We start from the raw sequence: 144179 nt of genomic DNA, 5'->3' as shown, positions 1-144179 counted from the left end.
CATGTCATGTAGTTTATGATAGGCTTCTATGGGTAGTTATTTGCGCCTGGCTTGGTACCGCTTCTATCGTAGATCCAACACATGCCCCGGTCGAGGTAGTGTCTTCAACAGGCGAATTTCGCCCAAGAGGCCTACCCGCAAGTGCAAGCCAAGGGGGAATGCAGGCGAGAGGGACCTAATGAGCGAGCGATTGGGTTCGGGATAGGTGTACTACCTGCACAAGTACCGAGTGGGCAACATGCGCGGCGTATGCACCCCCCTATTGGCAAAAAAAGGTATCCTTAGTCCCAACTCCCGAGGGAGCCGAGATTCGTTATGCGGTTCTGCCCGTTCACATTAATATGCTGATTTTCAGGTCGTCCCAACTTGATGGGGAAATAAACGCGGGGTAGGATCGTTTCACCCTTCGGCTATTTTGATTACCTACAAGCACGAGTATTTCCTTCACTATCCCCAGTGGAGTCGCCACTGTGAGGGGGGTCGAAAAAGCACGAGGCTAATGCGTGACCTCGTCCCTCGTGGGTGTGACGATTCTTTTTTATTCAATCAAGTGTAATTGGATTTCCTGTGAGTTTACACCCAATTGAGTAGTAATATAGGAGTCGCCATTCAGTTTTTAACAACAATGAGAAAAACTGACAAAACCCGGTTATCGTGACATAAAGGGAGTGCAATTATGTTTGACCACGACGGCCGTAGGTTCCCTTGTGATCCCTGGTGTGGGGATCTCTCAACATACACCCGCAAGGTAGAGATTGAGGGTTCGGGGGACTGTAACTACCGAGAGGAGTACTTCGCTCGTCGATAACTCCAGAGGCAGGATATCCTTACTAGCTCAGCATAAATAATTGAAGGGACATGCGTTAACTATTAAATTAATCTGAGTTGATTTTAGCAATATGCAACATATAATACTAGATCGATCGCGATTATCTGATTTAAATAGCATTAAGGGAACTAGCATGATGATCCAATTTCCCAAAAATATTATATTTGTTAGGTGTGATAGAACAATCAGATTTAGTTAGTTTAACAGTTCATGAAAAGGGCGAGGAAAGCAATTAAATCATCGAAAAGGGACACATTACGACGCACCCTTGAGAGGTGCGTCACGGTTCTCAGAAAACTAACCACTTTGACTTTGCTATTTCTCCTTTTTATTTAACGAATCTCAAATTATGGGACAGGATACGTTCTGTTCGATTTATGGATCGATTGCGACAGAACGCGTGAACAATTTCGCAGCGTGAGGCTTAGGCCAAGGGTTGGAGTCAATACTCAGAATATGAATTGTGTGTTATGTGTTCCTTTCACGTCGAATTTGGGGCTGTATTTATAGGGGAGAGTTCGTGGAAAGATAGAATTGCAGAGTTCTAATCCACAAAGAATTAGGAAAAAACACGTACCCAGGTATTTTCAGCGCCCAGAGCCAGGCGTTGAAAATAGGGTCTGGGCTGTTTTCTTAGTCAGATTCGGATTCCTGAAATCCGTAGTGTTTGAGACTTAATCGAGTCTTTTAGTGCGTATCAATTTCATGACGGAATGCGTCTGGGCCCGTTACGAACTCTAGGCTCCTTAGGATTGTAATTAATACGTAACTCTTATTTCCGAATCATATTAGGAATAGGATTCTCGCAGTTTTCTTTCTCATTTAGGATTTATGTTGGAGTGCAACACCTAATTCCGACAGGTTTCTATCTTTTATGACTTGCCACTTTTAACAGGTGCCTATTACGGCAGTTACTATTTTTAGCAGGTTTCCATAAATAGCAGATTTCTATAAATAGCAGGTTTCAGGTGAAATGAAAAGGGGAATTGAGATTCGTTATTTTATAGGAGATGCGTTGTCAAGTGGAGATTTACGCTTTCATCATCGAACCTTCCCTTTCGGGAATGGGGACAAATGTAGGTGTCTACAGATTCATATTCTAAAGATCTATCTTTCCACAAACACTTTCCTTATAAATACAGCCTCAAAACCGACGTGAACAACACACAATTCCATAACCTGAGTATTGACTCTAGCCTTAATCCTAGCCTCATGCTGCGAAATTGATCCGGCGTTCTGTCGCAATCGACCCAAAAGACGAACAGAATGCGTCCTGCCCCTTGTAGCTGATGATTTAAGCCTAAATACTGGAACACTGCTTAGAAACCCGAGATTCGTTAAATAAAAGGAGAAATAGCAAAGCCAAGTGGTTAGTTTTCTGAGAACCGTGACGCACCTCTCAAGGGTGCGTTGTAATGTGTCCCTCATATGATTTAATCGCTTTCATCACCCTTTTATAAAATTGTCAAACTATTAACTTGATTGATCTATCACGCCTAATAAGATAATACCCTGGACAATTGAATTATCATGCTAGGTACCTTAAATCAATCTAAATAAGATAATCACGATAGATTTAGTATTATGTGTTGCATATTGCTAAAATCAATTCAGAATAGTTTAATAGTTTAAACGCATGTCCCTTCAATTATTTATGCTGAGCTAGTAAGGATAACCTGCCTCTGGAATTATCGATGAGCACTCCTCTCGGTAGTTACAGTCCCCCGAACTCTCAATCTCTGCCCTGCGGGTGTACGTTGGGCGATCCCCACACCAGGGATCACAAGGGAACCTATGGCCGTCGTGGTCGAACATAATTGCACTCCCTTTATGTCACGATAACCGGGTTTTGTCAGTTTTTCTCATTGTCGTTAAAAACTGAATGACGACTCCTATATTACTAGTCGATTGGGTGTAAACTCACAGGAAATCTAACTACACTTGATCTGACGACGTCACGCCCACGAGGGACGAGGTCATGCATTAGCCTCGTGCTTTTTCGACCCCCTCACAGTGGCGACTCCTCTGGGGAACGTTAATGAAATACTCGTGCTCGTAGGTAATCAAAATAGCCGAAGGGTGAAAGGATCCTACTCCGCGTTTATTTCCTTATCAAGTTGGGACAACCTGAAAATCAGCATATTAATGTGAACGGACATAACCACATAACGAATCTCGACTCCCTTGGCATGTTTCATCTCGAGAGTTGGGACTAAGGATACCCATCGCCAACCGGGGGGTGCATACGCTTCGAATGTTGTCCACTCGGCACTTTTCGCTAGTAGTACACCCGTCCCAAACCCAATCGCTCGCCCACTAAGGTCCCTCTCATTGGTGCATGCCCCCTTGGCTTACATCGTGATTGGCCTCTTGGGACGAAATTCGTCTGTTGAATGCACTACCTCGACCGGGCCGGGGCATGTGTTGGATCTACGATAGAAGAGGTACCAAGCCGGCGCAAATATTACCCATAGAAGCCTATCATAAACTACGTGACATATTATTTTTGCTTCATGTTGTAATGTTAGTTATGTGTAGCGAATTACGTGATTGTGTTGTGATTGTGTGTGACAAATAACGCTAGAAAACCAACGACCCTAAAAATTGCCCAAACATTCATAAACACCAATTGGCCAAAGAGTTATACCTAAATACGTGTCCCGCAGTCCTGGGCGATCGCCACAAAAATAAGCGACGCCCAGGACGGCCTGTAACGGATCCCGCGACGCTGCATAACGCGCAAAGGACGTTATTGGGCAAGCACGCAAAATTAAGTCGTATGTACGAAAAAAATAGACGAACAGAATACGAGTACCAGTCAGGGACGCATTTTCAGCGCCCCTGGCTGGGCGCCAATTATTTCAACGCCTCTGCTGGGCGCTGAAGTTGCTGCTTGGCCTTTGGGCCAGGCACCGCAACCTTGGTACCCGCGCACAAAATATACGTAGCAATAAAAAAATTCGTAACAAATTTGCTACGAAGACGTATGGAAAAGGCACTCAATTCTATGAACGACTTATAAAATAAATAAACTCCTTGCGTCGTCATTAGGCCTCCTATGACGACAATGTTCGGCACCAAAACCAAGCATGCCAATTAATATAACTTTGAATGTCACGCGGGCAAGTGTTTCGAAAATCTAAAGAATGACCAAAAGAAAAGCCAAAATATACCAACAAGAGTGAGAATAGAAAACCGATAGGAAGAGTCAAAAGTCTAGACTAAGTAATGCTTAACTTTGGGCCTAAACTTTAGCTTGTCTTATGCATAGGGATGGTTCTGCCACTTGGCGTCGATCTGAAAATCAAAGGTTAGTACGTCTCGAAGATACATCACCAACACAAGGTTTAGCAACTCCAAGCTCCATCCGTCACTCCCCCTTTCAAGGATCTCCGATTCCCCAACCTTGATTCGCACCCTCAAACATGTCCATGGAAGAGCTGCGGGACCAAATGGCCCAAATGACCCTACTTATGAATCAACTGAAAATGGAAAACGAATCCTTAGCGGCTGCGCAAGCCAAACATGACCTCGATAACGAGAAGAAGATCGAAAAAATGGTTCTGCAGCAAACTATGGGGAGCAAGTATTTCTCCCTCGATCCTAAACCTTTTCCCGGCAAACTACCGGAAAAGTTTAGTTCATCCGACTTACCGAAGTTCAAAGCCACGGACAATCCCCGTGATCATCTCTTGAGCTTTGTGAATGCCATGAACTTGAAAGGTGTGGACAAGTCCATATATCTGTCTGCCTTTCCTTTGTCCTTGGAACCTGTGCCACTCAAATGGTACTACCACCAGGACCCTAAGCTCTTCCCCACTTGGGAGGACTTTGTCAATGTCTTCATCAAGCAATACTTGTCGAACATGGATTTTGAAGTCACCATGCGCGAGCTGGAAGTCCTCTTCCAAAAGAAAAATGAAGGTTTCACGACCTACTTCGCTAGATGGAGGGACCAAGTGGCCCAACTAATCAATAGGCCTCCTGAAACTGAATTGGTCCAAAAATTAATTGACAACCTAGACCCGGCTTATAAACAACATCTTAGATACTTGGGCCTTGATTCCTTCAAGAGGGTTTATGATGTAGGAATGAAGATCGAGGATGACCTCACAAAAACAGTACAAAGCAAGCCTGCATACAAAAGTAATACCTACAACAGGGGCCACACGCCTCAAGCCCAAGAGGTCCACGCCGTAGAAGAAACCCCAACCCGAAGGAGCCCCGGAAGGTGGACCCGAGACCGAAAGTTTTCCCCACTTAGGTCGACTCTAGTACAAGCCTTCCAAAGACTAACCAAACAAGGAAAACTAAGGCTCATAGGCCCCACACCCGACCCTTCATTCAAAAATAAATGCTGGGTCGAGGGCGCCCGCTGCGAGTTCCATCAAGGAAATGGGCATGATACTGAAAACTGCTGGAATCTAAAAACACGATCCAGGATATAATAGAGGATGAAATAATACCCCTCCCTAACGTTGGCAAACCCAACAACAACAAGAGCCCACTGGGCTCTTGTCACATCTCTCTCGATCAACCAGAAAATATGAACTTTGACCCTACGGTGTATATTACGCCCCAAGGTGCACCACTCGCCATGGTCCCTATGGAACAAATCGAGAGAGAAGTGTGCGGTGTGTGGGATGATGATGCGGAAGATTTCTACCTGTCTCAAGTATCGGACCAGGACCTCTTTACTGAAACTTGGCCCGGGCATGCTCCCATTGACACCACCCCTCAAGAGCCCGAAGTTGACAATCTCACTCGGTCCGGAAGACTATACCAACAGGATATTCGCCCACCCCCTATGGACGACATCCCAGTAAGACAGACTCCTGAAAACGTGCGGCACACCATCGTCGCAGAAGTCATCGAAAATCCCCTCTTGAAGCAACTAAAAAGAACTAAAGCCGAGATTACCATCTTGGATCTCATGTGCACTTCAAAGGAACATCGTGAAAAACTTATCCGCTCACTTGACCTCATCTCAGTCCCTACGGACATCACACCTGACTCGTTGGTTAACCACGTCATGAGAGATGTTGAGGAAAAAGCAATAGTTTTTACTGACAAAGACTTACCTAAAGAAGGAAGCGCCCACAATAAGGCTCTCTATCTAGTGGTTGGATGCAAAGGACAAAACATCCCCCTAGCACTCGTAGATAACGGTTCAGCGGTAAATGTTTGCCCATTGCGAACTGCCCATTGCTTGGGGCTAGGAAATGATGACTTCCAAACCTCCACGCAAGGGGTGCGAGCCTATGATAACTCTCGAAGACATGTGTTGGGGAAAATCAACCTCACAATACAAACCGGGCCCGTGGCACGCACCACGGAGTTTCAGATAATTGACATCAAGCCCACTTTCAACCTCCTCTTAGGGCGCCCTTGGCTCCATGACTTAGGAGGTGTGGCTTCTACCTTACACCAGATGGTTAAACTTAACCATAACGGGGTAATTCTGGAAATACGCACCCCTCCTCTCGACGTCAGTTGTACTATGGTCGGAACAACCGATGCTGCAAAAGACCTTTACGGTTTTCAAGTGGATGAAGTCATCCAAGTCATTGAGGACTACAATTTAGCATTTCTAGATCCGCGAGCGTCCCAGGTCATCCCTAAAATATTGCTAGCTCAAGGCTATTTCCCGGGAACTCCATTGGGCATAAGGAAGAAGAACAACATGTTCCATCCCCCACCCAACAAAACTACTCCCTTTGGTCTAGGCTATACACCAACGGAGGAAGATATTGCTGACCACTTGTCTAGGCTACGCCTTAAGCCAGCCAAGACAAAATAAGCCACCCTTCTTCCCCCATACCAAAGAACCCTTAACGGTATGTTTGTCCGAGAAGGAGAAGAACACCCATGCTGCGACTTCCCTGAACCCTTTGTTCAGAATGGCCTGCTAAAATCCGGATTTGAGATTTTCCATGACTGTCATACGATGGATGAGGCACTCCACCTCACCAAGACTGAAACATCTGAAATATTAGACAACCAAGCTCTATGGACATTGTTTAACGAATCGAGGCCTATGGAGGACGAGACTGTAATAACCACCCTAGCCCTGCAAGATGAAGGTTTCAATCCAACCCGGTTAATCACTCCTACATCAACACCAGAAGAGACCGAGAACGGATGGGTGAAGACATATCAGTGGGTCAATGCAAAGGGAATAGAATTCAAGATGAGTACAGGCGAAGGACCAAAGTTCTACGAGACTAAACCTAAGGCTTGAGCCATAGAGAGCACTTTAGCAAAAACGCCTAGTAGTTCTTTAGATGATAGAAAAAATAAAACTCTAGAGATGGTCCTAAGACCCCTTAGAATATAGGCTAATTTATTTCAGTGTGTTTTCCTTACTTTCCAAATTAATAAAGGCGTAAAATTTCTCCTAAAAACTTTTATTCTAACATTAAATAAACACTGATCATACTTGCAAAGGAAGTGGCCCACTCTAGGCCCAATAACAAGGCCCACTCGGTCTTGAATCGTGACATCGAAACCAATTCCCGAAGTCCACAAAATAAACCATACTATCCCCTCCATATTTCCAAGACGTAAGGGTCAAGCCCGTGCGACCCAAAGAAACCCAAAAGAAATCAAATCCAAACAATGCAAATGTTGCTCAAAAAAAGAAAAAAACAAAACATAACCCCATTATCCACATCATTAGCAACACGCACCTCGACCCACCCAAAAGGCCTACACAAAGATCTTCACATCTTTCGCACCCTAACTCCATTTTCAAAGCCGTTTTGAGTCACGAATAGAAAAAATTAATCCGGACGAAAATGCATCTCACGCTAACAGTCCGAAAAGCTTCCGAAATAGTGTCAAAATTGACTTCTGACGAATAAAAAGTAAAACAAAACAAAGAAAAAGAAATAAAAGCAAGAAACATGTGAAAGAAAAGAAGCAACACGCCAAAAATCACCCCGGAAATCATTTTCAGCGCCCAGAGCTGGGCGCCGATATCATTAACGCCCCAGTCTGGGCGTTGAAACTCTCTGCTTGCCAAAGTTTACCCAGAAGTGCTCGTCATTTTATCCGCACATACACGGAAAAATAACAAACACTTGGGGGGTACAACACGTGTTCACGTATTCAGATATACATACCACAAAAAGAAACACATGAAAAAAAACGATGCGCAAAATACATGTACTCAACAAAAAATCATAAAGCAAATTTCGACTTACGGCAAAGCAGCAGATTAAAATAAACTTCGCCTATTCTACCGTTTCAAATAATATGTTTCCATCCCAGAACATACTTATCAAATTCGGCATCCTAGAATTCATTCTAGCTAGAACTACGCGCGACCTGATTCTAAGTTAAAGTTATTTAACAAGGATACGTAGGCAATCCTATTTATGGATTCGGTCCAATCAAATAATAATATAATGTGCATAAGTGTTGAGAATGAGTAAACAAAAAACATGGGAAAAGAAAAAAAAAGAAAAATAAAATCACGCCTTTATTAATATTTAAAAATAAATAAGAAGGAAAACAAAAGTGCTAAGGAATGAAAAACAAACACAACTGAAATAAATAAAGGGCACCTACACCCTAACAAGAACTACACTACTCGAGTTCTTCCGGATCATCAAACAAAGTTTTGTAGAGGGCAATGTTCGCAGGGTCCACCTCCACAGGCTTCTACGCTGCCCCTATATCAATCTCCATAAGAACAGGCTCCTTGACACTAACTTCCAAGGATGCCAAGGCCTCAGAAACATTTTCAGTTTGAACAGCCATAGCCCGCTCAGCCTCAAGGGCACAAACAATAATAGGGGAAGAATTATCGACATCAATTCGATCAGCCACTAGTTCTACTGGGGGCTGAACTTTCCTAACCCATACATTATTCCGGCGACGATCTCCGCGAGAGCTTGCATTTCTTTTGGGAACAGCAGGCCCCTTCATGTTAGGTACCTTTTTAGGCCTAGAACTGGAACGAGGAGGAATTTCCTTTCGCTTTCGATCAGGACGAGCTTTCACAATCTTAATGCCATTTTCGCGAGGGTTAGCAGGATTACGGTTTTCATACTTAGCCCTACCTCGAGGTATCAAAAGTTCAGCCGGCTCTTCATTTCGAGCCTTAGTTCTCACAGCCTTATCATCGGAACTCATCCACAACTTCTAATTCTCGGAAAGACCCACAAAGCCATTTGTAGTCACGGTCCAACGCGGGAGGCCACCATAATACTTAGCCCACGCTTGAACCCGTGCTCGTGAAAAGACCACTACTTTAGGTGGTACCGTATCAGCAAATGGGATAGTCTGCCTTAAGCCGTATTGTCGCATGACTCGGTAAGGAAAGATGTAAACAGGCCGAGATAATCCCAACAAAGAAACATGAACTAACGTCTCGGAACCCCCCGTCATATTAGTCAAACCCCACCACGGTACCACCCACTTAATAGAGCATATGCCATGAGTAAAATATGAGGCCCATTCGGCCTCGTCCTGGCCTTGGTGCAAATACTTTCGGTTGCCTAAGGCTATAGGGCGATAATGTTTAGGATCGGCAGGAGCTTCTAGAAGCCTAAGTCGTTCCATGAGCCAAGTCTGCGAAAACAAATGGGTACGATCAGAAAAATAATAAGGCCTGGGACGCATTTTCAACGCCCAGGACCAGGCGCCAGAAATTCCGACGCCCAGCCCTGGGCGTTGAAAATCAGCTCCAGGCAGAGGCAAAGGAAAAGAAAAAATAATTTTATGCGCACAAATAAACGATCAATTACCTGCAGCAATAGGGGGATCCCCTTAAAATTTTCAGACTTGGCATCCTTCTTTAACTCATCCGCACCCAATAAAGTCTCGGCAACAATCAACGGCATAATGGAATAGCAACTCTCCATCTGACTAATCAGGGGAATCAACCTTATGTCACCAAACTCACCATTGTTATTCGACAATAAATAGTGGTTCAACAAGAAGAATACAAGTGCCCGGATATTCAATTTCTGTTCAGTCATGTTTTTACTAGGCCTAAAGTGATGTTTTGCAAGCTTCGCCAAATTAACCTTATCACCCACAATGATCTCAGCAAGCGTGTCATCATCTAGTCCTAGGAAAGCCCCTATAGTTGTTTTACCCTCTTCAACAGTGCCAGGGGTAGCAGGAGTAGCATTGGTAGGATAACCCAGGATTGCGGCAAATTCATCTGGCAAAGGGCATACCTCATTGCTCCGAAAAACAAAAACATGGTGATCAAAATCCCAAAAGTTTAGGGCGGCACACAGAAAGTTATAATCAATGTTAATTTGTTGTAAGCCTAAAAGTGCCTCTAAGTGGTATCCTTTCAGCAAAACCTTTTCTGTGGAATTAAGGGCTCTAAGCCAGCGCCTAACAACTCGTTGGAGGGAGAAAGGAGGAATCGACATGGCAAGAGTAGAAAAAATAAAGCTAGATAATTGTAAGAGAGAAGAAGTTGGCAGTGGTGAAAAAGAAAGACGTACTTAACCCCCTATATATACACGAAATCATCCTGATCCCATTCGGAAACGCGTTGAGAAATCTGGAAAAATAAAAAAGGGCTGCTAAGGTAGCATTTTCAGCGCCCGAGGCTGGGCGCCGAAATATCTAACGCCTGGCCTAGGGCGATGAAAATGTAGCCCAAGGTCCAAATCTTTCAAAACGCGAACCAGGAAAATGCTTAAAACCGTGTTAGTAGACACAGGGCCCTGTTGTAATCAAGGTCAAGCCCAAAAGCACTTTTAGAGCCCAAATAGTGAAAGCAAATGTCGAAACTTAGACTCGTCTCAAAAAATATGTGTACATTTTTCAAAGCAATATAAAGGAAAAAAACGTATAACAATCAAGGTCATTCTTCGAAACAAAAAAATCATTACGTCGTTGGTTTCTCAAATTAAAAGCGTTTATTTGTCAAAAAGATCAATCCGGGCCAAAGTAAGCTCGATGTATTAATCGTTGAAAAATGAAGCAAACTTTGTCGCCCGGAAAATGAAGTCGCACTCCACGATTTCATCAAAGTAGCATACCACTACAAAGGTCGCTCGCACTTACGAGCACGATCCCAAACACGATCAAGGACGTTATAAAATACGCACTTTTCTTGGCAAAGAGCGACCACCAAGTACGAATGCTTGGGGGCTCGAAAGAAAGAAAATACACGATGCAAGTTGAAATAACGCTTCCAGGCTACATCCCGTGCTTGGATAAATTCGAAAACGGACTCGACCTCAAAGCAAAGGTCTCCGTTAACATTCGCATATGGTCCCACCAGTCATTTCGCAAGGACCTAAGTAATGGCATAACTAGGCCAGTTCTAAACGGTGACATACACCCTATGGGCCGCAAAGACTTGTTCAAAACCATGAAAGGCAGACGGCCACGAAACGATGGTCTGTTTAGACACGTTGCCAACCCACATTCAGGTTACAACTAAACCCGAGCATTTCTCGAGAGAACTCGCTCTTACAAGAATGAATAAAAAATTCTCAAGGATAAATGAAATAGGTTCTGGCCCGGCCACCTCGATCAGGCAGGATCGCGTCAGAACTATGCGAGTCCCAAATAAAAAAAAACGAATTCAGGTTCGCCCACCTTCAGCGGGCGGGGGGTCTGTGTCACTAAAACGTGCAGGTCCTCAGTTTTCGAAAAAAAAAATGAAATCTTCAAAAAAACAGGCTCGCCATCTTCAGCCGGCGGGGTCTACGTCACAAACCGCGTAGGTCCTTATTTTCAAAACATCAAAACAGATTCGTCCACTTCTATCGGACGGGGCGTCCACCCTTAGCAGGACAGGCTCGCCCACCTTCAGCGGGCGGGGTCTGCGTCACTAACCGCGCAGGTCCTTAGTCGCTGCAGCGATTACTTTTCCTGGTTTCCCTTTTCCGAAAATCAAAGGATGGTTTCCCTTTTCCAAAAATCAAAGGATGGTTTATCTTTTTCCAAAAGTCAAAAGATAGTTTCCCTTTTCCAAAAATCAAAGGATTGGTTTTCCGCTTTTCCAAAAAAGAGCGATGTGCTGGATTTTCCTTCGTTTTACGTCCTATAAAAACAAGGGGGTTTTCTCGTTTAGCTAACCCTGAAAATGAGAATCTTTTAAAACGTTTTACCTCGTGATTGGGCTTGGCCAGGCCTAGTTACACTTTATAGCTTTGATTTCGAAAACATCTTTAGATACTTCCAATGACAAAGTGAGGGAGTTTCTATACTTAACAAATTCCAATGACACGTGAGGAATGTGTTAAAACTTCAAGTGATGACCCTTAAGTCAAATGTTATCACTCGGGGGCCCGTGAGACCCTCGCAAAACAGGTCACATACACCATGGCTTGTATGACGCACTCCGTCTGATACTTTGACCATCGTCTTACTCCAAGACTCAGTCAAAGTGGGCGCTAACTGTAGACACCTACTTTTGTCCCCATTCCCGAAAGGGAAGGTTCGATGATGAGAACGTAAATCTCCACTTGGCAACGCATCTCCTATAAAATAACGAATCTCAATCACCCTTTCATTTCAGCCAAAACTGCTATTTATAGAAACCTGCTAAGAATAGTAACTGCCGTAAGAAGTAGTTGTTAAAAGTGGCAAAGTCATAAAAGATAGAAATCTGTCAGAATTAGGTGTTGCACTCCAACATAAGTCCTAAAAGAGATAGAATTGGCAAAAGGAATTCTATTCCTGCTATAATTCGGAAATAAGAGTTACGTATTAATTAAATTCCTAACGAACTCAGAGTTCGTAACGGGCCCAGACGCATTCCGTCATAAGTTAATACGCACTAAGAAACTCGGATAAGTCTCAAAAGCTCCGTGTTTAAGAGTTCAAATCTGACAAAAGGCTCGGCCCAGATCCTCTTTTCAACGCCTGGGTCCGGGCGCCGAAATCGATCTTCGGCGCCCAGCCCTGGGCGCTTAAAATACCTGGGGCCGTGTCGTCTCCGAATTCTTTTTGGATTCATATTCTAAAGATCTATCTTTCCACAAACTCTTTCCCTATAAATACAGCCTCAAAACCGACGTGAACAACACACAATTCCATAACCTGAGTATTGACTCTAGCCTTAAGCCTAGCCTCACGCTGCGAAATTGATCCGGCGTTCTGTCGCAATCGACCCAAAAGTCGAACAGAACGCGTCCTGCCCCTTGTAGCTGATAATATAAGCCTAAATACTGGAACACTGCTTAGAAACCCGAGATTCGTTAAATAAAAGGAGAAATAGCAAAGCCAAGTGGTTAGTTTTCTGAGAACCGTGACGCACCTCTCAAGGGTGCGTTGTAATGTGTCCCTCATATGATTTAATCGCTTTCATCACCCTTTTATAAAATTGTCAAACTATTAACTTGATTGATCTATCACGCCTAATAAGATAATACCCTGGACAATTGAATTATCATGCTAGGTACCTTAAATCAATCTAAATAAGATAATCACGATCGATTTAGTATTATGTGTTGCATATTGCTAAAATCAATTCAGAATAGTTTAATAGTTTAAACGCATGTCCCTTCAATTATTTATGCTGAGCTAGTAAGGATAACCTGCCTCTGGAATTATCGATGAGCACTCCTCTCGGTAGTTACAGTCCCCCGAACTCTCAATCTCTGCCCTGCGGGTGTACGTTGGGCGATCCCCACACCAGGGATCACAAGGGAACCTATGGCCGTCATGGTCGAACATAATTGCACTCCCTTTATGTCACGATAACCGGGTTTTGTCAGTTTTTCTCATTGTCGTTAAAAACTGAATGACGACTCCTATATTACTAGTCGATTGGGTGTAAACTCACAGGAAATCTAACTACACTTGATCTGACGACGTCACGCCCACGAGGGACGAGGTCATGCATTAGCCTCGTGCTTTTTCGACCCCCTCACAGTGGCGACTCCTCTGGGGAACGTTAATGAAATACTCGTGCTCGTAGGTAATCAAAATAGCCGAAGGGTGAAAGGATCCTACTCCGCGTTTATTTCCTTATCAAGTTGGGACGACCTGAAAATCAGCATATTAATGTGAACGGACAGAACCACATAACGAATCTCGACTCCCTTGGCATGTTTCATCTCGGGAGTTGGGACTAAGGATACCCATCGCCAACCGGGGGGTGCATACGCTTCGAATGTTGTCCACTCGGCACTTTTCGCTAGTAGTACACCCGCCCCAAACCCAATCGCTCGCCCACTAAGGTCCCTCTCATTGGTGCATGCCCCCTTGGCTTACATCGTGATTGGCCTCTTGGGACGAAATTCGTCTGTTGAATGCACTCATTGGTGCATGCCCCCTTGGTTTTCTGAGAACCGTGACGCACCTCTCAATGGTGCGTTGTAATGTGTCCCTCATATGATTTAATCGCTTTCATCACCCTTTTATAAAATTGTCAAACTATTAACTTGATTGATCTATCACGTCTAATAAGATAATACCCTGGACAATTGAATTATCATGCTAGGTACCTTAAATCAATCTAAATAAGATAATCACGATCGATTTAGTATTATGTGTTGCATATTGCTAAAATCAATTCAGAATAGTTTAATAGTTTAAACGCATGTCCCTTCAATTATTTATGCTGAGCTAGTAAGGATAACCTGCCTCTGGAGTTATCGATGAGCACTCCTCTCGGTAGTTACAGTCCCCTGAACTCTCAATCTCTGCCCTGCGGGTGTACGTTGAGCGATCCCCACACCAGGGATCACAAGGGAACCTATGGCCGCCGTGGTCGAACATAATTGCACTCCCTTTATGTCACGATAACCGGGTTGTGTCATTTTTTCTCATTGTCGTTAAAAACTGAATGGCGACTCCTATATTACTAGTCGATTGGGTGTAAACTCACAGGCAGTCTAACTACACTTGATCTGACGACGTCACGCCCACGAGGGACGAGGTCATGCATTAGCCTCGTGCTTTTTCGACCCCCTCATAATTTCCATCATTAATCCTTAGACAAATGAACTGATAAGAAAATAAAAAAATGCAGCCTTTGGGGTGAAAGTGGATAAAATAAATTTACTAATTACATAGAATCATTGAGGTGGTAGAATGATATTAAAAGCAACATAATTACATAAATAACACAACTCATTGAGGTTTTGTTATGAGTCAACTTTTTGATATCTTTTCAAAGGGTAAAGTCAGATAATGGCACAGGTCTAAAAGATTATAAGCAACTCTTAGCTCCTAAGTTGGAATCATGTAGCTTCCTTCCAAAGTCATGGTACGTGAATTTCCTCCATTGGAAAAAAATATACATATATACTCCAATCCACATAAAAAGGCTTAAAATATCATACCATGCGTATCACATCTGTAACCAGCAAAAGCAACCGAAAGAGTCCCATCTCTTTCTATCTTCGATGTGTGTCAACCCCGAGTTCTCTTGCACATTTATGATAAAATCCAGGAAGGAGATGCTAAAACAAAAGGTTATATATTAGTCAAAATAGTTAAAAACAAGAAGAAACAAAAAACATCCATTTTAGCAACCTAACACCATGAACCTGTGAGGATAAAACACATGGAATAATTGGAGAAACTAATTCAAATGCTAAGCAGCTAGCTCAAATTAGAATAGAAACTCCATATTTTCTCACAAAATAAATCATACAACAGAACTAGACAAAGCTCATCCTTAATCGTAGTGCCAACACACTTAAAATGGCCAAGTAATGTCATTTCCGTTCAGAAATTCCAAAGAACAAAATCTAAGATGAAGAATATATAATTAACCAACCGTTCAAACACGTAAGGCTATCATCAAACTATTCCCATCATCCACACATCCCCATTTAGCTAACGAGCACTATGTTTAGAGTCAATAGAACGAAAGAGTATCAAATTTCTACCCCACTAAATGCCTTGTTTTAAATGCAAAAAACTTTTAATACATAATTTGCTCATATCAAGTGTAATAAACTTGTTGTTCACAGTTATTATAGTAGGCATCCAAATCCCACATTTAGAAGCACTCTCTTGTACATACCTTTACATGCATCATAGAAAATGTAGAATCATCATGTTTTTCGAGAAAGCATAACGGTTCTATATAATTCATTTACAATCAGAATCATAATCAGAGCCGAGAAAGTGAATGAGCAATCCAAAGACAATATTTCAAAATCTATATACTCAATGTTCACTATTACTCTATGCAATCTATAAAAACCACTAAAGTATGCAACTACTAGCTATTTTAACCTTGTATAAAAATATGAAGATATATTTCTTCTTATATGCATTGAACAATTATTTTTCCAGGAAATTTTGCTTGGATCTTTAATAAATACTAGTAATTATTTTGCTAGTGGGTATGGAAGAGTTGGTAGAAGAGAGGTGGTGTGAAGTGCCCATTTCTTCATTGAAAAAATGGAAAATCTACCGTTTCCAACAATAAATTCAACTCTTTTTAATCAGATTTTTCCCATTGTTAAGATTGTAAGACTCAATTTCATATTTATTTTATAGCCACATCACTCTTCTCGTTCAAACCCTAAATTTTCATCAATCAAATCAAAATCTACCCCGATTTTTAAACAGTAATTCCATAAACCAGTATGGACAAGATTTATACACTAAAATTTGAAAAATTGCCAAGAACTGAAATTGAAATATAGGGACATAAGGAAAGAAATAGAACAATCTGCCTTAAAGGTCTTCCTCAAAACGAGAGAATTTGGCAAAACACCAAAAATGGTGGAACCACTTACCGATCGCGAAGCAACCACATCGAGTACAACCGGAGATGAGGCTTGAACTTTCGGCTCCCTATTCCCCAACCAGATCTACCCCATCAAAATAAAGAAAAGAAAAAAAAATCAAATTATTGAATTGGGGGTTTAGATTTAGAGGCATGGGAAAGGGAATTAGGGTTTCTCTCTCCTTTTCTTTTTCTCTCTCTTCAAAAACTCATAGAACCTAATTCTTTTGAAATAATATGGGGAAAGTGTTTCGGTGGGCTGGGTTTAAGATCAATTGGTACAAGTGTGCTATAAAAGAAAAATTAATATAACCGTTGCATTAGCCTATTAGATGGTAGCCGTTGCAGAGGTCGTTCTATTAGCCACTCTATTGCAACGGTCGGAAGGATTGGACTATACAGTTGTATTAGGTCCATCTATTGCAACGGTTCTGTGAAAACCGTTGCATTATCTGTGATTTAGCCGATTGTGAGGGGGTCGAAAAAGCACAAGGCTGATGCATGACCTCGTCCCTCGTGGGTGTGACGTTTCTTTTTGTCAAATCAAGTGTAATTGGATTTCCTGTGAGTTTACACCCAATTGACTAGTAATATAGGAGTCGCCATTCAGTTTTTAACGACAATGAGAAAAACTGACAAAACCCGGTTATCGTGACATAAAGGGAGTGCAATTATGTTTGACCACGACGGCCGTAGGTTCCCTTGTGATCCCTGGTGTGGGGATCTCTCAACATACACCCGCAAGGTAGAGATTGAGGGTTCGGGGGACTGTAACTACCGAGAGGAGTACTCGCTCGTCGATAACTCCAGAGGCAGGATATCCTTACTAGCTCAGCATAAATAATTGAAGGGACATGCGTTAACTATTAAACTAATCTGAGTTGATTTTAACAATATGCAACATATAATACTAGATCGAGCGCGATTATCTGATTTAGATTGTATTAAGGGACCTAGCATGATAATCCAATTTCCCAAAAATATTATCTTTATTAGGCGTGATAGAACAATCAGATTTAATTAGTTTAACAGTTCATAAAAGGGCGAGGAAAACAATTAAATCATGGAAAAGGGACACATTACGACGCACCCTTTAGAGGTGCGTCACGGTTCTCAGAAAACTAACCAATTTGACTTTGCTATTTCTCCTTTTATTTAACGAATCTCAAGTTACGGGACAGGATACGTTCTGTTCGATTTTTGGATCGATTGCGACAGAACGCGTGATCAATTTCGCAGCGTGAGGCTTAGGCTTGGGGGTTGGAGTCAATACTCAGAATATAAATTGTGTCTGTTTTTCACGTCGAACTTGGGGCTATATTTATAGAAAAGAGTTCGTGGAAAGATAGAATTGTAGAACTCTAATCCACGAGGAATTAGGAAAGAACACGTCCCAGGTAATTTCAGTGCCCAGGGCTGGGCGCCGAAGATTTCGGCGCCCAGGGCCAGGCGTTGAAAATAGGGTCTGGGGCGTTTCTTTGTCAGATTCGGACTCTTAGAATCCGGAGTGCATGAGACTTAATCGAGTCTTTTAGTGCGTATTAATTTTATGACGGAATGCCCGTTACGAACTCTAGGCTCGTTAGGATTTTAATTTAATACGTAACTCTTATTTTCGAATCGTATTAGGAATAGGATTCTCTCGCAACTTCTATCTCATTTAGGATTTATGTTGGAGTGCAACACCTAATTCTGACAGGTTTCTATCTTTTATGACTTGCCACTTTTAACAACTGCCCATTACGGCAGTTACTATTTTTAGCAGGTTTCCATAAATAGCAGGTTTCTATAAATAGCAGGTTTCGGGTGAAATGAAAAGGGTGATTGAGATTCGTTATTTTATAGGAGATGCGTTGTCAAGTGGAGATTTATGTTCTCATCATCGAACCTTCCCTTTCGGGAATGGGGACAAAAGTAGGTGTCTATAGTTAGCCCCCACTTTGACTGAGTCTTGGGGTAAGACGATGGTCAAAGTATTAGACGGAGTGCGTCACACAAGTCATGGTGACCTGTTTTTTGCGAGGGTCTCACGAGTCCCCGAGTGATAACATTTGACTTAAGGGTCATCACTTGAAGTGTCGACATATCCCTCACGTGTCATTGGGATTTGTCAACGGATAGTATAAAAACTCCCTCACTTTGTCATTGGAAGTATCTAAAGAAGCGTAGAAACTCCCTCACTTTGTCATTGGGAGTAGCTACAGATGTTTTCGAAATCAAATCCATAAAGTGTAATTGGGCCTGGCAAAGCCCAACCACGAGGTAAAAATGTTTTTAAAGATTCTCATTTTCAGGGCTAGCTAAACGAGAAAACCCCCTTGTTTTTATAGGACGTAAAACAAAGGAAAATCCAGCACATCGCTCTTTTTTGGAAAAAAACGGAAAACCAATCCTTTTAATATTTGGAAAAGGGAAAACCAGAAAAAGTTATCGCTGCAGCGACTAAGGACCTGCGCGGTTAGTGGCGCAGACCCCGCCGGCTAAAGATGGCGAGCCTGTCCGCTAAGGGTGGACGCCCCGTCTGAAAGAAGTGGACGAATCTGTTTTGAAGTTTATTTGCTTTTTTTGAAAATAAGGACCTACGCGGCTTGTGACGTAGACCCCGCCGGCTAAAGATGGTGAGCCTGTCCGCTAAGGGTGGACACCCCGTCCGATAGAAGTGGACGAGTCTGTTTTGAAGTTCGTTTTTTTTTTTGAAAATAAGGACCTACGCGGCTTGTGACGTAGACCCCGCCGGCTAAAGATGGCGAGCCTGTCCGCTAAGGGTGGACACCCCGCCCGATAGAAGTGGACGAGTCTGTTTTGAATTTGAAGATTTTATTTTTCGAAAACAGAGGACCTGCGCGGCTAGTGATGCAGACCCCGCCCGCTGAAGGTGGGCGAGCCCTGTCCGCTGAGGGTGGACGTCCCTGAATTCGTTTTTTTTTATTTGGAACTCGCGTGGTTTGTGGCGCGATCTTGCCCGATTTAGGTGGGCAAGTCGTGATTTCTTTTGAGAATTTCTTTTATTCATTCTTGCAAGAGCGAATTCTTTCGAGGGATGCTCGGATTTAGTTGTAACCTGAATGTGGGTTGACAACGTGCTTAAATGGACCATTGTCTGGTGGTCATCTTCTTTCATGGTTTTGAGCTAGTCTTTATGGCTCAATTTTGCCATTACCTGGGTCCTTAATTAGGGGACTATGTATAAGTATCAACGACGACCTTTGTCTTGAGGTCGTAATCCGGTTTTATTTTTTTGAGACATCCAAAAATGGGACTTCGTACAGCGTAGTCTGGGAATATTGTTTTAACTTTGCATAATATATATTTTCCTTCGAGCCCCCAAGCACTCGTGCTTGACGGTCATTTCTTGTCAAAGAGGTTCCTTGGGGATACGCATTCTGTAATGTCCTTGATCGTGTTTGGAATTGTGCTCGTAAGTGCGAGCGATCTTTGTAGTGGTGTGCTACTCTTAACAAAGCCGTGAGGTGCGACTTTCAGTAAAGAAATCGGCAATTTTCAAGTCGAATGAATATGGCAGGGCCCTATAGAAGTCAGAGCTATTTTTTTGGGTCTGGGATCATTTTCGGCACCCATGCCTGGGCGTTAAGGATTTCGGCGCCCAGCGCTGGGCGCTGAAAATAATTTCTGGCGAGGTTTCTTGATGACACAGTTGGCCTCTTGTTCGTTCGTCTTCTTCACTTGGAAATTCTACTTATTCTCTTCTCTTTTGTTTTTCTTTATTTTTGGAACGTAGAATTTTATCGGAGATCACAACGAGTGGAGTGATCGTGATGATTTCTCGAGAAGCCGTAGCCGATTGGTGGACTATGGTGTTTGTCGCTTTAGGATGATTATTCAAAGGAACTGTCGCTCTTAAGGCGTGCAGTTATTGCAATAGTTGGGCGAGTCTATATGACCCGAGGAACATACCTTGAGGCGTATATTTTTGATCGCTCTTATATATTTTTTTTTCTTTTGAACGTGTTCGTGAATGTTCGATACTTAGAATGATGATGTGTACTTGCGAACGAGCGTTCATAGAATAGCCGTTGCGTGCGGTCCATTAATCAGTTTGCTTGAATCATTTTTTCATTTTTTATTTTTTTGGAGCAATGACTGATGTTGAATAGTTTGCTTAGAAGCTTAATAGGGTTCAGGCCCATTCATTAAGCTTTATAGTTTGCTTAGAAAGCTTTCGATCGTTTAAACATTTGCTTCGAGATTTTTATTTTGCTATGGTCGTTTCGTAGCTTGGAGCCCCCAAGTATGCATGTTGGGATGCTTCCTTTTGGCGTACGATTTTTGTAGGTTCTTTCGAGAAAGATGCCTTGGGGTTCCGCTCGTGTAGGTGCGAGCTATCCCTTCCGTGGTAGGTAATGTTTTGCTACCTTTAATCCTTAATGTAGAAGTCGTGTGGCTTGCATTTTGAATTTGGGCGATAAGTAGTCTTTGCCTCTTGGTCGTGCCCGCATTAGTGCAATATGTCTTACTCTTTTTTAGACTTGTACCGTGGGATGGTTGAACTTATGGTGCGACGTAGGCTTATGTGGCCTAACAGGGTGTCTTAGAACATTCCTCCAGGTGTTGGGGCATCATTATTTTTTTTTTGTATTGGAGTACTTCATCACGCCTCGTTCAGGTGCTCGAACAAGTGTAGCACCTTCTGCGTGGGTGTGCACGGCTTATTACTTCGTTCGATGCGAGGATTCATAGGTATTTCTTTCTTGTCTTCATATCTGGGCAAAATTTGGCAAGCAAAGAGATTCAGCGCCCAGGCTGGGGCGTTAAAGATATCGGCGCCCAGCTCTGGGCGTTGAAAATGATTTCTGGGCAGACAGTTTTTGTCTTTGATTTCTCTTTCTCTTTTGCTTTGGAACGACGTAGACTGTGTAACGGGCGCTTGTAGGGCGATCGTTATGTGCAGTAGTTGGATCGGAGTTTTGGTGACTCGCGATTTTCAGTTACCCTTGTTAGTGGGGTGACTTTGTATATCCTAAGTAGTGCTTAGAATTTGGGAGGGTTTGTAGCCATTCTAAGCTTCGTTTTACACGATTGGCCTCAGGATTATGCCCCTATGACGTGTGTATAACATTAGCGTCGAGAATTTGCGATAAAATCGTCATTTCGGGCATTTTTAGAGTGTTTTTCTCAAGCCCCCAATTGTAGCTACGGGATTGGCTTGGTGCTATAATGCTTGGCATACGTTTTTATGCATTCATGGTGACATGGATCATGAATAGTTTAAACCAGACTCGTTTAGTGCGAGGTACGTTCGAGTAGTGATTTGCTACTTCTCTTGCAAATGTCGTATTGTGCGACATTGCCATGGTCAAGGTAGTCTCATGTTGAAGTATGCCTTGACCGAAAGGTAGGTGCCTTTCTTTACCCATAATCATACTTGGAAATCTTTTGACTCACTTGCAACATCGAGATATACTTAGCTTAAACCAACGATACTTTATTATGTTCGAAGAAGTCTTTGAAAATTATTTGAAGTCCGAGTCCTACTGTGTACAATCCGAGGTGTCCTAAGTAGGTTGACTTATAGAAGGGTTCGTACAGGATTACATGAGTGAATCAAAATACTGTTACGATTTTTGGAATGCTGTCTAAGGATTTGCTGGAAGCCAGGGTGCAGGCGTCAAGATATTACTTGTGCCCGTGTGGCATATGCTTTAGGCTTTTAGGGCCATCTTTTCCAGAATTGCGGGAATATAAACCGTTTTCAAACTGACTTAGATTTACTTGGTGTATGTCTGCACAAAAGGTCAAGGTATGCTTAGTTCCTTCCCTAACTCTTTCATTTCAATTTTTTTAGCCCCCAGTTGCTATTATGTCTTCCCATTAATGATGCTTTTAGATTTCGATTTTAGATGCCCGTGTCATATGTCTGAGTAGGGTGAGCCTTGGTTAAGTGCCAAGTCCTATTGACAATGTCTGATTTTTTTTTTTCAAAGGAGATTCGCAAGCATTTGAATTACTATGAACGGGTGCCCTGAGTTCGAAGGAACGATGGGGCGATGCCGTAGGACAATCCTCTTTATTGTAAGCTTTACTGCCTTTACTACTTGTTGGCGATTATGACTGTGTCTAGTGGTGAAAGAAGGTCTTTAGGTGAGTTAGTTCGCTTTAGGGAGGGTCAAGTCGAGTACTTTAGAGGTCATGGACGCTTGCGCTAGCCCCCATTCAATTGAGGCAAATCGATCTTTTGAGTCTTGGCTAAGTGCCTAGGAGTGTGAGTGCTCCTTCTAGCAAGGGTACGTGCCCTTATTATTTTTCGATGTGTGCTCGTTTTGGCATCTTGATGACTTGGATTCTTCCTTTGACTTTTTCTTTCGACTTGGGTTGCAAGTAATTAAATTTCAATAAGGGACTTCTATTTTTTATTCTTGTTTTTCTATAGGCTTTAATATTTTTGCAAATTGGTTGGACCGAATCATGGATTGCCTACGTATCCGCCTTAAATAGATTTAATTTGGAATCAGGTCTTGCGTAGTTCTTAGCCAGAAAATGGTTTCTTAGAATGCCGATTTTATACAAGTACGTTCTGAGGTGGAAACATATTATTTGAAACGGTAGAATAAGTGAAGTTTATTATTATTTTAATCTGCTGCTTTGCCGTAAGCCAAAAATTTGTTTTATTTTTTAAGTACATGTATTTGCACAAAAATCTTTTCATGTGTTTTTTGGTACGTATATCTGAATACGTGTTGTACCCCCCAAGTGTTCGTTATTTTTCCGTGCATGTGCGGATAAAATGACGAGCACTTCTGGACAAAATTTGGCAAGCAGAGAGATTCAGCGCCCAGGCTTGGGCGTTAAAGATTTCGGCGCCCAGATGTGGGCGCTGAAAATGTTTTCTGGGCGGATCTTTTTTGGTGCGCTAAATGCTTCTTTTTCTTTTTAGACGAACTTTTAAAGGCGCTTTGCAAAGTTTGCTTTTTTTTTTTTTTTTTTTTTTACGTTAAGTGTAGAATGTACTTTTCATTTGTCTTCTTTTTTATATTCGTGACTCGAGACGGCTTGAAAGATGGGTTGAATGAGATAGGATAATTTGTATAGGTATTGGTCAAGCATGAGGATTATATTTGCTAGGACTCACAATTTGCAGCCTCGAGCTAGTGTCATGAGTTTACATCAACCAAGGCCAATGAGTAGCATGGGGACGGCTCAATCAGGATGTATTCAAACAATTTATATGGTCATTATGCTAACGGTGGTGTAATAATGGGTATGACGCACGTGTCAATGGCCGTACGTGGTTTGCAGTTGACAACAAGTTCAAGAACAAGAGTCGAGGTAATGGTTTCTTGGGTTATGGCAATGAGAACATGGATGGGTTAAATGAGCTGAACAAGGGCCCCAGAGCGAAGGTGTCTAAGAACATAAGGATTGGAAAGGGTAGACATCGTAGAACCTTATGTAGTTTTTGTGGCATGATTTGGATTGGTTGACTCAATTCTTTCCCTTCGTTTACTTGGGTAAATTTCGCACTTTGGGAGGTACGGGCTAAGTATTTCATGGCTCGCTCTCTTCGCTCTCCCTTTTCTCTTTCTATTTTCTCTTTTGCTTGGGATTTCTCCCCAATTTTTTTTATTTGGGCTAAAAGGTAGATGGTTGTGGTCTTTGAGTCACGAGGCGAGACTGAGTGAGCCTCGTTTGGTAGGCCTATAGTGGACCTTTAACTTTAGTAGGCCTAGGGTGGACCTTTAGCTTTAGTAGGCCTAGGGTAGACCTTTAAATTGTCTTACTTTGCAAGCGTATTTAGTCGTTTCTTAAAATGTGCAAATAGCGTAGATTCGAAATCTTGTTTTTACCTTATTGAAATTTAACGAAAGAATTGCATCGAAAATAACTTTTTTTGCTTCTTTTCAGATTCCAGTTTCTGGGATTAATTGGAAGTTGTGATTTAGACTCGAACTTTAATTAATTTTTCTGATTATAACCCGTGTAGGAATACAAGGAGGTGGCCTAGACTCAAAATAATGACGTGGCGTAAGCCTATAATACTTGACCAAGCAACTTTCAGACTTAGGCTAATTGGACCATAACTTTCGTTGGTTGACACTTTAGATTTTAACCCTTGGGTGTTCATTTGTCATGCGCCATTTTGCTTAATGTTGGCAAGGTAGTTAGTTGGGGAGATCGAATTTTTATTTTTGCGAGACTAGAATCATTAGTGCGGCTTCCCTCTTAGCGTGTATTGCTTTACCCCAATGGTAGCCTTATGGTATGCCGATTTGGGTATTTTCATGGTTGGTCATGTTGCATTCATGGAAAATCTTTTAGTCCGTACTTAGGAGTATTTAAAGGAGCGAGTGGCTCGAGAGGACTATGATAGTCGTGACCCAATGTGATCATAAGCCTTGAGGCCATTAATTTTTGCTAATGGTATTGACACCTTAGGCTCACTTTGGGGGTTGTGCGACTATGGGGGAATGATTTTCAGAATGTGACTGTTTCCACTTTGCAAATACTATAATATATTCTTCTTGTTGGTGAGAGAGAGTATTGAGGCCGTAGATTCTTAGCAAGGGATGACAATTACATATGGGTGCTTATTGATTTAAATGTTAGGAAGGGAGACTCAATATGGTTTAACCTTTTAACTTGCAGAACGACACCAAGCATTAGGACCGATTCTATGGATAAGACAACTAAGACTTAGGATTTAGATTGTACTTTGGCATAGCCTAGTCTAGACTCGGATTTACTTATTTTTCATTTGAACATTATTTTTTTCTTTGAAAACTTTATTCGAACATCATTTTTTGAATACTTTGCCCATGTGACATCCAAGGTTATTAGCATGCTCGGTTTTGGTGCCGAACATTGTCGTCGTAGGAGGCCTAACAACGACACAAAGAGTTATTTATTTTTTATAAGTCGTTTTTAGAATCGAGTGCCTTTTCATACGCCCTCGCAGCAATTTTCACGAATTTTCTTTTACTGCTACGTATTTTTTTATGCGCGGGCACCGAGGCTGTTGTGCCTGACCAAAAGGCCAGGCAGCAACTTCAGCGCCCAGCGTAGGGCGTGAGAAATTTTGGCGCCCAGCCGGGGGCGTTGAAAATGCGTCCCTGGCTGGTTCTCGTTTTCTATTTGTGTCTACTTTTGTTATTGCGACTTTAATTTTGCGTGCTTGCCTTATAACGTCCTTTACGCGTTGTGCAGCGTTTGTGGGATTCGTTACCGGTCATCCCGAGCGTCGCTTATTTTTGTGGCGATCGTTCGGGTTTGCGGAACAAGTATTTTGGTATAACTCTTTGGCCAATTGGTTTATGAATGTTTGGGCAATTTTTAAGGTCATTGGTTTCCTAGCATTATTTGTCACACACAATCACATAATTCGCTACACATAACTAACATTACATCATGAGGCAAAATAATAATATGTCATGTAGTTTATGATAGGCTTCTATGGGTAGTATTTGCGCCTGGCTTGGTACCGCTTCTATCGCAGATCCAACACATGCCCCGGTCGAGGTAGTGCCTTCAACAGACGAATTTCGCCCAAGAGGCCAATCACGATGTAAGCCAAGGGGGCATGCACCAATGAGAGGGACCTAATGGGCGAGCGATTGGGTTTGGGACGGGTGAACTACTAGCGAAAGTGCCGAGTTGACAACATTCGAAGCGTATGCACCCCCCGGTTGGAGATGAGTATCCTTAGTCCAAACTCCCTGAGGGAGCCAAGATTCGTTATGCGGTTCTGTCCGTTCACATTAATATGCTGATTTTCAGGTCGTCCCAACTTGATGGGGAAATAAACGCGGGGTAGGATCGTTTCACCCTTCGGCTATTTTGATTACCTACAAGCACGAGTATTTCCTTCACTATCCCCAGCGGAGTCGCCACTGTGAGGGGGTCGAAAAAGCACGAGGCTGATGCATGACCTCGTCCCTCGTGGGTGTGACGTTTCTTTTTGTCAAATCAAGTGTAATTGGATTTCCTGTGAGTTTACACCCAATTGACTAGTAATATAGGAGTCGCCATTCAGTTTTTAACGACAATGAGAAAAACTGACAAAACCCGGTTATCGTGACATAAAGGGAGTGCAATTATGTTTGACCACGACGGCCGTAGGTTCCCTTGTGATCCCTGGTGTGGGGATCTCTCAACATACACCCGCAAGGTAGAGATTGAGGGTTCGGGGGACTGTAACTACCGAGAGGAGTACTCGCTCGTCGATAACTCCAGAGGCAGGATATCCTTACTAGCTCAGCATAAATAATTGAAGGGACATGCGTTAACTATTAAACTAATCTGAGTTGATTTTAACAATATGCAACATATAATACTAGATCGAGCGCGATTATCTGATTTAGATTGTATTAAGGGACCTAGCATGATAATCCAATTTCCCAAAAATATTATCTTTATTAGGCGTGATAGAACAATCAGATTTAATTAGTTTAACAGTTCATAAAAGGGCGAGGAAAACAATTAAATCATGGAAAAGGGACACATTACGACGCACCCTTGAGAGGTGCGTCACGGTTCTCAGAAAACTAACCACTTTGACTTTGTTATTTCTCCTTTTATTTAACGAATCTCAAGTTACGGGACAGGATACGTTCTGTTTGATTTTTGGATCGACTGCGACAGAACGCGTGATCAATTTCGCAGCGTGAGGCTTAGGCTTGGGGGTTGGAGTCAATACTCAGAATATGAATTGTGTCCGTTTTTCACGTCGAACTTGGGGCTATATTTATAGAAAAGAGTTCGTGGAAAGATAGAATTGTAGAACTCTAATCCACGAGGAATTAGGAAAGAACACGTCCCAGGTAATTTCAGCGCCCAGGGCTGGGCGCCGAAGATTTCGGCGCCCAGGGCCAGGCGTTGAAAATAGGGTCTGGGGCGTTTCTTTGTCAGATTCGGACTCTTAGAATCCGGAGTGCGTGAGACTTAATCGAGTCTTTTAGTGCGTATTAATTTTATGACGGAATGCGTCTGGGCCCGCTACGAACTCTAGGCTCGTTAGGATTTTAATTTAATACGTAACTCTTATTTTCGAATCGTATTAGGAATAAGATTCTCTCGCAACTTCTATCTCATTTAGGATTTATGTTGGAGTGCAACACCTAATTCTGACAGGTTTCTATCTTTTATGACTTGCCACTTTTAACAACTGCCCATTACGGCAGTTACTATTTTTAGCAGGTTTCCATAAATAGCAGGTTTCTATAAATAGCAGGTTTCGGGTGAAATGAAAAGGGTGATTGAGATTCGTTATTTTATAGGAGATGCGTTGTCAAGTGGAGATTTATGTTCTCATCATCGAACCTTCCCTTTCGGGAATGGGGACAAAAGTAGGTGTCTACACCGTTGCATTTGGTTAGAAATGTAGTAGTGCAAATCCATCGGTTCTAAAGCCAACTATTCCAGGCATCCCACTTCGACTCTATATTACAACTACCAATTCAGAGGTTGGGGTAATGCTAGCCCAAGAGGTCACGGATAAAGAAGATGCAACGTACTAGGGGTGAGCAAAAAGTCAGGGTACCCTGAATCGGAACCGGAATCTGTTAAGAACCTGCGGTTCCGGAACCGGAACCTGTTGTGCAGGTTCCGGTTTCGGGTAACAAATTTGGGAACCTGTTGCAACAGGTTCCGGTTGGTTCTCAATTTTGGAAACGGGTACCCTATTGGGTACCTTGTACACACTAATTCTAACATGGAGTACCCAAAATAAGGAACCAGGCCATATAAAAATGTTTCATATGCCCAAAATATAAAACAATCCAAGCTAATTATTGGAAAACATAAATATAGAATTACAATTTAAGCCCAAACTATAAAACAATTAAAGCCCGAACCATAAAGTATATAGTTTTTCAATAAAATATCAATACTTTATTTAAAATTTTAAAATAACAGGGTACCCTGAATCGGAACCTGTTGCAACAGGTTCCGGTTCCGGTTCTTATTTTCAGGAACCTGTTGCAATAGGTTCCGGTTCTCATTTTATGGAATCTGTTGCAACAGGTTCCGGTTCCTGGAATTTTAACAGGGTACCCTGTTGTACTCACCCCTACAACGTACTATCTCAGTCAGAAGCACTCGAATACGAGACTTAAATCGAAAGACTAATCATCGCCTTTGTTTTGGCCACAATTTTTTTTACATGGTATCATGGTAAATAAATTGATATTAAATGGACCAAATTATTCAATAAATTCAACTTTTATTCATTTAAAACTCATTTTTTTTGTTTAATTTATTTCACCTTCATTTTTTTTGCTTTTATTTACTCACAAAAATGCAATACTTTTGTTTTTCCAATTTCCCAGAAATTATTCCATGAAATTAGGAGGGAGGAAAGGTTAACGCCGCAGCCTGGCCTCTGTTTGAAGCAACCTAAATCCTGTCCAGCAGCGGCGAAAGAAACAGTGAGGAGAACAATTAACACCGTTCACCATTTCCAAGTGTTGTTTCTGCTACACACTTGAAATTAGTGCCAGAATTCCCAGATTTTGTGTAGGGTTTTGTCTGAAGTTGCGGCGAAAGATGACGGTGTCGGCGGGAGGTGTGGCATTCTCGTCGGATAATCTGGTGAAGAAGTCACCCAATGATAGGCGGTTATACAGATATCTTCAACTTCAGAATGGTCTCTCTGCTTTGCTTGTTCACGACCCTCAGATTTATCCTCCTCCCGGCAATCTTAATTCCGAGGAAGACGATGAAGACGACGACGAAGATGACGATGATTACGATGACGACGAGGATGATGATGAAGATGATGAAGACGACGATGATGAAGATGATGAAGATGAAGAAGATGAGGATGATGAAAAAGATGATGACGAGGATGAAGATGGTGGGAGTAAAAAGGGGAAGGGGAAGGGGAAGGGGAAGAAATCTGCAACTCAAACTAAGAAGGTATATTTGGGATTACATTGGATTGAATTGGACCTTAATAGGTAAAATGTGGGTTGAAATGGTTCATTTTTTGTGTTGCAGGCAGCAGCAGCAGTTTGTGTTGGGATGGGTAGCTTCTCAGACCCTTATGAAGCACAGGGTCTTGCTCATTTCTTAGGTATGATATTTGTATTAGTTGCTGAGTTTGAAAAAAGATGTAATATTATGTTCTGCTGTTGATTTTTGTATATTTGTTTGTTTTGTTCGTAGAGCACATGCTGTTCATGGGTAGTTCTGAATTTCCAGATGAAAATGAGGTATGCTTGGCTATGTGTGCCTTATGCTTGCGGTTTCTGGTTGTTGGTAGCTTACAATCCCGATGTTGATTTACGCCCAACATTTCTTCGTTAAGACACAAAAGCTTAGCTGTTTAGTCATCTTAGGAATCTCGTTGGAGGAATCTTTAGATAGATTAAGTAGTATGTGTTCCAAGACTAAAACTTCTTTGTGATCCATTAGTCGGTGTTCGGCAAGGACACCTCTTTTTTACATTTGTTCTAGCATTCATTGCGGTAACTTTAAATTCAGATGGACACTGAATAATTAATGGGGAGTTCGAAGTTCTTAATCATCACCAATAATGCCTTCACTATCTCAGAGATGGCTTCAACTCATGCTTGCTGACTGTAGAATTGATAAATGAGAAATGGTTGACCGTCTACATTTCCTTCCATCTAAAACTGAGAGTCAGAAAGCGATAGAACGATGGTGTGATTTTAGAATCAGAGATTCATGGGATATTTGGGGAATCTTGAATTTGTGGTTATGTATTATGTTTATTGCTGTTTTAGGAAATCTATCAAATTTTTCGAACTTCCATCTCATTGTAGCATATGCTAGCTGGAAAATGGCTAATGGTTGACAAATTGTTTTACGATGCGAACATTAACATTGTGATATCCATACTCTTCTGTGTGCCATCACCCAAAGATGGACTAATCACATTGTTGTCACATGATATACATGTTTGTTTTAAGTATGATCTACTAGAAGTTATTCATGGGTTTTCAATTCTTCGATTAAGCAACTAAAGTTGTGTTATTCCTTTGTGTTTCAAATTTTGCATTGTTGCAAAGTATGTTGTTCATATGATTATCTCTCTGCCATGAATTGACTTTTCCTTCCTTAGTATGATAGTTACTTGTCCAAGCATGGAGGTTCATCAAATGCATACACAGAGGCAGAGCATACTTGCTATCATTTTGATGTCAAGCGGGAGTTTCTCAAAGATGCATTGAAAAGGTAAGGACCCTTGCTCTCTTTGTTATTTTTGTCATATCTGCATTAGGACGGTAAATTTTTATACTCATGTGTATTACGCTGCTTTTCAAAGTTACAGTTTTAATAAGTTAAATTAGTGCGATTTAGTTTATTTGCCAGTAATGCTCAATCAAACTTATTGTACACAGGTCTAGTTAAGAATATAAAATCCAACTTCTTATTAGGGTTCGGAGACACTCTGGGGACACCCCCACGATAGGAGTGGAACTCCTTGTTGATAGACAAGCAGAATTTTATTGGATAGTATCCAAGAGGGTATACTCCTTTATACATCTATGCATATGGATATGATTCATAGGAATACAAACACACATGGCGTTGTAATAACAAGAGAAAATTAGGAAGAAGAGAAACTAAACTGATGTTTATTTATTTGTCTATTCAAGATGTGTTGCTACTTGGTATCCAATTGTCCAATAAGGGGCACTTTGGAGAGTGCAAGTGAGAGTGTCTGGTACTGCCGTACTGGTACACTTGTACCCACAATTTTGATGAAACATTAGATTACACCTCATTTTTAATGACTAATTTAGAAGTTGCTTGGTAGACTTACAAGATTATGACGCTTAGAGTTACGAGTGTGAGGCTCGGTCTATAGATCCTAGAGTTTAAGGTGTACAACAGTTTAATTGATTTTACATAAGAGTTACGAGTGTCCGATGTTATTATTAGGAAAAACGGACTAGGGTACCTTTCTTTTGTCCTACGTGTATATACAAGTAGGAAAGTGTACATCATGTTGAAGTGTGATGCTGATAAGGTTAGGTGGAGTGAAGGGGTTTAAAATTGCCTCACAGTTCCTAACATAGGCTCACACTGTGGAACCGGATGCATACCAAATCAAGACTCAAGAGACCTGCAAACTTTAATATGGATAAATGTATAATCTGTGATGACAACGAGGATACACACATTTGTTCTTTTACTGCATATACAGTCAGAGTGTTTTGAAGTGAGCAATGGGTGCCTAGATCTCTTTGACTTTATGAAATGGAATCATAAGCATTTCAGAATTCAGAGGATCCGGAACTCGATTTCGGAGAAAGGTTGTGTATGTAACGGTGGCTGCTACGGTATATCAGATTTGGAAGTGTGCAGTGAATCTTTGTATAATAACATAGTTATACAGATTTCAAGAAGTATTTCAGATGTACAGTATATAGTAAAAAGAAAGTATAGTCCTTAGTATACTGGGAAAGAAAGTTATTGCAGTTGGTAGGAGCTGGATTGCTGCTCTGTTGTGCTTGTAATTTTTGTTTCATAGTTCTTTTCGCTTATGCTTAGGCCTCTTCACTGTTGTGTGCTTAAGTGAGGTGAAGGAGGCTCATTCCTAGAAGGTTTGTCCTCCTCACCTAAGCTTAGGTTGTAATTTGTTCACGGTTAGTAACAATATTCTTTTTTAACTTGCTTACGAGGAAAAGTATTCTTTTATTTAACTCCAAACTTGAATTGTTTGAATAAAACTATTGGTGTCACTATGATCAAGTAAAAGTTGGTAAGAATAGCAAAGGTAAGTAAGACATCAGATGCCTTTTAATGTGTGAGAGACTGAGAGCTTGATTGTTTCTTTTTATAGCCTTCCTTGTGTAATTATTTTTATCTTCCTTCGTTCACGTTCCCTAGAGCAGCTTACTTCTACTCTTCATTTTTTGTTTCGTACCTAAGTGCCATTTGACACTTCAGCAAGGTATTGTATCTCGTACCCTACACTTCCTTTTTACTTTGTCATTCCAATCAACAACATATTCGTAGAGGAAGCACACAAATAGAGAGGAAAAGAGAAGAAGACATTACGCAATGACAGCAATGTATACTCACAAATGGGCATGAGATAAGAATTTTCACTAGAATTAGCAGACAAGCCAGTCTACGTGTGAAGAAATTTTTGTAACTTGTGCAGTAGGTTTTTGACATTGGGGTTATGTTTTATGGAAGCCATGTGGATACCAGGAAATATCTCCATCCTAATATCTTTAGCTTTTATGTGTCTTACTTGTCTATACCTATACTTGACTCTATTAATGCCTGAGCAAGTAAGCGACATAGAGTTTCTTATTACTTAAGGAAAGGAATAAACACTAATCTTATTTGTTAAAAATTGTCAAAAACTAGCCCCTGGATTTTCCTTCATTATTTGAAAGAAAGGAATGATGTTTGTAGTATGCTATTTTCTTTGTCATGTTTGAAGTCTAGTCCCTTTATTAGAATGTTAATAGATGAGAACATCAGATCATTGATCTGGATAAGGAGCTGCTAACTTGTCTCTACTAAATGATTCTGATTCTTGTACTAGGATATCTTAGTTAGTTATTTGGCGTTTGCAGTAACTCTTCTTTTGTATTCTAGGTTTTCTCAGTTCTACATCTCACCATTAGTGAAAGATGAAGCCATGGATCGAGAGGTACTGGCAGTTGATTCAGGTACACTAGAGATCTGCAATTATTTTAAAATATTGCAGGAGTTTCTATATTTAATTTTTGTGCTGCTGTTACAATTTTCTGTCTTGCTGTTATTTAAATGTAGAGTTTAACCAAGCGTTGCAAAGTGATTCTTGTCGTCTTCAACAACTCCAGTGCCATACTTCTATTCCTGGTCATCCTTTTAACAGATTCTTCTGGGGTTAGTTTTCTGTTCTCCCTTACCTGGGTTTTCCTTGTCTTTGTTTCCTTGTTTGTAGTTAACCTTTATTTTATTTTTTGTAAAAGGCAACAAGAAAAGTTTGTATGATGCTATGGAAAAAGGGATTGATATACGACAAAGAATTATGAAGATGTATGAAGATAACTACTGTGGTGAAATTATGAAGTTAGTCATCATTGGTGGAGGTAAAGCCTTTGTTTTTCTCTCTTGTAAACTTGTATAAATGGGTGGTGCATTCTCTCTGTTTTATTAACTATACTGCTTTCAAATATCGCAGAGTCGCTTGATGTACTGCAGAGTTGGGTCCTAGAATTGTTTAGTGATGTGAAGAAAGGTCCTTCCTCGGGGCTGGAGATAAATTACGAAGGTCCTATCTGGAATGCTGGCAAGCTATACAGACTGGAGGCTGTTAAAGATGTTCACACCCTGGAGATATCATGGAAATTGCCATGTCTTCGCAAATACTATCTGAATAAGTCTGAAGATTACCTGGCTCATCTAATAGGACATGGTAAGAATTTGATGCGTGGTACTTTTGAGTTTTGACTGATAAATGTGATAATTCATCTTATGGAAGTTTAGAATTGTGTTTATTTATTCGTGAAAGAAGTATGCTGGTATACTTAATGTGGTACAGATCTGTAAATCAAGATTACGTTTTTCTCAACCCCCCCCCCCCCCACCTCGCTCTCTCCTTCCCAGTCACAAAGATTTTTAGCTTCAACTCTTTGTTGCTTTTCTGTTGTTGTTGGCAAATCTTCCATCCATCACCCCCACCCCACCTCGCTCTCTCCTTCCCAGTCATAAAGATTTTTAGCTTCAACTCTTTGTTCCTTTTCTGTTGTTTTTGGAAATTCTTCCGTCCATCAGTCTGTTTCCCTTTCGTTCCTCGTTTAGTAGTTGCAGTCCTGCAGATGAAGAATTTAAAAAATCAATCCAGTTTATTCTTAGTGTATTAGACATGGAGTTCCATTATGTATTTCTTATTTTGTTTCAGAGGGAAGCGGAAGCTTGCATTTCTTTTTGAAGAGTAAAGGATGGATAACATCTATATCAGCTGGTGTTGGAGATGATGGAATGCAAAGATCTTCTTTAGCCTATATTTTTGGCATATCTATAAACCTTACAGACTCTGGATTGGACAAGGTTCAGTTGTTTCTTGCGAGTGTATTTCCTGAATATTTGTTATGTTCCTCCCTCATTTTATAATTGGTTTTGCCATCTGATGTTTCCCCTTTTTCTCCTTCCCTTGACGGCAATATCAAATTAGCAGATCTATGAGGTTATTGGATTTGTGTATCAATACCTCAAACTACTGCGCCAAGCTCCTCCTGAAGACTGGATATTTAAGGAACTCCAGGATATTGGAAATATGGAATTTAGGTTTGCTGAGGAACAGCCGCAGGATGATTATGCTGCTGAACTTGCAGGTTTTTGCTACTAGATTTATCTTCTAACTGTTGTTTGTGTGTGATATTGAACATAAATATTATGGAAGATGGTAGTCTATCTATCTATCAATCTCCCAGTTAAGAATATTCCGGCTCAACTTTTGGATCTGTATCTGAGGCTTTCACCTGTATGGCCATATCCATGAATCATGGATATAGTTTTTGTTCGAGTGTGCCAATGTATATACTTCGTATTTTCTTTTATAAGATACAAAGGCTACACTTCTGGTTCTTTGGAAAAGTAAGGGAGGGAAGGGAATGTTCTATAGTTTATGTGGGGGATAAAGATGATAATGATTATATGAATATCTGCGAACTTTGCTTACTGCTTGACCTTCCAAAGGTCTGTTAAGTTTTCTTACAACCTGACCTCCCTATTTATGAGTAGCTGGTGTTGCTGTTATTGTGGGATGGATTAGTGGATAACTGTAATTCTTTTTTATTTAGTTCAACTGGGTAATTTAATCCTCACTATGTTATTTGATATTTGCCTGCCTTTTTCGTTGCAGCAAACTTGCTTACATATCCACCACAGCATGTAATCTATGGTGAATATGCATATGAAGACTGGGATGCTGAGAAGATAAAATTCCTTCTCAATTTCTTCACCCCAGACAATATGAGGGTTGACCTATTATCCAAATCCTTTGACAAATCCGGAGGTAATATAGACATCCTTCTCCTTTTTTTGATAGTAAAGTCAATTCATTAATAAAAAGGTATACGACATCTACAAAGGAAATCTAACTTTAACAAATACGTAGCAAATTGAATCAAACAAAGCTTTCCGTCATCATAACTACGATCGTCGAGGAGGTCTTGCAATGTGTCGCATCTCCCGCACATGTCGCTGGAATACACAACGTTTTTGGAGAGACAATCTAACGATTTGTTGTTGTAGCCGTGAGGATGATTTTCATATGATTCATCTGAACGTATTCGAAAATTTGATACCTGTTGCGGTCCCATATAAATTTGTTCCAATGAACCAATTTTACGGTAGTTCTTCAGATCTGCGATCCTGGAAATTAGACAACAAAAAAGAAAAGTCTCTCGCAAGGAGAGGAGAACAATCCCTGTCTTTCGAGGGAGAAATGTTCCTCACACGAGGAGGAAGAATTATTGTCGATCTAGAAACAAAACAAAGCAAAAAAATAGACACAAACTTAAAATTTGGGGCTTTCCACCGGTATAAACCGACTGAATCCCCCTAAAAATTCGTTGTTAGAGGACTAGGGTTTGAGAGAGGAGGGAGAGAGGAGAGGGCGGCTAGACATCCTTCTTGATGAAAAATGATGGCATCTATTATTTGAACTGTTGCTCTTCGTGGGTTTCTTTCTGTTCAGGTTATACAGTTCCTGGTATATATTGCTTGATTTTGGTTATGTAAGTTCAATGAAATACTTAATTTTCCTCGTTTTATTTCGGTATCCCGGCTGTAGATGTCTTGTGTGAGCCATGGTTTGGAGCAAACTACACTGAGGAAGATATTGCTTCATCTATGATGGACTTGTGGAGGGACCCTCCAGCAATAGATGGATCATTACATATGCCATCAAAGAACGAGTTCATTCCAGTTGACTTCCTTGTGCATGCTGATAAAATGTCAGAAAAAATTGCTGATGAATCTTGTCCTAGATGTGTACTTGATGAACCGTTGATGAAACTCTGGTTCAAGCTCGATAGGATCTTTAAACTTCCTCGTGCAAATACATATTTCCGTATCAATTTAAAGGGTGCTTATGCAAGTGTGCGTAACTGTCTCTTGACTGAACTGTTTGTTCGACTTTTGAAAGACGAGCTGAATGAAACTATTTACCAGGTTAGCCTTGTTGTACTTGTCATGATGCTTTGAAATTTTCTTTACTTGAAAATTTCACTTTCTAGCCTTTTGGAGTTTTATTTTCCACTATTTCATTATTTCCAACTTCCGAGGAAGAGCTGACTCATTTGTTGTGATGTTAGCTGATTATTTTAGAAATGTTTGCTTCTTTGTTTTTTTTTTTTTTTTTGTGTGTGTTTTCGCTTGTGTTGCAAATAGGATTAGTACTGCTGATCTGAATTTTTGGTACTTGAGCATAGTTTCATTGTCATTGAAGGCAGGGGTTTTAACTCTTGAACTGAGGCTTTCTCGACTTGTTGAGAAGTATGATTCAGTTCTTCCGTCTTGGGTTTCTAACAGGGCCAGTTTTTTCCTTTGCATGTAGGCCAGCATAGCCAAGTTAGAAACTTCAATCTCTGTTTTTGGCGACAAACTTGAGCTAAAAGTTTATGGGTTCAGTGAAAAGCTTTCACTTCTACTTTCTAAGATACTGGCTGTAGCAAAGTCCTTTTCACCAAAAGATGATCGATTTAAGGTAAACTTTTTGGATCCTGCTCCCTCTTCCACCACTCCTTAATGAAAGAAAAAGTAAAAAGTCAATGCAGATTCAAAGAACTTCACCCAATTCTGAGCTTTCCTATTTACAGACACAAGTAATTAAGATGTGTTTCCTGGAACTTTGTAGGTCATTAAAGAGAATATGGCGAGGAACTTGAGGAACACAAATATGAAGCCTTTAAACCACGCATCATACCTGAGATTGCAAATCCTTTGCAAAGCTTATTGGGATGTAGACGATAAGCTACAGTGTTTAGCTGATTTGTCCCTTGCTGAGTTACAGGATTTCATTCCAGAGCTTCTTTCCCAGGTATGAAAATTGTGAATATGACTGGTAATTCTTATAATTTTAATTTTTAGTTTTATATTCCCTCCATTTTATATTACAGGGTGGTTAAGGTTGTTGCACACTGATATAGGTGTTCTCAGATCTAGAAAAAGAAGGTTAATTTGGGCTAAAATATTTTTCTCAAGGCACTTTATATTGCATAAAATGGTGAGGAAAATTGGAGGGTGAAGTAGAAAAGTTGCAGTGCTTTTCTAAAACCTATTATATCGTGAAACTAAGTAATATTTTTATTTTGGAAGGAAGTAATAGAACACTGATAGGCATGTTGGTCATATATAATTATATAAATTAGAGCACGAATTATCATTCCCTGAGACTATAATGCTTAGTTCAATCGACGAAACTTAACAAGAATGGGTGTTGGCGTGTTGCGTCAACTGCAGTCTGCAGCACAGCTGTCCCCTAAAAAAGTATTTGGCATCCAGATGCTTTCCCTGAAAGATTCCCTGCTTTGGTTGCTTCAATTTACATCAATCACGGACAATAGAACCATGTTCTGCTCTCCACCAATCAAGTTTCTGACTTTCTGCATTCTTTTTTTCAAAGCTGCTTGTAGTGTCTTGGCTTTTACGGGATGTTCTATATAAAGTTATAAACCAACTCATAGAAGTTCAACCAAGGAAGAGGCGGTGAAAAAATATCTAACAACTAAGTGATAGATTTTAAATCCATTCCAATTCCAGCTGTTAAGACAGTTTTAAGATCAGGAAAGGAAATCCTACCGAGTAAATTTGTGGTTTGTGTATGAAAGGAAAGAAAAAATGTTTTTTATTTGCATTGCAGAATTTTTGCACCTTTAGATAATTGATATTAATGGAAGTGTGAAATATCTGTACTTGAAGCTTTCAGGTGAAGTTGCTTAGCAGGTAACATTTACCAAACACTAAATTATGTCTGTGGGATTACTGATTTGGCCTATTGGCTATTCTTGTTTCTTCTCCAGTTATATTTTGAAGGCCTCTGTCATGGTAATTTACTAGAAGAAGAAGCCGTCAATGTATCGAACACATTTAAAAGCTACTTTGCGGTACCAGCAATTCCTGTGGAGATGAGGCATAAGGACCAAGTGTTATGCCTTCCTTCTGCAGCAAATCTCGTTAAAGATGTCCGTGTAAAAAATAAGCTTGAAGTAAACTCTGTAGTTGAGGTAAATGGACAATAGACTTCCCAGTACTTTGTATCCTTTTAGCGTCAAGCCCGGTTTTTTATTTTTATTTTTTATGGTTGTTGCTTTCTCATGCCATCTTTCGGGTGTTTGGGTATATTCCGCAGCTTTATTACCAAATTGAGCCGGAAAATGCTGTGGATTCACTTAGACAGAAAGGTTTCTCTGATCTGTTTGATGAGATTATACAAGAGCCCTTTTTTAATCAGCTAAGGTAGGGATCTTTTGATACAAGGGTATCAAACTTCATCGATGTCAGGCGTTTCTGCAAGTATTTATTATTCACGGTTTCTGCAAGTATTTGTTACTCGCTGTTTCTGATTTGAGGTGCATTGCAGGCTTGGTTTAGTTCTGGTTACCATTCATGTCATGTCATTTGACTTTTCCCTTTATTTGCCTCTTTTAACTTGGAATAATAGGACGAAGGAGCAGCTTGGTTATACTGTTGAATGCAGCCCACGTACAACATACCGTGTCTTTGGTTACTGTTTCAGCGTTCAATCTTCCAAGTACAACCCTGTATACTTGCAAGGGAGGATAGACAACTTTATTGATGGCCTGAATGATATGCTGGTAAGCAAGCTTTTTCCCGGATTTTTGCTATGTAATCTTGACAAATTCTGTGTTTTTCCTTGGAGATATAGAGTTAATACCGAAATTTGGACCGAAAGTTCTACCAAAAATTAGTTTGAGGATCTGAAGTTCAGTTATCTGTTTTTAGGACTCAGCTTACTTCACTTTTGTCAGTTAAGTCTTTCTCTGGTGTATAGACAAATAACTAGCAGACAAGTATAACTACCAGACTTAGAGACTAAGGGGGGCGTTTGGTTGGGGGTTTTCAGGAAAGGGAAAGAGAATGAACTTGTATGATTCCATTTTTGGTTGTTTGTTTGGCGATTTTTTTTTCATTCCCTTTATCCTCTTTTCTTTTCCACTTACCTCGAAATGCCTCTAGATTGATACCCTATTCCCCCCCCCCCCCCCCCCCCCACACACACACACAAGGTTTTTCCATTCCCTTTCCTTCAACACCCCCAAAGTCGTTGACCACCATTGACCACCATTGACCACCATTATAACACCACCTAAACCACCTTCACCGTTGACCTCGCAACCAACCTTATAACACCACCCCACCTGAAACCACCCCTCTCCACTTCACAACCAACCTTATAACACCACCCCAAGCCACCGTCGGATCACCATCCAAACCCAGCAACACCACCGACCCACCACCTCAACTCAACAACATTACTAACCCACCACCCAAACCCAGCAACATCGCCGACCCACCACCCAAACCCAACAACCACCCGAAACAACCCTTTCCGTACCGAAAACCAGCTCAAACACCGCCAACCCAAAAATCCACAATCCTATATTTCGAAAAAAGAAAATCAATTCTGATGGAAGAATGGAATTATATTGCTATTTATGCCTTTCATGGTCAAATTCGACCATAAAAACTACAGATCCAACCTTTAAAACATCAAATCTTACCAAGGAGATTGTGAAATAATAAGCTAGAGAAGGGAGAAGATCGACGGCAGTGGAAGCGGGACAGGGGGCGACAGCTAGGAGAGGGACATCGGAATCTGGGAAAGGGACGGCGGAAGCTTCAACATGGAGGAGGAGGTAGCGGGACCATAAGAGGGAGGAGAATGAAGTTGAACATTGGTGAAGAAAGAGAAGACGTGGAATGACAAGTGTTACCCAAACAACAACTAATATCAAAGGGTTTTGCTTTCCTTTCCTTCTTTTTCCCTTTGTTGATTTCATTCCCTTTACCTCGTGCGAACCAAACGGCCCCTAAAGATATTGGATTATTTTCTGTGCAGAAGCAACATGTTTCCATAATTATTTCACGGCCAACACAAGTTTACTGCAGACCTGTAGCCCTATCCCAGAAGTCATCCTTCATTCTTTGGATCCCCCTCCTCCTTACCTTCTTTGACTCTTTCTCAGTCGTCTGCCTGCTCTGTATTCTTTGGTTCTTTCTTTACTTTGAGGTCCTACTCCATTTTCTCTTTCATGTTTGGGCTTTTGATCTGGAAAATGTAAATTAGTTTAAAAGAATAAAAGTTTCTCGACATGAAGAAAGAATCCTTAAATTAGAACGGAGGACAACTACAAATGTGTGAAGCCCCCTTATCTGCAGCTGTGTGGAATATGCGGATTCACCCAGCTCAGTCGTTATTTTTAAGCTTATATTTTTCCGTAGTTTACAGAGTTGGAGCTTGAAACCTGCCCAGCTTGTGAACTTATTAATTAATGTTTCCTCTGGCCCATCTTCTGCTATAGACCTACTGCTGTTTTAGGTTGCTCGACTTCTAGTGGAGTTGTTTCATTACAACGGGCTTGAGTTGTGGAGCTAGTATCTAAAATAAATTGAGATCATCATTATCATTATCATTAGCCCATTGTCTCAAAGAGGCCCCCGCAAGAAGCGGTGTAAGGGGGGGTCGGGTGTATGCAACCTTACCCCTGCAATTGCAGAGAAGTTGTTTTCAATTGACCCAAAAGCGATAACGGGACGACAAAGGGACGACCGTCTTCTAGGGGTTCATGGAAAGGAAAGGAAGAGGTTTTAAGAGCCATTTTGATTTAGTCCATTACATAGGAAATAATTAGGAATTAAAGAAAAAAGGAAGAAATCAGAAGAAGAGAGTGATGTTTGATATATATATATATATATATATATATATATATATATATATATATATATATATATATATATATATATATAGTTGATCACATAAGCTCTGAGCATTCTAGAGGCTTAGATTCTCCGCCACACAGAGAAATTAAATCACATTTTCTAAATGTCTACTTTTTTAATCCTCTCCTTCCCTTTATTACAATCACAGTTTTTCCACTCATCTCTAATGAACTCGTTGCCACCTCATAGGCTCATATTCGCTCTAACATAATTACAGTGATCAGTGGTGGAGCCAGGAAATTGGTCGTTGGGGCTAAAAAGTGAATATCAAAATTCTATTTATAATAATTTTGAAAGTTCATATAAATAAACAAAGACTAAATATGGTATTTCCGATTTTTTTGTAATAATATGCTATTTATAGGGAGGATTTTTCGTAATATTACACACGGATTTTAGCCAAAGATTTTAATAAGTTTTAAGAGAATAAAAGAAGAAAGAACAACAAAGAAAGTGTAAAAGGAATATGCAGCATAAGGATCGAACTTGGGAGTTGAAACACCACCACACACACAATTGACACAAAACTTTCGGCAATATGTCCAGTGGAGCAAAGTTTTTACTACTTTATTCACTGAATAATACATAATGGTTTCCCAAGTTCTTGCCCGTCTGCTCCCAAAGCTTGCCCTTGACAGTGACTTGCCTACATTACCCTTGTCCCTACATCTGACAAATGTCAGCATGATAGTAGGCCTTGAAGGAGTTATTGTTGAGCAAGCATGGGTTTGCCGTTCCTTCTTGGATAATTCATGAAGTTATGAACCAAACCACATGGATTATTTTGTAGTTGTGCTGGCGTGATTCTGCATTGAGGATTTTGCTTAACTTGGTAACTCGCTGACTTGTAACAATGATTCATCTGCATTTAATCTAATATCTTGGTTGTGTTGTTTGTGTTGCAGGAAGGACTTGACGATGGATCCTTTGAGAGTTATAAAAGTGGGTTAATTGCAAAATTGCAAGAGAAAGATACATCATTGGCGTGCGAGACTAGCCGTTTTTGGAATGAAATTACAGATCAGAGGTATGCCATTTTACATTTAAGGTGATATATGTAACTGTTTCTTGGTGGAAGGGGGGAATGGGACTCATACCTTGGACGTGCTTCAGGCTGTGGCAGCTAATGTCCACCTTACAGTTTACACTCTGCTGCCGTTTAAGCCCTGCTTTGTGTTACCTTTGGATATCGGTAGACGGTAGATGATTCTGGTATTTGAGTACCCATGTGTCGGTGTAACCTTTGTTTGATATTGATTGATTGTGTAAAATATGAACTTTTTATCTTCATGAAATCAGGCCAGAATATTCTAGTGGTAGATTACGCATCTGATTCTATTGTTGTCTTCCTTTTCCTTTCATGGTTAACAGCATTTTTTTTTTTTGGTTGTTTGACATTCAAAATGGTCAATCTTCAGGTATCTATTCGATTTTGAAGAAAAGCTGGCACAAATTGTGAGGAACATAAATAAAAGTGAGCTAATTGACTGGTGTAGTACATATTTCGCGAGGGAATCCCCCAAGCGCCGGAGGCTTGCGATCCGAGTATGGGGTTGCAACACCGACTTAAAAGAGGCTGAAGCACAGACAAAGTCTGTGGAAGTCATTGACGACTTCATTGCGTACAAGAAGTCTTCCAAGTTCTATGCGAGTTTTTGTTAAACAAACTGGTCCCAAACATGATACAAGAGCATTTTTCGGCTGAGAATCTCATTATTAGTTTCCAGTCAGGTGCAGTAGATTCTCAGTTATCTTGTGTTTGGTACTGTGCATAACAATGTGAGGGTAAGAACTAAGAAGGCCTCATTGATGGAATCCATCTCTCCTTTCGCTGCTTTGCGTATCACAGATGCAAAGGATACCGACCAGGTGACCATCCATAAAACAATGGTTCTTGTGTTGTGAACAAAACAGGGACTTCCAGAGCTTCCTATTTTGTTTTGCTTGAAACTTCAGACGCGGTTGGTCACTTCTCATTTCTCTTAAGAAGCAAGAAAAGCAGGAAATTGTTTTTGATGAAAGTTATACAAGAATTCTGAGCTCAGGATTTTGATACTTATTCAAGACGTTAATGGAGGTGCTCAGGATTAACAAACATTAAATTTTTTTTTTCCGTATTTGAGGTACCTTAATTAAGCCATGGAAGTTTAAAGTCGAATTCAAATAAAGTTATGAAGTCCACCATTTCTTTATGGGTGATTTACCAAGGCAAGATTTATTTGTAGTTTGTCAAACGTTTTCATTTGGGTAAGTCGGGCTCAAAATGTACACTTGAAATGTTTTGTACTGTGTATGCAGTTTTTTATCAGGTTTAATTGTGGTCCCATCAAATTGGTATGTGTGTACACCTAATTCGTATCTCCCCTAGAGTCCAATGATGATACTGCCAATAGATTTAGGCGATTGATTTCTATGTGCAAGCGATCGGTTGTACAGGACATAATTAAATTCAATTCCGAACTTTCGTTCAAAACTAAAGTACAAGTTTCAAAGCAAACACAATTCCAATTCAAATATATTCTAACTCCAAAATTCCAAGTCTAATTCCTAATTCAAGGCTATGCAAATTCAATCCCCAAATTCGATTTCTATTCCGAACTTCCAATTTAAAGATACATACCTTTGGTCCAGATCCTAACCTCGGACTCAAATTCAAGCTCAAACACATTTCCAAAATACAATTTCGAAATCCACGTACAATTTCACGAAACAGATACCACAATTAGTCTCTGAGGCACGTTTCCACTCAAAATAATAAAGCATGTTAAATTCGGGCGCTGACCCACAAGCTGAGCATTCTGGGTGCCGGCCCGCAAAACCAAGAAAACCCCGTGCAAATCAGAAATCCTGTGAAACTCCTCAAAAACATCACTTTCAAAGACGTAAATCCATTCCTTAACCTCCAAGCAAAAAGGACGGAAATAGTAAAAAGCATCTTTGCGAACCGCCAAAGCGCAAGGACGATCACAACTGTCCTTATGCAAGCAACACCAACGCCTGGCGCAGGGCCCTAATCAGCCTACCCCCATAATCTTTCCCTATAAATACCCCCCATTTTCCACGAAGAAAAGGGGGGCAAGAACATACAATTTCTAGCAGTTAAGCCTTGCACATTTCGAAACACAAAACCAATATTAAATCAAAGCTCTACAAAACACAATCATACAAACCCTTCAAAATACAAGTTCAATGTTCTAACGTCTTAAGAAATTTGGGAGTCCAAGCTTGGAAATTAACCAACACCTAAGTTTAGGTACATTTCCGAGTATTCTATCAAATCTAATCTTCTGCCTTTCTAATTTCAGTTTTACAAGTAATCCATGGATGTTCAAGTAAGTTCATACTCACGTGAACTAGGAAATGCAACAAAGGAGTAATCTTTGAAGGGATTTCACTCTTGAAATTCTCTTCAAATGATCTTCCATACTCCATTTTCAATTTCAAAGTTTCAATCTTTACTACTTGTTTTCGAAAATCATTATTAGTAAATGGGATTTTACTCTTGAAAATACTCTTTACAACAATCTATCATATAATTTTTACAAAAGCCCTAACTTTGGCAAATGTTCAAGGATGTTTCATGAACTTCAAGTTTCATGTTCGATATTCAATTTCAATGTTAAAGGGTATTTAAATAAGGACAAACTCTCTTTAAAATTAGAACAATTTCAAGTCTTGGAGTATATCAAAGATGAGATTTTTCTAGCATGATTTTTCTAATCTTTGAATATTTAGCCTGCTAATTTCAATATTCAAGTTCAGTATTTTACTTCAAGTTTAAAATCAATGATACTTTTTAATGAGCAACCTCACTTTAAAGTTAGATTCATACAAAATTGAATTCAAGGGACATGTCATACTTGAATAAAGATTTTCCCCTTTGAATTTTCAAGATTGCACCTTTCAATTCCTATATTGCAATTTCGATTATTTATGCTCTAGCTTGCTTATTTAATCGTTATTTCAATTCCGTACCTTTACAATTCATTCAATTTTACACCTAGCCCATTCTAGGTGGTGTAGAATTTTACTTTTATGCATCCTATACTATTTATTGTGATGATTTGCTTTACATGTTTATTGCTTTCATCACCTAACATGCTAAACAAACAACATACACAGTTCGATCACGCTTAAAGCAAAATAATTTTTGGACAACTGACTTAGGTTCCCTAAATTTGATTAAAGTGAAGCGATCACCAACAAATTAGCAAATTCTATGTTCTAAATGCATGCCAAAGCCGCCTAAACTAGTGTTAGGATTTTCTACGCGAAGGAGATCCTTGTCTTGAATTCACCAAAGTTTGCAATCATTCTAAATAAGTGCCTCGTTCTTGAATCCGGATCTCTATTCGGTTTTCGAGTCCAGTTGCCTTATCCGAGTCATGGTCTTTCCAAACAGTCCCTTAAAAAGTTTGGTGATGACTCCGTCGAAATTTAAAGTTCAAGGCCGTAGGGGCCTTTACGCTCTATTTTAGAATTTCGATTTTCAATGTTAAAAACGGTTAACGTCATTAGGGGCCGTTTGGTTCACCGAGGGTAAAGGGAATGGAATCAACAAAGGGTAAGGTATGGAATGGAAAGCAAATCCCTTAGATTTTAAGAGCTGTTTGTTTGAACATATCCAAGGGAAACCCTAACAATTCCACCACCTCTCCACCACCGCTTCACCACCGCTCCACCACCCCTGCTACTCAATCCGACGATTTCCGGGCTCCCTCTCTCTCCCCCTACCCACGACACCCTCTCTCTCCCCCAACCCGCGACACCCTCTCTCTCCCCCAACCCGCGACTCCCTCTCGCTGGGAAATTGTCAATCTCTGAACCGTCGACCTACAACAACCGTCGGGTCGTGGACCTCCGGAAGTATCTCAAACGGAGTCGAGGGTTGTCAACCTTCGAATCGTCGACCTCCAGCAAACGTTAGACTCGAGAAACCGTTGAGTTATCGGCAACCGTCGACCAGATCTGAAACGGAAATCGTCGAGCAATCGGCGAGCAGCCGGCGAAAAACCGACGAGCAGCCAGCGAGCAACCGGCAACCGTCCACCGTCTTCGTGGGAAGGGTTAGTTATGTGTTGGTCATGGTGGATGTGGTGGTGTGTTGATAGCTCAGGAAAGGGAATGCCAATACCGGGGGGGGTGGGGAATCAATATAGAGGGATTTGAGGGAATGAAGGGGGTAAAGGGAATGATTAAAATAGCATTACAAACAACAACAAAGGGAATTAATCCTTCTGATTCCCATTCCCTTTCCTGAATACCCCAACCAAACGGCCCCTTAGTATGACTCTTGAGATTGACTACCCTTGGTGGTTCTCATAGTCAGGCTTTTTAATAAACCGATCCAAATTTGGTTATTTAGCGAACTCCCAGCAGATTTCGTCAACCTTCTAAAAGGTTACATTGAAAATACAAATGTACAACAATACGAAAAAGCAAGCCCCCTACACTGTGTAATTGTAGATTTACGACTTTACAAGTTTGAAACGAAGGAAGAACAGTAAGTTCAGGCACACGCTTTCATACACTGCTCTGCACTCAATACTCTGTATTACTCACATATTCCACCGCATAATTCCGACACTCTTGCTATACAGTGATCCCAATGCTCAACCAGGTACAAATTTCTCTCTCTCTCTCTCTCTCTCTCTCTCTCCTCCTCAACCCCCCAAATCATCACCCCACTATTCCGATTTCTCTGCAAAAAAACTCATCTCTTTTCATAATTTTTGAATGACAGATCTAGGGTTACAACCATCTCATCAGATCACAGATCAAATTTCTGTACATTTGTAGCTGATCTCAGCTGATTTGCCGATTTCCCCTTCTGATTTACATCCCCCCCTTTTTTTTTGCCACAATAAATTATGCAATAAGTGAGAATCATCAGAGATTGAATACTATATTGAAAGTTGAAAGATGGGTGAAAATCAGCGCTTTCAGCTAGGAACAATAGGAGCATTGTGTTTGTCAGTGATTTCATCAGTTTCCATTGTTATCTGTAACAAAGCTCTTATCAGTACTCTTGGCTTCACTTTTGGTTAGTGCCCACATTCTTATTGTGTTATTTTTCTTATTACCCCCATTTTACTGATTTAAAGATTTCATGTTTGCGTAAGCCTATCAAGGTGTTCATCCTACACCCAAGCCTAAAATTACATCATAGGCTCGTACTCTTTGTGGGGGGGGGGGGGGGGAATGTGAGGTGTGTTACATTCGGGTGTACGATAGAAATTGTATATGCATATTATAGTAGTATGTTGTTGGTGTCTTATGAAAAATGTCTTTAGTGGAAAACTGGAAAAGGGTTGACCTTGGTGGGTGGTTTAAAGTGTTGTTAAGTATATTATTTAAGGTTATAAAGTGGAAAATTGAGAGGATAATTAAAACAATAATACTGCCTTGGATGTGGACTACTTAGGTTGGACTTGGAATGGAGGTAAGGAATTATGGAATAACTTGAGAGTAACACGCTTGATCTTCTGTAAGATTTGTCACTTCAGTAAAGGAATGCACTAAGCGTTTTCGGACGTTGTTGTCTTGCTAGTTGGAGTAATTATTGCGCGACACTGGTTTATAGTATGATAAGTGTGGCTCTAGTTGACAGATGGGTGTAGTAATTTCGGTTTCGTGTTTGTATTTGCAAGTATTGTCCTTCCAATGTTTGAAGAAGAGAGAAAATATTCAGTGCATTTGCTTGCAGTTAACTTGAGAACTTAAACAGTTGTTGTACTTGATTAGTTGAAATAGCAAGGAAAAAGTTATTAAGGGTGACTGTCTAGACAATTTTCCTTTCATGAGTTTGTACAATCCGTGCATCACTATCTATTGGATTAGTTTCAAGCTGCTCATTGTTTGGTGCAGTGTAATAATGGAAGAAAAAGAGGGTTAAGAGAAAGAAGAAGAAAAAAAATGAGCCAAGGTCTAGACTTTTGCAACATGGATCTTTCCGATTTCAATAGAATCTAAAGTCAGTTCAAGAAAATGTTGAGACAAGAGGGAGGGGGGGGGGGGGAATAGAGCGAAGGACCAGCATCCTAGATGAAGAGGTCTTGAAGAATGTAGGAGCCACACATTGGTACTTTTTGGCAATCTCAGTCTGGTTCCTTTTTTGTGCAAAAGTTATGAAATGTATCTCAGTTATTACTATTTTGCTTTCAGTCCGTGAAAAAAAATCTTTAGGTCAGGACTTAGGAGAGACAGGAAGTAAATATCGGTCTGAAAAGGCACCAGTTAGGAGAGTACTGCGTATTCAGACCATACATGGTTGCAAATAGTTGGTTGATTTCCTATTGAAAATATTGGTTGAGAAGTAACGTGGAAAACTGTTATGCGCATAAAGCAATCATACTAGCAAAGTGGGATTTGGACAACAAGACAGGGTAGTGATTGTCCGGGGAGATAGAATAACTTCATTACAAGGTACTATATATGCACAACAATGATTAGCAGAGGTTATGCTCAATTATATCCTTTTAGTAATAAGCCCTTTAACATAATTTTCCTTTCATTTATTTTTCTTGTCTTGGATTTTCTATTCTAGTGAAGATGTTGTATTCAATGATTTTTTGGGTTTGCAGCAACTACTTTGACCAGCTGGCACCTTCTAGTCACATTTTGTTCGCTTCATGTTGCACTATGGTTGAAAATGTTTGAACATAAACCTTTCGATCCACGAGCGGTGATGGGATTTGGCATTCTGAATGGAATATCGATTGGACTATTGAATCTTAGCTTGGGATTCAATTCTGTTGGTTTCTACCAGGTACATCCGTTCTTGCTAAATCTCTTGGGCTACAATGTCTCGCTGCGTATTTCCTTTCTCCTGCAGGCCCCTTAAAAAAAGAATCTTGAGAATCTATTTCTTGTTGAGGGGTTTTAAGCAATTTAATTACAATATAAGGATAGGATTTTGATGTATAATCTCTTGGAGCATGTAGCAAATTCTCACCCAGTTTTTTTCCTGATGCTCCTGCACTTCCTATATCCAACATATTAATTGCGTAACTGGTCTTGATTTACGTAAGTTGCAAAAAAAAAAACATCTCTTGGAGGCCTCAACTAAAAATCTTCTGGTACATAATAGTCTTGATATTTTTTTTCCACTGTTAATTGCTTTTTGACATACATAATGCTATGAAGTTTAATAATTCCCTTCTTCCACATGTTATGTTTCCTTTGACATTCTTTAAATTTTATTTTAACTCAATTTTTTGTGAACTGCAGATGACAAAATTGGCCATCATTCCATGCACTGTCCTTTTGGAGACACTCTTTTTCTTGAAGAAATTCAGGTCAGGGTTAACTTGCCATTTGCTCCTGCTTGTTACTCGGTTACTCCACATTTTTCTGTGTCCACTTTTACTTCAGAATAGTGCACCTATGTGAAAATGTAAATTTGTCCTGGGAGAGTGAGTGAGTATACCTTAATTTCCTTTCCAAGTTGAAATCCTTCTACATGAGACTATACAATGAGTACATAGCTATTGGTCTCCTTTCTCTTTCCTCGGCATTTTCCTCTTAAGTTCCTTTACCATCATTTTATCCTTTGTGGGAAGTAAAACATTGTTAAGTTGCGTATCAAAATATTTCTGTTTTTTTATCTGGGTAGTAATGCTGACTTGCTGAGAGAAGCGATTTTGAGAAAACTTGTCTTTTATATAAAATGCTGAGATGGTGTTGTGTAACTTTATCAACCTCCGGCTTCCAGATTTGCTGCTTGTTCTGATGACCTAAAGAAAATCTGAAATTTCACTAAATTTTGGTTCTGAATAAAAGCATGCCACATATTGCAGAATCTCTTCTCATGTTGTAGAGTATCTTATGTTTAGTCTTTTGCTTATTAAATGTGCTTGATTCACTTGCTACATAATATTATGACTTCATCTAATACTTCAATTGCGGATTGCAGTCGGAGTATCCAGTTTTCTCTTGGCATACTTCTTCTGGGAGTTGGCATTGCAACCATTACTGACCTGCAGCTCAATGTTCTGGGTTCTGTTTTGTCACTGCTTGCCATTCTGACAACCTGTGTCGCTCAAATTGTATGTTCAATTGAACAATTTGAAATTTATCTACTGTTGCTTTCAGTTGGAAATCAATTCTTGAATATTGCATTTGATGAAATGAAAGTTGTTCATTGTTTGATATCTTAATCAACCTCTCAGATGACAAACTCCATTCAAAAGAAATTCAAGGTCTCCTCGACTCAACTCTTGTATCAGTCTTGCCCATACCAAGCAATAACTTTGTTCATCTTCGGCCCATTTCTTGATGGACTTTTGACAAACAAAAATGTTTTTGCATTCAATTACACCCCAAAAGTTTTGGTAAGATTAACTTATTGTGTCATGAAGATCACTTTGCACTTTTCTTTGTAAAAATGATTATGCAACTAACATGATTTTGTTTCTTTCCAGGCGTTCATTGTCTTGTCCTGCCTGATTTCCATCTCCGTAAATTTCAGCACATTTCTTGTAATTGGGAAAACATCAGCAGTCACTTATCAGGTTCTTGGACATTTGAAGACATGCTTAGTTTTGACATTCGGCTACGTACTACTTCGTGATCCATTCAGCTGGCATAACATTCTTGGTATTCTTGTTGCCGTGGTAGGCATGATTCTATACTCTTATTGTTGTTCAGCAGAGGGCCAACAGAAAGCTTCAGAAGCATCAGCTCAGCATTCCCAGGTAAATATATAATGCTTTCACTATTATTTATCTATGACTTTTTAACTTCAGCAGAAGTCACTTAGCAGAAGTGTGCTTCTCTAATATTTTTTTGGAGAGTGGGTACTCTGTCTGTGTCCATGAAGTTCTGGGAGGTGTCAAGCATAATAGGCAGTAGCTATTGTTTTCTTAGGCTTTACTTGGTTGGACTTGGATCGTTACAAATTTACTATCAATCTAGTACATATGGAGTAGTAACTATATGAAGGTAGGAATAACGATCATAGGAAATGATTTATAACACTATCAATAATAGGGTATAGCCTTAGCCAGAGTGTTCCTCAAAGGCCTGGAGGCCTTAAATTGATGTGCCTAGAGAATCTAATTCTTAAAATTGTGCCTCTTTAACTGGGCTGTATCTGAAATCTCCTAAGAAGCATCCCACTATTCCAGCCTCCAGAACTCCTGGACAAACTCTGTGATTGTTATTATTTGCTGGTAGAAAGGGTACTTTTGTACAATACACCTCCGCTAAATGGAGGACACGTGTTGAAATAGTTGGATATTTGTCTTGCAATCCGATTTTGTATAACTAATAATAGATTCTTCTTGTTATTAGTCTTTTTCCTCTTTGATATGCAGATGTTCAACTTTCCATCACATGCCTAATGTCTCTCTAGCTTGTTCACTTTTCCAGCTTTGGATTGTGATACCCAAAACCCAAAGTTTAACCGAGTTTTCTACTCTTTTATTTTTTGATGTTCACATATGTCATTTGCCTTTCTACCAAGGGTCAAGTGGAAATAACTCATAACTCTATGTAATACAGAGTAACCTTTTAGGTTCTGCTTCATTAGAGCCATTGGGGTAGTGCTAAAATTGGTGGTTTATTAAGGGATGAATGGGTAGTGCTAAAATTGCTAATGGGTTTGTGTATCAGTTGTGTACGTTCATCCCAAGTCATTTGTCTGTTGGCATTCTTCTACAAAACAGGGCTCACATGTTGATGTAATGATTGGCTTCCAATGCATTATATGATAGAGTGGAGAAAGATAAATGTAGGCCTAGTTGGGTAAAATGGCTGCTAGAAAAGACAGGCTCACATAAAAGACAGGTATTTGATGTCAGGCACCAAAGGCCAAAAGGGTCAGTAGGTGTTTGTAGATTGTAGGCTTTTGTCTTTAGGTGCAATGGCTCTTAATGTCTTAAGTATGCCTCCTTTTGGCTGCTTACCAGTGAGAGGACGACATGTGGCACATGTAGCAGAAAGAGGGTTAGAAACTTAAGATGTCTCGCCTTTGGTAGTTTGGTGACAGGGAGTAGGAACTCAATAAATAACTAGAAAATTGGAGTATTCTATGTTAGATTGTTAGGAAGGCCAACAATTTTACTGATCCCATTATCGAAATTTTAACCGTTGACAGTGAATCTACTATGTAGTATGTACTGAGCTTTATAGTACACTTGTTGTAAACTTTTGCAGGGTAATGAAAGTGATTCAGATCCTCTGATAGTTGTGGAGAACGGAGCTTCTATCATGGCTGATGGTGTTGTGGAAAAAGTGGCTGTTTGGAATTCAAAAAAGGACGTGGATGCTTAAAGGTTTCTTAGTCTTAGACTCTGTTAGTCAGTTTTGGAGTTCAAAATATGCAGGCTGATGGATTCCAGTGATGAAGATGTCGCTGAAAGCAAGTCTCTGCAGTGCACAGTTTAGCATATTATTTCAGTTAAACTTTGAATTGTAGCTAAGGAAAATATTCTGTTTATGTAGGCAGTTTTGGTGAATAGCTCGATAATGAAATTTGAGAATCATGGAATATATAGGTATTTTTTGGGTGATTTTAGATTATAATTGACAATGAATTGGAATGGCATTAGATTTCCATTTCTCCTCCAGCCTATAATTTTTTTCAGAAAGAATGCAACTTTTTGAAGTGAAGTATGCTGTCATGCATTTGGTTGTGTTCTTCTTGTATCATACATCTCTCCTCATTCAACGTCAAACTATGAAATGCAACTCAGTTAGGAATGCCAAACAGGTTGGTTTGTGCCTTTGTGGGGCTTGAGTTGGGTAGTTTTTCGGTTAGGAGTATTACTCGTGATTTACTGGTTGGGTCATCGAATCTAGGTTTGAAAATTGTTTTCCGGTACCCCATTTTCACTTTCGCGTCTTTTTAATGCTATTGTTAACACATGTAAATCTTCATTATATTTACGGATTTTTCATGAAATACCCCTCAATTTTCACGAAATTCACCAAATGCCCCTCGACTTTCAGAAATTCACCAAATGCCCCTCACAAATGACTTAATACCCTAACTACCCTTACACTTAACGGACGTTAAGTCTCCGTTAGCACGACTTTACTAATTTGCCCTTATTTTGCTTTTGGGAGCCTTAACCTTTCCCTACCACTGCTGACTGCTACTCTCTTAATTAACTGCATCCTCAACTGCTCCTCTCTCTCTCCCCCTTGTTCTTCCTCATTCATCAACCTTATCTGCATCCATTAATCACCGGAAAACACCCAAAAACTTCTGAATATTTTTGATAAATTCGGCAGTCCGGTCTTCAATTATTCCTCAAAGCAAAATCAATTCATTTGAAACCCAAACCCAACAACAAACTTCTGTAAAACCCATCTTTAATCCCCCTATTTGCTTCAGAAATTATTTTATGATTCATGGCGATTTTCTTGGGGGTTTCAGGAATTGCGGTTGGAGGCTCAGAAATGGGTTTAGGGGTGACAAGAGGAGTGAGGAAGACGGTGTATGGGCCGATCTTACCTATCGACGGTGGCGGATGCGGTGGATTTGTTGGGTCTTTAGTGTTGGCCATTTCCCGGTCTTACCTATTCACAATGGTGAGATGGTGGTCGATCTTACAATTGCTGAATCCCAATTTTTACTTCTTATTTCACAAATCTGAACAACATTTGAACTAGGAGCATGTAAATTAAGACCTTCCCATTTTTTGGCTTTTGGTTCCTTGCACAACTCGAGGCAACTATGGATAAATAGGATTGAATCTACAGGTGTACTTTAATTTGCAGCGGAAAGATTTTAGTTGTGTATTTAGTTTTAGGAGCATAAATGAATTTTTATTTAGTCTGTAGGTACTTTGATCAAGATCCTGACTCATGGGTCTTGACAATTTTTTTTTATTTGATAATTTGTTCCTTTTATTCCATTAATCAAAGTCACACTAGCATTACAGTGATTGGTTTCATAACAACTAAAAACATGACAACACCTTAAAAGAAAAATGGAATATGGAGTTTAGCAGCTTGAGAGATGTTGAGGGGGGTTACTACATCCATGCGAAAATGTTGTGGTTGCTGGGCTATACATCTGGACCTCCCTAAACCTTCCAGCAATAGGATTTACATAGGTGCTATTGAGGGTGTATCATAAAGTAGCTTAAACTCTGTTTTAACATCTAGTGTATTTGGTTTGTAATTGAATGATCTTGGTTATTCACATCAATATAAGGCACTAATACTCTCTAGTCCAAGACAAAAAAAATGATATAGGTAATTGGGAGAGAAAGAGTTAGAACTTGGGCCTAAACCATATAGGAGGAGAAACTTGGGCATAAATGATTGCGCATCATAATTGATCTTTAAAAATATAAGTATTTGGTGAATTATTTTTCAACTAAGGGGTATTTGGTGAAATTAGTATTATAAAAGGGGTATTTGGTGAATTTGAAAAGTTGGCTAACGGAGCACTAACGGCGCGTCATTAGTAAGGGTAGTTTGGGTATTATATTAAAGGTGAGGGGCATTTGGTGAATTTCTGAAAGTCGAGGGGCATTTGGTGAATTTCGTGAAAATTGAGGGGTATTTCATGAAAAATCCGTTATATTTACTACGTACGAGTATATCATAATGATACTAATTCATATAATATCAAATTATCATATTTTATGAACTTATTTCATGGTATTAATACGTGGTGTACTTATTCAAACATCATACTATCATAGGTAGCAATATTTCACTTTCATCCCTTCTTGAAGTAATAGTCACATCGATAATCTTATACACCTATATGTAAAGTTTAAACTAGTGACAGCCAATTTTAGACGGCACCCCAATTTATTTCCCCAAGTTGTTCTTCTTGCGAAAAGGCTACAATCACAGCTCAGGGTATGACACTATTCCATACCCATGGGGTATATGTATCAGCTTCCTTCTTCTTGCCCTAAATTCTCAGTGAGTGCTGAATCTCTGCTAGTTCATGCTTCTAGAAATATTCTTTTTTCCAAATTTGGAGGTGCCAGTCTGGAATTATAGAATAAAAATGGCAACTTTAGTCAACAAAACATGAAGGGACTGGTGGTAACTTGAAAGGGTGTAAGTCAGAGACCAGGGAATAGTCCCGGGTTCGATTCCTGGTCCCAAGATCGAGTGGTGAAGAAGACAAAATTGAAATGTGGGTCCACCACTAAAAGTCCTGATGAAAAATCGGATGGAATTCAAGTGCCGTCTGAGCTCGATCAACTCAAACTTCACACCCCCCCTCCCCTTTTTGTGTTTTCTCTTTTTGACAGTAATTTATCTTAAAATTATCTGTCAAAGTTGTAACCATAGATCCCGTATACATTATATACCCTTGTCTTGAAAATTTCGATTCATGACGCTGGCAACAGTTGACCGACACGCAGCCGTGGAACATTTGGCTTGCAATTATTTGTTAGTGATCCGAATAAGATGAAAATTCCTTGTAAATGATTGCTTTTTTTAAACCTTCCTACACGCCAAAAAATGAGATGAGTGAAGTGGAACAAAGACATACACACCCGAAGTAAAAGGAAAAGAAAGACACGGAGACTCAAACTGAAAGTCTAATTGCTCAGAACCTTGTTCAAAAACCCAATTGCGTTGCACAGAGTACTACTTCTATTAATATATTGATTCATCACTTGATATACGGATATACCCATTTACAAACTTTTATTTTATTAGTATAATTGCCAAGTCTATGAAAAACCCATCAATTCTATTTATCTATTTTAGTTTCTGTTTTTGTTGCTGATAAAAGTTGACCATGGCTAGCAATGGCAGAAGGATGGCGTTGACGGTTCGAGGAAGAGCAGAAACAGACACAGATGCTTCAGCTGAGTATGCTGAGACTGATCCTACTGGTCGTTATGCTCGGGTATGTAACTTTTTAATCTCGATCTTTCTGTTGTCGTGTGTCCGTTCAAGGTCCATATGTACGCAACCTTATCCCTATTCCGACAGGCCGAGGCCCCAGGGATCGTATGTTTGTATAATTGTATTAGTCGTGTGTAGGAACTGGGAAGGTTAAGGTTTGTACTACTGTTCTAACAGCCACAGGGCATGATTTTAACGAGGAAATCATGCCAACTGTTGCCTTTTGTTGTTAGTTTAACTTAAAGTAATCCACTTCTTTTCATTATTTTTGACAAGATATAATGATATTTTAGTAACTTCACAAAGGCACATACAAGCTCAAAGTGCATGGGCCACAAAATCATCCATGTTTTAAGGATAGTTGGAATGTTGGATGAAGTTTTAGTCACAATTATATAGCTTAACTCTGATCCTCATGGCTTTGATTTTTGCTGTGTGAGTAGTCAAATGAAGTTCTAGGAAAAGGCGCGGTGAAAACAGTATACAAAGCAATAGATGAAGTGTTGGGTATAGAAGTGGCATGGAACCAAGCAAGAATTAAAGATGTGTTACGTTCTCCAGAACCGTTGGAACGCCTTTACTCGGAAGTCCATTTGCTTAGTACCCTTAATCATGACTCCATCATCCGTTTCTATACTTCTTGGATTGATACCAACAACAGGACCTTCAATTTCATCACTGAACTCTTCACTTCTGGCACTCTTAGACAGTAAGCTTTTTTTTTTCCAATTAAAGATAGCTGCATTGCCTGCATGTACAATGAAGTAATCGAGAGAGTGATATAATGTTTCTGAATTACCACCTTTTTCAGGTATAGGGAAAAATATAGCAGGGTGAACATCCAAGCTATAAAGAGCTGGTCTCGCCAAATCTTGCAGGGTCTTGTTTACTTACATGGTCATGATCCTCCAGTCATTCATAGAGACATTAAGTGTGATAACATCTTTGTCAATGGTCATGTTGGGCAAGTCAAGATTGGTGATCTGGGGTTGGCAGCAATTCTCAATGGCTCCAAATCTGCCCACAGTATTATAGGTACGAAAAAAACAACATTTTGGTAAAACTAGCTTGTTATTTTGTTGAGGGGTAACTTGCTGTGCGTTTCATCCCAAAATTGGGTGACAACCAGCTATATATAGGTCCTAAGCACACAATTGCTGGGTTATGTTGCAGGTACACCTGAGTTTATGGCGCCTGAATTATATGAAGAAGATTACAATGAGTTGGTTGATGTATACTCATTTGGGATGTGCTTACTTGAGATGTTAACTCTGGAATATCCATATAGTGAATGTGTCAGTCCTGCGCAAATTTACAAGAAAGTCTCATTGGTAAAGTTGTGAGTTGATCAATTAATGGTTGGTGACTATGAATATATACATACCTTTGAACTAGTGTAGTTGATTCTTAGTCTTTGTTGTTAATCAGGGTAAGCTTCCAACAGCATTATATAAAATTCAAGATAAAGAAGCAGAGAGATTCGTTAGAAAATGTTTAGCCCCCAAATCCGAGAGGTTATCTGCAAGTGACTTACTTCTAGACCCATTTCTTTCATCAGTTGATGGTGAATTATTGCTCACCAAAACAAAAGAAAGTGAAAATCCATTTCTGAATAGCTCATCTAGTCTGGAAAAGTTGAAGCTGGTTGATAGTTCATCAAGGACTAATATGATAATCACTGGGACGATGAAACCCAAAGATGGTATCATCTTCCTCAAGGTGCAGGCTTCAGAAGGAAATGGTATGGCACATTGTTCAAATTTGTCCAACTCTGTCATGTTCCCTGATAAATGTGTCATTTTACAAAATTTAGGATGCTATCTTACAGGTCCTGCGCGGTACATATTCTTCCCGTTTGACATAATGACTGATACTCCAGAAGAGGTTGCAATGGAGATGGTGCAGGAGTTGGATATCATTGATTGGGACCCAAATGAAATAGCAGAAATGATTGAGGCTGAAATTTCTATTCTGATGCCACATTGGAAGAAATGGGTGTCATCTAGATCCCAATCTTACCAAGAAGACGATTATGATGGGGCTCCTGAATTGCATCATTCTTCCTCATGCTCATCTTCTGCAGCTTCAGGGGTGCTTTCTTCTCATGGAAGTGACCAATTACTTGTTGGCAATAACCGCCTCCGAGGTCTGTATATGGACACTTCTATGTATATGGATATTTCTTTTCTTTCTATCTATGCTGATCTTTTGAAATGTTAAAGCTGTTGTTCATAATGTTGCAGAAGATTTCCCTAATGAATACAGCTCTTACAGCTCAACACTTTCTGATAAGACCACCAAGCTGAGTAACAGTTCAATTGCTGATGTAGAGGGTATTACAGTTTGTAAGGGAAAGTGTTCAAAGGACAGACCCCAGTTGACTAGGAATCGTTCTCTTATAGATATGCAGAGCCAAAGACTACATCAGTCATTGTTAGAAGAGGTAATGAAGAAGAGATTATCTAAGACAGTTGGGGCTGTGGAGAACATTGGGTTCCAAAATCCGTATGAGACCTCGACTGGCGGCCAGGTCAGAAGGCTTAAGGATGGTTCTAATTCAGCTCAGATTGCTAGAGATGGTAAGAGGCAGGGAAAGACGGGGTCTAGTAAAACTCTGAAATTTATGCCATTCAAGAACTGGTAAAATTCAACTAGTCTTAGGGAGATCAAAGAATCAGAAATTTTCCCATTGGCATGTTGATGGTTTGTCTGTACATTAATTTGTCTTAGATATTTAGAGATAACAATAGTATGTTTAAGTATAATTAAGAGCGAATCTTTTTGAGTTCTTGAGCTATTTAAATTACAATATGTGCATAATGTATTACGAAGTAGGTACTCACTACTCAGCGTCATGAAAATGAAAGGCCTTGATTTAGTGGTACTGAAATTTGACTTTCCTTAAAAGTTAAAACTACTACTATATCATCCTTATCTTCATACAACAACAATACACAAGTGAAGTGGTGCCTCTTATCTTATTATTTCATTCCCTGCCAACTGAATTATATGTTCTGTGCAAATGAAAGGGAAAGGGAAATTACCGACAAAGCAGTATCTTAAGACGTGTACCTCCTGATACCCTGAAAGAGTACATCAGAATTAGTGTTTATTGAGTGATTAAGTCCCCTAATTGAGATATGAGTATTTTGTTTAATAATAACCTGCAAAGTTTTGATGATAACTAGGCCCCAACTTTAGGAAAGCAAATGCCATTCCAAATTATTACTTTTAAGCTGTCTGTTGGCCCATTGGCATAACTGAAACTTTAGCAGCATGACCTGCATAGCTGTTAATCTGATGCTTCTCTAAATTTCCAAAATGCATCTTCTTGTGATCACGGGCAGGTTTTAGTTTGATTATTATGCAAATTGATCGCAGAAGCAAAAGTTGACATGTCCTTCCATTAGATCCTGAGTATACAAGTAAGACCAAAAGTCGGCTAAAAAACAATCATAAGAGACAAGAGCATGATCTCATTGTATTTGTGTCAAACATAATATAGGACAATATTATGATCACAAGTAGTTGTTCTTTCGTTAAGTTGGAGGATCATGTATGCTCTAGATTATATGACAAAAGCATGAAAAGCAATTTCCACCCTACTTGTCTATTAGCTGTAATAAGCTTCCTTAGTGAATCTATGTTGGATTGACCTATGTACAAGTGAATGTCTGAGTTGTCACTAAAAAAGCCATTTCCGAAACTGAAGAAAAGAGCGAAAAATGACCTGAAATCTGGTGAAACTATAAACAGAAAATTTACAGCTTTGATTATTTAGCTTTATGTACATGGGAATCTAGCTGAATTAGAAGAATTTCAACTAGGAAACATTTTTCAATTAGGGGCTTAATTGCTACATAGAGCAGAATATATCAAGCCATATTTTCTGGAAAACCTTTACAATAATAGGATGATACTCTTTACAGTTCAATGAAAGATAACAGGCTAAAAGGTCTTCTAAATCCTTACACTCCCTTATGTTATTTTCCTGGATCATCTCCATCATTGAGTCCATGAAATCTGTATGAGGGTCTAGAGACGACTTTACAATGGCGAAGCTATCTGATAGACTTGACCTCCGCGATTTTACCTTTCTGACATATTTATTGTTTTTATGAGTAGCACGCGCCTCTTTACCTGCAGATTTTCTGATACTACTGCTTAATTCACTGATGTCAAAGATTTGTTCTTCCGGAAGCTTCTTTGTGAGTATAGGACGGAGTTCAAGCTCTGACGCTGCATCAAACTCGTTCAACTTCTGGAACTTTGTTCTGAAGGATGAATCGTCATGATGATTCAAGTCAATGATGATATCAGCAGTAGAAGAACTAACCCTGCAGCAGCAACTGCATGATGATCGCAATGACGATGAGCTCCATGAACCCACTTCATCAAACATCAATAACTCTGGCCCAAAATCAACGCTCACACTTTTCCTCCTGTAGTCATTATTAGGCACAGAAACAATAGCTTCAGGAGAGCCAAGCTCACTAGACGAAAGTGAATAATACAATGGCTGATCAGCAGTATTACAACCATTCTTTTGTTTGTAAATGGTCGTTCTTTTACTTGTTCTATGACTATGAGATGACTTTCTACAAGGACTGGTAGAAGAACGAGCATCGGAAGCACGCCCAAGATTCCTGCAAGGTGAACTGTACAAAGGATCAGTAAACCTATCTGTAGAGGTCTCAACAGTAGGATAGTAAACATAAGACTTGTTTGGGTGGTGGAATTTTGTGATGCTTGTAGTTTGAATTGGTGTAGGAGAACATTGCTTGATACTTTTAGTAGTGCGCGAACTCGACTTGCTTGATCTACTCTTCCCCATATCCTTAAGCTTATAAAACCAGGCATTCGGCATCATATCAGATAATCTGAATCTGTACTTACCCATCTCTACCCTTTTGTTTTTTTGGTGAATGTTTCTTGTGTTTTTTCTCTGTATCATGCACTTCTTACTTCCTATGTGCAAGGTTTCTACATATATATTATTGCATTTGATGAAACAATATGCTGTTAAAGTGTTTGAAGAAATAAAATGTATCATAAAAAAAAAGTCCACCAAATAAAGAAAGCATGCATTTTAATCAAAAATATAAAGACATGCAATAAATAAAAGTATGTCCAGCACTCCAACAAAAGAAAAAGTGATTTTAACATAAGAAAAAGGAAATGCTGATTTTATTTTATGATGAAAGCCAGCAGCACGAACGATATAAAAGGTATGATGAATCATTGGGTTTTTTAGCCCACCAAAATCCCATGCTCTCATAGTCCCACTCTAGAATGGAAAATTTAGGGGACAAATCGCCTAACTTGGTATTATTTGCTTCCAAGTTACTCCCTATGTGTCCTTACGTTGTTACTGTTTGAAATCTTTTTTATCAATTGTAATGCAAATAAAATTTAACACTCTTTCAATAAATATACTCATGTAATTTTATTTTATTTGTTGGAGTATATAAGATATTTATTTTTAAACTTGTTCATAGAAAACTGTGCAAAAGGACAAATAGAAATAATTTAAACTAAAGGAGGGAGTAGTCGGAGTACTACTTATCCTTGTAAATTAATAGTTAGTAGTTGAATATTGAAGGACATATAAATTGATTAGTGTTATTAACATGATTGTGTTTTATTGAGTGGTGGTGCCCTTTGTGTTGGGAATTTTGTGCTTGAATGATTAAGTGGATGATAATGATGAGGCTAATCTTGATTATGATTCGAAAATTGATATTATATTCTGTTATTTGGTCAATAACTTCTTGTTAAAAAGGGTCTTAACTAGCTAGCTAACATGTACTCCGTAGTTACATATATCATTTAAGGCATCAACTATTCTATGTTCCATCCCTTGTGCTTTTTCAATGGTGTACATAATGATTAACTTTTGAGGAAATATTTGCAAATTTGGCGAAAATTTTGCTAACCCTACACCTAATTTAAGCCCCTATTTAAAGGGTGAACATCATATTTTAGGCTCTATCCTCTTGATAGAGCCCAACATCTAAATCAGTGGATACTTCGAATTTGAGCTGGCAAAAATTGACCCGACCCGAGAAACCGACCCGAACCGACCTATTTTTTAAGGACCCGGACTCGACCCGAGACCCGAAATTTTGTTAAAATAGGAAACCCGTAACCCGACTGTATCCAACCCGTTAAATCCGACGATCGATTTCGACCCGTTAATGCATGACCCGAACCCGAACCTGGCACCCGACCGAAATATATATAACCGATAACAGAACTGAGTCATCTTACCCGACCGAAAACTGACCCGAACCCGATTCAACACCCGACCCGATGTCAACCCGAAACCGATTATAACCCGATGAAATCAGTTATTGGCTCAACTCATGACAACCCGTTACCTGATTTTACGCGACCTGTTGACAACCCGATTTGTCATTGACCTAACTAAATAATACTCCATCCGTTCCATAATAGTCGTTACACTTACATTTGCACAAATTTTTAGGTGATAAGTGGTTGTTTGGTTATCAATTGATATTTTATTGAAAAAGTAGATATGATAGGAATTAGTGAGGTATTTTTTTAATTGAGTGAGAGAGGGTTTGGGGACAAAAATAAATTTAGTGGGAAGAGAGAGACAATAAAATAATTGTAGGGTCATTCCTAATTTAGAAGTGTAACAAATTATCTGGGACGGACGAAAAAGGAAAGTGTAACAACTAATCTGGGACGGAGGGAGTAACTTATATCAAGTTAATATTATTTTTTATAATTAACTAATCTAGAACAAGTGAAAATCGTTAAACCAAATTTAATCAAATTTATAAAAGTTAATTATAGGTTAAAACTTGAGTAGACCTGATAGCTATCGTACCCGGTCTTAACCCGTGTCCGATAGTGACACGTCCTGAATTTTACCGATCCAATAATTATCCGATCCAAATTTGACCCGACTCGTTAAGACCCAGAGCCGTAATTGTACCCGAATAGAAAAAGACCCGACCCGATCCCGAACTGAACCCGACTTATACCGAAATAAAAAAATAACCCGACATGACTCGAAAAATTTTCAACCTGACCGAACCCAACCTGAAGCCGACCTGCACCCTGGTGATAAAATGACCCGACACAACTCGACCAGATCATGACCCGAGACCCAAGATTACCAGACCGGGACCCGACTCGAGTAACCGACAGCTCTACTTCGAATGTATGATTTAATCAGTTGATGGATAATTAAAATTCCAGTATTCCACACAACAAAGATTTTGTTCGGGGACATATATTGCCACTAGTCCCACAACTAACATTATTAGAAAACTAGATTTTAGCCTGTAATACCCCGAAGTTTTTAAATTTGACTAATCATGCTTAATTATTTTTTTTATTATTATTTTTTTTTTATTTAGCTTAAAATCGTTTTAAATATTAATTTCAAACTTTATTTTAATTAACGAAGTTTTATTTCGCTTGAATTTTTAATATTATTACACGATTTATTAATTTTCAGATTCTATGATTAAATTTCAAATTTTACAAGCTTAAGCTACTTTTTCAAAATCTAAATTATTCCGTGATTTATTTCGGATTTTTAATAATTTCGGAACGTTCTCATTCGAAAACTAAATTTATTTTTCTTTAACGATATTTTTTTTTATAAATAATTATTTTAAAACTTGGTTTTAACTAAAATTTTCTATTCCAATTAGTTTCCTAAAAATAGAGATCAATTTTCTGAATTCTTGCCTAAGTAAGTGAAATTACGAAAATGCCCTTACAAAGCCAAAATGCCAATTTTCTTCTTCTCTTTACTCTCCACGTACACAGCAAGAATGAAGTGAACTCTTCATTCCTCTCCTTCCCTCAATTCAGTCTTGATTCATGCCTTGATCTCCAAGCCATTTTCCTTCTCATTCACTCTACTTGACTCTACAAATCAGACACAATTTCAACTAAATTCCAACCAAAAAACAAAAATCAAATTTCAATTTCATTTTCTCAGTTTCTCTGATTCGAACCATCTCCCACCACCATTAGTCACCACCAACAACCACTGCCACCATTAACCGCCCCACCTCCCGGCTTCGTTAGCCGACCACCACCGCCCTACCACCATTACTCATCCCACCTACCTTCATCGCCGGCAAGAACCCGACCCAAATCCCCCACTCAACCTCCCCTGCTTCCCAGTTTTCGCACCCCACCCCTGCCTTGCTCTCCTCTACACTCATCCTCCGGCACCGCCGTGCCACCACACTCCACATCCCTTCTTGTTTGCGCAGCCACCGCATCCCATGAACCACCCAGCCCACAAATCCCCTGTCTCCCCTCTTCTTTACGCACAACCTCCCTCTCTCCCGTCATCCTGCCGCCGCGAAATAACCACCACCACCGTCGCCTTAGACGGCGCAATCCGGCAGCACCAAACCGCCCAATCGCCTTCTTCCTTCCTCTCCTCCTCCCTTTCGTGTTCTCCTTTCTCGGCCCCCTCCCCTGTTTTCTCCCCTGTTCGTGTCTTCCCTCCTCCCCTCGTGCTCTTCCGCCGCAAATCACCTTCCACCGTCGCCTCTGGCGCGGGTTGGCGTGGCTGCGCCGCCCAGCTCAGCCGCCCTCCCTCCTCTCCTCTCCTCTCTTTCGTGCTTCTCTGCTTGCATCCCCTTTGCTCGTGCTTTCCTTTCCAGAAAACCAAAACCAATATTTGGTCCTTGGTTTTTATTCTCCTTAAAACCCACAAGTTAATTGGGCCACTCTAGTTTGGGCTTTTGGTAAGGAACTAGTTTGCTATTTCAGATCTTGTAACTTATTTTAATAAAAAATTTATGATATAATTATTATTCATTTACTAATAAATTGTTCACTATTTCCAGGTTTAATTATCGACTTTCCTAAAATAAGTTACTAGTTTTAATTATCAAAAATGGAATTTAAATAATTCTCATGTGAATTGATTTATGAATTATAAATTTAATTTTTTTTTTGAAATTTCGATCAAAAACAATATTTTCTTTAAGTTTATGAAATTATATTTTTATCGAAATTCGTTATTTATAACATCACTACTTAAAATTTATTATTTATAAAATGTTGATTTTAAATTATTTATCGTCTTAGTTACTAATTTAATAATTCGATATTTTGAAAGAAATTGGACTCGGGGCAGGAAGGACGATCCATCAGACAGGAAGTATAAAAACTACGGTTGAGGTAACGGCTATTGCTAGTACCCGCAATCCCCTTATAAATATGATTTATGAAATTATGACGTTATGATTGAATTTATGAATTAAATGTTTTGATGTGTTTTATGGATTGTGGGATGAAATATGATTTGTTTGAATTGTTTATTATAATATGATTTGATTGAGTTTTCTCATAAAATTATGTTTATGCAATGCTTTGAAAGAAATAATATGTTTATTGATCCCAGGATCAAAATGATGTTTTATGAGCTAAATAAGTTATGTTATTTCGAACTGAAATACAAGCCAAGGCTTGGTAAAATTATACAAAACATGATAAATGAAAGTGAAAGACCTGGTTTGTCTGGCGGTATATAAACTACCATCTTCCTATCTACCGGTCATGCATGCACCACGGACACCTGTCCACCCATGGATTACGAGCCCAGGCTCCCATGGTTTATGAGCCCAGGCTCAGGGCCCAGGCCCATGTTACGATGATGAGCCCAGGCTCAGGGCCCAGGCCCAGTGGAGAATTCCTTCACGGTTCGTACTTGCCGACAACTAGTATGTTAAATTGCAAAGTTTATGAATGAATTAAATATGATATTTTATTAAATATTTTACCTATTCTATTCTCCGTGTGTTATTAAATAAAATGAATTGAAATGAATTTACGTTGCTAGGGTAGTCGTTACTGAGTCTTCGGCTCACCGTTTTGTTTTCCGTTTTAGGTACTGCGGGAATCGATGGAAACGCGTAGAGGCGAGGAATTTCACTTTTATATTTTTCACCTAGTTTATGCTTGATGTTTATAATAGTTTAATTTAAAGACTTTTAGTAATTTATGTACTTGTATTTTGGGAATATAAATGATTATTATATTAATTTGGAGGTTTTTATGGCTTATGTATGATGTTGCCTTGTAATTTCCAAGAGGGAATTACGGCAGGTAATGTCCCGACCAAATTAGGTTAATTCCGCTGCTAATTATGCTTTAATAAGTGATTTAGAGGTCGGGGCGTTACAGTTTGGTATTCAGAGCAAAGGTTCTGGACCATAAGTGCTAAACCTTACGGGTTTTTGCGCATAGTAGAATTCAATAGGCTTTAAGCAAAGAGTTTTAAGGAATAAGTTAAAAAGAATATGTTAAAATCAAGTCAAGTTAAAATGAAATGAGTGTGAGCGTAGGAACGCACGGGATAAAAGGGATTCATTTCTTATGTTATTGATGTTTTCTTGATTGAATATGTTATGCGAAATATCGATTATCGAACTTACCAACGATGCCACGAACGAAGCTCACATCAAAGCGCAACATTCACAATGACGTCTCCCACAATGATGTTTCCTATGATGATTTCTATGACGACCAACCTATAGAAGACCCCAAGGAGATGATGGAACAATTAAGAAACTGCACCTACGTTGTCAACTGAATTAGTCAAAGATTCTCGGCAAACGAAAGTTACTAATGCGAACGGAAAAGTGTCACTATTTAAGAAGTTTTCACCTTCGAATCCACCAATCTATGATCGCAAGCCAATTCGATGGAATTTAAAAGACTAGATCAATCATATGGACCAACTACTCGAAACTTTCGACGAATGAAAGCGAATATCGTGCGAAAAACGAATACTTGTTATTTATGTCGAGGAAAAGATTATTTCGTTAAAGATTGTCCTAAACCACCTCCAACGAATATCGGAACAATAACCTCGACCAATCATGAACGAAACAACAACAATGCTAAATCCATCACGCCCGTCAACATATGTAAGAGCTTACATGATGAAAAACGAAGATGACGCCAACGCTGATATTATTTTGATTTAGCTCTCTCTCGCTTTAGAATCGAACTTCCCTTGATTTTATGTTTGTCGTCACATGTCATGTTATGATTTTCTACCCTAGATAGACTAGGAAAAGTTTAAGCTTTATTGTTTCCTTGAAAGAAGTTAAGTTAAGCACGGTGCGAACACAAAGATTTTGTGGATATGAATTGTTTTGAGGAATTTTCATGATTATGAAATCATAAAGGATGGTATAAATGTTAGAGTATTAAGATGAGTACAAGGATGTATTTCATGAGTGATGGATCACTAATTAAGTTGAGGTTATTTTAGATTTAAAGTGTTCAAGTTATGAATGATATTGATTCTAGGGTTACCTCCCCGTGTTAGTCATGACGAATACATTGATGTTTATAAGTACTAAAGTCTATTATCTAGAAGATGATTGGTATGCCTTGTGCCTCTATTAAGGAAGCTAAGGAGTTATTAAGAAAAGTTATGAACCCAACATAAGTTATGATAAAGGACCTATTTGAGTTGACACATGAATAAGATCTTGAGGATTTTACCAAAATAAAGCTATCAAGAATTAGTCTGTCAATAAGGTTAAAGGATAGATTACCAAAAGAGCATGAGTTTGTATGTTTATAAGTGGCGAATCACCAATTAAATTAAGGTTATTCAAGGTTTAAAGCGTTGAAGTTATGATTGATTTATGAGTTACTTTTCCGCACCCTTCATAATGATTGTTTTACCTAAGTGTGTATTCAGATATGTTAAGGAAACTAAGCTAGAAATTTTAAAAGTTATGCAAGAATATGATTTATGGTGAAAAGATGAAATTGAATTTATGAAATTCTAAGGATTACACCAAGAGAAATTATCAGGAATTAGTCTGTCAGTTAGGTTGATAGTATTCTTGGTTTACCTTTCCGCATCTTTGATAGGATTATTTTTGTGTATTTATCTAAAAGAATGCTTGATAATCTCCATCAAGGAAGTTAAACTAGAGAATGTAGGGTATTGTAAAGATGTTATCTATGATTTATGGTGGGAACATGAAACTGAGTTTGCATAAAGCTTTGAGGATCAAGGTAAGTTAACGAGATTTAGTCCGTCTATTAGGTTGATGGTATCAATGAATGTTGTGAAATTCGAAAGGAATTATGAATGATTGAGGAACGCAATGGGATTGAGAATAGGAAATCGACAAAATGGCATGTCTATAGAACCAGGTAGTCTGAACTGAGTTTTCTAGGAGCTAGATTGTTTCTGTTAAAGGCACACTTGATGGCTTATCGTTATCCGCAAAACACGAGATTTACATGACTTAAATATTAAGGATAAATAACGAAGTCGCATGTCTAACAATGTAATTCTTGTAACGTGATTGGACTCGAACCCCTGTAAACGAACGTAGTCAACAAAGTTGTTCAACGTAGAAGAAAAGAGCGGATATCGAAATCAAAACGAATCGAATAACGAAAGTCAACGACAAGATTCCTGCAACAAAGAGGCCAATAGCAAATAAAAGTGAAATGTCTCTAATCATTCGCCCATGAACGATATGATGTATGAATGACTATGTTTTCTATAAATGATTATGTTATGGTCAATCATGCTCGTGTGTTAAATCAAATGATTATGAATGTTATGCTTATGTTGAATATGAAAATTTCCAGTTTATGAATTATGTCCTTATGATGTGGATTATGTTTATGCTGACATGACTGTACTGGTAATCTAATTGTTATAAATGGAAGCCGCCTCCGATGGAAGTTCTCCTGAGCTCAGAGTACGAGATTGATATAATACATGACTTTTACAAATTATTCGTGTATTGAAATTGGTTGATAAATATTTATTTTCACTACATATACATATATTTTCAGAATTATAATTTAATTTTTCATTAAAAGTTACTATTTTGGTAGAAAATATTTTCAAACAAGATATCACAAAGTAAAATGGGAGCCTAGTCTAAGCTAACAATTTGCCCCTTTTATGTTCTTTGCTCCTCGATCCTATTTTATGAAGTAAAGTGGAGATGCGAAAGACGATGGCGGAATGTAATTGACCTTAATGACGATTAAGGATCAATATAATTTTGCCCCTTTTGTATTCTTTACTCTTCGATTCTAGGTCTCGAGTTGAAGCGGAGTTCTAAAACATGATGGCGGAATGAAGGCTAGACATTGTCAGAATTGAAATTGTGAGATCTTGGTTTTAAATAAAACATTATACTTTTATTCGAGCGTTTTCAATTTTCAACAATCATTTTATAAATCTAATTTTCAAGTTTTGAGGACGAAACTTTTTCTAAGGGGGTAAGAGTGTAATACCCCGAAGTTTTTAAATTTGATTAATCATGCTTAATTTTTATTTTTTTATTTTTTTTTATTTAGCTTAAAATCGTTTTAAATATTAATTTCAAACTTTATTTTAATTAACGAAGTTTTATTTCGCTTGAATTTTTAATATTATTACACGATTTATTAATTTTCAGATTCTATGATTAAATTTCAAATTTTACAAGCTTAAGCTACTTTTTAAAAATCTAAATTATTCCGTGATTTATTTCGGATTTTTAATAATTTCGGAACGTTCTCATTCGAAAACTAAATTTATTTTTCTTTAACGATATTTTTTTTTTATAAATAATTATTTTAAAACTTGGTTTTAACTAAAATTTTCTATTCCAATTAGTTTCCTAAAAATAGAGATCAATTTTCTGAATTCTTGCCTAAGTAAGTGAAATTACGAAAATGCCCTTACAAAGCCAAAATGCCAATTTTCTTCTTCTCTTTACTCTCCACGTACACAGCAAGAATGAAGTGAACTCTTCATTCCTCTCCTTCCCTCAATCCAGTCTTGATTCATGCCTTGATCTCCAAGCCATTTTCCTTCTCATTCACTCTACTTGACTCTACAAATCAGACACAATTTCAACTAAATTCCAACCAAAAAACAAAAATCAAATTTCAATTTCATTTTCTCAGTTTCTCTGATTCGAACCATCTCCCACCACCATTAGTCACCACCAACAACCACTGCCACCATTAACCGCCCCACCTCCCGGCTTCGTTAGCCGACCACCACCGCCCTACCACCATTACTCATCCCACCTACCTTCATCGCCGGCAAGAACCCGACCCAAATCCCCCACTCAACCTCCCCTGCTTCCCAGTTTTCGCACCCCACCCCTGCCTTGCTCTCCTCTGCACTCATCCTCCGGCACCGCCGTGCCACCACACTCCACATCCCCTCTTGTTTGCGCAGCCACCGCATCCCATGAACCACCCAGCCCACAAATCCCCTGTCTCCCCTCTTCTTTACGCACAACCTCCCTCTCTCCCGTCATCCTGCCGCCGCGAAATAACCACCACCACCGTCGCCTTAGACGGCGCAATCCGGCAGCACCAAACCGCCCAATCGCCTTCTTCCTTCCTCTCCTCCTCCCTTTCGTGTTCTCCTTTCTCGGCCCCCTCCCCTGTTTTCTCCCCTGTTCGTGTCTTCCCTCCTCCCCTCGTGCTCTTCCGCCGCAAATCACCTTCCACCGTCGCCTCTGGCGCGGGTTGGCGTGGCTGCGCCGCCCAGCTCAGCCGCCCTCCCTCCTCTCCTCTCCTCTCTTTCGTGCTTCTCTGCTTGCATCCCCTTTGCTCGTGCTTTCCTTTCCAGAAAACCAAAACCAATATTTGGTCCTTGGTTTTTATTCTCCTTAAAACCCACAAGTTAATTGGGCCACTCTAGTTTGGGCTTTTGGTAAGGAACTAGTTTGCTATTTCAGATCTTGTAACTTATTTTAATAAAAAATTTATGATATAATTATTATTCATTTACTAATAAATTGTTCACTATTTCCAGGTTTAATTATCGACTTTCCTAAAATAAGTTACTAGTTTTAATTATCAAAAATGGAATTTAAATAATTCTCATGTGAATTGATTTATGAATTATAAATTTAAATTTTTTTTTTGAAATTTCGATCAAAAACAATATTTTCTTTAAGTTTATGAAATTATATTTTTATCGAAATTCGTTATTTATAACATCACTACTTAAAATTTATTATTTATAAAATGTTGATTTTAAATTATTTATCGTCTTAGTTACTAATTTAATAATTCGATATTTTGAAAGAAATTGGACTCGGGGCTCAGGAAGGACGATCCATCAGACAGGAAGTATAAAAACTACGGTTGAGGTAACGGCTATTGCTAGTACCCGCAATCCCCTTATAAATATGATTTATGAAATTATGACGTTATGATTGAATTTATGAATTAAATGTTTTGATGTGTTTTATGGATTGTGGGATGAAATATGATTTGTTTGAATTGTTTATTATAATATGATTTGATTGAGTTTTCTCATAAAATTATGTTTATGCAATGCTTTGAAAGAAATAATATGTTTATTGATCCCAGGATCAAAATGATGTTTTATGAGCTAAATAAGTTATGTTATTTCGAACTGAAATACAAGCCAAGGCTTGGTAAAATTATACAAAACATGATAAATGAAAGTGAAAGACCTGGTTTGTCTGGCGGTATATAAACTACCATCTTCCTATCTACCGGTCATTCATGCACCACGGACACCTGTCCACCCATGGATTACGAGCCCAGGCTCCCATGGTTTATGAGCCCAGGCTCAGGGCCCAGGCCCATGTTACGATGATGAGCCCAGGCTCAGGGCCCAGGCCCAGTGGAGAATTCCTTCACGGTTCGTACTTGCCGACAACTAGTATGTTAAATTGCAAAGTTTATGAATGAATTAAATATGATATTTTATTAAATATTTTACCTATTCTATTCTCCCTGTGTTATTAAATAAAATGAATTGAAATGAATTTACGTTGCTAGGGTAGTCGTTACTGAGTCTTCGGCTCACCGTTTTGTTTTCCGTTTTAGGTACTGCGGGAATCGATGGAAACGCGTAGAGGCGAGGAATTTCACTTTTATATTTTTCACCTAGTTTATGCTTGATGTTTATAATAGTTTAATTTAAAGACTTTTAGTAATTTATGTACTTGTATTTTGGGAATATAAATGATTATTATATTAATTTGGAGGTTTTTATGGCTTATGTATGATGTTGCCTTGTAATTTCCAAGAGGGAATTACGGCAGGTAATGTCCCGACCAAATTAGGTTAATTCCGCTGCTAATTATGCTTTAATAAGTGATTTAGAGGTCGGGGCGTTACATAGCCCCTGCAATGCACGAATTCTATTAATTTGTTAAGTTAAAATAAAACTCATATATATACAACTTCTATATGCCTATATTTTATATATTAGATTAGATTAATGTTTTATTTTGGATTGAATTTCATTTTAGAGTTATTTTTTATTTATTAGATTGGTTGATTTTGGATGGAGTTGTATATACGTAGTATTATTATTCCCTTCGTCCCTTAATACTCGCACCAGTTTGACCGGTGCGGAGTTTAAGACACTTGAATTGACTTATTAATTTAACAAATGTTATTTGATAGTGGGGTATTTTTTTTAATATAGTTAGTGGGAAATGTGTAAGAGATGGGGAGTGGTGAGTGGGGGTGTAGATTTTTAAATGATTTTTTGTAGGGAGTAGGGGTGTAAGTGGGTTAGTAGGTAAGTGTGAGAAAAAAATATAATATTAGTAAAAAATTCCATTTATAGAAGCGATGCAAGTATTAAGGGACGACCCGAAAAGGAAAACGGTGCGAGTATTAAGGGACGGAGGGAGTAATTAATTAATAAAAATATTAACGTGGCACTTAATTATTTATCTATGTAGCACTCGACTTTTTTAATTCATAAATAATTTTGAAATCTTATTTTTCATTGGCCAAAATCATTAGATTTTCTACATGACGCTCTAATATTATATTAGTGTTTGACTTTGAATTGAATTTTATTTTATATTAATTGTTTGATCTTGGATTGAATTTTATTTAGATTAATTTTTTTAATTATTAGCTAGACTATTTGATTTTGGATGGAGTTGTATATATTAGTAATTAATTAATTAATTAATTATCTATGTGGAACCTAATTAATTATCTACGCGACACTCGATTTTTTTAATTCAAAAATAAATTAGAAATCTTATTTTTACACTACAAGAAATTGTACTATTAACGACGGGAAATCCCGTCGCTAAAGGTCAATAATTGTTGATTAACGACGGGATTTTCCGTCGCGAACCCGTCATAAAAGAGGGCCATCGTTAATGGAAAATCCCGTCGTTATCCCGTCGTAAAAGAAATTTGCGACGGTTGTTCCCGTCTTTATTGGGTTGTTATCCCCGTCGCAAAAGCCATTTTGCGACGGGATTTTTACCCGTCGTTATTAGGTTGTCACAAAAGATACAAATTTTTGTAGTGTTAATTGGCCGAAACCATTAAATTTCTTACGTGGTGCTCTAATAGCTCAGCAAATATGTCTCCTATATATATATATACACACTAGATTTTAGCCCGTGCGATGCACATATTCTTTTAAATTGTGAAGTTAAAATAAAACTTTTTATATTGACCAATTGCTATATTTTATATATTTTATTATATTAGTTTTTTTATTTTGAATTTGATTTCATTTTGGAATTACTTTTTAATAATTTAAGTGTTTAATTTTGGATGAAATTTTATATGTGTAATATTAATAATTAATTGATAAAAATATCTACGTGACACCTAATTATTTATCTACGTGACACTCGACCTTTTAATTTAAAAATAAATTTTTATTTTTACTTTTTCATTGTCCGAAACCATCAGATTTCCTACGCGGCGCTCTAATATTGGATTAGTGTTTGATTTTGGATTGAATTTTATTTTAGATTAGTGTTTGATTTTGGATTGAATTTTATTTTAGATTAGTGTTTGATTTTGGATTGAATTTTATTTTAGATTTATTTTTTAATTATTAGCTAGAGTATTTGATTTTGGATGGAGTTGTATATATTAGTAATTAATTAATTAAATATCTATGTGGAACCTAATTAATTATCTACGTGGCACTCGATTTTTTTAATTCAAAAATAAATTAGAAATCTTATTTTTAATTGATCGAACCCAATAAATTTCCTACTGTTGCTCTAATAGCTCAGCAAATATGTCTCCTTTATATATATATATATATATATATATAACTTATTATAGTCTATTTCTTCCCCCACACTTCATCATATCACAAGAGAATTTCATGACAAATTCTTTTCAAGAATATAAATTCCAAATAGTCTTTTATTTATGAAATTGCAAAGGCATCCAAAGCAAACTTCTTGTGGGACCCTATAGAAACAAAAGATTACTTATTCTTTAAAGCAATAATCTTGGACTTAAATATTGTGAAAGCATTGTTTATATTTTTACTCTTTGACGTTGATGTTTGATGCACGAGTTTCCAATGAAGTGAATCATGAAGAACCAAAAAATAGAAGAAACATGGCAATGCAAATAATTGATATTGAGAAGGAAAAACATTCGATGAAGAAAGTGACTATCTACCTATCTATCTACTACTCTATAAGTATAAAGGGGTATCTCATTCATTAAAACCTCTTGTGTTAAAATATGTCTTGAATCGGTTAAACCCTTACTGCAACGCTCCAACACGGCAATTTTATTGTCCGGTCTATTATTGTACACTAGGGTTATGGTATAATTCTTAAATAGCGTCGTTGATGCATATTGTGCTTGAATAATGTGATTTTAAGTCGTAATTCGCTTTTAAAAATATAGGGTTACTATGCTTCAAAAAATGGTTACTATGTTTAAAAATGTTAGTGTTTAATTTATTATAGGTACTATATAAACAATAAAGGTAACTATGAGTGTAAAAAGGTGCTAGTGAAAATTATTAATTTTGGGTTCACACTAATATTATTGTGGACCAGGTCCACGCAAGAATATTCCAAGGTTATGTGTTATTCTACACTAGGATTATCTGTTTTATAATATTGTGTTGTATCCTATATGATTTGATGATCATGCTGATCAATCTGTCTTAGTTACTTAACTTTTGTAAGAAAATCATATGAATATCTGTTCTATTTTTTTTGTTAATTTCTTGATTCATCGTGTGTTTTATAGACATAATGAATGAAGTGCAAGTTGAACATCAAAAGGTTTTGCACGTGTAAGGTTTACAATAAATTTATTGTGCAACAAAATAACTTTTACCTAGTTTTATGTAAATTTTAATATGTTTTTAATAACTTTTAGGACAAATTATTTTTTTACCACCTACAAAAATCGAAAATTTGTTTTTTACCACCTAAAAAATTAAAACTTTTATTTTACCAACTTAAAATAAATTCAAACTTGTTTTTACCACCTGAAAGCGAAAAAAAAGATGAAACATTTATGTATGGTTGCATAATTCAATTTCCCTTCAAATTTTTACACTCCATGTGTGACTTTCTTTAACTCTTTCACCCTTCTATCTTTACTTTCATTAAATTTTGTCAATTTTGTAAATTAAAGGTGGGGAAAAATTATGTAAATTCATGGAACATAAGGAAGTTGGGAAAGAGAAGAGAGTCAAATACGTGAAATTATGGAAGAATAGAACATATAAGAAATATTACCGTTATTGTGCCCCCTACATAACGTTTTCGTATATTTTTCCATTTTCCAGGTGGTAAAAAATAAGTTTTTAAACTTTTTTTAGGTGGTAAAATACAAGTTTTAGTTTTTTAGGTGGTAAAAATAATTTTTCGATTTTTTGAGGTGGTAAAAAATAATTTATCCTAACTCTTATATTATAAAAAGAAAAGTTGATAGATAAACATTCTAAAGAGTAAAATTATTAATTTATACTCCACCAGTCCCACATTACTCGTTACACTTTCTTTTTTCATCCGTCTCACATTACTTGTTACACTTCCAAATTAGTAATGGTCACCCAATTATTATATTGTCTCTCTCATCCCACTAACAAAATTTTGGTCCCCACACCCTCTCCCATTCAATTAAAAAATATCACACTAACTCCTATCACATCTAATTTTTCAATAAAATAACAATTGATAACCAAACAACCACTTATCACCTTAAAATTGTGTGCAAAGGTAAGTGTAACGAGTAATGTGGAATGAGTACATTATTAGTGATTTTGAAATTTTAATTTTTATTAAAATGAAATTGTTTATCGCTAATAAATAGATAACTTTTACCTATATTAGGATAAATTTTAAGCTTTTTGAGTTAACTTTTATTCCGATGTACAATATTACTGCACACCACTTGTAAATTATATTTTTTTTATTCGCAAATTCATATCATATACTACCTCCGTTTCAAAATGATCTTTACCCTTTCCGTTTTAGTTCGTTTTATAATGTTCATTACGATTTTATTTATCTATTTTTTGACATGAAAATTTTACTATCTTATCCTTCTTACCACAATATTTACAAATTTTCAGTCATTTTTTCTTTCTTTATTCATTTTTTTTCATACATCCACCCGCTTTTTTTACATATTTCTCTTACTTTATCCCATATTTTATTATATTCAACCAACTATTCCATTTTTATCTTAATATTTGTGTAAATAGTAACCGTAATTTTTTTTTATGAAACGGAGGTAGTACATTGCAGTACACGGTTAAATGGAGAGAGTAGTAAAATCTTAATTTGGACAATATTTTTTTTGGTGCAAATGAGCCACAAGGGCGGGGATGAGAATCGACCCCGGGATCACCTGGAACCGGGATGGAAGCTCTAACCAACTGAGCTATCCATCACTCTCTTAATTTGGACAATATTACTTCCAATGAAACCCTTTCCTTTACACGACCAATCACTATTGCCTCATGATTAGAGCGGTTGATTAACCACCCGAACTGTTGCACCTGTTGGGTTAGTCCGATCGTTTAGAACCCGAAAAGTTAATAACTTGCGAGTTGTAACCCGAAATCCGATCCGAACCGATTCAACTCATACCCGAACCGACTATATTCAACTCATACCCGAACCGAGTATATTTAACTCATACCCGAACCGACTTTAAAATATTAAACCGATTAAGACTCGAAACCCGATAACAAAACGTATTGCGGCAACCCGAACCGAATGGATTTGAAATCCGTTAATGACCCGATCCATTTTAATCCTAAACGTTTTAACCCGAGAAAAAATCCCGTTTAATCCGAACCGTTTTAACCCGAGAAAACCTCGTTTAATCCGGACCGTTTACAACCCGCAACCCGTTTAATCCAAACAATTTATAACATGTATAACCCGAACTATGTACACCCGTAACACGTTTCATTTTATCCAAACCAAAAGTCGTATTTGATCCAACTTTGTTGTATTTCAAGCTTATTTAACTCATAAGTTGTACTTCTTGGACCTTTCTAACTAAAGATATATCAATTAATTAATGTGCGTTGTTCAATCGAGTATTCGAATTGTTGGTTATCAACTGAGTAAGTAACTAAACATGTTATCATCTAAACTTAATTTTTATTGAACATGTTGTTAATCGGATATATTTTCAAATAGAGCTATATTACTGTAAACCTATCTATAGTCTCATAAAGTTATACTATAGATATAATTACCGTCAACATATATAGTTATATATTTGTTAGTTTATAATCTCATAAAATTATATTGAATTAGATAGTTGTAAACTAATAATCTCACAAATTTATATACATATGTAATTATGAAGTTATATTGTTATAGATTTATATCCTTCTATAGTTATAGTTTTATACAGTTTTAGTATAAACTAGTTATGATCATCAATTCATCAGTTATTAGCTTATTAGAGTAATCAAATGTAGAATGTTATAATCCTTAATTCTTTACAGTGTTATAAAACTTATGTACTCGTATTATTTTATTAGTCTTGCACTCTTTTATTGACTCATATTCAACTAATTAATCAATTATTAAACTAAGTTTATCTAATTTCAATACATTATAAGCTTATAACCAACCAACTGATCGAAAAACTATGTTATTTTAACTAAATTAACTTAATTCATTAACAATTGAACTTGCTTGTCTCGTTTCGTTGCTAAACTTGTTTGTCTCGTTGTTTCTTAAACCAATATGAATATATGATAGACTTGCATTTATTTTACAAATTAATTAGATATTAATTAGTTAGTTATCATTATCGAATAGTCATTACTACGTACGTACATTATTAGTTATCAATTTATCAATAAGTGCTTCATTAATACGAAGTGAAAATTTTATTAGTTCGTCGTTATGGATTATTATAGTACTAAGTCACATACAATATACTCACTAACTCTACTGGTCTTAAATTTTAAACGTATATTTTAAAAGTTAGTTATCATCCTTTTCCCCTAATTAAGGCATCGATATTATAATTTGTAAACGTATTGAAAATTGTGATTTTAGTAATAACCCGATATTGTTCATCGTTATCGATTATTATAGTACCAAGTCACATACAATATACTCACTAAATCTACTGGTCTTAAATTTTTGATGTACACTTTAAAAGTTAGTTATCACCCTTTGTCCCCTTATTAAGGCATCTAATTTGTATATGTATTGAAAATTGTGATTTTAGTAATAACCCGATATTGTTTATAACTTGGAACCGAATTGAATTGACCTAACCCCAAGTACAACCCGATACACATATCATCCCGCTACTGATTTATCCATACGGTATGAACCTAAACCGATAAGAACCAAGAAGATAAGAACCCGAACCGATAAGATCCAAACTCAATGTAACCTGGTGTAGACGCCTACATTTGTCCCTAGGCCCGAAGCGGTGTGTTCAATGATGAAACTATAACCCACTTGCCAACAATGCACTCTGATTAGCTGAAGAACGATGCTAGACTGACTGAAGAGACCATCCGGAGTAGAACCTGTTAAATATAGTAACTTCCATAAATAGAAAGCTTCCTAAAATAGAATGGACATACACTTAGTCGCATTCGCATCCCGATACGGTTTAATATGTGGTTGTATCGATAGAAAGATAAAATACAATTGTCCGCATTACAACACACCTTTATGCCCACAATGTTCTAATGCTTGCCTTCAGGCTTTAGAATAGCATGGCTCAAATAATAGCACCTCCCGAGTTCATACTTATTGGGAACAATACATGTAAATGTTAACCCAAATTACTCAAACATGTTTACGAGTGCATAAAATACGCTCATTAGCTCATTTAGCAAATGATACGTCCTTACAAGTCAAAGTCTTTCTTATAAATTATGATTTGGATCATGCACATCATGTGATTGCATAAGCCTTTGAATAAGCTTTCCATAGACTTATCATAAGCCCAAATCCGATTTAAAGCGTATAAGTTATAAGGATGCACATCATGTGCCACAACTCGAGATTTACAAAACCTATTGATACGAGACCGCCGACATTGGAAATATGGATTCCCTAGTTTGTGTGAAGGAGTGATGAGCAGTTAAAGTTATTATTTTCAAGAATCCGAGTTTGTATGAAGGAGTTATGAGCATTTAAAGATCGAATTTTCTGAAAGCACGGGCTGCAATAAGGGCTCGCTGTCATTATGTTAATAAAAAGTGGCTTGGGGGTATGTTAACGAATTGGTCCACGACAGAAATGAGACTTCACAAATTCAGGGACTTGAGAATGGAACAAACGGCAGGGAGACTCGCTCGTCTTCCAAAGAGAGATGCGGCGGTGGTGAAGAGAAAATTATCTCACTTGCAAACATATTTGGGTGGGATCAAATATATGACAGGGTTACGTCCGCAGATCTGCCTACGCTGGAAATTTCTAACGTTGACGGAACATCCGCTAGAAAATTCCAGCGCACACAAAACTAGCGCCACTTTTTCCTGGCACTGCTATTTGATTCTCACTGAAACTCAAACGCCTTTAAATTATATCCGGTTTACGCTACAAATTTCAAGCGCTACAGTGGCATGCGCTACTTTATTCTGGCACATCCATTTGATTTTCACCGAAACTCGAACTCTTCAAATGTCTATCTTATTTTGACTACCTACACTATAAATACAACCCTTCTGCACCCCGAATGCGATCATCAATTCAGTCTCACACCTTTGACATTCTGAATTCTCTTTTCCCTCTCTGGCATACTAAATCTTTGTTGAAGTCCCGTCCCGTATTCGTAATAGTTATGTCGTATTAACTCTTGTTAAGCAGAACCCTGTCCGTACAAGTATTCAAACCATCCCAATTACTACCGAAGTTATAGCCAATTCATAAGCCAAAACCAAGGATTCTAAGAGGAAACTCTGCCGGAATTGAAGGAAAGATAAGGATCTAAAATAGACCTGTCAAAAATCGACCCGACCCGAAAACCGACCCGAACTCTACCCGAAAATATTGGGTCCTGAACAAGATTTTGTGACCCGTAACCCGATTTTATCCGAACCCGAACAACCCGAAAAGTAATGGGTCAAAACCCGACCGAACCCGTTTTGGACCCGACCGATTGAAAACCATTGTATTTATAGTAATAAATGAGATTATGAGAAAATTTAAGCATAATAAACACGTTGTTTTTACTATTGTTGCGTGTAATATGATTTTAATTTGAATTATACGCTATTTTATGGTTGAATTTGACTAAATATAAACTTGTGAGGAAAATATGTGAATTTGTGCCCATATTTTGTATATTTATCACCTAAATCAATGAAAATATGATGCGCATTTTAAAATCTCTCAACCCGTTGGGTCGACCCGAACCCGAAAGTTCTGGGTCTTGAACAAGCATTTGTAAACCCGAACCCGAAAGTGACCGACCCGATTCAACCCGAACCCGAAAATTATTTTTTACAACCCCACCCGACCGACCCGTTTGACAGGTCTAATCTAAAAGTCAGTATAAAGGTTGTTCTAAAGCTAAAAGGAGGCTCTGCTAAGGTGAGTGGTAGGTGTTCCTGAGACCCGCAGTATAGCCTACGCGATACTGTAACCTAAAATCTACATTTTTACCACTTTCATCACCATATAAATCTGTTCACATAATCTGTTTTATTAATCACGCCTAATAAGTTAATCTCTGTAAAATGTGAATATTTCTAAGCACCTTAAATCAATCTATATCACTATTTTGATGTTGTTTAGTTGATTATCTGTGCATTAAAACCAAATCTGATTAGTAATATAGCATAACGCATATCCCTTTCGTCATCACATTGAACTAGTAAGGACCTCTGAGTGGGATAATGCTGGGCACTCCCCGTATTAGTAAACGTCCCCCGAACTCTTAATCTCTACTCTGGTGGATGTACGTTGAGCGATCTCGACAACAGGGATCGAACCTATGGCCGTTGTGAGTCAAGTATGTTTGTACTCCAGGCATATCACGATAACCGGGTTTTGTCAGTGTTTTTCAATGTTGTTGTAAAACTGAATGACGACTCCTACAGACTAGTAAAAAGAGGCTAATGCCACATACCGAGGGGAAAGTCGTCTGAGCCGCTTTCTTCGAAAAGGTACGCCCGTCCTGTTTTTCGACACCCTCACAGTGGCGACTCCGCTGGGGACAATGTTGAATTAATTTATGCAAGTAGTGTCTCGGTGAGGAAGCCGTATAGAAGAAATTGAATGTTACCCCACAATTATTTTCTTATTAAGTTGGGACGACCTGAAGTATTCAATGTGACGAATGATCGCGATAGAAACACATACCCAATCTTGGCTTCCTTGGCATGTTTCATCTCGGAAGTTGGGAATAAGGACACGTATCAGCCTGGGGGTGCACGCGCTTCGGATAGGTTTACAGTAATATAGCTCTATTTGAAACCCAACGCTAGAAATTTCTGGCGCCCACTGGTCCATTCCTCGACAACTTTTACATACTTTTGAATTAAAATAGAAAACGATTCGTAAAGTAGTTGATGGTCCTCTAATAACACCAATGTCCGGCATAATACCGTTCATGCTAAAATAACATTGACGTTCACTAAAAGCAAAGATTTCTGAAAAGGAAAAAGAGTTTGTTTTCAAAAATCAATTAAAAAAATGGATTTATACCAAATTCCTCGTTATAATCTCTTAATAATATTCGAGGCAAAGGAAGAGTCAAGTCGAGTCAAAAAACCTAGCCGAGTTTGTCACCATTTATATGAGTCTTCCCTTGAGTCCATCATTGACCTAATCTAAACTAAAATTGTTTCCTAAGAGTCTAAACCAAGTTAAAACCTACCATTAGAGTCATCGTTCACCTAGAATTACCTTTTATGGAGTCTTCACGCACTTAGAGTCCTTCCCCTAGAATCCACTAAGACCTAGGATGGTTCCCTTAATCCTCATCCCGTAGCTTAAAGTGCAACCCGTATAGCAAAAAGTAAATACACTAAAACGGTCATAAAAAGAGTTTTATTAAGAACTGTGAGGCCCATGACCTTTCAATCCGTTGGTCTAACCTTAGTCCATCATCCAGAGTTGATTTCAGCCCAAAGAGTTAGCAGGTTTGAAAGTTATAGATGCTACAGTCCAACAGTTTTGTAAAAATCCGTTTTTGTGTTATGAGTCAAACCCATGTCCAACCTTTGAGTCTAAGTCGTCCGAAATAGCATTCTAACATATTCCAAATAATTAGTACGTTTTTTTATAGATGGCATTCACCATCTAAAAGGATTATTAAGTCAGTCCATACCTCGAAATTAATAAATTAACGCTCTTAATTTATAAGCGATTATTACATTCCGTTCAAATCACCTAGATCTTAAAAATATAGACCATGAGAGCACTATAACTCTCACTCGACTAATAGACGCAAAATTATTGCCCAAAATGCAAATTTGACATTTACTAAATTTGTCATTTTAATCGAATCTTAAGACGATCGTGACACTCTAATTTCTAATCGTTCAGATTTTAGAGCAACCTATTTCTCGAGTCTAATATTTAATCAAGAACTAGGTGATCATATCCAAATTTTCAAAATCAATTCTATTTTCTTTCTAGTTTTCAAAAACAATTCATTAATTCTTCTCTAAGGGTCCTAACTAATTCGAGAATAATTCAAGGAACGATTGCTCGGAAACATAAACTCTAATCATTCAGGAAAGTCTTCAGCAAATCCGCACCCTTTTAACTCCCAGTCCAAACATGAGTAGCATCCAAGAGCAGATCCATCTAATAAAGATTACTCTTGAAGAGCTTACTTCTCGCCATAGAAGAAACACACAAGCAAATTCATGAATTCGAGCACGGTCCAAGTGACCATCTCAATTGCTTAATCCACCGAATAGGTTACAACACTTCGGAGCACCCTACTCCTGAGACAGTTGACCATGAAAGGATAAATGAACTAACCACTTTAATGAGACAGAGTTCTCTCTTCAAAAAACCGAAGGCAGTTAATGAATTTGCTTGTCAACCGAAAAAGGTTAAAAGATGGATTAGAGACAAAAAATTCACCCCGGTAGGCGAGTCGTACACAAAAATGCTTGCTAAACTCAAAACTCGAGAAATAATGTGTCCAATAGCTCCCACGTCTAACCCTCGTGTTAAAGGAAAGTATTGGGACCCTAACTCATATTGTGAGTATCATCAGGGAAAATGCCATCTTGTCCAACAGTGTTGGCACCTAAAGAATGCAATACAAGATCTAATTGAGGACGGGGTCTTGACCCTTCCCATCTAAGATATGAAGTTGAGAGCATTATACTCCAATTAAAATTGAACACTCACTTTTAGCATTTTAAAACTTGATTGAGTTCTCATAGCATTCCTTTGGCACCAAACATCATTTGGGACAACTATGGCATACTTACCCTCTACCATATCGAACATTCCACCTCCAAAATGATCAGAATGACAAACTCATAAACAAATCTCTCTTGGACTGGAAATGTGAAGCTACAAACTAGACTGTTGGCTGCACTAAAGACTAAAGATCATCCAAAGCTCGAAGATGCAGACTCAAAGTTCAAAGAGGCTCAGACTTAGAATACAGCACTACAAACTAATTCTATGTCATTATCCCTTCCATTTTCGTTCCTAAAATAGAACAAGAGGCTAATTTTTTGTCAAACCTTCTTATCATGTTTTTTTTTATCCAAGATCAATAAAATTTCTCTTTAAAGCACATCCTTGATTGTCTTACCATAACAGTTTTAAAAGCAATGAACAAACAAAAAGGAAAATTATTCGATGCACGAAACAAATGAAGAAAACACTTATTCTGCACTTTACATAAAAGAGTTCGCAATTAGTCACTCACCTGGGCCCAACACAGCCCATTAACTTCAAAAAGAAAGGATTCATCTCAGGACCAACAGCTAGGGGCACACTCAGTCCACCTTAACGATTTCTGAAAGATACAATTCACCAACACAAGAGGCTACTTGCAACCTTTAAAATGTCCTTTCCCTTAGCTAAGAAGCAATGAACCACTTTCTGAACCTTGTCTGAAGGAGCCTTTTTTTATTCAACCCATACTAATCCGAACTTGGGGATGGGAATTCACCATAACAATAAAATGGACAAGAAAAGGAACTAATCAAGTAAAAGGACTACACATCAAGGACCATTTGTGAAATAACCGTTCTAGTAAAAAATACTAAAATCTGAAGAATAAACAGCGATGAAGTTCTACAAAGACCAAACAAGGTTAAACACTAAGTCCAGTCATCAATTTAACTAAGGGTATAATGGAGAATTTTGAGCCTTAACCATTTTTTCCACCCGAAACTTAACCACGTTACAACCCCGGAAAATCCCTCCTTGAGGTGAAGTAATAAACATATACCTTTCTTAAATCGCAAAAAAAGAGAAAAGAAATCCCCACTCGGGAATACCTGATAACCGAGCACCAATTACTCGACATTAAGAAGTTAATCAACTTTGCGAATTAACTAGAAAACGAAACGTGAAAATAAATCGAATCTTGTGGAACCTTGCATACCAACCGCTTGGCGCTAGAAATTACCAGCGCTTACCATGTAAGACCTAATCAATTATAGCGCGTGCAAGCTGTGCGCTGGATTTTTCCAAAGCCTGTGCTTAAGTGTTCGAATTTTTTCCTGCATTTTTACAGAAAAATCCGAACACTTGGGGGGTACATCCGTGTACAAACCGATTATTTTCATGCAATTTCGCGCAAATCAAGGTGAATTTATAATAAAATAATGACTCAGAATAAAAAAAAAATAGAACTACGTAAGGCCTGATTCCAACCTGGGATGCAACCCCTAAAGGCGCTACAACTTTAGCCGAAATTCATTATGGACGTCTATTCTGAACAAAACAGACTCTGCCAACTCCGGCTGAAAGTGACTAAAACATGGATCAATAACATTCAACTCAAGTCATTATATGCAAAAGTGCTAAAAGTCTTGTTAATTAGGCACAAGATTCTGTTATCAACCTAATTACTTTGCAGAAAGTAGAAGCAACTCGCCTCTTTAGGCACAACTTCCAAAAGGACCATAACTTCCTTAAATAACTTGTTTCATGTCATTCGAATACATAAATAATCTCCTTAAGATAAAAGACACATCTACATCTTCTTAAACATTGCCAAAAAACTAAGTCAGGCAATTAAACATTCTTTATGAACATCAAAGGGTATCACTTACTATTCTTACCACCCTTCGACATCTCTTCATGCAAGAATGTATTTCACCTTCTTGAACTTTGAGCATCTAAAACTTCATCCTAAATCGAGCAACCGATAAGTAATCTGTAAGTACTACAGCCAACAACCCAAGTGAAAGCTTTCGAATCCGATACAATAAAAAGAGAAGGTTGACATCAGATTTATACCGAACAATACGATCGCGGTATCATGCGACCTCAATGTCAAATGACTTCCTTGAAAATTAATATTCTCAGTATGCATTTAAATATGGACTCTACTTCATCTTTTCTGTTTTCAAAACATTTTCAAAAAAAACAAAGTTGGATGTGAACTCTATCTTAGTCAGTTCCTTCATTTCCTTGTTAAGCAATCAAGTCTGGACGCACCTTTCCATAATTCAAAAGAAGCAAAACCTTTGCTCTGCTTTATACTGGGGGCTAATCTGGCCAACACGTCCATTCTTCTCCTTAACAATTGATCGAACATACAAGAATTTCCCATTGCGAATAATATGGAATTAAATCCGCAAATTTTAACTGATATCTTTCTAAAGACTTAAAATCGCTAAAGCTACAAAAACGACGTTGTTGACCCTAAACCTAAATTATGCATGCTGTCTTTTTTAGTACATGTTGGAGCCTCACTCTGACTAAAAAGAGTTACTCGAGCCTTGGTCCAGGCAGACTTCAACTTACTAACCACCTTGACCATGGCTCTATCACCTAATACAACACCTACAAAGAAAAACGACAAGTAGTAATTACTATACTCGTTCCTTGAACATACCTTGCATTAAACAAGTATTTTTCAAGATATTCATGAACTGATAGCCAGACGATTTCGGTTCATCCTGGACATCACGACCATGCAAAACATATGCCAAGCATCATAACACAAAGCCAATCATGAATCTATGCTTGGGGGCTTGAAGAAAGAACCTCAAAACTGCTCCGAATGTCGAATTTATAACAAATTCTCGATGCTAATGCTACACATATGTCATAGGGAGAAAATCCTAGTGTTCAGTTGCATAAAATGAACCTTACTTTGCTAATCCCTTATCTCAACTCTAAGTAAGTTTAACTATTTAGAACTTGAAAGTTGATCCAAACTAATAGGGCAATAAAATATCGCGAGTTTATGAGAACTCCGATCATCCAACTGCATCGAACATGCAGGATAATCACTCTGCACATATCCGTTCATACAGTTCAACCGTTGCTGCAGAAGACTCTAAACAACCAAAAGAAAATTTCTACCACAAGAGAAGAAAGCAAAGGTAAACACTCGGGGGCTGAAACCCCGAATTCCTCTACAAGAACAGGGCACCCGCGGCAAGCCCTTTCCGCAAACCCCAAGTACCCATGAGGCATTCCCCTTATGACGCTGCATCTTATAGACGCTCTTCACATCTACAACATTAAACAAAAGACAAAAATGAACAGTTAAAATCTCGCATAAAACGAGACGATACAAAGTAAGCAAATCCTTACACTTACCTGAGTAGGACTCGTAGTCCCAAACATCTCCTACAATACCAACAGTTTAAGTTGCCTCTTCAGTTGCCTCGCAACACCCCTAGCAAGTAACGATGGGATATACGTAGTTCTCCCTCCTCGATCAAGGAATGAGAAAAGGCAAACGCTCAAAGGCACACAACTGCAAACAGACAACAGTAAATAAGGCTGGAAAGAACAATCTACGGATTAACATTCCAGAAAGTAGAGAGGCATCATACCTCAACCCAGCAAATAACACATACTATTTATGAAGTTCCAAGTATTCAAATTCATAACAAGTTTGTCTTACTTGGCGGAGTCAAGAAATTTGTTCCCTGAGTACGAACATGCTACTAAGTTCAAATTGGTAGCAAAACAAGTACATGCAAAAGTGATAAAAATAACTCCAAAGTGAAAATTCATGCTTAGATCATGTAAACCGCAAGCAACAAGCCAAGAACACCTACATTGTGTCACGACATCAATTCATAGGTACACTTGGGGGATAATTTTGAACAAGCTCAAAATTACCGAAAATCAACAAACTTGTGAAAATCAACATGCTAGACACTTATACATGTTATAAACATCGCATGCAAGCAAAACATTGCAGCGAATGAGACATAAGATTCAGAATAAAATCGAATAAATCTGGAAAATTGGAAGTAAAACACCAGCGCTAGATATTTCTAGCGCTAGGCACACATGCGCCACTAATATTCCAGCGCACCAAAACCAGCGCTAGGAAGTTTGGTTCTCACCTAATCATGGCAAAGATAAAGTTTTAAAAAGCTCAGCATGAATAACATCTGGCGCCCATCTAGCTAGCCCCAGGAAATAATAAACGCTCCTGATCAGAGCGCTATAATATTCTGGCGCTGCTGGTTGTTTCACAAAAAGCTCAATTTCGTCAAACTTCACTCTTATTCGGCCGGTTACACCTCAATCCTTATATAAATGGCAAAGAAACTGTCGTTTTGCTGCCCGTATATAAAGAATGCACGCGCCGGAAAATTCAAGCGCAACAAATGCACGTGCCAGAAAATTCAGGCGCATAATTATTCTCATTCAGAAAACTGTCGGGCCACCTCCCCTTTCGTATACCGCAAATAACCGTTTAACTCTATTCCATTTTCCTTCCCGCGGAAAAAGTTACGTTATTTCAAAAAAAAATTAATATTTCCTATAATAATAAGTTTTCCGTTGGCCCACCAACAGGCAACGACATTTCGAGAAATAACCGTGCCCCACTTTGGGTAACGGTTTTTTAAAAAATCATAGTTTTCCCCATGATTCCAAGAAATTACCAGTTAGAAGTCCCAATCTTCTTCCCATCAGAGGTCCCAATCCTCGTTCCCGAGTTAGAATTCCCAATATTCTTCTCATTAGAGGTCTCAATCCTCGTTCCCTAGTTAGAAGTCCCAATCTTCTTCCCATTAGAGGTCTCAATCCTCGTTCCCAAGTTAGAAGTCCCAATCTTCTTCCTATTATAGGTCCCAATCCTCGTTCTCAAGTTAGAAGTCTCAATCTTCTTCCCATTAGAGGTCCCAATCCTCGTTGCCAACTTATAAGTCCCAATCTTCTTCCCATTAGAGGTCCTAATCCTCGTTCCCAATTTAGAAGTCCCAATATTCTTCCCATTAGAGGTCCCAATCCTCGTTCCCAAGTTAGAAGTCCCAATCTTCTTCCCATAAGAGGTCCCAATCCTCGTTCCCAAGTTAGAAGTCGATCCCAATCTTCATCCCATTAGAGGTCACAATCCTAGTCCCCAAGTTAGAAGTCTCAATCTTCTTCCCAGCAGAGGTCCCAATCCTCGTTCCCAAGGTAGATGTCCCAATCTTCTTCCCAACAGAGGTCCCAATCCTCGTTCCCATAGAGGTCTCAATCCTCGTTCCCATAGAGGTCTCGATCCTCTTCCCAGCAGAGGTCCCAATCCTCGTTCCCAAGTTAGAAGTCCCAATCTTCTTCCCAACAGAGGTCCTAATCCTTGTTCCCATAGAGGTCCCAATCCTCGTTCCCATAGAGGTCTCGATCCTTGTTCCCATAGAGGTCTTGATCCTCGTTCCCAGCTTAAGGTCTACCCGTTACTCGTCCCTGTTTGAGGTTTATCCCTTCCTCGCTAGAAAAGGACTTTTATTCCATTTTTTTTCCGTATTCCGTCGTCAAAAATTAAGTTAAGTATCTGTTTTCGAAAAACTCCCTTCACCGTTTGAACATCTTCAATGACTTTGTGAGAAGTCAGTTCAAGTCAGTAGATTCTCAATAACTCGTGAGGGAACTGTTGCCATTCCTAGTGATGACCCTTAAGTCAAATTAAACGTTGTCACTTGGGGGCTCGCGAGACCCTCGTTTAAATTTGGTCTAAACCAGACTAAGTTTCACACGCACTCCGTCTACCAATACTCTATTTATCGTCTTGCCCAGACTTAATCAAAGTGGGGGCTAACTGTAGACTCCTACATTTGTCCGTAGGCCCGAAGCGGTGTGTTCAATGATGAAACTATAACCCACTCAGTGGCCACTTGTCAACACTACACTTTGATTAGCTAAAGAACGATCCTAGACTGATTGAAGAGACCATCCGGAGCAGAACCTGTTAAATATAGTAACTTCCATAAATAGAAAGCTTCCTAAAATAAACTTCACACATACTTAGTCGCATTCGCATCCCGATACGGCTTAATATGTGGTTGCATCGATAGAAATATAAAATATAATTGTCGTCATTACAACACACTGTATGCGCCATAATGTTCTAATGCTTACCTTCAGGATTTAGAATAACATGGCTCAAATAATAACACCTCCCGAGTTCATACTTATTAGGCACAATACATGTAAATGTTAACCCAAGTGACTCAAACATGCTTACGAGTGCATAGAATACTCTTGTTAGCTCATTTAGCAAATGATATGTCCTTACGAAGTCAAAGTCTGTTTTATAAATAATGATTTGGATCATGCACATCACGTGATTTATGGGCCTTGGAATAAGCTTTCCATAGACTTATCATAAGTCCAAATCCGATTTAAAACGAATAAGGCTTTTACTTGGGCTTTGCCAAAACGGACTGACCTCCACTCTTTGGGCCATAACTCTAGATTTACAAAGCCATTGATGCGAGACCGGTGGCATTGGATAGATGAATTCCATAGATTTCCAACAAGATATTTGTTTCAAGAATTCGAGTTTGTATGAAGGAGTTATGAGCAATTAAAGATCGAATTTTCTGGAAATCCGCAGATCTGCCCGCGTTGGATATTTCTAGCGCTGACAGAACATGCGCTAGAAAATTCCAGCACACAGAAGGCCAACGCCACTTTTTTTGGCAGTGCTATTTGATTCTCACTGAAACTCAAACGCCTTTAAATTCTATCCGGTTTGCGCTACAAATTTCCAGCGCTACAGTGGCATGCGCTACTTTATTCTGGCGCATCCATTTGATTTTCACCGAAACTCGAACTCTTCAAATGTCTATCTTATTTCGACTACCTACACTATAAATATAACCCTTCTGCACCCCGAATTAGATCATCAATTTAGTCTAACTCCTCTGATATTCTGAATTCTCTCTTCCCTCTATGGCATACTAAATCTCTATTCAAGTCCCGTCCCGTGTTCGTAATAGTTATGCCGTATTAACTCTTGTTAAGAAGAACTCATTCCGTACAAGTATTCAAACCATCCCAATTACTACCAAAGTTATTGCCAATTAATAAGCCAAAACCAAGAAATCTAAGAGGAAACTCTGCAGGAATTGAAGGAAGCATAACGATCTAAAAGTCGGCATAAAGGTTGTTCTAAAACTAAAAGAAGGCTCTGCTAAGGCGAGTGGTAGGTGTTCCTGAGAACCGCAGTATAGCCTACGCCATACTGTAACCTGAAATCTACATATTTACCTTTTTCATCACCATATAAATATGTTCACATAATCTGTTTTATTAATCACGCCAAGTAAGATAATCTCAGGACATATCTGATTATGGCTAAGCACCTTAAATCAATCTAAATCACTATTTTTATGTTGTATAGTTAATTATATGTGCATTAAACCCAACTTAGATTAGTAATGTAGCATAACGCATGTCCCTTTCATCGTCACATTGAACTAGTAAGGACTGTCGCGTGGGCTAATGTTGTGCACTCCTCGTATTAGTAAACGTCCCCCAAACTCTCAATCTCTACTCCGCTAGATGTACGTTGAATGATCTCCACAACAGGGATCACAAGGGAACCTATGGCCGTTGTGAGTCAAGCATGTTTGCACTCCAGGCATATCACGATAACTGGGTTTTGTCAGTTTTCTTCAATGTTGTTGTAAAACTGAATGGCGACTCCTACAGATTAGTAAAAACGGGCTAATGCCCGCAGAACGTTAGTCCCTGTTTTACTTAACATGATTGCCACATCCCGAAGGAAAAGTCGTTTGAGCCGCTTTCTTCAGAAAGGTACGCCCGTCCTGTTTTTCGACCCCTCACACCTGGCTAAACCTGTTCAACCCAATCCATTTCAGACCGTTATCAGATGAACTCTACCCGATAATCTGAACCTCTTACAATCCAACTAAATCCATTTACAACCCGTCGTGTTCTAAACCGAACGGACCTGTATGACCCAACCCATTATGACCTGAACCTGTTACAGCTCAGCTAAACCAGTTTACAACCCGAACAAACCCGATATGAACCTATATCTACCAACCCGAGCAGATCCGACTCGATAATCTTTCAACCCTATCCGATCTGATTCGACTCGATAGCCAAATGAACTTGTTTCAACCCGAACTGATGAACCCAATCGAAACCCGATCTGTTTGTCTGAATTGACACCCCTACTCATGATGTCTCTCTCTCTGAACTCTATAGTTGAACCTTATGTTGAGTACACACAATCAATGTTATTAAAATAGTAATTCTACTTTGAATCGGAAGGGGCCCTCATAATCAAATCGTAAGATTCTACTAGTTTGTAGAAATAAATACTATGGCCAAATACGAAAGTGTTTAATGTTTTACGATTAAACAACACAAATAACTCATATATATGCAAATATGCAATAAATTACACCACCTTATAATCAATATATATGTATGTTTACTAAACTCGGGAAGATGTATGTTTATTAAACTTTACCTTTACTATCGAATAATTTGATTGTCTCGTATTATTCACGGGCATACGACTCTGTTTATATTTCAAACTAGATATCCTACACTTCGTAGGTTCCTAAGTCCTATAGACTTCTATCGCATATCATATAACAGAACTTTATGTCATATGATATTTTATCCTCTAGAATAACTATGTTATCCTCAATAGAGTATATTAGTAAGTGAAGATGGCACTACAAAAAAAGCAGGTTTGGGCGACGGGTTAATATTTTATGGGCAACGAGAAATATATTTGTTGCCCGAAATAGAACAAAAGGCGACGGTGTATAATTTCGTTGCCCAAATCTACAATTTTGTGAGACAAGAAGGTTTTCGGTAGCCCAAAATCTTTTCTGGGCGACAATTCGTTAATCCATTGCCCAAAGTTATGTTTTGGGCCACAAAATTTTATTTTGTTGCCCTTTATCATGTTTGTGCAACAACCTATTTCTAAATTGTTGCCAATTATAAATGAAAGATCCAGCCCAATTGGCTTTTCGTTGCCCTTGCAAAAAAAAGGCGGAAAAAAAATCGCGCTTCTTCTTTCCCACTCCTCCACGAACTTCTGCAACTTCTCCCTCTCCCTCTTCTGCAAGTTCCACGGACTTTGTCTCTTTCTCTTCCACGAACTTCGGATCTTTCTCTTCCTGAGGTAATCCTACTGCCAATTCCCTGCGTTTCTTCTTCAAGGATTACCAGGTGAAGAGAATTATAAATTCACTTTCGTTTAATTTACAGAGAAATTGAGCGCTCAATCCCCTACTTAATTCAATTCATTATTTTTTTTTAAAATTACAGGCTGTGAGGTTGAAATCCATGCGTTTCTTCTTCAAGGATTACCAGGTGAAGAGAATCATAAATTCACTTTCGTTTAATTTACAGAGAAATTGAGCGCTCAATCTCCTACTTAATTCAATTAATTATTTGTTTTTAAATTACAGGCTGTGAGGTTAAAATCGGCGGCGAGGTCGTTTCCGGCACCGCTCTTCTTCGAGGTTCTTATCTCCTTTAGTTGTCTTTTTCTATTTTGGCACTGATGAGTTGAACATGTCTCTGCATATCAATCACCATAACTTTGTTTGAGTTTTTTTTATTGAACTTTCAACTTTTTCTGAATTTCCTATAATTTATATTGAATTTCCTATAATTTATGCTGAATTTCCTATAATTTTTGCTATAATTTCCTATAACTTTGCAATTCACTAATGTTCATTTGGTAGAGAAATTAAATGTTAGATCATACAACTTTGGGGGGTAAGGAGGGGGGTTATGGTTAGGAGGGGGTTTATGGTTAGGAGAAATTAAATGTTAGATCATACAACTTTGGGGGGTAAGAACCTACAGTATGCAAGAGGGCCTTGCTGTTCACTACCAAAATTTAAACTTCTGGGAAATCTGAATGTGCTGTAAATCCTATAATACAGACTTGAATTGGAAGAATTCTTGTGAGTTTAGGACTAGCAGTCTCGGATTCTATGCTGAGTTGAGGAATAGGGGTATCAATTTTCTATAGATGTATAAAGCTTATGGGAGGCTTGTATATTTCTCAGTGTTATTCCTTGCAAAAATAGAAGCTTGCTAGGCTTGAGAATGTTTAGATTTTATTTTCGCACTCAGGTTTTAGTCTGCAGTTATGTTGAGAATGTTCAGATTTTAAAATCATCACATACATAAGACCACAAGCAATATTGTGGTGAATTGCAGCCTTGCAGGAGACTATATATAACTTAGTAAATAGAAATGCAACGAACTACAATTCTGGCCCTGTAATTGAGTAACACACAGTAGCCAAATACAGATAATTTAGAGGAAGGATTGATGCTTGTATATTAATAAAGCTTATAGCTTGAATACAAAGTGAGAATATTCGAGAGGTCTCTCTCTCCCAAAGGCTAAGCCAAATAATTTTCAAGATAGTTTCTGATTTCTTTCCTTCCCTTTTTAATACCCAAACCAGTACAGGACAAAACTAATTAAGTAAAAGCAACTAAGACAAAACTCAATCAGATACGACAAAAAACATTAAGAGAGTAGCAGGCTTTGCATCCACTATGGGTTGTGGTTCCTCTCTTCTTCTTGGTGGCTGCCCTCTGCTTCTTCTCTCGTGTCCTGCTATGTTGCTTGCCCTTTTCTCCTTCTAACATAAGTCTGAAATATTGGAGGAGTAGGTTGATGTATTGCAAGAAACTTCCTGGAACTCAGATTGCAGAAGCTTTTAAATTATATATTCTTGAAACCGATGGAATAAGTATAAATTATACTAGAGTTCATGGAGACGGTGGAGCTTTGCATTAACTTGAGGAAATTGTTTGTTGATATGCTATTCTGCTACAGCTTTGCATCTGCTATGCTGAATCTGCTACCTGATGCTTCTGCTTTGATTTTACTTTGCTATCTGCGGCTTTGCTATGCTATACTATGCTACGCTATTCTGCTTAATTTGCTTCTGTTTTGCTTCAACAAGTTTTATTAGTAAGAAACAGACAAACTGAATTTTCTGTTAATAAGAGATAAAAGTTGGTTTTATGTGGCGGCTTGAATATTTCTCAGTGTTATTCCTTGCAAAAATAGAAGCTTGCTAGGCTTGAGAATGTTTAGATTTTATTTTTGCACTCAGGTTTTAGTGTGCAGTTATGTTGAGAATGTTCAGATTTTAAAACCATCACATACTTAAGACCACGAGCAATATTGTAGTAAATTGCAAGAGACTATATATAACTTAGTAAATAGAGACTTCCTGGAACTCAGACTGCAGAAGCTTTAAATTTATGTATTCTTGAAATCGATGGAATAAGTAGAAATGTGAAGGTGTTATGATTAGCTCAAAATGTTCTAGGAAGGTTGTTTGGGTGTGGGTTATGAAAGCTTCTGGTTTATCCTAACTGACTGGATAACAAAGTCATGCATAAATTACCAAAACACACACGTACCTTCTACACTTTTAATTTGTCAGCATTACATCTCCTTGAATTCTGGGTTGCGTTTAAACTCTTTTCATTATCGGAAATCTTCCCTTAACTTGCTTGCGTCCCTTTTTCATCATTAAACCAATTCTCACCTCTCACGCCTTCCCTGTGATGGAAAACTTGAGGAGTGATGCATATTTGGCTACTTTTTGTTTTGTTTTTTTATTGTTGTTGTGATTCCGAACACAATTTATTTCTCATGTTGGTTGATTAAGGAATTGAGGTTCTTAGATTGTGAAAAAGTTCAGTTCTTGGGTACTGAAATATTCCAAATTTTATTTTAATAAACTGAAGAAAAAATACAGAGAAAGTTGGAAAAAAAATAGTGAAGAAATTAGAACATAAAACTCTTAAATTCACACGACTATAATCATGAATAAGAAAAATGTACCCTTGTTCACGGTGACTCAGTGGGTGTGGGGTGCCAAGTCTCTAAAACGTTCATAGTAGGGGACATTGCCCATCCTTCTTAAGGTTCATGATTTCAGTTATCACATTTTAAGGGGCAAACTGTATTGTTTCAAGGCTAAACCAGAAGCTTTCATAACCAACACCCAAACAACCTTCCTAGTTCCTACTGCTGACCAGAAAAAGCTAGCTCAACCTTGAACACCCAGACCAGCTGCTGTAGCGTTGTATAACCTCTACCTGAGACCTGAACAGAACCTGCTGATCTGACCAGAAAGCTAAAGAGAACAGAACCTGCTGATCTGACCAGTAACATTGTACTATTAACATGTTATTAGCTTGAGAATTAGGGAAACTAACAAGCTTATTAATTAGACACTCTGTCCTACATTCTCATAGATCCTCCACTCATGCAAAACAGTACACAAGTAAAGTTTCTCTTTCATTAATAAATGATTGTATATTATTGTATTTTTCTTGCATCATCAAAGAATCTTTTTTAGTGAAATAAGTATTTTGTAATTGAACCTTTAGCTTAATGTAAAGAGGGATTCTTAATGCTTCAAGGTTTGCGTCTATAGAATGTATGCAATTTTATTTTTTATAAATTAATGATGTTCTTTACATCCTTGAGTATTTAATAAATTAATGACGAATTTTAGTTTTTAATTAGATATACATTGTTTTTCTCCTTTAGCGCTTATGTGATCATTATTGCTTGTTTGTCTACATACCCCTTATACATATAACTTTTTCTTGAATCTAATGTAACTAATAAGTTCGTTTACTTTTACTTTTTTTTTAATATTTTTTTTACTTTACTTGATTTAAAGAATGAATATAGATCGGTCTTGGATGAATCACAATGGGATAAAGGATAGATGAAAAACCGCGTACAAATTAGGGGTTGATGTTTTTCTACAGTTTGCTTTCAAGGAAATAAGTAACGAAACACCGTTGAAATGTCCGTGCTTGAAATGTAGATTGCTTTTAGCCCAAAATCGAAAAGACATGCAACGTCACTTACTAGTATATGGTATCGATAGTAGTTATAATCCATGGGTTAGTCACGGAGAAAATGATAAGCAATATGATAATAGTGATGAAGCTGACACAGAGGCGACCGAGGAGGTTGAGGAAACTGAAATGCCCTTTGACGACATGGTGTGAGGGGGTCGAAAAAGCGCGAGGCTAATGCGTGACCTCGTCCCTCGTGGGTGTGACGTTTCTTTTTGTCAAATCAAGTGTAATTGGATTTCCTGTGAGTTTACACCCAATTGACTAGTAATATAGGAGTCGCCATTCAGTTTTTAACGACAATGAGAAAAACTGACAAAACCCGGTTATCGTGACATAAAGGGAGTGCAATTATGTTTGACCACGACGGCCATAGGTTCCCTTGTGATCCCTGGTGTGGGGATCTCTCAACATACACCCGCAAGGTAGAGATTGAGGGTTCGGGGGACTGTAACTACCGAGAGGAGTACTCTCTCGTCGATAACTCCAGAGGCAGGATATCCTTACTAGCTCAGTATAAATAATGAAGGGACATGCGTTAACTATTAAACTAATCTGAGTTGATTTTAACAATATGCAACATATAATACTAGTTCGATTGCGATTATCTAAATTAGATTGTTTTAAGGGACCTAGCATGATAATCCAATTTCCCAACATATTATTTTTATTAGGCGTGATAGAACAATCGGATTTGATTAGTTTAACAGTTTATTAAAAGGGCGAGGAAAGCAATTAAACCATGGAAAAGGGACACATTACGACGCACCCTTGAGAGGTGCGTCACGGTTCTCAGAAAACTAACCACTTTGACTTTGCTATTTCTCCTTTTATTTAACGAATCTCAAATTACGGGACAGGATACGTTCTGTTCGATTTTTGGATCGATTGGGGACAGAACGCGTGATCAATTTCGTAGCGTGGGGCTTAGGCTTAGGGGTTTAGAGTCAATACTCAGAATAATAATTGTGTGTTGTGTCTTTTTTCACGTCGAACTTGGGGCCATATTTATAGAAAAGAGTTCTTGGAAAGATAGAATTGTAGAACTCTAATCCACGAGGAATTAGGAAAGAACACGTCCCAGGTAATTTCAGCGCCCAGGGCTGGGCGCCAAAGATTTCGGCGCCCAGAGCCAGGCGTTGAAAATAGGGTCTGGGTCGTTTCTTTGTCAGATTCAGACTCCTAGAATCCGAAGTGTATGAGACTTAATCGAGTCTTTTAGTGCGTATTAATTTTATGATGGAATGCATCTGGGCCCGTTACGAACTCTAGGCTCGTTAGGATTTTAATTAATACGTAACTCTTATTTTCGAATCGTATTAGGAACATGATTCTCTCGCAATTTCTATCTCATTTAGGATTTATGTTGGAGTGCAACACCTAATCCTGACAGGTTTCTATCTTTTATGACTTGCCACTTTTAACAACTACCCATTACGGCAGTTACTATTTTTAGCAGGTTTCCATAAATGACAGGTTTCTATAAATAGCAGGTTTCGGGTGAAATGAAAAGGGGATTGAGATTCGTTATTTTATAGGAGATGCGTTGTCAAGTGGAGATTTACGTTCTCATCATCGAACCTTCCCTTTCGGGAATGGGGACAAAAGTAGGTGTCTACAGTTAGCCCCCACTTTGACTGAGTCTTGGAGTAAGACGATGGTCAAAGTATTAGACGGAGTGCGTCACACAAGTCATGGTGACCTGTTTTTTTTTGCGAGGGTCTCACGAGCCCCCGAGTGATAACATTTGACTTAAGGGTCATCAACATATCCCTCACGTGTCATTGGGATTTGTCAACGGATAGTATAGAAACTCCCTCACTTTGTCATTGGGAGTAGCTACAGATGTTTTTCGAAATCAAAGCTATAAAGTGTAATTGGGCCTGGCCAAGCCCAATCACGAGGTAAAAATGTTTTTAAAGATTCTCATTTTCAGGGTTAGCTAAACGAGAAAAACCCCCCTTGTTTTTATGGGACGTAAAACGAAGGAAAATCCAGCACATCGTTCTTTTTTGGAAAAACGGAAAACCAATCCTTTAATTTTTGGAAAAAGGGAAAACCAATCCTTTAATTTTTGGAAAAAGGGAAAACCGATCCTTTAATTTTTGGAAAAAGGAAAAACCGATCCTTTAAATTTTGGAGAAAGGGAAAACCGATCCTTTAATTTTTGGAAAAAGGGAAAACCGATCCTTTAATTTTTGGAAAAAGGGAAAACCGATCCTTTAATTTTTGGAAAAAAGGGAAAACCAGAAAAAGTTATCGCTGCAGCGACTAAGGACCTGCGCGGTTAGTGGCGCAGACCCGGCCGGCTAAAGATGGCGAGCCTGTCCGCTAAGGGTGGACACCCCGTCCGATAGAAGTGGACGAATCTGTTTTGAAGTTTGTTTGGGTTTTTTTTTTTTTGAAAATAAGGACCTACGCGGTTTGTGACGTAGACCCCGCCGGCTAAAGATGGTGAACCTGTCCGCTAAGGGTGGATACCCCGTCCGATAGAGGTGGACGAATCTATTTTGAAATTTGTTTGTGCTTTTTGAAAATAAGGACCTACGTGGTTTGTGACGTAGACCCCGCCGGCTGAAGATGGCGAGCCTATTTTGAATTTGAAGACTTTATTTTTCGAAAATTGAGGACTTACGCGGCTAGTGACACAGACCCCGCCCGCTGAAGGTGGGCGAGCCCTGTCCGCTAAGGGTGGACGCCCCGCTCGCTGGAGGTGAGCGAACCTGAATTCGTCTTTTTGATTTGGGATTCGCGTGCCGCGGTCTTGCCTGATTGAGGTGGACAAGTCCCTTTTTCATTTTTTTCTTGTGATTTCTCTTGAGAATTTCTTTTTATTCATTCTTGTAGGAGCGAATTCTTTCGAGGGATGCTCGGATTTAGTTGTAACCTGAATGTGGGTTGACAACGTTCTTAGACGGACCATTGTCTCGTGGTCATCATCTTTCATGGTTCTGAGCTAGTCTTTTCGGCTCAATTTTGCCACTACCTGGGTCCTTGATTAGGGGACTATGTGTAAGTATCAACGTTGACCTTTGTCTTTGAGGTCGTAATCCGATTTTATATTTTTTTTTGAGTTTATCCAAACACGGGATCGACTTCGTACAACGTAGTCTGGGAATTTTGTTTTAACTTTGCATATATATTTTCTTTCGATCCCCCAAGCATTCGTGCTTGACGGTCATTTCTTGTCAAAGAGGTTCCTTGGGGATACGCATTTTGTAATGTCCTTGATCGTGTTTGGGATCGTGCTCGTAAGCGCGAGCGATCTTTGTAGTGGTGTGCTACTCTTAACAAAGCCGTGAGGTGCGACTTTCAGTAAAGAAATTGGCAATTTTCAAGTCGAATGAATATGGCAGGGCCCTATAGAAGTCAGAGCCTTTTCTGGGTCTGGGATCATTTTCAGCGCCCACGCCTGGGCGTTAAAGATTTCGGCGCCCAGCGCTGGGCGCTGAAAATAATTTCTGGCGAGGTTTCTTCATGACACAGTTGGCCTCTTGTTCGTTCGTTTTCTTTTTTTTTCTTTTGAACGCGTTCGTAAATGTTCGATACTTAGAAAAGATGATATGTATGTGCGAACGAGCATTCATAGAATGGCCGTTGTGTGCGGTCCATTAATCAGTTTGTTTGAATCATTTTTTTTTAGCAATGACTGATTTTGAATAGTTTGCTTAGAAGCTTTGGTAGGGTTCAGGCCCATTCATGAAGTGGGCTCAAACATCGGGCCCTTTCGATTGTTCAAACATTTGCTTCGAGATTTTTTTTATTTTGCTATGGTTGTTTCGTAGCTTGGAGCCCCCAAGTATGCATGTTGGGATGCTTTCTTTTGGCGTACGATTTTTGTAGGTTCTTTCGAGAAAGATGCCCTGGGGTTCCGCTCGTGTAGGTGCGAGCTATCCATTTCGTGGTAGGTAATATTTTTCTACCTTTAATCCTTAATGTAGAAGTCGTGTGGCTTGCATTTTGAATTTGGGCAATAAGTAGTCTTTGCCTCTTTTATACATGCTCTTTGGTCGTGCCCGCATTAGTGCAATATGCCTTACTCTCTTTTTTTAGACTTGTACCGTGGGATGGTTGAACTTATGGGGCGACGTAGGCTTGTGTGGCCTAACAACGTGTCTTAGAACATTCCTCCAGGTGTTGGGATATCATTATTTTTTGCATTGGAGTACTTTCTCACGCCTCGTTTAGGTGCTCGAACAAGTGTAGCATCTTCTGCGTGGGTGTGCACGGCTTATTACTTCGTTCGATGCGAGGATTCATAGGTGTTTCTTTCTTATTTTTACATCTGGGCAAAACTTGGCTAGCAGAAAGAATCAGCGCCCAGGCTGGGGGGTTAAAGATATCGGCGCCCAGCTCTGGGCGTTGAAAATGATTTCTGGATATATTTTGACAGTTCTTATCCTTGATTTTTCTTTCTCTTTTGCTTTGGAACGACGTAGACTGTGTAACGGGCGCTTATAGGGCGAGCGTTAGGTGCAGTAGTTTGATCGGAGTTTTGGTGACTCGCGATTTTCAGTTACCCTTTGTTAGTGGGGTGACTTTATATACTCTAAGTAGTGCTTAGAATTTGGGAGGGGTTGTAGCCATTCTAAGGTTCGTTTTACATGATTAGACCTTAGGATCGTGTCCCTATGACGTGTGTATAGCCTTAGCGTCGAGAATTTGCGATAAAATTGTCATTTCGAGCATTTTTGGAGTACTTTTCTCAAGCCTCCAACTGTAGCTACGGGATTGGCTTGGTGCTATAATGCCTTGCATACGTTTTTATGCATTCATGGTGACATGGATCATGAATAGTTTGAACCAGACTCGTTTAGTGCGAGGTACGTTCGAGTAGTGATCTGCTACTTCTCTTGTAAATGTCGTATTGTGCGACATTGCCATGGTCAAGGTAGTCACATGTTGAAGTGTGCCTTGACCAAAAGCTAGGGGCCTTTCTTTACCCATAATCATATTTAGAAATATCTTTTGACTCACTTGCAACATTGAGATAAACGCATACTTAGCTTAAACCAACGACACTTTATTATGTTCGAAGAAGTCTTTGAAAATTATTTGAAGTCCGAGTCCTAGTGTGTACAATCCGAGGTGTCCTAAGTAAGTTGACTTATAGAAGGGTTCGTACAGGATTACATGAGTGAATCAAAATACTGTTACGATTATTGAAATGCTGTCTAAGGATTTGCTGGAAGCCAGGGTGCAGGCGTCAAGATATTACTTGTGCCTGTTTGGCATATGCTTTAGGCTTTTAGGGCCATCTTTTCCAGAATTGCGGGAATATAAACCGTTTTCAAATTGACTTAGATTTACTTGGTGTATGTCTGTATAAAAGGTCAAGGTATACTTAGTTCTTTCCCTAGCTCTTTCATTTCAATTTTTTAGCCCCCAGTTGCTATTATGTCTTCCCATTAATGATGCTTTCAGATTTCGATTTTAGATGCCCGTGACATATGTCTGAGTAGGGTGAGCCTTGGTTAAGTGCCAAGTCCTATTGGCAATATCTGATTTTTTTTTCAAAGGGGATTCGCAAGCATTTGAATTACCATGAACGGGTGCTCTGAGTTCGAAGGAACGATGGGGCGACGCCGTAGAACAATCCTCTTTATTGCAAGCTTACTGCCTTTACTACTTGTTGGCGATTATGACTGTGTCTAGTGGTGAAAGAAGGTCTTTAAGCGAACGACTATGTCTAGTGGTGAAAGAAGGTCTTTAAGTGAGTTAGTTCGTTTAGGGAGGGTCAAGTCGAGTACTTTAGAGGTCATGGACGCTTGCGCTAGCCCCCATTCAATTGAGGCAAGGCGATCTTTTGAGTCTTGGCTAAGTGCCTAGGAGTGTGAGTGCTCCTTCTGGCAAGGGTACGTGCCCTTATTATTTTTTGATGTGTGCTCGTTTTGGCATCTTGATGACTTGGATTCTTCCTTTGACTTTAATTTTTCTTTCGACTTGGGTTGCAAGTGATTAAATTTCAATAAGGGACTCTATTTCTTATTCTTGTTATTCTATAGGCTTTAATATTTTTGCAAATTGGTTGGACCGAATCACGGATTGCCTACGTATCCGCCTTAAATAGATTTAATTTGGAATCAGGTCTTGCGTAGTTCTTAGCCTAGAGAATGGTTTCTTAGAATGCCGATTTTAAACAAGTACCTTCTGAGGTGGAAACATACTATTTGAAACGGTGGAATAAGTGAAGTTTATTATTATTTTAATCTGCTGCCTTGCCGTAAGCCAAAAATTTGTTTTATATTTTTTTTGAGTACATGTATTTTTTGGTGGTACGTATATCTGAATACGTGCTGTACCCCCCAAGTATTCGTTATTTTTCCGTGCATGTGCGGATAAAATGACGAGCACTTATGGACAAAATTTGGCAAGCAAAGAAATTCAGCGCCCAGGCTGGGGCGTTAAAGATTTCGGCGCCCAGCTCTGGGCGCTGAAAATGATTTCTGGGCGGATCTTTTTTGGTGCGCTAAATGCTTCTTTTTCTTTTTAGACTAACTTTAGAGGCGCTTTGCAAGTTCCTTTTTTATTATTCACATTTTATTTTTTAATTTTTTTTCTTACGTTGAGCGTAGAATGTACTTTTCATTTGTCTTTTTTTTTTATTCGTGACTCAAGACGGTTTGAAAGATGGGTTGAATGAGATAGGATAATTTGTATAGGTATTGGTCAAGCATGAGGATTATATTTGCTAGGACTCACAATTTGCAGCCTCGAGCTAGTGTCATGAGTTTACATCAACCAAGGCCAATGAGTAGCATGGGGACGGCTCAAGGGTATATCAACAGGATGTATCCAAACAAGTTATATGGTCATTATGCTAATGGTGGTGTAAGAGTAGGTTTTGGAAATAATGGGTATGACGCACGTGTCAATGGCCGTACGTGGTTTGGAGTTGATAACAAGTTCAAGAACAAGAGTCGAGGTAATGGTTTCTTGGGTTATGGCAATGAGAACATGGATAGGTTAAATGAGCTGAACAGGGGCCCCAGAGCGAAGACGTCTAAGAACATAAGGATTGGAAAGGGTAGACATCGTAGAACTTTATGTAGTTTTTATGGCATGATTTGGATTGGTTGATTCAATTCTTTTCCTTCGTTTACTTGGGTAAATTTTGCACTTTGGGAGGTACGGGCTAAGTATTTCATGGCTCGCTCTTTTCGCTCTCCCTTTTCTCTTTCTCTTTAAGTATTTCATGGCTCTTTTCGCTCTCCCTTTTCTCTTTCTCTTTTTTTTTTCTTTTTGCTTGGGATTTCTCCCCAACATAAATTCTTAATTTTTTTTATTTGGGCTAAAAGGTAGATGGTTGTGGTCTTTGAGTCACGAAGCGAGACTGAGTGAGCCTCGTTTGGTAGGCCTATAGTGGACCTTTAATTTTAGTAGGCCTAGGGTGGACCTTTAATTTTAGTAGGCCTAGGATGGACCTTTAATTTGTCTTACTTTGCAAGCGTATTTAGTCGTTTCTTAAAATGTGCAAATAGCGTAGATTCAAAATGTTGTTTTTACCTTATTGAAATTTAGCGAAATAATTACATCGAAAATAATTTTTTACAATTTTCGGGATTTAATTGGAAGTTGTGATTTAGACTCGAACTTTCATTAATCTTTTTGATTATAACCCGTGTATGAATACAAGGAGGTGGCCTAGACTCAAAATAATGACGTGGCGTAAGCCTATAATACTTGACCAAGCAACTTTCAGACTTAGGCTAATTGGACCATAACTTTAGTTGGTTAACACTTTAGATTTTAACCCTTGGGTGTTCATTTGTCACGCGTCATTTTGCTTAATGTTGGCAAGGTAGTTAATTGGGGAGATCGAATTTTCATTTTTGCAAGACTAGAATCATTAGTGCGCCCTCTTAGTGTGTATTGCTTTACCCCAATGATAGCCTTATGGTATGCCGATCTGGGTATTTTCATGGTTGGTCATGTTGCGACTATGGGGGAATGATATTCAGAATGTGACCGTTTCCATTTTGCAAATACTATAATATATTCTTTTTATTGGTGAGAGAGAGTATTGAGGCCGTGGATTCCTAGCAAGGGATGACAATTACATATGGGTGCTTATTTATTTAAATGTTAGGAAGGGAGACTCAATATGGTTTAACCTTTTAACTTACAAAACGACGCCAAGCATTAGGACCGATTCTATGGATAAGACAACTAAGACTTAGGATTTAGATTGTACTTTGGCATAGCCGAGTCTAGACTCGGATTTATTTTTTATTCGAACATTATTTTTCCTTGAAAACTCTATTTGAACATTATTTTTTGAATACTTTGCCCATGTGACTTCAAGGTCATTTTAATTAGCTTGCTCGGTTTTGGTGCCGAACATTGTCGTTATAGTAGGCCTAACAACGACACAAAGAGTTAATTTTTTTTTTTTAGTCGCTTTTAGAATCGAGTGCCTTTTCATACGCCCTTGCAGCAATTTTTATGAAAAGTTTTTTTTTTGCTACGTATATTTTTTATGCGCAGGCACCGAGGCTGCTGCGCCTGACCAAAAGGCCAGGCAGTAACTTCAGTGCCCAGCGTAGGGCGTGAGAAATATTGGCGCCCAGCCTGGGGCGTTGAAAATGCGTCCCTGACTGGTACTCGTATTCTGTTCGCGTATATTTTTTGTAAATACGAATTAATTTTGCGTGCTTGCCTAATAACGTCCTTTACGCGTTGTGCAACGTTGTGGGATTCGTTACGGGCCCTCCTGAGCGTCGCTTATTTTTGTGGCGATCGTTCGGGGTTGCGGAACACGTATCTTTGTATAACTCTTTGGCCAATTGGTTTATGAATTTTGGGCAATTTTTAAGGCCGTTGGCTTTCTAACATTGTTTGTCACACACAATCATACATTTCGCTACACATAACTAACATTACATCATGAGGCAATAATAATATGTCATGTAGTTTATGATAGGCTTCTATGGGTAGTATTTGCGCCTGGCTTGGTACCGCTTCTACCGCAGATCCAACACATGCCCCGGTCGAGGTAGTGCCTTCAACAGACGAATTTCGCCCAAGAGGCCAATCACGATGTAAGCCAAGGGGGCATGCACCAATGAGAGGGACCTAATGGGCAAGCGATTGGGTTTGGGACGGGTGTACTTACTAGCGAAAGTGCCGAGTGGACAACATTCGAAGCGTATGCACCCCCCGGTTGGCGATGGGTATCCTTTAGTCCCAACTCTCGAGATGAAACATCCAAGGGAGCCAAGATTCGTTATGTGGTTCTGTCCGTTCACATTAATATGCTGATTTTCAGGTCGTCCCAACTTGATGGGGAAATAAACGCGAGATAGGATCGTTTCACCCTTCGGCTATTTTGATTACCTACGAGCACGAGTATTTCCTTCACTATCCCCAGTGGAGTCGCCACTGTGAGGGGGTCGAAAAAGCGCGAGGCTAATGCGTTACCTCGTCCCTCGTGGGTGTGACGTTTCTTTTTGTCAAATCAAGTGTAATTGGATTTCCTGTGAGTTTACACCCAATTGACTAGTAATATAGGAGTCGTCATTCAGTTTTTAACGACAATGAGAAAAACTGACAAAACCCGGTTATCGTGACATAAAGGAAGTGCAATTATGTTTGACCACGACGGCCATAGGTTCCCTTGTGATCCCTGGTGTGGGGATCTCTCAACATACACCCGCAAGGTAGAGATTGAGGGTTTGGGGGACTGTAACTACCGAGAGGAGTACTCGCTCGTCGATAACTCCAGAGGCAGGATATCCTTACTAGCTCAGCATAAATAATGAAGGGACATGCGTTAACTATTAAACTAATCTGAGTTGATTTTAACAATATGCAACATATAATACTAGATCGATTGCGATTATCTGATTTAGATTGTTTTAAAGGACCTAGCATGATAATCCAATTTCCCAACATATTATTTTTATTAGGCGTGATAGAACAATCGGATTTGATTAGTTTAACAGTTTATTAAAAGGGCGAGGAAAGCAATTAAACCATGGAAAAGGGACACATTACGACGCACCCTTGAGAGGTGCGTCACGGTTCTCAGAAAACTAACCACTTTGACTTTGCTATTTCTCCTTTTATTTAACGAATCTCAAATTACGGGACAGGATACGTTCTGTTCGATTTTTGGATCGATTGGGGACAGAACGCGTGATCAATTTCGTAGCGTGGGGCTTAGGCTTAGGGGTTTAGAGTCAATACTCAGAATAATAATTGTGTGTTGTGTCTTTTTTCACGTCGAACTTGGGGCCATATTTATGGAAAAGAGTTCGTGGAAAGATAGAATTGTAGAACTCTAATCCACGAGGAATTAGGAAAGAACACGTCCCAGGTAATTTCAGCGCCCAGGGATGGGCGCCGAAGATTTCGGCGCCCAGAGCCAGGCGTTGAAAATAGGGTCTGGGTCGTTTCTTTGTCAGATTCGGACTCTTAGAATCCGGAGTGTATGAGACTTAATCGAGTCTTTTAGTGCGTATTAATTTTATGATGGAATGCATATGGGCCCGTTACGAACTCTAGGCTCGTTAGGATTTTAATTAATACGTAACTCTTATTTTCGAATCGTATTAGGAACAGGATTCTCTCGCAATTTCTATCTCATTTAGGATTTATGTTGGAGTGCACCACCTAATTCTGACAGGTTTCTATCTTTTATGACTTGCCACTTTTAACAACTACCCATTACGGCAGTTACTATTTTTAGCAGGTTTCCATAAATGGCATGTTTCTATAAATAGCAGGTTTCGGGTGAAATGAAAAGGGGATTGAGATTCGTTATTTTATAGGAGATGCGTTGTCAAGTGGAGATTTACGTTCTCATCATTGAACCTTCCCTTTCGGGGATGGGGACAAAAGTAGGTGTCTACACATGGCTCCATTAATTTTTGATGCAACAAATGCGTGGAATTCAACTTCTTCGGTGTTGGATGATAATGAGAATACTACTGATTATGGTTCAAGCGGGGGCAATAATGAATATCCAAAGGAGTTAATGACATTGGTGGAAGATATGGAGGCCGAGTTGTATCCAGGGTGTACCACATACAAGAGATTAGAATACATTATCTCATTGTTACACAACAAAGTAAGCAATAAGTGGACCGACAAGTCTTTTTCAATGTTATTGAAGTCTTTGCATAGGGCTTTTAATTATGACTAACATTTTCCTGCAAATGCTAATCAAGCAAAAAGATACACAAGAGCATTGGGCCTAGATTATGTAAAGATTGATTCTTGTATTAACCATTGCATTTTGTATCGAAAGGAATTTGCGAATGAAGAAAATGAAGGAAATAATGCCCTTGGTCCAAGTATGCATATAATGTTAAGTCTAATAAATGCGGTTCAGTAATAATTAACAAGTTAATAATTCAGTGAGATCAAGTGAGCTGAATGCCTAGCTAGAGGCCGCTTCAGTTCAAGTGGAATTAATGATATTAATCCACAACTTACTCTTGACTGAACCCGTAGGGTCACACAAATAGTACGTAAACGGATCAAGTATTTAATGGAATTAAATACTCCATCTATGGATATTCGGAATCGACGGATCTTGGTTTCAGTGGGAGCTGAGATCGTCAAAGGCAAGCAAGTGAATACTCCGGAAACGATGATATTGCCGGAAATGGAAATATGGATCGTATCGGAAATATAAATATTATCCAAGTCGTAGATGTTGCCGGAAACGAAAACATGGTACGTATCGGAAAATATTATTGGAAATGGAAATATTGCCGGAATCGGAAATATTGCCGAAAACGGAAATATTGTCAGAATCGGAAATATTATCGAAATCGGAAAATAATTCCAGAAACGGAAATATTAATTATTTGTTCGAAACGGAAATTAATTCCGAAATCGGAAATATTAAATATTGTTCGTATCGGAAATAAATTCCAGAATCGAGAATTTAATCTAAAGCGTATCGTACGAATTAGCATCGGACGAGGCCTGCCAGACGAAGGTCCAGCACGAAGCCGAGCCATCGCCCAGCAAGCAAACACGCAACAAACATATGCCAAGCTCGACCAGGCCCAGCCAAGCCTTGGCGCGCGCGCATAATGGGTTGCGGGGTTGTGCGCCGTGCGTGGGCCGTGAGGCTTGCGCATGGGCGTGCGGCTCGTGCGTGCGTGAGTGTTTGTGAATCCTAAAGCTATCGGGATTCTACATATGATTAAATCCTAATCCTAAAAGATAAATTAATTGATTTAGAGTTCTACTAGGATTCTAAAGTTAATTAATTCGTATCCTAGTAGGATTATAATTCCTTTCCATAAACTCTATAAATAGGTTCCTAGGGTCACATATTTACATCGAGAATTGAAGTATTCAAAGGTAAGATTTTCAAGAAAAATCAGTCACTCTCTTGCCCCATAATAGCCGAATTTCATACTACCTAAAGGGCGATTCTAGTTGGTCAAGCTTAAGGCGGATCCGGACGTGCTGTGGACTATCTATGGAGGGACGACACTTGGAGTCCTAAAGACTTGTTCTTGTTCGGTTCGGGCGCAGCTAGGGAGGGCACGCTACAAAGTGTATGCATCTGAATTATGCTAAATGATTATGTGTTAATAATATGTTTCATGGCTTTACGATTTTTCAGCATGGAGAAAAGTAGACCTCGAAGAAATTCGAGTCGAACAACAAACTCTAGAGAATGCTCAAGATGACATTCAGGATGAAACTCAGAGATCTTTAGAGGTATCCGGTGAGAATCATGGTCAATCTAGAGAAGTAAACCCGCGTAGATCGCAGAGATATAGATCTCAACCGGAAAGGTACTTAGGTATTTTGACGAACGAGAGCTATTACGTTCTATTACTTGAAAGTGATGAACCTGCGACTTACAAACAAGCTATGACGAGCCCTAGCTCCAAGCAATGGCATGAAGCCATGCAATCTGAATTAGACTCCATGTCTGAAAACCAAGTATGGGATTTGGTCGATTTGCCAGATGGCTACCAAGCCATAGGAAGCAAATGGGTTTTCAAACTGAAAAAGGACAAGGATGGGAAACTTGAAGTTTTCAAAGCTAGATTGGTTGCAAAAGGTTACAGGCAAGTCTACGGTGTGGATTACGATGAAACCTTTTCACCAGTTGCAATGCTAAAGTCTATTCGGATAATGTTAGCAATCGCTGCATATTACGATTACGAAATATGGCAGATGGATGTCAAAACCGCTTTCTTAAACGGCGTTTTAACAGAAACTGAGTTTATGACACAACCTGAGGGTTTTGAGGATCCAAAGAATGCTAAAAAGGTATGCAAGCTAAAGAAATCAATCTACGGATTGAAGCAGGCATCAAGGAGCTGGAATATACGTTTTGATGAAGCAGTCAGTGACTTTGGTTTCATCAAGAACGCAGACGAATCTTGTGTATACAAGAAGGTCAGTGGGAGAAAAATTGATTTTCTAGTACTATATGTCGACGACATATTACTTATCGGAAATGACATTCCTATGTTGAACTCTGTCAAGATTTGGCTTGGGAAATGTTTTTCGATGAAGGATCTAGGAGAAGCACAGTACATAATGGGCATCAAGATTTACAGAGATAGATCTAAAAAGATGATTGGACTTAGTCAAAGCACTTATATCAATAAGGTGCTTGAAAGGTTCAAGATGGCAGACTCCAAGCGAGGCTACCTACCCATGTCTCTTGGAATGACTCTAAGCAAGACTCAGTGCCCAAAAACACTTGATGAGCGTAGACGAATGAATGGGATTCCATATGCATAATTGATTGGTTCAATAATGTATTCTATGATATGTACACGCCCGGATGTTGCGTACACACTCAGTGCTACGAGCAGATACCAGTCAGACCCAGGAGAGGCACATTGGACTGCTGCCAAGAATATTCTGAAGTACCTGAAAAGGCACAAAGATGACTTCCTGGTCTATGGTGGAGATGATGAATTAATTGTTAAAGGCTATACAGACGCAAGTTTCCAAACCGAAAAAGATGATTTCAGATCACAGTCTGGGTTTGTCTTCTGCCTCAACGGAGGTGCAGTAAGCTGGAAAAGTGCTAAGCAAAGCACCATTGCGGATTCTACAACTGAAGCGGAGTACATTGCTGCACATGAAGCAGCAAAGGAATCTATATGGCTAAGGAAGTTCATAGGTGAACTTGGTGTAGTCCCCTCCATTAAAGGACCAATAGCCCTATATTGTGATAATAACGGAGCTATTGCACAGGAAAAGCAGCCTAGACACCACCAAAGAGTCAAGCATGTACTTCGTAGATTTCACCTTCTACGAGAGTTCGTTGAAAGAAAAGAAGTCGAGATAAGCAAGATTGGAACTGATGATAACATATCAGATCCATTGACTAAACCTCTGCCGCAGGCGAAGCACAACTCGCACACTACAGCTATGGGAATCAAGCATATTGGAGAATGGCTATGATGTCCTTGTTTAATGTTTTAAAGTTTTAGAGTTTAATTCTTTGTAAAACATTATTGGTTAATCATTCACAATAAATGAATAGAATTCATTTTCCCATTTAATTTGTGGTTTATTAAATGATGAGTCCCTTCAATTTGACGATATATTCAAGATAGACTGTCAGGACCAGTCCTGTGACTAAGAAATGTCTATCAAGTGAACTTGAATGTCAAAAGTTGAAAATGGTCCCTGGTCGGAGTTTTCTATAAAGATGGACGCATAGAAAACGTTAGACGACTGGAATGCAAGATGACTAGTAGTTCTGTTTCTTGAACTATGTGGACATGGCAATGTCATAATCATTTGCATAGATACTTACTTTGGGAAGACTAGTATCGGACATACCTATGAAACTTTACTGTAAGAGATGAAAATTTGTCATAAGTAAATTTCATTAAAATTATTAGACACTAAATCCTCAATACCTGAGTGATTTGAGATTACTTGTTTGAGAACTGCTTACTTTGACGTTGACCAACCGTCGCAGCGTAAAAGGAGGCTATAAAGGCAACACTCAGGTAACCACCTATCAAACGAAGTCTAATCTCAAGATCGCAAGATTGGGATTGTCCTCCCATAAATCGGGATGAGATGCTTAAAAGTTGTACAAGGCCACTCGGAGAGCTAGAAACTGTAAAATGCATGGCCGTGCTCGGATGAATCATAGGCTATGATTATCTGTTTATTTGATCAGTTGAACTCTGAAACCGAGAAACACCTCTGGACGTAATAAGGATGACAACTCTTACCTTATGTTCAAGAGCAAGCATCGAGCGACAAAGGAATTAGGAAATGCACACTTGTCCCTAAGGACAAGTGGGAGACTGAAGGAAATAATGCCCTTGGTCCAAGTATGCATATAATGTTAAGTCTAATAAATGCTGTTCAGTATTAATTAACAAGCTAATAATTCAGTGAGATCAAGTGAGCTGAATGCCTAGCTAGAGGCCGCTTCAGTTCAAGTGGAATTAATTATATTAATCCACAGCTTACTCTTGACTGAACCCGTAGGGTCACACAAATAGTACGTAAACAGATCAAGTATTTAATGGCATTAAATACTCCATCTATGGATATTCGGAATCGACGGATCTTGGTTTCAGTGGGAGCTGAGATCGTCAAAGGCAAGCAAGTGAATACTCCGGAAACGATGATATTGCTGGAAACTGAAATATGGATCGTATCGGAAATAAATATTATCCAAGTCGTAGATGTTGCCGGAAACGGAAACATGGTACGTATCGGAAAATATTATTGGAAATGGAAATATTGCCAGAATCGGAAATATTGCCGGAAATGGAAATATTGTCATAATCGGAAATATTATCGAAATCGGAAAATAATTCCGGAAACGGAAATATTAAATATTTGTTCGAAACGAAAATTAATTCCGAAATCGAAAATATTAAATATTGTTCGTATCGGAAATAAATTCCAGAATCGAGAATTTAATCGGAAGCGTATCGTACGAATTAGCATCGGACGAGGCCTGCCAGACGAAGGCCCAGCACGAAGCCGGGCCATCGCCCAGCAAGAAAACACGCAACAAACACACGCCAAGCTCGACCAGGCCCAGCGCAAGGCCATGCCCAGCCAAGCCTTGGCGCGCGCGCATAATGGGCTGCGGGGCTGTGCGCAGTGCGTGGGCCGCGAGGCTTGCGCATGGGCGTGCGTCTCGTGCGTGCGTGAGTGTTTGTGAATCCTAAAGCTATCGGGATTCTACATATGATTAAATCCTAATCCTAAAAGATAAATTAATTGATTTAGAGTTCTACTAGGATTCTAAAGTTAATTAATTCGTATCCTAGTAGGATTATAATTCCTTTCCATAAACTCTAAAAATAGGTGCCTAGGGTCACATATTTACATCGAGAATTGAAGTATTCAAAGGTAAGATTTTCAAGAAAAATCAGTCATTCTCTTGCCCCATAATAGCCGAATTCCATACTACCTTAAGGGCGATTCTAGATGGTCAAGCTTAAGGCGAATCCGGACGTGCTGTGGACTATCTACGGAGGGACAACACTTGGAGTCCTTAAGACTTGTTCTTGTTCGGTTCGGGCGCAGCTAGGGAGGGCACGCTACAAACTGTATGCATCTGAATTATGCTAAATGATTATGTGTTAATAATATGTTTCCTGGCTTTATGGTTTTTCCGCATGATTTACCTCCTTGGATGTGCATGAAGAGTGATATAGATGTATTTTTGCTCTAATAGACGAACTTAAGGAATTATGGGAGTCTGGGGTTAAAACCTTTGATGCACATTCCAAAGAGACATTTAATATGCGGGCAGTGTTGTTGTGGACTATTAATGACTTTCCAGCTTATGCTAATTTGTCCGGTTGGAGCACTAAAGGGGCTCTTGCATGCCCTAATTGTTATTTAGATACACAATCTCATTATTTGAAGCATGGACACAAGTATTGCTATATGGAACATCAAAGGTGGCTACCAGAAGATCATAAATGGAGGCTTAATAAGAGGTCGTTTGGTGGGAAAGTGCAAAGGGGTCCTCCTCACGATCATCTAACAGGGCATGATGTGATGGAGCAATTAACCGGATACTCAAATGTGGAGTTTGGAAAAGAGGTTAATGGGAAACGTAAGAGAGGTGAAAGATATATCGTGCATCAATGGAAAAAACTAAGTATTTTCTACCAATTGTCTTATTGGAGCCATCTCTTGGTTCGGCACAACTTGGATGTGATGCATGTGGAAAAGAATGTATGCGAAAGTATCTTAGGCACAATTCTTGATTTAACGGGGAAGAATAAGGACTCTCTGAATGCTCGATTGGACTTAGCAGAAATGAAAATGCATGACAAGTTACGTGCAAAGTCACTTGGGAATAATAAATGGCAAGTCCCACCGGCACCTTACAACTTGACTTTGAATGAATGGAGGAAAATAGTAACATTTTTATCCAAATTGTCTTTCCCAGACGCTTATTCATCAAATATTTCACGGTGTGCCTCCTTGCAAGATGGAAAGGTATTGGGAATGAAAACTCATGATTATCATGTTTTCATGCAAGATTTACTTATGTCGGCACTCAAAGGTGTCTTAGATGAGAATGTTCTAGAGCCTTTACAAGAGCTTAGTTTGTTTTTCAAGCAATTGTGTTCTAAAACCTTAAAGGTTAATGACCTAAAGCAAATGGAAAAAAATATAGCAATGACCTTATGCAAGTTGGAACGCATTCATTCCTGCTTTTTTTGATGTGATGATACATCTTCCTATACACTTGGCTACTGAAGCTAGACTAGCAGGGCCTGTACATTATCGTTGGATGTATCGCTTTGAAAGGTGTGTTTTGTTAGCTATGGTTGTAGTATAATTACATTTATAGTCTTGTTGTACTAAATTTTTTTATTTATTAGGGCAATGCGAACATTTAAGTCATTTGTGCGGAACAAAGCTCACCCGGAAGCTTCAATTGCTAACGGGTACATTGAAATGGAATGTCTGACATTTTGCTCGAGATATATGTCTAAGATTGAGATGATATTCAATCGCCCTGATCGAAATGATGATATTAGCCATTCTCAACCGTATAACTTGTCCATCTTCTCTAGAACGGGCAAGCCTTTGGGGAAGACTAGTCTAAGACAAATGACTGTTGAAGAGAGACGAGAAGCTCAACTTTATGCATTGTTTAACTGTGATGAAGCACAACCCTTCTTGACGTGAGTGTTTTCTTATATATATAGATATATAGCGTTTTTTCATTTAATAAATGAAACTAAGTAGGTGCTTATACTTTTATGTGTAGTGAGTATGAAAACGAGCCGATCTCTCAAAAAATTGACCTTTGCAAGTGGTTTGAAAATAGAGTAAGTGAATGCATTATTTGTTTCACAATTTTTTATTTTGTTTAATTGTTTAGTTGTTAACTATTAATGACATATAGATTTCAAAGCTTTGGAAATAAGAGGATCCTAGAGTTACCGAAGAGTTGTTGTGTTTAGCACGTGGACCGATGAAAAAAGTTGTTTCTTTTGATGGATACGTCATTAATGGATTTAGATTTCACACCAGAAAACGGCAAAGAAATCGAAAAACTCAAAATAGTGGTGTAGTTGTGAAAAGGGACGAGGAAAGCGGACAAAGGGATTTCTATGGGTTTTTAGAGGAGGTTGTTGTGCTAGAGTATGATGCCTAAAAGAATCGAAGTAGTCCCAAAATTGTGTTGTTTAAGTGCAAGTGGTTTGATGTGTTCGATGAGAAAAGAGGGATCAAAAAAGGTAATTTAGGAGCAGTGCTTATCAATGTTCATCGGAGGTTGAAAACCAATGAGTCATTTGCATTAGCTTCTCAAATTGAGCAAGTGTTCTATGTAGCTTGTCATAATGAACCGCAATGGATATTTGTTATTAAAGCTAATCCACGAAACTTTTTCGATTTCCCTAATGACGAAGATGCTGAAGAAATTGAATCATTATGGGAACATGCACAATCATATGTACCCAACTATGAAGATAAGCAAGATGGAGATATCCCTTTAGTGAGAAATGATGTTGAATTTGAGGTGGTTGATGCTCATATTGCAGATGATGATCATATGAATGAAATAGATGGTGAAGATGATAAAGAAAGTGAGGATGAGTTTTTCGATATAGAGTCTATCTTGTAAGATTTTGACAATGATCTTGATGACGAGGGATCTGAAAGTGACAGCTCTACTGATTCACCAACTAGTGAATGACAACTCATCCTTGTGAGTGAAAACTGGTATAGTTTATCAGGATATTGTATAAAATTATGATTTGCCTTTGATTTTTAGTTTATTAACAATTTACAATTTTGATAGTGGCGAAATGGTGCTTGTTTTTACAGTGTGTGAAGAATCGCGACAATTCTAGGAGGAGCTGCAATTGATAATTTTGAGGAATTATGTTTTAAGTGACTACTTTTAATTTAGCATACAAGGGAATTTACTTTTTTTTTTTTGTTATAGTCTTTGTTTGAATAACTGGTGTTATTATGATTTTTTTTTCTAATGTGTTTATTTAATTATAGTGACTTTATTACAATTTTTTTTTAAGTATGTATTTTTTAATTATAATGATTTTTATTGAAGTATATAGACAACTATTACTATTGTTATAGCCGGTTTGTGAATATATATATATATATATATATATATATATATATTCACAAACCGGCTATAACAATAGTTTGTGATTTATCCACATGCGTGTTTTATTTTGATTTATCAATGATAATCCTTGAAATTGGTAAGCATTTGCATATCTCCTTTCTATTTACAGAAAAATATCTTGAATAACTATTAATATAGATTCACTAACTTTTGATATAATGTTCATTGAATGTTTATAGGAAAATGTCAATCATCACAACACCATCTCAACAAGAAATCGAACAAGAAACCGGGCCACTGAAGTTGACTTACCGTCAGCAACGGAGACTTGATCAAGCTGCTCTTCGGCTTAAATTTCCTGGCCGCAAGAGGCGTGGGACTACGAGGGGCATAAAATATGCTCCCAAAGGGATGAATTCTGAAGAAAAGGTTACAGTCACTTTCTTGGATGAGCTTCGACGTGCGGTTGGGGAAACGGCAAATGAGTTCATATGTGATTGTAGCAATTGGGTGGAGGAGTTTTGTCCCTTAAACTCTGTGTATGTCTATGTTTGCTTTTATTTTGTAGCTTATCTTTTGTGCACATGTATAATATATGTTTCATGAATAAACTGCTTTGATAACAGGAATTGGTCTAAAATGGATCCAGATCAGAAACAAAGGTTGTATGACAAAATTCTGGTAAGTTATTGTGGATTGAGGTTGAGGTATAAAGCTGCCAGTCACTATGTACATTTGATATAGAGCTGCCAAAGGTGTAGTAGGTTCACTGTGTACTAATTGAATAGACTAACTGAATATTCTTCATGTTACACAAGAATATCTAAAAGTTCTGAATTTATATGAATATTATTTATGGTTGTCATGCAGGGGAAGTATAATTTACCCGAGAAGGTTGGTGGTGCTAATTTTGTTGAAGCATTGAGCTTTCATTGTTCTATTTTATATAGACATTGCAGATTCAGGCTCAAGGAAGCACATTATAGAGGCAAGACGAAGGCACAGGCAACAGCCAATAAACCTTCGACTGTTGATAAGGAAGCATATCATGGGTATGGTTGGTTGATGAGTACTGGGGTAGTCCAAAACAAAAGGTTTATTTCTTTGTTTGTTTTGTAAAGTATTATCTTATAGTTATAATAAATTGCAAATTTCATTTTCTAGGCATACGAAAAAGGATGGAGGTTCTGGTTGGGAGCCAATTGCTGAAAAAAATTATGAAGAACTCAAAAAACTTCATGAAACTCAGATTGAGGAGCATGGTAAGGATACACTCAGTGTCAAAGATGCTTACATTAAGGTTTTAAAACCTAAATCTGGGTATGTAAGAGGACTTGGTCCTGGAGCTCGACCACCTAAAAAAGGTAGAAATGGAGAGAACAATGAACGAGTGGAGCTATCTACCCAAGTTGACACACTTACTGCATCAAATGAGGAGTTGAGAGTATCAAATGAGCAGCTTAAAGCATCTAATGAAGAGCTTAAAGCATTTAATGAGGAGTTCAAAGCATCCAATGAGGAGCTTAAAGCAGAATTTTCTAGAATGAACAAAGAAGCTATTGAACGTGAACAAAAACTGAGAGAAGATATGCTGAAAATGTTCGAGGACATGAGGTAATTTTTTTTAGCATTCTTTGTCGTTTAGACCATTGACTAGAAAAAACGCTTATTACTGAATTCTGAATTCTGTTGGTTGACATGAAACTTGTACTGAGACTGACTATTCCATTAGCATCTCATCTTCTGTCAGCATTAAAATCTGCTCTTAACTTGTTTTAGATTTAACCTGAACTGTGTTGAACTGCTGTCTCATGGTTTAATAACATGCATTGAGTTCTTTTAGTGAGTGTTAGTCGAAGCTTCAGACCTTGAAAACATGCATTGTTGTACGCTAGTATCTTAAAATGAAACATAACAAAAATATCAGTTGAAAGAACAAGCAATTTTGACTGATTCAACATTCTTTTATCAGTAATCAGCCCCGGTCTTGACATTTTTAGGGCCCTAGGCAAAATTAGATATTAAGGCCCTCTGTGTTTACGCGTACAAATTTTATATAAACTTCAATATCACAGAAAAATCAACTTTTTAAAACCAATTAATCCTCTCCTGTTTATCACTTGCCATCAAAACCAACTCTCTCATGAGTCATTGAAAGCTAAATTTCAGTCTCTGGTTTTTCTTTTTTGCATATAAACTGTTTGATCGAGACTTTTTTATTGCAAGCTAGCTTTTCTATGATGTGGAACCATACAACTATGAATCTTAATAAATACTCCTTAATCCTTATATCAAACAAGAAATTAAACGAACAATGAACTTTTTCATTCTACAATGTAAATTCATCTTAGACGTTTAAAGGAAAACAGTTAAAGGCAATCATTAACAAAACATGATTACAAGAATGGAAAAGGAAATTATGGCAACAGGCATGTGAATCGAACCTTGGATCTCCCGCGGTGGAAAAATAAAACAGTTGGGCGTTCTACTTTACCACTGTTCCACGCTGCTATTCTTATTTACTTGTATACATTTTTTGTTTCAAAGTAATAAAAACAGCAGACATATCAGTTTAAACTGACCACCATGCTATGTACTCCCTCCGTATTTATTTAAGAGATACACTTGGCCGGGCACGGGTATTAAGAAGAAAACTTGAATGAAATAAAATAATAAAGCAAGTGGGTTTGGGTAGATATTTTAATAAGTAAACAAGTGGGGACCATGTCATTTTATGGGGTGGGAGGTATGGTGGGTTTAAGAAATTATTTGTTTAATAGGATAGTGGGTCATAAAGTAAATTAGATGTATTATTTAATTAGATTGTGGGTTGATAAGTTACTAAAAATGGCAAGTGTATCTCTTAAATAAATACGGCCGGAAAAGGCAAGTGTATCCCTTAAATAAATACGGAGGGAGTAAATTAAATGCTTAGCATCTGTAATAGCTTCAGTTTAATCCTCCTCGGCACTGGGCACAGTACCATGCATAACCATGTTATTGTTTCCATCTGATATGTCGTCAGCTTCTTGATGTTGCTGAAGATATGAGTTGTGCACCTGCACCAGCAGTCTGTTGTGCCTTCTGCTGCAGTGCATCACCGCTTATATCTGACTCACCTCCTGCACGCGCCTCCTACAAGCGCATGTGCAGCGCCTGCAGTCTGACGCCAATGCTGCTGATGTCTGTCAGCTACGTGCCACTGCTGCACTACATCAAGCCTCTGCTGCCTATGCTCATGCTGATGTAGGCCTCTGTACTACTTTTCTCATCCCATTCAGCGCTCTCTACAGGGCCTCCCTTGCAACGCTGCACTGACTGTAATGGTTTCATTGAAGATACTGACATTAATTTTGATATGTATGTTTGCATGTTTGGGTAAAGTCCTCAGAAGAATGGCAGTTGACTTTGGGTAAAGATCTTAGAAATTTGTGTATTGCATTAGAGAAATAAACAAAATTTGGTGTATAGAAATTTTCAGGTGTTTAACCTGGTTTTGGTGGTCTGCTCTGGACATTAGACTTGTGTGCAGGGTGCCCAGTTAAGGTTGTGGTATGCTTGTTTCCTGGTTTGCTTCCCAGCTGCTTGATGCTGTGTGTCTGCCTGTTTGTTCAATTGCTACACTTATAATGAACCAGTGTTGTGGTATGCTTGACTGTAATGTTTGTTCAATTGCTACAATGGTTATGCCTGTTTGTTGTTGCCCATAGTATTTTTCGCTCTTGCAGTTCGGGTGGCTTGTAGTTTGATGTTTTTTGTGTTTTACTTAGGGATGCGGTTGTGCTCCCGTAGCTGTTTGTTTCCTTGTTCTTTGGGTTTGTATTTTAACTAATTTCTACCTTTTGGTAATAAAATATACCTTATTTACCAAAAAAAAAAAAAAACAGAAATTTGTGTTCATATATACCATCTAGACATACTTGAATTGTTAATTTGAATTATATGCTAAAAAGAATTGCTTGTGTCAGTCTTTTTTTTTTTTTTTTTTTATCCCTGGAGTATTCTGGAGCTTCAATGACTTGGCTAAGTCATCCTATTGGTTTCCATGTGCGATTCTTTCACTTGGCCTGCACACCAAACCAGTAGTCTACAAGCTTGGCAGGCTATTAGGGCTAATGTACTGTATTTGTATCCTTGAAGTCTGCTCTGAAAGTGTTTCTGACTAAGTTTTGCAGGATGATTGAACTTTTAGTTTGTACGATATTGTTTTGAGTTAAGTTATCCTGAGATTATTAGGGTTATGATGTTATTAGTTTATCATTTTTTTAATCACACAAGTACCTAATTTGGCGTTTTATCTTATCATGGACAATGGGTCAAGAATATCGTCCTAATTTGGGTCGGGGAGAGCTCTTTGAAGTATGATCGAGCATTCGAGTTTGCCGTATATGAACTCCTTAGACTACAACTAGTGTTAAGAATTTAGTTATTTTCAAATTTTAGTTTAGATGATTATATATATGCATACGATGATAAAGTGACATGTATATATTTATATTTTATTTTATTTTATTGTATTTGGATAAATATGTACTTGTTATTCAAAATTGTTTTTTATGTCCATCTTTTTTTCATTAATCGTTTAGCACATATATGAACAGAGAAGAAATCATATACCGGAGTATGTAGCTTATAATACGCATGGGCGAAAAATATCTGTAGCATATAAGCATTATTAATTTGGCGCGTGATTTAAACTTATGGGCAACAACAAGTTTCGTTGCCCAAAATACTATGGGCAACAAAGATAGTGTTGCACAAAAGTACATTTAAAAAATTAATGACTCATTTGGGCGACGGAATCCAAACAGTCGTCGCACCAAGTGACAGTTTATAGGGAACGAAAAAGATAATTTGTTGCCCAAAGATATCGACTTATGGGCAACGAAAATGTAAGTCATTGTACAAAGGTCACCAACATAGGGCAACGACTCAAAAACTCATCGCACATTTCTTCACACTATAGGCGACAAATATACATGTCGTTGCCCAATATAAACTTTGGGCAACGACTTTTAAGCGACGCCCAAAGTTCTTTATGTGCAACGAATTATGACTTCGACGCCCAAATATAGCAAGGGCCTCGACCCTGTTACAACGACCTTTGAGCAGGATCAAATCGTCGCCCCAAACTAAAGGCGACGAATTTCTATGTTTGGGCGACGAAATTTTCCGTTGCCCAAAACTGTTTTTCTTGTAGTTTGGAGAGCCAGAGAGCTATCAAGAGGTTAGGTCTCATAATGAGAAAAACCTATGGCTAGATGTTATGAAGGAGGAGATGGATTCCTTGGTAAAGAATGAAACCTATGAGCTAGTGAAGCCTCCCAAGGGAAAGAAATTCTTGAGAAAAATATGGATTTCCAAAAACAATAAAGATGATGAGAAGATAGTGAAACACAAAGCCAGATTGGTGGTAAAGGGATTCAACCAAAATTTAGGCATTAACTTTGGTGAGATCTTCTCCCATGTTGTCTAAATGGCATCTATCATAACTGTGTTGGGTTTAGTAGCAAGTGTAGCTTGATCTTGAGTAACTTGATTTAACAGTTGCATTTTTAGACTTCCATGACCATATCTACATGGAATAACATGAAGATTTTTAAGAAAAAACGAAAGATAAACTTGTTTGCAAATTGAAAAAGAATACCGGAAATTAGATTCGTTTATGACAAGTAAGGTTATAAACCAACTGCAGTCTATTCTCATTGTGTGTATTTCATAAAGTTGTTTGGATATAACTTCATTATTCTTACTTTATATTATGTTGATAGTTGGACAAAATGCACATATAATTCAAAGTTTAAAGAAATCCTTGTCCAAGTCATATGACATGGAAGACTTGGGTCCTGCAATGCAAATATTAGACATGGAGATTGTTTGTGGTAGGAAAAGTGGGAAATTGTGGTTTTCCTAGAAGAAGTATCTTGTACGAATTCTTGAGAGGTTCAATATCAAGCATATTAAGCATGCCCGTTAGAAACTCAATTCAAGCTCAGTAAGATAGCTTGTCCTACAAGAGAGAAGGAGAAAGAAGTTATTACATCCATTCCTTACTTTTCTGATGTTGGTTCTTGATTTATGTTATGGTGTGTACAATGCCTGATAATGCACATGCATTTAGTTTAGTGAGTCATTTCTTATCCAATCCGGATAAGGCCCACTGGAAAGTAGTGACCAGATGTTATACCGCGTATTTTTGCGAATTTATAAATTTATTTTATTATATTTATAAAAGCATTTTTAGAATTTTTAGAATTTAAAACGCATTTAAATGCTATTTTAGATGTATTTTATTAATTTGAATATTTATAATTAATTAAGAAACGAATTTAAAATTCAAGTCGGGAAATTTATTTGGGTTTCGAATTTTAAAAGGGGTTGAATTATTTTAAAGTCCAATTCATTTATTATGTTGAGCCCAATCAAGGGAATTCAATAAACTCTTAATTCAAGCCCAACCTTTTTAATTCAAGCCCAATACTCAATTTCCTAATCCTGGCCCACTAGGATTATAAAAACCTATAAATACCCCCTTATGTTTCACTAAATCTCCACTTCATTAAACCCTCAAAGATTTCTCTCTCTCTTTCTTACTCCACACGGCACACTTTCTCTTTTCTCTCCTCTTGTGCGTCGCTTCCCATCCCGAGCCACACGCAGCGTGCCTCGCTGTTGTTGCTCCCTCTGCTCGTCGCTTGCCTCGACACCAGCGCCCAGCGCCTGCACTCCCTTCCCCTCGCAAGCCCGCGCACACCCCTCGCCTGCTGCATTCCCCTCTCCCTCGCCGCGTCCCTGCCGAGTGCTCATGCCCTGCTGTTGCGCACACTCGCACCGCACAAGCAACAACAACAATACTTGTTGTTTTGTTGCCGCACGCACACCACACTCGGCCCATTCGTGCTTTCTTTTGCGCCTAGTCACATTAATTAGTGACCGTACCATTCTTTAGGCCGGTTTGGTATAATTCTCCTCTTCCTAATGTATCTCTATTTTAAATTTTGATTTAAATTTAAGGTTTATATTGGATTATAATTGATTATTATGCTGGGATTGGTTATGAACACCAAAATGTGTTTAGATTATTGAGGAGTATTTTTATTTGGAGTATTATAATTTTCTGATTCGATTTATTAAATAAAGCTTTGATTTTTAAGGTTTAAATTGGTTTTGATGATGAATTAGGGTTAGGGTTTTGATCTAAGCCTTATGACTAATTGATTAGCATAATTAGATGACAATTTTAATTATGATAATCAATTATAATTTTCAGATTGTTTTAAAGACCTAAAGTGTCAATGTTTAATGGTTTTTAGTATGAAAATAAATTAATTTCATGCTAGGGTTTTAGTTGTTCAATTGACACTATTATTTTATTAACGAACGATTGATTTCTAATTAATTCAAGTGTTTTAAAATTAAATAAAGTTGCTGGAAATTTAATGAACATGGATAATAATTGAATCTCATTATATTAATTATAGGAGATTCGTAACCTAGAGCTTGAATCACAAAGTGGCCTTCGTACTTAGATATACAAGGTACGTACATGTCTAGGGTGACAACTGTTTTCATGAAGATACATGTGATGTTTTATTATTGTGATACATATTACTTGGATTATTATGGATTCATGTTTGATGGTGTGAACGAACATGTTTGGATTATTATCGAATGGTGGATTTTAAGTGAACAAGAATGTTGTGATTATTTATGATTATTGGAATTAATATCAAGCATGTTGTCCGGTATTTTATGTATGTATGGGTTGTTTCGCATGCAAGGGATTCTTTAAGCTATAATACGTAATGTCTAGCATATTTTGAGCCAAGTTATTAGTGCCTCGTTGTACTATTTATTTTACCACATATGAAGGGTACGCTCATGTAAGCCACCGCATATGTAGGGTATGTTTGAGAAGTCAAAGTGAATTGAATTAGGATTAGTCGTGCCTAGTGCACAACCCGCATGTTAACAGTTCATGTCGTGGAATCTCAATAGTATGTTGAGAAGGAATAATGGGAGTAATTATCACTTGAGTCTTGAATGTTTTATCACAAGTCCTAAAGAATTTTAAAAGAAGTATTGTTTGGTTGTTCGTTTATTAAATGTCTTGGTTGTTCGTGCAGTGTCTTGAGTTCACCGTGTGAATAAAATATTAATAAACGTAAAGTGCAACATGAACAAGCTTCAAAACTCTTGGAACGTATATAACTTGAGTATGAACATGCATGGGGGGAGTCTTGCCGGAAGACTTGTACACCTACTAATGATACAAGACGTTGTTTCATTTCTTTTATGCACTGGAATTCCGTCGGTATGGTCCAAAAATTTGGGTTACTTTTAGTATTATTTATTTTGGTGTTTGGTTGGCTCCCAACACCTGTCCAATGGACATTTTCTTTTTAGGCCCGTTCAAAGCTTATTCTAAATTAATCTATGAGTCAAGAGTCGTGTCAAGAGTCGAGTCTTGTCTTCATTATTAATTGTTTATTAAATGGCTTTTGCATGTGGATTATTTTATTATTGAGGGAAGCATGTTATTATTAGGATTTCATTCTAGCTTGTTTATACTCAGCTTTCGCTGATTACATGATTTATGTCTTTTGGTCATGCAATTTGCCTTAATGACCCTATGATGATCCACCATTGCATTTACGTTGTTAGGGAGTCGATTTTAATTAAACAGATTTGTAGAGATAACTTATCGGGGAAGTTATCTAGCATGGGGAAATGGTTGAGCGATGATTTTCTCTTGCATTATTAAACTCTATTGTTTTTATTAGTATAGACTATTTAAACTATTTAGTTAATGGATTTTATTTAACGTATTTGGTTTTGGGCCGTTATGATTCCGAATTGTATGGAGACCACTAACTATCATTAAATGTTTTGAATAATTGGTTATATTTCCGCTGCGTGATTCTGGTACTAGCCTTAACCGTTATCACGATGGCGATAATACTTTAATAATTCAATTATTTTAAGTTGGAAAATGGTTATATAAAGACAAGGAATTATTATGGTGTTACACCAGATACTTGTGGAGAAGCTTCAAATTTAGTCTATGTTATGGAGGTGGAGTATCTATATTTGAAAGGCTATATTAATGCAAAAATGACAGTTGATTTTGATAACAAAAAGTCTACCTCAAGCTATGTTTACATTTTCAGAGAAAGCCATGCGAGGTTGGAGAGGAGGAATGCTGTGATGTTTGAGCAAACACATCACAACGTCAAACATGCACCATTTCTTTTTAAAAGAGTACCATTCATTAAAAAAAGAGTAACATTTAGTTAAACATAGTACCATTTCGATAAAAACATGTACCATTTCATTAAAAAGAGTATCATTCCATTAAAAACAAAGTATCATTTCGATTAAAACATGTACCATTTTATTGATTTTTTTGCTATTATGTTTGTAAAAACATAACAGACCGCGATTTTTACTCCCTCTCTCATTGCAATCCAAACTACGAAAATGTGTAGCATTTTCCACAACTAAGACAGGATTATATTACAACAGTGGAAGTGAACAAAGAGATGCTTTAATTTAAGAGGTTCTTTTAAGAGTTGAGTCTCGTCATTCTCCTTACTCCAATTGGGCCTTCTGTAAAGAAACGGGTGGTAAATGTTCCATTCATTTGGGCCAGCTAACCACGGTATAAGAATATAGGGAGTAGCGTTGTAATAATGTGATTTTGAGTTTTGGATACAAGTCATACAAAGCTACAATTATAAAAGTGTTTGTCATTCCATGATTATAGAGAGTTCAGGAAATATTATGACAAATGGACGAGGGCGGAGAGACTAATATTTGATATGTATTTTAAGATACATATCATCCCACTAAACGATAAAATAGGGATAAGATAAACATTAAAATAAGTACCATTTTTCAAAAAATATATGTCATTTTTCAAAAACAGATGTCATTTTGGAAAAATGGATGTCATTTTTCAAAAACCGATGCCATTTAAAAAAAAACAGATGTCATTTTCAAAAACAAAAAATGATTTTGTCCTTTAGCTTTTGTCTTTAGCCTATTTTGTCGTTTAGTGAGGTGATATATATCTTGAAATACATATCAGATATTGATTTATACTTTCTCCAAGTGGACCGAGAGCACAGTTTTGTTGGAATGTACGAGTAGTCTTAAAGTGTAGTCTATGTGTGACAATAAGAAAATGATTTTTTATGGCTTTGTATATCTAACTGTGCTTCGCATAAGCAATTGAGTAGGCTTAAGCTCTATTATGTTCACTTTATTTTACTTATTTTAGATATGATAAAATAATATAAGATAAAATAAGGGTTAATAAGTTTAGATAATATAATAAATCGTATAATATAAAATAAGTTCGGGTAAGATAATATAAGATAAGATAAGGGTCTATAAGTTCAAAGAACACCTTTTTATAACTTATAAATTTATAATAAAGGCCAGATATGATAAGATAAGATAATATAATACAAAGTAATTCCTCTGTATTTTAAAAAGAGATACACTTTGACAGGCAAATAGTTTTATGAGAGTTAGTTGAATTGATTTAAATAAGATGAAAGTGAGGGCAATGAGTAAATTATTTATTATAGTAAAAAGATGATGTGAACAAGTGTGGGGACCACAAGAAAGAGATAAATGGAATTGGGTCAAGACATGTCAAGTGTATCTCTTTTTAAAATACGACCGTTTAAGGAAAGTATATATCTTTTTAAAATACGGAGGGAGTATAAAATAATATAATGAAGTATAAGATAAGATAAATTAATACTCCCTCCATCCCGGAATACTTGCACCACTTTCCTTATAAAGTCGTCCCAGATTACTTGCACCGTTTCTATAAATGGTAAACTTTTATAAATATTTGTATCAACTACTCTCTTCACATTTCATTTTGTAGTCCCATGTAATCTCCCCCTACCCCCTTAAAAAGTTGACACATATCCCTATCTATATTAAAAAATACCACACTATCAACTACCATCTAATTAAATAATAAGTCAATTACTTTGTATTAAACTCGGTGTAGGTCAAACCGGTTCAAGTATTCCGGGACGGAGGGAGTATAAGATTAGAGGGTAATAAGATAAGATAAGTTAAGATAAACTAAGTTCAGGTCAATAATATAAGTGAAATCCAGGTGAAAAGAACACACGCTTACTATTTAGACTTGGACTTGGACTTGAGGCTATGCTAGCGTATGGTTGGATATATTCATATAAGTTAAACTAGACACCCTCGTAAACTAGGATACATTCAACTTTCCCTCCAAGTATAATATTTTAGTTGTACATAAAAACCAAAAGTACATCTAATTTCCTGATTACAACTCTAATTAAACTATGAAACTAAATAATAAGCAAATACTACGTAACTAATTTCCTAAGTGTTGTGGATTAGTAAGAATTCTCTCAAGTGCCTAAGTTGGAAGGAAACTCTTAGTATTTGTATTGGCGTGTAATTAATTGTCGGACTTCGACTCCAATCTTCCACACGAGTCCTCGTCAGTTTAATTCCTAACAAACCTTCCTTTAAACTAAATTTAGTCTCCAACGAACAACTTTCGGAGCTTGCCTTCCCTTGAATCAAAATATATCCCCGTTACCTCCTTTAAATATGATGTTTATTTTTTCGCCCCCCTCATGATCACATTCCTTTCCTTGGTGACCTCTAAACGACCTCCCTCAATACGAATAGCATAACCATAACTTCCATTAAACTCAACTTAGTCTCCACACGCCTTAATCTAGTTTCTTTATTTTCCGTTTTGGTATTTCATAATATAGCTTATGTTTTGGTGTTGAAGTGGATGAAACAATGGGCTTCGAATGAAGGCCCTTTTTGTGTGTGTTGAAGATCTTGCTAGCTTGAATGTGTCGTGTCCAAGTCAACCTGCACAATAAACAAGTTACTAGCCTCGGGGGTGTTTCCGAGGAAAGCCCCTCCGATGCCTAAGTAAGAACAATGCTCGGATTCTAGAGAGAGAAGTTCTCTAGAAGAGTAGTCTTAAGGCGTGAAATGGACGTACCTTGGTATGTGAGCCCTGGCGGCTTATTTATAGTGTTTGTACAACAAATCCCCTTAGGTTATTTATGAAGGAAATAATGCCCTTGGTCCAAGTATGCATTCTATGTTAAGTCTAATAAATGCGGTTCAGTATTAATTAACAAGTTAATAATTCAGTGAGATCAAGTGAGCTGAATGCCTAGCTAGAGGCCGCTTTAGTTCAAGTGGAATTAATGATATTAATCCACAGCTTACTCTTGACTGAACCCGTAGGGTCACACAAATAGTACGTAAACGGATCAAGTATTTAATAGCATTAAATACTCCATCTATGAATATTCGGAACCGACGGATCTTGGTTTCAGTGGGAGCTAAGATCGTCACAGGCAAGGAATGAATACTCCGGAAACGATGATATTGCCGGAAACGGAAATATGGATCGTATCGGAAATATAAATATTATCCAAGTCGTAGATGTTGCCGGAAACGGAAACATGGTACATGTCGGAAAATATTATCGGAAATGGAAATATTGCCAGAATCGGAAATATTGCCGGAAACGGAAATATTGTCAGAATCGGAAATATTACCGGAATCGGAAAATAATTCCGGAAACGGAAATATTAAATATTTGTTCGAAACGGAAATTAATTCCGGAATCGGAAATATTAAATATTGTTCGTATCGGAAATGAATTCCGGAATCGGAAAATTTAATCGGAAGCGCATCGTACGAATAAGCATCGGACGAGGCCTGCCGGACGAGGCCCAGCACGAAGCCAGGCCATCGCCCAGCAAGCCAAGCGCGCCGCACAAACAGCCACGCCAGGCCCAGCGCAAGGCCAGGCCCAGCAGGCTGCGCGCAGCGCGCAGCGCGCACAGCACGCGCAGCGCACAGCGCGCACAGCACGCGCAGCGCGCAGCGCGCGCGGGCGCTGAGTGGGCTGCTGCTCGCGCGCACGCATGGGGCCCATCGTGGCTGCCGTGCGTGTGTGTGCAAGTGTTTGTGTTCGTGCACGTTTCCTAAAACATGCAGAGTTCGGTTAATGATTAAATTCCTAATTCTATTTGATAAATTAATTAAATTAGAGTTCTTGTAGGATTCTAGGTTTAATTAATTTGTATCTGAATAGGATTTCGATTCCCTTTCCATACCGCTATAAATATGAGGCTAGGGCTCACAATTTATAACACAAGTTTCAAAGTATTCAAAGTGAGTCTTTGAGAGAAAAATTCAGCCACACATCTTGCTCAAAAGTGCCGAAAATTCTAGTACCTTAAGGGCGATTCTAGTTGGTCAATCTTAAGGCGGATCCGGACGTGCTGTGGACTATCTACGGAGGGACGACACTTGGAGTCCTAAAGACTTGTTCTTGTTCGGTTCGGGCGCAGCTAGGGAAGGCACGCAACAAAGAGTATGCATCTAATCTATGCTAAATGATTATGTGTAAATAATATGTTTTCCTGGGTTTATGGTTTTTCCGCATGATTTATGAATTGTCATATGTATCATAACCCTACAGTGGTATCACGAGCCCCTTATTATTTTCATAATCTAAATTGCATGAACATGGTTAAATATTACAAATTTGCAAGAATTAAAAGGGGTGATTAATTTTCGTAATTGTTAATTAATTGCAAATTGCGTTTATTTAATTATACGTACGCAGTTTTTCGGCAGTTTCTTCGTTACTCATCCGAATTGAGTGATTTTTGTGTCAATTCCGCATGTAAAAGACATTCTAAAATTTTGACAAAAATAGTGTTTTTCTGCCGAACCCAGAATTCTCAAATTCGAAGCCTAACTATGACTTTTCGAAGGTTTTAGTTTTTCGAATGCAAAATTTCGTAAATTTAAGATGTTAAATTAAATATTTGCGATTCTTGTTGATAAATCTTGAATTTTTGATTGACCTACTGCATATGTTTAACAAGTTTGAATGCCTAGTCTTGTTAATTATGCAATCTAATTTGTAATTATGATTAATTTGTTGAAAATTAGAATAATTTAGAATTAATTTGATTTTCATAATTAATTGTAATTTAATTAGAAACCTATGATTAAAAACCACCATAAAAATTGTAAATTTACGATAAATTTTAAATTTTTATGACCTAGACTTGAATCCATAACAATCGGAAATCAATTGGATAATAAATTTTCGATTTTTCGCCCTAAAATTATGAAATTAATATCATTTATTAATTTGTCATTAATTTTAAATATAAATTTTAAATTTTTATGCGATTCGTTCATAAAACTTGCACGCACGAAGCAATGGACGCTTCGTGTTACCCTTAAGGGGTGTTGTATAATGCGGGCATGCGACGACGAGCAAGGGAGCTCGTCGCCCGTGCGGCACGAATGCAATGAGCAAGGGCGTAGTGCACGAGCACAAGGCAGCAGCCCTGCCTTGTGTCGTGTGCCACGACCAATGGACGAATGGGCATGGGCGTAGGGCGAGCCAAGGCAGTCGCGTGTGGGCAGCAAGCGAGCTGCGCCACAACGCGCGCTGCCTCGCACAAGAGCGCGCAGCCTCGCGCGCAGCGAGCGCAAGCTCGCGTGCCACGAGCGCTGCGCCTAGCATTACTCGCGCGCACAGCGAGCGATGTCGCCCGCCCAGCGAGCGATGTCGCGCGCCCAGCGAGCGATGGCTCGCGCGCCCAGCGAGCGATGTCGCGCGCCCAGCGAGCGATGGCTCGCGCGCCCAGCGAGCGATGTCGCGCGCCCAGCGAGCGATGTCGCGCGCGCACTGCGAGCGATAGCCCGCGTGAGATGAGCGCTGGCGCGCGCAGCAAGCACCAATGCGTGCGGAGGCTTGCGATAGGGATGCAGCAGCTATGCGACGAGCGCATGGGCTGCGCGCACATGGCCAGCAATGGCTGTGTGCGTGCGGCCCATGGGCGTGCAACGCGTAGGGTGTTTGCGTTACGATTAGATCGTTTTGAATGTTTAATTTGAAAATTTCAGTTCACGTAATTTTAATTAATTTTAAAATTAATAATTTAAATTATTTTCTTGGATTTTAATTTTGAATATTATAATTATAATAAATGTTATTTATTCTAATTATTTTACTAAAATTAAAATCATGAATTAATTTAAATACGACTGAAATTAAATTAAACTTTTTGGATTCAATTATAAATTTATATGAGCTTTAAATTTTAATTAAATTTGTATGTTTCCGGTTAGACTAGAAATACATTTTTATGTTTAAAATTGGTAAAGCATATGAATTTATTGGTTTAAGTGGGAGCGCTTTTTAGTCATAAACTCTTGATTAGGTCTACAAATCCTTAAGGTTAAAACAACTTGATTAGAATTAATAAGGACTGAATAATTGGTAGATTATTGGTGCCCTTGATTAATTGCTGCAAATGTTTACGTGATGCATAATGTGTTTTACTAACCAGCTATGTGGGCCATTCATGATAATGAATGGGTGAATGGTATATATTGTATATGTACTGTTTTGCAGGTTATGAAGTGACTAGTATGGCCAAATAGGATAGAAAATATGGTCTGCGTACCATTAATTTGAATGTAATTGGTCTAAAGTACCAAAGTTATTTTTCAATTCAAATATGGTCTGCGAACCATCAAATAGTTGTAATTAGTTATAGCTTATCCTATTTGAAGAAAATGGTGCCTCCCACGGAGATTTTCAAGACGGACTTTGAAGTCAAAGCTTCAAGATGAAGTCGGGCCATACTAGATCACAAATATCTTATGCATGTTTTAAGTTATTTATTGTTTTAAATATGTCTTAAAATGCATGAGATCAAAAGCTTGATTATGTTGCATGATTAAGGATTTTAGTTCACTTAAAATCTAACCAACATAGTAAGAGCCTTAAGTTCCAAACTTAAAAATTGAGTTAAAAGGTGCCATGCCAAAATATACACTTGCTTGGATATCCTTTACATCAATCTAGTAATAGTTTTCGCTCAGCGAGGTGTTACTTATTGGTCCTAAAGGGGCAAGGTACACAAATAATTGTGAGTACATGTTAGTTTTGGTGAAACTCAACGATATAAGTAAGGAGTCCTTTTATGTCGTGGCAAATTCGATAGGTTTACCTAATAAGTTCTTAGACGTACCTATCAACCAAGAATAGTTTCTAGACTATTAGCAAAAGGCTTTTGCTTACCTAAGATGTTCTAGGATTAAGTCGACAAACTGTGCTTAGTTCTTCAATGATTTTAGGATCTTGGAATCATTTTATTCACACCTGCCGGAACACATAATTTGAATAAAATGCTTAATAAACATTGAATTATGCATGTATGCTAGAATTTAAGTTTATTAAGAGAAACTGTGAATGGTTATTTATTTGTTTATTCTTTTCAATTGTAGTTTTTAATATGGCAAACAACAATTCATTCAACATTCGATCAATTCTCGAAACGGAGAAGTTGAACGGGAAAAACTTCCTTGACTGGCAAAGGAACTTGCAAATAGTTCTTATGCAGGAAGAAAAGGAGTATGTCCTAGATGAGGCGATGCCCGAAGCTGCAGGCGACGGGGTCACTCAGGCAGCCCTCAATCGTTGGATTGATGCCAACAAGGATGTGAAATGTCTAATGCTCGCCACCATGAGTGCGGATCTGCAGAAAACGTTCATCAACTCAGATGCTTTCACAATCATCAGTGAGTTGAAGAACATGTTCCAAGATCTGGCTCGAGTCGAAAGATTCGAGACTCATAGGCAAATTCTTGAGACCAAGCTTAAGAAAGGCGAGCCCGTAAGTCCACATATTCTCAAAATGATTGGACTCATTGAGAATATGAGTCGGCTGGATCAGCAATTTTCTCAGGAAATGGCTATAGACACCATCCTCCATTCTCTTCATAGCGGGTATGATCAGTTCAAACTGAACTACAGTATGAATAGTCTGGACAAAACGCTCACTGAGCTTCACGGTATGCTGAAGACCGCTGAAAAGACGCTCAAAAGTGATAAGCAGGATGTGCTTATGGTGCGTGGGGGCAAGTTCAAGAAATCTGGAAAGAAGAGGAATGCTAAGAAAGGTGGCAACAAAGCCAGCCCAACTAAGCAAACTGGCGCCAAATCTGCAAAGAGAAAGGTCAGTCAACCCACTTCTGAATCCGAATGCTTCTACTGCAAGAAGAAGGGGCATTGGAAGAGAGATTGCTTGAAGCTAAAGGAAGATCAGAAGAACGGAACAGTCGTTCCATATTCAGGTATTTTCGTTATAGACTGTATACTTGCTAATTCAACTTCTTGGGTATTAGATACAGGTTGTGGCTCACACTTATGTTCCAATCCACAGGGACTAAGAAGAAGTAGAAAGTTAAGCAAGGGTGAAGTCGACCTACAAGTGGGAAATGGAGCACGGATTGCTGCATTAGCTGTAGGAACTTACTATTTTTCGTTGCCCTCCGGGCTAGTTTTGGAACTGGAAGAATGTTTCCATGTTCCAAGTCTTACTAAAAACATCATTTCAGTTTCTTGCTTAGATGCTAAGGGATTTTCCTTTATAATAAAAGACAATAGTTGTTCGTTTTATTTTAAAGAGATGTTTTATGGATCTGCTAGATTAGTCAATGGACTTTATTTATTAGATCACGACAAACAAGTATATAACATAAATACCAAAAAGGCCAAAAAGGATGATTCAGATCTCACCTATCTGTGGCATTGTCGATTAGGCCATATAAACTTGAAACGCTTAGAAAGACTTCAAAGAGAAGGAATTCTAGAACCATTTGACTTAGAGGATTATGGTAAATGCGAATCATGTTTACTTGGCAAAATGACAAAGCAACCTTTCTCTAAAGTTGGAGAAAGAGCAAATGAACTATTGGGTTTAATCCATACAGATGTATGTGGACCAATGAGTACAAATGCTAGAGGTGGTTTCAGCTACTTTATCACTTTCACTGATGACTTCAGTAGGTATGGTTATGTCTACCTAATGAAGCATAAGTCTGAATCCTTTGACAAATTCAAGGAATTTCAGAGTGAAGTAGAGAATTAATTAGGCAAGAAGATTAAGGCACTGCGGTCTGATAGAGGCGGTGAATATCTGAGCTATGAATTTGATGACCATCTGAAAGAATGTGGAATTCTATCAGAATTGACTCCTCCTGGAACACCACAATGGAACGGTGTGTCAGAACGGAGGAACAGAACCTTGCTAGACATGGTCAGGTCAATGATGGGTCAGGCCGAACTTCCATTAGAATTTTGGGGACATGCACTAAATACAGCTGCACTCACTATAAATAGAGCTCCGTCTAAAGCTGTCGAAAAGACTCCATACGAATTATGGTTTGGAAAGCCTCCAAATGTGTCTTTTCTTAAGATTTGGGGATGTGAAGTATACGTCAAACGATTAATTTCAGACAAACTTCATCCAAAATCTGACAAATGTATCCTTGTGGGCTATCCAAAGGAAACAAAGGGGTATTACTTCTACAATACATCTGAGAACAAAGTGTTTGTTGCTCGAGATGGTGTCTTTTTGGAGAAGGATCACATTTCCAAAATGACAAGTGGGAGAAAAGTAGACCTCGAAGAAATTCGAGTCGAACAACAAACTCTAGAGAATGCTCAAGATGACATTCAGGATGAAACTCAGAGATCTTTAGAAGAATCTGGTGAGAATCATGGTCAATCTAGAAATGTTACCCCGCGTAGATCGCAAAGATATAGATCTCAACCGGAAAGGTACTTAGGTATTTTGACGAACGAGAGCTATGACGTTCTATTACTTGAAAGTGATGAACCTGCGACTTACAAGCAAGCTATGACGAGCCCTAGCTCCAAGCAATGGCAAGAAGCCATGCAATCTGAATTAGACTCCATGTCTGAAAACCAAGTATGGGATTTGGTCGATTTGCCAGATGGCTACCAAGCCATTGGAAGCAAATGGGTTTTCAAACTGAAAAAGGACAAGGATGGGAAACTTGAAGTTTTCAAAGCTAGATTGGTTGCAAAAGGTTACAGGCAAGTCCACGGTGTGGATTACGATGAAACCTTTTCACCAGTTGCAATGCTAAAGTCTATTCGAATAATGTTAGCAATCGCTGCATATTACGATTACGAAATATGGCAGATGGATGTCAAAACTGCTTTCTTAAACGGCGTTTTAACAGAAACTGTGTTTATGACACAGCCTGAAGGTTTTGAGGATCCAAAGAATGCTAAAAAGGTATGCAAGCTAAAGAAGTCAATCTACGGATTGAAGCAGGCATCCAGGAGCTGGAATATACGTTTTGATGAAGCAGTCAGTGACTTTGGTTTCATCAAGAACGCGGACGAATCTTGTGTATACAAGAAGGTCAGTGGGAGCAAAATTGCTTTCCTAGTATTATATGTCGACGACATATTGCTTATCGGAAATGACATTCCTATGTTGAACTCTGTCAAGATTTGGCTTGGGAAATGTTTTTCGATGAAGGATCTAGGAGAAGCACAGTACATATTGGGCATCAAGATTTACAGAGATAGATCTAAAAAGATGATTGGACTTAGTCAAAGCACTTATATCAATAAGGTGCTTGATAGGTTCAAGATGGCGGACTCCAAGCGAGGCTACCTACCCATGTCTCATGGAATGACTCTAAGCAAGACTCAGTGCCCAAAAACACTTGATGAGCGTAGACGAATGAATGGGATTCCATATGCATCATTGATTGGTTCAATAATGTATGCTATGATATGTACACGCCCGGATGTTGCGTACGCACTCAGTGCTACGAGCAGATACCAGTCAGACCCAGGAGAGGCGCATTGGAATGCTGCCAAGAATATTCTGAAGTACCTGAAAAGGCGCAAAGATGACTTCCTGGTCTATGGTGGAGATGATGAATTAATTGTTAAAGGCTATACGGACGCAAGTTTCCAAACCGACAAAGATGATTTCAGATCACAGTCTGGGTTTGTCTTCTGCCTCAACGGAGGAGCAGTAAGCTGGAAAAGTGCTAAGCAAAGCACCATTGCGGATTCTACAACTGAAGCGGAGTACATTGCTGCACATGAAGCAGCAAAGGAAGCTATATGGCTAAGGAAGTTCATAGGAGAACTTGGTGTAGTCCCCTCCATTAAAGGACCAATAGCCCTGTATTGTGATAATAACGGAGCTATTGCACAGGCAAAAGAGCCTAGACACCACCAGAGAGTCAAGCATGTACTTCGTAGATTTCACCTTCTACGAGAGTTCGTTGAAAGAAAAGAAGTCGAGATAAGCAAAATTGGAACTGATGACAACATATCAGATCCATTAACTAAACCTCTGCCGCAGGCGAAGCACAACTCGCACACTGCAGCTATGGGAATCAAGCATATTGGAGAATGGCTTTGATGTCTTTGTTTAATGTTTTAAAGTTTTAGAGTTTAAATCTTTGTAAAACATTATTGGTTAATCATTCACAATAAATGAAAAGAATTCATTTTTCCATTTAATTTGTGGTTTATTAAATGATGAGTCCCTTCAATTTGACGATATATTCAAGATAGACTGTCAGGACCAGTCCTGTGACTAAGAAATGTCTATCAAGTGAACTTGAATGTCAAAGGTTGAAAATGGTCCCTAATCGGAGTTTTCTATAAAATTGGACGCATAGAAAACGTTAGACGATTAGAATGCAAGATGACTAGTAGTTCTGTTTCTTGAACTATGTGGACATGGCAATGTCATAATCATTTGCATAGATACTTACTTTGGGAAGACTAGTATCGGACGAGACCTATGAAACTTTACTGTAAGAGATGAAAGTCTGTCATAAGTAAATTTCATTAAATTATTAGACACTAAATCCTCAATACCTGAGTGATTTGAAGATTACTTGTTTGAGAACTGGTTGCTTTGACGTTGACCAACCGTCGCACCTTAAAAGGAGGCTATAAAGGCAACGCTCAGGTAATCACCTATCAAACGAAGTCTAATCTCAAGATCGCAAGATTGGGATTGTCCTCCCATAAATCGGGATGAGATGCTTAAAAGTTGTACAAGGCCACTCGGAGAGCTAGAAACTGTGAAATGCATGGCCGTGCTCGGATGAATCATAGGCTATGATTATCTGTTTATTTGATCAGTTGAACTCTGAAACCGAGGAACACCTCTGGACATAATAAGGATGACAACTCTTACCTTATGTTCAAGAGCAAGCATCGAGCGACAAAGGAATTAGGAAATGCACACTTGTCCCTAAGGACAAGTGGGAGACTGAAGGAAATAATGCCCTTGGTCCAAGTATGCATTCTATGTTAAGTCTAATAAATGCGGTTCAGTATTAATTAACAAGTTAATAATTCAGTGAGATCAAGTGAGCTGAATGCCTAGCTAGAGGCCGCTTTAGTTCAAGTGGAATTAATGATATTAATCCACAGCTTACTCTTGACTGAACCCGTAGGGTCACACAAATAGTACGTAAACGGATCAAGTATTTAATAGCATTAAATACTCCATCTATGAATATTCGGAACCGACGGATCTTGGTTTCAGTGGGAGCTAAGATCGTCACAGGCAAGGAATGAATACTCCGGAAACGATGATATTGCCGGAAACGGAAATATGGATCGTATCGGAAATATAAATATTATCCAATTCGTAGATGTTGCCGGAAACGGAAACATGGTACATGTCGGAAAATATTATCGGAAATGGAAATATTGCCAGAATCGGAAATATTGCCGGAAACGGAAATATTGTCAGAATCGGAAATATTACCGGAATCGGAAAATAATTCCGGAAACGGAAATATTAAATATTTGTTCGAAACGGAAATTAATTCCGGAATCGGAAATATTAAATATTGTTCGTATCGGAAATGAATTCCGGAATCGGAAAATTTAATCGGAAGCGCATCGTACGAATAAGCATCGGACGAGGCCTGCCGGACGAGGCCCAGCACGAAGCCAGGCCATCGCCCAGCAAGCCAAGCGCGCCGCACAAACAGCCACGCCAGGCCCAGCGCAAGGCCAGGCCCAGCAGGCTGCGCACAGCGCGCACAGCACGCGCAACGCGCAGCGCGCGCGGGCGCTGAGTGGGCTGCTGCTCGCGCGCACGCATGGGGCCCATCGTGGCTGCCGTGCGTGTGTGTGCAAGTGTTTGTGTTCGTGCACGTTTCCTAAAACATGCAGAGTTCGGTTAATGATTAAATTCCTAATTCTATTTGATAAATTAATTAAATTAGAGTTCTTGTAGGATTCTAGGTTTAATTAATTTGTATCTGAATAGGATTTCGATTCCCTTTCCATACCGCTATAAATATGAGGCTAGGGCTCACAATTTATAACACAAGTTTCAAAGTATTCAAAGTGAGTTTTTGAGAGAAAAATTCAGCCACACATCTTGCTCAAAAGTGCCAAAAATTCTAGTACCTTAAGGGCGATTCTAGTTGGTCAATCTTAAGGCGGATCCGGACGTGCTGTGGACTATCTACGGAGGGACGACACTTGGAGTCCTAAAGACTTGTTCTTGTTCGGTTCGGGCGCAGCTAGGGAAGGCACGCAACAAAGAGTATGCATCTAATCTATGCTAAATGATTATGTGTAAATAATATGTTTTCCTGGGTTTATGGTTTTTCCGCATGATTTATGAATTGTCATATGTATCATAACCCTACAATTTATTGCAAGTGGGCCTTGGGCCTTGATTGGCGGCTGAGTAGCTCCTTTTGGAATGTAGTGGGTTTGATGTTGCTGTTGTGAGCCCTTGGGCTTTGGACTTAATGGCCCAGTTGGTATTCAATTGGGAGCCCAAACAACATGCCCCCCAGACCCGGCCCATTTTGGATTAAATGGGTGGGTTTCCAGCTGTCAGAAGTCCAAAGGTTCTCTCTATTTTCGAAGAGAAGACGATGCGAGTTCGTGGATGAGTGACAAGTGTGGAGAGCGGAAGTTGGGCGGTTTTTAGGACGTGGCCTATAAATACCGCATCTTTTTCCTCATTTCAAACTTTATTCACTCAAACGTTTTCCATATCTTCAGAATTTCGGCGATTTCTTTGGGTGTTTTCTTCAGATCTTTGCATATTCATTGTGAATTTGCTTCGGGACTTTACTTCGTTCGCTTCATCGGCGTTTTCCGCTTCCGGAAAGGTAATTTGTTTTCCGTTTTTGCTTCCTTCTTTTCCTACTCCTTTCTGTGTACCTTCGGCGTTCCCTGTTTCGCCCTGGCTGGGGGAAGATGGAAGAAGAAATTCGATGTGGTGTCTTCCTCTAGTGATGAGGAGGATAGGGTTGCTCCCGGGGTTGGTGCTGGAGAGGACTCGGGGAACGAGGCCCGTGCTGAGTCGAGCCAAGGGGCTGGCGTGACGGGTCGTTTTCCCGTTCGCTCGCTCTTTCTGAGGCGATGGGAGGAGGATGATCCTTTGGGGAGGCTTACTAGCCTCTACGAGGACAAGTCCGAGATCGCTGGCCCGGATGGAGTGGCAGTTGATGGGAAGTGGCTAGTGGATGCCAAGAAAGGGAGGTATCATCGGCTTGCCGAGGATTTATATGGCATTCAACATGCCTTGGGCTATTGGTGTGAGCTCCCGAAGCAGAAAAATGCGAGGGTGACTCGTACTCCTCCTGAGTATGTTCCTGTGTATCTCCATCACTTCGACTACGGGCTTCGGTTCCCCTTGGATTCGTTCATCGCCCGTGTGCTGGAGGAGTACAACGTCTCGTTGTGTCAGTTGACCCCGAAGTCCATGCGCCATATTGTGGGGTATCTCTGGATGTGCGATTACCTCGGCTACGAGCCGTCGGTCGAGGTTTTCAAGGAGAGATGCATGAGCTCGTGAGGAACGCGAATGCTGAGGCTGGTTGGTGGGCCATCAACAATAAGAACAAACGGAAAGGCGAGGATCTTTACATGACCGCTTTTCCGTATGTATCTTCGGTTCATGGGTGGAAAGAACGATGGTTGTTGGTCCGTGTTCCCGTTGATCCGAGGCATCCTCAGTATTTCTCGCCACCGAAGTGGTTCGTGAAGCCGGATCCCTCGATGTTGCGGGTTGGCCCTGTTGATCGAGAGAATTCCGATCATGCCATGCAGCTGGAATGGTTTAAAGCCAAGACGGCTCGGGAGCCGATGTATTGGCTTCCGAACCTGCACTATATCACACGGGAGGTCATCCTCGCTGCTGCTGGTCTCAGTAGGATATATGACAGGGGTAAGGTTTTCTTTGCTGAGATCGTGCTTCAGTTGGGGTGTTGGCCTCCCCTTTCTTTACTTCTTTGAATCTCACATCTTTTTTCGTGTAGATCAAGGCGAGAAAGCTGTTGACCCCGCGGTGCTCGGCTACCAGCTCAACGGAGAAGGGGTTCTTGTTCGCTGCCATCCCTACGATTTTAAAGCGCAGAATCCTCGGCAGCCGAAGCTCGAGGATCACAAGTTCTCGGATCACGCTCTTGCGCATCTGGAAGACGTTCGAGCCGACCCTTGGGATTCTCAGAACCCTGGAGAGGCTGTTCCGAGGCGGACGGTGCTTCCTGAATTGATAACTACCTCTGATCCGGTAAAGCTGATTAGTTCGTTCATTTTGTTTAGAATTTGGTTCTGTGGACTCTTATGGTCTCGATTTTGACCCTGTCTTCGGTGTCTGTTTTTCTTAGGGACCAGAGGTAACGGCCGTTGCGCCTGTCATTTCCTCTACTTCGTCTCCTCCTTCTTTCGCCGCCCCCGAAGTAAGCGATCTTATATTCATACTCTGTTTGCCTTCTTTGGTATTTCGGTCGCTTCTCATGTGACCCTTTCTTTTTGTAGGAGTCGAAGAAGCTAAAGAAGAGGAAGGCTTCGGAGAAAGAGGCTTCTCCGAAGAAGCACAGAAGGGAGAGGTCTCCTTCGAAGTTGAAGAAGAAAGCTGCTTCTTCGCCGAAGGTAACCCCTAGTCTCGAAGTTCTCGAGTTTTTGAGCCGTCGTCCTTATCTGACTGAGGAAAGAATTCGGCAGGTTGTTGCCGCAGATCCCAGTCTAGCTGAGGCGGGCGAACGCTACCTTGCTCGGCATAGGGAAGAGATGGGTCCGCCACCGAGTCTTAAGAGTAAGCTTCCACTCCCTGGCCAGAAGCTGAAAAACGTGGCGATTCTGGTACAGGACGAGCCTGTGAACCAGCCCATGGGCGAAGAGTTTACTACACCTTCGCCTCTGAAGCCTGAGTTTACTCCAGTGGGGGGGACTGTCGCTGATGTCACTCCTATGGTGGAGAGGTTTGAGATGGATCCCCCTTTTGGCTCTGCTGAGGCTGCTGGGTCCGAGGACACTACTGCGGCTGGACAGGGGGATGATCTGCAAGATCCCCCGAAAGTGGTTGTCGACCTTACCTCTTCGGGTACTGAGGAAGGTGGTCCTTCGGCAATCAAGGGCGCTGATTTTGCGGTTCCCGAAGGTGGGGAGCTCGGCCCACAACGCGGACTGAAAAGGAAGTTCCGCGAGACTTTGGGCTCCACATCTACTTCGGTGTTGGAGCGTCTGGCCTACCCTTCCTTCGACGTGCCGATCAGGAGGGTTCCTCGGAAGGTGAGGGACACTATGGCTCGGTTTGCTCGTGCTTCTGTTCTGGGTGAAGACCCTGAGGCACACCCCGAGTCCATGATTGGCCCTAGCGATGCCAGGGAGAACATGTTTCGGGGCATCCCTGACTGGCGTGTCCCTGGGCAGGAGGCGAACCACCCTACTCAAATGGCTCAGTTCCATTTGAACGAGGTAAGCATTATTTCTTTCTTGTGAATTTTTGCTTTTGTTCTTCTTTTTGTATTCACTGTTCTTTCTTCATCCTCGTAGGCGCACTTCTGGTCTTCCTTCGCTGCGGAGTGTCAATACTTTGACGAAGTGAAGCTGGCCAGATTTGAGGAGCGCTATTATAATGATGTTCCTCTTCTGGATGAGAAGGCGAACACTCTCCTTAACGAGCTTGAAGAAACAAAGGGCTTGGTTGCCGAGTTTACTCGGGAACAGACGGGCACACTCGAGCTGCTCGGCAAGGGGATTCATGATCTGAAGTCGAAGATGGAGGCTGATGCTCGGGAGCACGAGGCCTTGAAGACGGAGAAAGCCGAGGAGAAGGCTCGCTTTGAGGATGCGCTGCAGAGCAAGGATGCTGTCATCCTGAACCTTCGCGAGAGCGCTCAGAAGTTCACGGCTGCTTTTGAACGGATCCCCGTGCTTGAGCACGAAGCTGATGAACTTAAGGCCAGGGTTCGCCAGCTCGAAGCGGAGAAGGCCTTGCTGTACACCGCCGACCAGTGTCGAGACCAATACTGGGAGGGGATCCTTGGTGCTCGTCGAATGTTCGTCAAGCATATGCCTGACTTCAAGTGGACTAAGCATGTGCCTCAGTGGCTCGAGGCCGAGGACAACTTGGTGGAATGTCAGGCTTACAGAGACGATGCTGCCAAGGAGCGCGAAGAAGCTGCTAAGGCGCAGCAAGCTCGGAAGGTCGCCTCGGAAGGTGATACCACTGCTGGCGCCTCTTCGCGGTCTGCTCCTCAGGGACGTGTTGGTGATGTCCCTTAGGAACTCGGGCAGTCGTCTTCCTCAGAGTCGGTCGGTTCCAGTTGAGGGCCTCCGAACTTGCGCTTTATTTTCTCCTTTTTTGCCTCGGTGTTGCGTTGTACTTTAATAATTTCTTTTTGCTTTCCTTTAGTACTTCGGTAGGCCGATATTTTTTCTGTTGATGGCTGCCGAATTTAGCTTTTTCTTTTGGTTATTTTGTTTTCAATTTTTGAGGACTCCTCGGGCTGTGCCGAGCTTTAGCTGGTATGATTGTACTTGTCCCCCAAAATATTGAATGAAAAATGACTTTGCTGTTTCGTATATTACCGAAGTATCTATTTTTTGCTTTCGAATCCACCGTTTTGCTAAGTTGCTCCCTCGTTTGCGAGTTCTCCCAATCCGTAGATTTTCTAAGACTCGTTTCGAGTTTTGCTTAGGCTCTGCGGGTGGATTCGGTAGCTTTGGACTTTAGTCTTTGATTTCCTTGGAGTTTCGCTTTCGAGCTCTTCATATTCGAGGATCTGTTAAGAGGCTACTCTGAGCTTTTTAACACCTGTTGACGTATTTAGAGTCTGCTTCTGAGCTCTTCAGATCCGTGGACCTGTTTTAAGAGTCTGCTTTTGAGCTCTTTAACGCATGTAGACGTGTTTAGAGTCTGCTTCTGAGCTCTTCAGATCCGTGGATCTGTTTAAGAGTCTGTTTTTGAGCTCTTTTTAACGTTTGTAGACATGTCTAGAGTCTGCTTCTGAGCTCTTCAGATCTGTGGATCTGTCGAGTCTGCTTTTGAGCTCTTTTAATGTCTACTTCCGCTCTTCCGACTTCTTGTGGTTCAGAAACCTGGGCAAGAAGTCGCAAGTCTGACTCTTAGTTATGAGTTTCGGGGATCAGTGGATCCGAGCCGAGCTCTTTATAACTGTGTTCGAGAGACTTTGTTGCGAACGGAATATCCTTGGGTACCGCGAATCCGAGGATTCTGGACGGTACCTTGCGGGTTGGTTCGAATTATCTATTTTTTGGGCCTTTTGACCCCAGGAAATGGCTACTTCGGGTTGATTTTAGCTTCGAATTGATCAGATCCGAAGTTGCATGCACTCGTATAAAAACATAGTGATAGAATGAAAGACATAGGGATATGTTTAATGAAACACATGGTGCCAGTGGCTTTCCTCTTCTCATTAAACGACTTACTTGGAGCACAAAAGGATGGGTGGGATCATACAAAATATTTCTTGAGAACATCGGCAGTCCAATGGTTCTTCAAGATTGTTCCGTCTAACTGTTTAAGCATAAAGGTGCCAGTCCTCTTTTCAGAGTGGATGATGTATGGTCCTTCCCATGTTGCCGAGAGTTTCCCGTGGATCTTTCCCTTCTGAACTGCCGCAGCATTTCTGAGCA

General features: G+C 38.9%; 4 protein-coding genes and 1 long non-coding RNA gene across 8 annotated transcripts; 4 read left to right on the top strand and 1 right to left on the bottom strand.

The window, feature by feature from the left end:
• The first annotated feature begins 28697 nt into the window (after positions 1-28697).
• On the top strand, positions 28698-43712 carry LOC110797389 (nardilysin-like). Its single transcript, XM_022002501.2, has 19 exons — positions 28698-29375; positions 29457-29532; positions 29625-29671; positions 30544-30656; positions 33042-33115; positions 33219-33314; positions 33401-33520; positions 33613-33846; positions 34333-34481; positions 34609-34765; positions 35296-35448; positions 36229-36608; positions 36994-37143; positions 37294-37476; positions 38459-38662; positions 38788-38894; positions 39100-39253; positions 42305-42426; positions 42818-43712. The coding sequence occupies exons 1-19, from the start codon at positions 29004-29006 to the stop codon at positions 43059-43061; spliced, it is 3135 nt and encodes a 1044-aa protein (XP_021858193.1). The 5' UTR covers positions 28698-29003; the 3' UTR covers positions 43062-43712.
• Positions 43713-46812: 3100 nt separating this feature from the next.
• LOC110797388 (UDP-xylose transporter 3) lies at positions 46813-53012 on the top strand. 3 transcript variants are annotated; one of them, XM_022002500.2, is made up of 8 exons: positions 46813-47019; positions 47143-47442; positions 48983-49167; positions 49629-49696; positions 50314-50446; positions 50570-50731; positions 50822-51094; positions 52557-53012. In XM_022002500.2, the coding sequence occupies exons 2-8, from the start codon at positions 47322-47324 to the stop codon at positions 52671-52673; spliced, it is 1059 nt and encodes a 352-aa protein (XP_021858192.1). In that variant the 5' UTR covers positions 46813-47019; positions 47143-47321; the 3' UTR covers positions 52674-53012. The 3 variants fall into 3 exon arrangements, with proteins under 3 accessions (XP_021858192.1, XP_056687611.1, XP_056687612.1); XM_056831633.1 differs by having other exon boundaries at positions 46813-47442; XM_056831634.1 differs by lacking the exons at positions 46813-47019; positions 47143-47442 and adding an exon at positions 48441-48824.
• A 2592-nt stretch (positions 53013-55604) lies between these two features.
• LOC110797387 (probable serine/threonine-protein kinase WNK5) lies at positions 55605-59037 on the top strand. Of its 2 annotated transcripts, XM_056831080.1 has the most exons (8): positions 55605-55967; positions 56142-56235; positions 56678-56943; positions 57046-57269; positions 57408-57565; positions 57663-57975; positions 58063-58380; positions 58478-59037. In XM_056831080.1, the coding sequence occupies exons 2-8, from the start codon at positions 56146-56148 to the stop codon at positions 58876-58878; spliced, it is 1770 nt and encodes a 589-aa protein (XP_056687058.1). In that variant the 5' UTR covers positions 55605-55967; positions 56142-56145; the 3' UTR covers positions 58879-59037. The 2 variants fall into 2 exon arrangements, with proteins under 2 accessions (XP_056687058.1, XP_021858191.1); XM_022002499.2 differs by having other exon boundaries at positions 55605-56235.
• A 946-nt stretch (positions 59038-59983) lies between these two features.
• Positions 59984-61517, bottom strand: LOC110797384 (transcription repressor OFP1). The gene has a single exon (XM_022002495.2). It carries the CDS (start codon positions 61285-61287, stop codon positions 60091-60093), a length of 1197 nt encoding a protein of 398 aa, XP_021858187.2. The 5' UTR covers positions 61288-61517; the 3' UTR covers positions 59984-60090.
• Positions 61518-70116: 8599 nt separating this feature from the next.
• Positions 70117-72381, top strand: LOC130464158 (uncharacterized). Its single transcript, XR_008924486.1, has 3 exons — positions 70117-70950; positions 71329-71392; positions 72102-72381. It is a non-coding gene; the product is annotated as an uncharacterized lncRNA (long non-coding RNA).
• The last annotated feature ends 71798 nt before the right edge of the window (positions 72382-144179 follow it).

This window comes from Spinacia oleracea, chromosome 6 (genome assembly GCF_020520425.1).
Source record: "Spinacia oleracea cultivar Varoflay chromosome 6, BTI_SOV_V1, whole genome shotgun sequence".
NCBI classification, from domain to species: domain Eukaryota; kingdom Viridiplantae; phylum Streptophyta; class Magnoliopsida; order Caryophyllales; family Amaranthaceae; genus Spinacia; species Spinacia oleracea.
This window is presented reverse-complemented; position numbering and strand designations above follow the sequence as displayed.

Coding starts and splice junctions, on each gene's coding strand:
- LOC110797389 (XM_022002501.2), top strand. CDS start 29,004: ATGACGGTGTCGGCGGGAGGTGTGGCATTCTCGTCGGATAATCTGGTG. Junction 35,449..36,228: donor ATCCTTTGACAAATCCGGAG/GTAATATAGACA, acceptor TCCCGGCTGTAG/ATGTCTTGTGTGAGCCATGG. Junction 37,477..38,458: donor TTCCAGAGCTTCTTTCCCAG/GTATGAAAATTG, acceptor TTTCTTCTCCAG/TTATATTTTGAAGGCCTCTG.
- LOC110797387 (XM_022002499.2), top strand. CDS start 56,125: ATGGCTAGCAATGGCAGAAGGATGGCGTTGACGGTTCGAGGAAGAGCA. Junction 57,270..57,407: donor ATCTGCCCACAGTATTATAG/GTACGAAAAAAA, acceptor GTTATGTTGCAG/GTACACCTGAGTTTATGGCG. Junction 58,381..58,477: donor TGGCAATAACCGCCTCCGAG/GTCTGTATATGG, acceptor ATAATGTTGCAG/AAGATTTCCCTAATGAATAC.
- LOC110797384 (XM_022002495.2), bottom strand. CDS start 61,287: ATGATACATTTTATTTCTTCAAACACTTTAACAGCATATTGTTTCATC.
- LOC110797388 (XM_022002500.2), top strand. CDS start 47,322: ATGGGTGAAAATCAGCGCTTTCAGCTAGGAACAATAGGAGCATTGTGT. Junction 47,443..48,982: donor TACTCTTGGCTTCACTTTTG/GTTAGTGCCCAC, acceptor TTGGGTTTGCAG/CAACTACTTTGACCAGCTGG. Junction 51,095..52,556: donor CATCAGCTCAGCATTCCCAG/GTAAATATATAA, acceptor AAACTTTTGCAG/GGTAATGAAAGTGATTCAGA.